The sequence below is a fragment of the Arachis hypogaea genome, chromosome 3 (genome assembly GCF_003086295.3).
Source record: "Arachis hypogaea cultivar Tifrunner chromosome 3, arahy.Tifrunner.gnm2.J5K5, whole genome shotgun sequence".
Taxonomy (NCBI): Eukaryota; Viridiplantae; Streptophyta; class Magnoliopsida; order Fabales; family Fabaceae; genus Arachis; species Arachis hypogaea.
Genome location: NC_092038.1, coordinates 10,361,551 through 10,465,795, shown reverse-complemented (window position 1 = coordinate 10,465,795; position 104,245 = coordinate 10,361,551). Strand labels below are relative to the sequence as shown.

At 32.3% G+C, this 104,245-nt stretch overlaps 8 protein-coding genes and 1 pseudogene across 16 annotated transcripts; 5 read left to right on the top strand and 4 right to left on the bottom strand.

Annotated features, from left to right (window-relative positions):
• The first annotated feature begins 4,530 nt into the window (after positions 1 to 4,530).
• LOC140183034 (uncharacterized) lies at positions 4,531 to 9,242 on the top strand. The gene is made up of 3 exons (XM_072231035.1): positions 4,531 to 5,797; positions 5,864 to 6,255; positions 7,755 to 9,242. Exons 1-3 carry the CDS (start codon positions 4,531 to 4,533, stop codon positions 9,240 to 9,242), a joined length of 3,147 nt encoding a protein of 1,048 aa, XP_072087136.1.
• Positions 9,243 to 10,405: 1,163 nt separating this feature from the next.
• On the top strand, positions 10,406 to 14,171 carry LOC112789440 (purple acid phosphatase). The gene is made up of 8 exons (XM_025831336.3): positions 10,406 to 10,913; positions 11,186 to 11,386; positions 11,503 to 11,614; positions 12,110 to 12,339; positions 13,081 to 13,219; positions 13,316 to 13,536; positions 13,665 to 13,786; positions 13,878 to 14,171. The coding sequence occupies exons 1-8, from the start codon at positions 10,725 to 10,727 to the stop codon at positions 14,068 to 14,070; spliced, it is 1,407 nt and encodes a 468-aa protein (XP_025687121.1). The 5' UTR covers positions 10,406 to 10,724; the 3' UTR covers positions 14,071 to 14,171.
• Positions 14,172 to 39,053: 24,882 nt separating this feature from the next.
• LOC112789439 (purple acid phosphatase) lies at positions 39,054 to 42,413 on the top strand. The gene is made up of 8 exons (XM_025831335.2): positions 39,054 to 39,634; positions 40,216 to 40,416; positions 40,530 to 40,641; positions 40,876 to 41,105; positions 41,216 to 41,354; positions 41,446 to 41,666; positions 41,802 to 41,923; positions 42,003 to 42,413. The coding sequence occupies exons 1-8, from the start codon at positions 39,422 to 39,424 to the stop codon at positions 42,202 to 42,204; spliced, it is 1,440 nt and encodes a 479-aa protein (XP_025687120.1). The 5' UTR covers positions 39,054 to 39,421; the 3' UTR covers positions 42,205 to 42,413.
• Positions 42,414 to 43,717: 1,304 nt separating this feature from the next.
• Positions 43,718 to 45,676, top strand: LOC112789438 (cytokinin riboside 5'-monophosphate phosphoribohydrolase LOG1). Of its 4 annotated transcripts, none has more exons than XM_025831333.3 (7): positions 43,718 to 44,045; positions 44,174 to 44,271; positions 44,372 to 44,402; positions 44,503 to 44,602; positions 44,688 to 44,758; positions 44,961 to 45,104; positions 45,405 to 45,676. In XM_025831333.3, exons 1-7 carry the CDS (start codon positions 43,905 to 43,907, stop codon positions 45,498 to 45,500), a joined length of 681 nt encoding a protein of 226 aa, XP_025687118.1. In that variant the 5' UTR covers positions 43,718 to 43,904; the 3' UTR covers positions 45,501 to 45,676. The 4 variants fall into 4 exon arrangements, with proteins under 4 accessions (XP_025687118.1, XP_025687117.1, XP_072082812.1 ...); XM_025831332.3 differs by having other exon boundaries at positions 43,764 to 44,045; positions 44,673 to 44,758; XM_072226711.1 differs by having other exon boundaries at positions 43,805 to 44,034.
• A 1,111-nt stretch (positions 45,677 to 46,787) lies between these two features.
• On the bottom strand, positions 46,788 to 50,475 carry LOC112789437 (actin-related protein 7). Its single transcript, XM_025831331.2, has 7 exons — positions 49,988 to 50,475; positions 49,262 to 49,483; positions 48,692 to 48,833; positions 48,115 to 48,356; positions 47,720 to 47,903; positions 47,406 to 47,473; positions 46,788 to 47,169 (listed from the first exon to the last, which is right to left on the bottom strand). The coding sequence occupies exons 1-7, from the start codon at positions 50,063 to 50,065 to the stop codon at positions 47,017 to 47,019; spliced, it is 1,089 nt and encodes a 362-aa protein (XP_025687116.1). The 5' UTR covers positions 50,066 to 50,475; the 3' UTR covers positions 46,788 to 47,016.
• Positions 50,476 to 60,284: 9,809 nt separating this feature from the next.
• LOC112789436 (uncharacterized) lies at positions 60,285 to 63,788 on the bottom strand. Its single transcript, XM_025831329.3, has 3 exons — positions 63,443 to 63,788; positions 62,769 to 63,046; positions 60,285 to 62,586 (listed from the first exon to the last, which is right to left on the bottom strand). Exons 1-3 carry the CDS (start codon positions 63,624 to 63,626, stop codon positions 60,637 to 60,639), a joined length of 2,412 nt encoding a protein of 803 aa, XP_025687114.1. The 5' UTR covers positions 63,627 to 63,788; the 3' UTR covers positions 60,285 to 60,636.
• A 5,233-nt stretch (positions 63,789 to 69,021) lies between these two features.
• On the bottom strand, positions 69,022 to 93,280 carry LOC112772765 (uncharacterized). Its single transcript, XM_072231033.1, has 23 exons — positions 92,959 to 93,280; positions 92,802 to 92,845; positions 90,739 to 90,819; positions 90,438 to 90,605; positions 83,680 to 83,950; positions 83,468 to 83,567; positions 82,894 to 83,015; positions 82,705 to 82,789; positions 82,511 to 82,622; positions 82,222 to 82,376; positions 82,026 to 82,119; positions 81,280 to 81,397; positions 79,103 to 79,177; positions 78,760 to 78,900; positions 78,576 to 78,659; positions 78,175 to 78,399; positions 77,913 to 77,918; positions 77,356 to 77,794; positions 76,321 to 77,249; positions 75,405 to 76,130; positions 74,913 to 75,233; positions 74,263 to 74,778; positions 69,022 to 69,173 (listed from the first exon to the last, which is right to left on the bottom strand). The coding sequence occupies exons 1-23, from the start codon at positions 93,278 to 93,280 to the stop codon at positions 69,022 to 69,024; spliced, it is 5,286 nt and encodes a 1,761-aa protein (XP_072087134.1).
• LOC112789433 (uncharacterized) lies at positions 92,834 to 98,201 on the bottom strand. Of its 6 annotated transcripts, none has more exons than XM_072226668.1 (13): positions 98,033 to 98,201; positions 97,483 to 97,736; positions 97,234 to 97,360; positions 96,787 to 96,914; positions 96,603 to 96,672; positions 96,396 to 96,498; positions 95,436 to 95,553; positions 95,273 to 95,354; positions 95,068 to 95,129; positions 94,752 to 94,824; positions 94,548 to 94,628; positions 94,250 to 94,330; positions 92,834 to 94,065 (listed from the first exon to the last, which is right to left on the bottom strand). In XM_072226668.1, exons 2-13 carry the CDS (start codon positions 97,686 to 97,688, stop codon positions 93,898 to 93,900), a joined length of 1,299 nt encoding a protein of 432 aa, XP_072082769.1. In that variant the 5' UTR covers positions 97,689 to 97,736; positions 98,033 to 98,201; the 3' UTR covers positions 92,834 to 93,897. The 6 variants fall into 6 exon arrangements, with proteins under 6 accessions (XP_072082769.1, XP_025687110.1, XP_029151834.1 ...); XM_025831325.3 differs by having other exon boundaries at positions 98,017 to 98,197; XM_029296001.2 differs by having other exon boundaries at positions 92,834 to 94,083; positions 98,033 to 98,193.
• Positions 98,202 to 102,747: 4,546 nt separating this feature from the next.
• On the top strand, positions 102,748 to 103,904 carry LOC112772747 (nuclear poly(A) polymerase 3-like; annotated as a pseudogene).
• Positions 103,905 to 104,245: the final 341 nt, after the last annotated feature.

Sequence of the window (104,245 nt, the reverse complement as noted above, 5' to 3'; positions counted from 1 at the left end):
TCATATCATCGTAGCATCGGAAGCATCTATTCGATGGAACTCTGCGTGGAGCTCCAAGATGTGGGGGGCAGCTCATCTAGTTCGAATAACGTGGAGGAAATGCGAAATTCCGGTGCTGGTGAAGGCATTCCATTTTTGGACATAGGTAGGGGTCGTAGTCCGTCCTTTAATGCCTTCGTGGCCCCCGCCCAGAATACAGAAATACCTGACCGACGTCCCTTCCCGAATGTCCATGTTGCATATCCGGAAGGAATGGCCGACGATATTGAGAATGATAGTGGAGAGAAAGCAGAGGTTGTTCCGGAAACCCAACCGGTTCAGGGCGAAAGGGTCATCCCAAGTGTTGTTGAACCGATCAATGTTGCAAGGGAGAATGCAATCTTTCCTTTTCTTGTCAAATGATCACACAAATTTGCAACCAGTGCTACATGAACATTAACAACACCGAATTTAATACATCACAACACAGATAACCGTAAAAAAGTTACAACCACGAACTACGACACCATAAAACATAATAAAGTACAAACGAAGGGAAAATACAACCATCGGACGATAACAAATAACTTTAAAACAATAACGTGAACTAGTGATGGTGTCCAGCATGTCCCAACCTCCCACCTGTACCACATGAAGGTGCTCGAGTGTCGCGGCGGGGACGTCCTGACTGTGCCTCCTCCCCTACATCATCAGCCCCCGCATATGATAAGCGACGGCCCTCTAACAACGATGGCTCGAACGGGTGCATCTGGGATCCGGCCGTGTCACCTACAGAAACAGATCTCCTCCTTCCGATAGGGGGGTGACTACCTGAATCAGACGGTCGAAGTGCAAGTCCTAAGTCGGTGGGTGTGCGTGGTGATTCCTGAGAAGGAATGAATTGATCTAGGCCATCAAATAAAGATGAAAAGTTTGTCCAACCAACTCGATCCATAGAGTCAATCAGGTCCTGTGTACCGCCCCCTGCGATGAACCACCCTCATCGTAGGTACTATTGTAAGGCATATACTGATGGACCGTGGATGACTGAAAGGGATCCTCTGCAACGAACGGCTACGGGCAGTAGACATCTCCAGGGAAATTCACTTCCACCGGTGGATGATCCTGCTGACTCCAAACATTAACCTGACCTGGATCCGGAACTGGAGAGTTTGGGACCTGCATCTCATCAGCTCCGACAGCCTGATGTCTTCCACGGCGGGAACGATGGCGTCTCCTGTCCTGCGGAACTGCTGGTAGCTGAACGACTGGGCCTCTACCGTACTCTGCCGGAGCCCCTCGCGGAATATCATCTCCTCAGGGATCATGGAAGGCCTCCGGGGGTGACAGAAACCTCTTTGTTCTCGAGCAATACCACCTGTAATAATCATGACTGGGATGCAAGGTATCTGCCCTATCAATCTCTAGCCGATATGATACAGTCCGTCTGTTTGCCCATACTTCAAACCATGTCTGCAGGCGGATGGGCCACCATCCATCGTCGTTGCGAGCCGACTGGCGATGGAAGGTGTCTATGTTTAATGGAGGGTTCGGTGGACCCTGTTTGCCGCCAAATTGCCGCATGACTCTATCGATGTTAACAATCTCGATCCAGCGGAATAGAATAAGTGGCATGACCGCCGTATAGAAATCCCCATGCGGAGCACCAAGAAAGTTCGCAGGCACCCTCAACAAAATACGTGCATCCCTGTACGGTATCCACACAAACTACCAAATCCAAATGTCATTTACACAGGTAGACTAAATTTCATGGGACAAAACAATATCATGCGAGAGTGATGCAATAGGAATAGTTACCTCATCCACCTTCAAATTGTCCAACCTAAGCTGGTGCCTTTGTAAGCGTTGCTCGGCGTAGTCATTCTTTTCTCTCTTGCCCACCCACCTGCGAAAGAACAGAATAAAATTATAACCACATTTAAAAAATTACGCAGAGGAAATAAGAACACAAAGCACAAATACAGAACATATGGAAGAAAACTTATTACGTTGTAGCTAACGGAAACGTGTATGAGCTCGTCACGTCCGGTGCCCAGAAAGGAAGCCTGAAGTATATCCAAGACATCAATAGTGTATGACAACCAGACATTCCCTCGACATGTCCTCGAGAGTCAAGAGGCATTTGTTGCAGTCTACTCCTGAGCCACTTCAGTTTTATGTTATACTTCGTGGTCCCAACATGTCCGTCAGGAACTTCTCCAAGGAGTTCCTCACACCATTGCCAAATATCTCTCTGGTGGAACTTACTCCATGACCTCAGAGTGCCACTGACCGGTTCACCGTCGATTGGTAACCCCACCTGCATGGTAACATCCTCCAAAGTGATAGTACACTCACCCCATGGGAGGTGGAATGTATGGGTCTCAGGACGCCATCTCTCCACAAGAGCGCTAATCATTGGGTTGTCGTACTCAAAACGCTTTATTAGAGACGCATAATAGAAGCCGGCTCTTCTTAGATACGGCTCCAGCATCTGCCTCCTAATCTCCATACTCGGATCTGCTTCGTCTATAGAGAAAACATCGACCAGCGTGCCATGTGGAGTCAAGACACGTGCCGGCTGAAATTGAAATAGATCAAAATACAATTATATAGTTTAAAACAATTATTTAAATTATTAACAAAAAAAATTTTTTGTAATTAAAAAAAATAAACTCACCTTAACATGTAAATGAGCAGAAATGTGAAATTCATCCAACCTATTAAGATTTTCTTCCATATTAATTCCACTTCCACTCATTTTTTTAATAATTAAATTACTCCTCAACTTCTCTTTTTTTTCACCGAAGCAACCCACTACTTCACTTCTCTTTTTTTTTACCTTCGCTTTGGTCCCCTCCCCTCCCACAACCTTCTTTTATATGCTTCAAACTCACAACCCAACAATAAATTGCCTCACTTTCACCCAATGCATGCTCGTACGGGAACTGCAACACTGAGACTTGCTGCTTTGACTGCCCCCCCCCCCCCCATTTCGTGCCTGCCACACTTGAGGATGGCCATTTCGTGTGTGCCTCCCATGAAATGCCCAACTCGTGGATGACACACTTGATTTGGTTCATTTCGTGTGTGTCATCAGTGAAGTCCCCCATTTCGTGCTTGCCATGCGTGTAATGGTCCAATTCGTGGACACCAAGCTTGACATGCTCCATTTCCTTTGTGCCAGGAACGAAATGGTTTGTGTCAGTGTCATGATCCCATTTTGTGGACACCCTCCTTGATGTGTATACCATTTCCATTTCGTGGTTGCTCCTTGCGAGTTAGGAGTGCGCATTTACAGAAACATTTTCATCCATGCGCATTTCGGGAATTAAAGTTATCTCCATGTGTATTTACGTAAAAAAGCCCTAAACACTAAATTAAAAAATTTAAATTAATCTAATAACTAAATAAGAACAAAAAATAATAAATTATAATGGCTCCTACCATTTCTCTAATATTAATTGTAATAACTGATAACGAGGAAAATGAAACTAGGAACAAAATAATGCAGCATGTTGTTGTGCCCCAATAGGCCTATACGTTAGTTATTAATTGATGTGGCATTATATTGTGCAGGTGATCTTGGTCAAACATATAATTTAAGTAAAATTTTAGTGTTAATTTTTATAAAATATAAATAGATAGATAAATAAATTTTTAAAAAATAAAAAATTATTTATTATTATTCAATAAAACATAAAATAATAATTAAATAAATATATATTAAAAATATCATAATAATAATTATTATAACAAATTTTAGTTATAAATATTTAAATTTTATAATTTATATATATTAAGATTCTTATTACTATATTACTTAATTTATTTATACATAGTTCTTGTGTTTTTAATTTTTAATTTCTCATATTAATTATTAAAAAAATTAAACAAATTTAAATTTGATACATATTCTTATTAAGTATATTTAAATATATCTAATTATAAAGTTAATTTATAATTTTATTTATATTTTTTATATTTTTATTCTCATTTATTCATTTTTTTATTTGTGAATCAAAAAACATCGCAATATGCCAATATCAACTAAACAAATGTTAAAAAAGAAACAAATTTAGGTGAAGACCAGCTGCTGCTGCTAGCAGGAGTTCCTCTACGAACTTTTTCCTTTTTTCATGGACAGGGTATCACTTTTTCAAGTGTAGCCAGATTGTAGTAGAGTAGATCAATAGTTTAATAGCATGTATAACAAGCTGTCCCATTTAGTAAATTAACATCAGTATTAGTTAGAGTAGAGTAAGGAATTTAGTCAGGCAGTTATCAAATGTGTGGCTCACATTGAATGTATATATATCAGTTTACAATAATGAAATCATATCTTTTGCTTCTCTCTGCTATTTCACATTTTCTGAGTCTCCCTCTCTTGCGTGGAGCAACTCCTCTACCTCACCACCACGCTCTGCAACCGAACAGAGTTTTCACATGGTGCGGTGAGCGTGGAGTTGCAAAAAGAGTGTAACCACTCTGCGCAAGATCAAATCTTTGAGGAGATTCGTGTGAAGTAGTGCTTACACGATTCGATCATCAATGGAATCGAGCGTGGATGACGGAGAGGCGAATTCGGAGAACCAAGCGTTTTCGGCGAGCGATATGCAGAAATTCGCACGCATGATGGCCCAATTCAATGCGTTTCAAGCACAAGCGTCAAGATCCAACACGAATTTACTGCAAGATTCGTCTAGTCACTTCTATTTGCACCCTAGCGAAACCCCTGGAATTTCACTCACGGATGCTCCATTAACCACCTCGAACTACCATTCGTGGTCAAGGTTAGCGACACTTTCACTCAATGCGAAGAACAAACTCCGATTTATCGAGGGAACCCTAGTGAAGCCAGAGAGGGACGACCCTTCCTCCGGAGCCTGGGATCGCTGTAATACATTTGTTCTATCTTGGCTACACAGATCTCTCAGTCCAGAAATTCTCCAGAGCGTCTTATGGTGCAACAACGCTTACGAGCTATGGATGGACCTGAAGCACAGATTCGATCAAGGGGACCTGTTCAGAATTGCAGATCTGGAAGAAGAATTGTTTTCGTTGAGACAAGGTGAACTCACTATCACTTCTTACTATACTAAGTTGAAGAGTATTTGGGAGGAATTAGATGAGTTTAGACCTATTGCATTGTGTTCTTGCCTTCATAACTGTGAATGTGGAAAGAATCTTGAAATGATTAGAGAGCACAGAGAGCAGTCCCATGTAATTAGGTTCCTTCGAGGATTGAATGATCAATATGTGAATGTACGCTCCCAACTCATGCTTGTAACACCCTTACCAACTGTAGCAGCAGCCTTCTCCTCGCTTTTACAGCAAGAGAGACAATTGATGCACTCAATAGATCCTGAAGCAAGAATGATGGCAAATAATGTCAATACGAATGCATTTGGGACTTATCAGAATAATGGAAGTAGTTCAATTAGAGGAAGAGGTAGGGGCCGTGGGGGCAGAGGTAAAGGACATGGCCGAGGAACACCAAAATTATGCTCTCACTGTGGCAAGACTGGTCACCTAGTAGACACTTGTTATTACAAGCATGGATTCCCACCACACATGCAAAGGAATCAATTCAAAGGGAATACTGATGGCCCAAGTGCCATGAACTCAGTAAATTCCATAACTGCTGCGAGTAATGAAGAGAGCAGCATTGAACCTTTAATCCAGAAGGATGAAAGAGTCAGTCTTGATGGGTTGTTTTCGGATAAGAAAAAAGAAGCCCTATTTGCCTTGTTCCAACAACAATGTAGTGACCCCCCAAATAATGGAAATTTGGCATCTGTACATGCACCATCCGCAGGTACCTTCTATCTTTTATCAATTTCCAGCCATATTTTAAATTGTCATGACTGGATTTTGGATACAGGAGCTAGTGCTCATGTGTCATTCTCACTCGATTTCTTTCAATCCGTTAAAACAATAAAACCTGTTCAAGTCATAATGCCAAATGGTTCTAAAGTTGTCACAACCCTTTGTGGGACAATTTTCTTTTCAGCAAGTTTCTACTTGACTGATGTCTTATATATCCCTACTTTCAAGTATAATCTCATTTCAATTTCAAAAGCAGCTGATGCACTTTCTTGTTCCTTTTTGTTCAATGCACATGATTGTGAGATTCAGGAGCAACTTACCTTGAAGACGATTGGAGCTGCTGATCAAAAGGGGGGATTGTATACAATGCGGATCAAACCTGTTTTGGCAACAGCACCGGAACTGATGCATACAATAAAGGGTGATGTAGCTAAATCTGTGCCTCTTGTACACACACACAATATCATTCATACATTAGATGATGCAACACTTTGGCATCATCGTTTAGGACATATCTCATGTAATAAGATACAACAAATGAAAGTTGCATATCCATTCATTACATATCATAATAGTGATGTACCATGTTCTCCTGTCACTATGCAAAGCAGAAACGTTTGCCTTTTAATGAAAGTCACACCAAATCTGAAAATATTTTTGATCTAGTGCACATGGACATTTGGGGACCTATAGCTATACCATCTATTTCGGGCCACAAATATTTTCTCACAGTGGTTGAAGACAAAAGTAAATTCACTTGGCTATTTTTTTTTAAAAACAAATCTGAAGTCAGAAAATTGATTGAAAATTTTGTCCAACTTGTTGAAACTCAACACAATAGAGTCATTAAGTGCATTCGATCTGATAACGGTCAATAATTTTTGATGCCCTCATTCTACCAAACCAAGGGTATTATACACCAAACCAGCTGTGTGGAAACTCCACAACAGAATGGGGTGGTAGAAAGGCGACATCAAGAAATCTTGAACGTAGCCAGGACACTCATCTTTAATTCAAACTTACCACTTTGTTTTTGGCACTATGCCGTGGCTCATGCCGTCCACATTTTAAATAGAACACCTCACATTAAAATAGCACCTTGTAGTCCCTATCAGGTCTTATATCATACCTTACCGGATATTAAACGCCTCAAGGTATTTGGTTGTTTGGTTTATGCATCAACTTTGGTTTCTCATAGAAGAAAGCTTGACGCTAGAGCTAGAAAATGTGTTTTCTTAGGATTTAAGTCAGGAACTAAAGGATATGTTCTGCTAGACACAAAAACCTGCGAGATAATAATCTCAAGGAATGTGAAGTTTTATGAATAGTTCTTCCCTTTCAAAAATACCACTGGTCCCATTTCTTTAAAAACAACTACTAACTATAAATCACATGAACATGTTGATCCTTTTCTCCACCATGATCCCACTTCGCATCCCTGCACTAATACACATTGGCTGGATAATATGGTGCTGCCGGCAGCTCTATATCCGCCCCCTAATCCGTCTCCATATTTTGATTACACTCACACACCAATGGCAGCATCTCACCTCACTCCTCATGCATCATCAACTACCACTAATCCACATCTTTCACCACATTCACATTTTTCACCACATTTGCATTCACAAAATTCTGCTCATAGTTGCAATTTAGATACATCACACCCACCTATGCAGAATTCAGCACTGCCTAATGTGCAGCCAGAGGTGCGCCGATCCACTCGAATTAAACACAAACCTGCCTACCTTCAAGACTACCATTGTATGCAATCCACCACCACTGATCAACAGCCCTCCACTCAATGCCACAAAAAATATCCTCTCTCCAATTATGTGTGCTTGAATTCCCTTTCAGCAGGTCACAGGGCCTTCTCGACTGCTTTATCTACTAACATTGAACCACGAAGTTATGAGGAGGCAATCACTCATAGTTGTTGAAAGAAGGCAATTAGAGATGAACTCAATGCTCTTGAAGAAAACAAGACATGGGCACTGACTCCTCTACCCAAAGGAAAGAAGGCGATCGGTTGTAAATGGGTCTTTAAGACCAAGTTTAAGCCTAATGGTGAAGTTGAGCGACATAAAGCCAGATTGGTGGCGAAGGGATTCACCCAAACTGCTGGGTTCGATTTTTTTGATACGTTTAGTCCTGTGATTAAACTAACTACTTTGAGAGTCTTGCTCACCATTGCTTCGACTAAAAACTGGTTTGTGCATCAGCTCGATGTCAATACCGCGTTTTTACATGGTGACTTTCCCGAAGAAGTGTATATGAAGCCACCCTTAGGTCTTCAAGTCCCAATTGGTTCTGTCTGCAAATTACAACGCTCTTTGTACGGCCTCAAACAAGCCAGCCGCCAATGGCACCAGAAATTATGTTGCGTGCTCATTCAGTTTGGGTACTCTCAGTCCAAGGCCGATAGTTGTTTGTTTACCAAGTCCACCGCTGCATCATTCACTTGCATCCTTGTCTACGTGGATGACTTGGTTTTAGGCGGGAATGATCTTAGAGAGATTGAGAGAGTGAAACACTTGCTTGATGACAAGTTTAAAATCAAGGATCTTGGGGAATTAAAATTCTTCTTGGGGCTCGAATTCGCTAGAAGCCACAGAGGCATAGCAATGTATCAAAGAAAATACACATTGGACCTCCTTGAGAAATTTAGACTACAAGATACAAAACCAGTCACCACACCTATGGATTATACCACAAAATTGTCAAAGTCATTAGGGAATCAATTGCAGGATGTTTCTGCATACAGAAGACTGATTGGGCGGCTGATCTATCTGACAAATACTCGTCCAGACATATGTTTTGCGGTAAGTAAGCTAAGTCAATACCTGGACTGTGCAACGGATACCCACTTCAAGGCAGCACTCCATGTCCTGAGGTATCTCAAAGGTGCTCCAGCCAAAGGTGTTCTATTCTCAGCCTCAGACAACCTCAACTTGACAGCATTCTCTGACTCCGATTGGGCAGCTTGTCCCGATACTCGCCGGTCTGTGTCTGGATTTTGTTTTTTCCTTGGCAAGTCCCTGGTGTCATGGAGATGCAAGAAACAACAAACTATCGCGCACTCCTCTGCTGAAGCGGAGTATCGAGCAATGGCGCTCGCCATATGTGAAGGTACCTGGCTTTCTTTCCTTCTTCGAGATTTCCATGCAACACCTCCGACGCCAATTACCTTGTACTGCGACAACCAGTCTGCACTACATATCGCAGCCAATCCTGTTTTTCACGAACGAACGAAACATATCGAGATTGACTGCCACACTGTGCGAGAGAAGGTCCAAGAAGGCATTTTGAAGCTGCTCCCTGTTTCATCAGCAAATCAGGTTGCTGATATCTTGACTAAACCTCTAGCACCTAATCCCTTCTTGTCTTGTGAAGTCAAGTTGGGTCTAATCAATTTTCACACCCGCAACTTGTGAGGGGATGTAGCCAGATTGTAGTAGAGTAGATCAATAGTTTAATAGCATGTATAACAAGCTGTCCCACTTAGTAAATTAACATCAGTATTAGTTAGAGTAGAGTAAGAAATTTAGTCAGGCAGTTATCAAATGTGTGGCTCACATTGAGTGTATATATATCAGTTTACAATAATGAAATCATACCTTTTGCTTCTCTCTACTATTTCACATTTTCTGAGTCTCCCTCTCTTACGTGGAGCAACTCCTCTACCTGACCACCACGCTCTGCAACCGAACAGAGTTTCCACATCAAGTAACGCAATTTTTTATTTGGTTAAAAAATATAAAAAAATTAATGTTTTTTAAATAAATAAATTTAAATTTTTAAAATAATAAATTAAATTTTAAGTTATATTATATTTTAATTGAATAATTATATAAAATAATATATAAATTGTTAAATAAATAAATATTTTACAAAATATTTGTAATATAAATAATTTATTTCTCAGCGCGCATCACATCGTGGGAGTCTCGTTCTAGTTTTATTAAAATCGTGATTTTTCCAATTTCAAAATGTCTTTTTACTTTAAAGAGATCATTAACAAAAGAAAAAGTATAAGAACCAAAAACTTATCAGCCAAAAACTAAATAAAGTTACATTAATTTATATTAATAATTAATTAATTTTAAATTTTTTAAATTTAAAATTTAAAAAAATTTAAATTGATTAAGTAAATCTAATTAAAACTTATAAAAACCTTCATCTTTTCTCTCACATTAATCTATCCACCTCCAACAATCACAAATTCGAAAAATATATAAAAAAACATCAATTTAATATGAAAAAGAAACATTCTGATACTTAGTAGAAGAAACATCCATATATATTAACTCGTAGAGATTTTAAATTCATCCAAAGGTATTTGACTGGGTTTTGACTGATATGCTTTTGGTTCACTAGCTTTACTTTAAATGTCATTTATAAACATATGACTTGTGCCAGCCGTTAATGAAGCTTTAAGGCTTATAAAAACTTACATGGTCTGAAATCTGAATGACAAGTAAGTAAAACTCTCTCTTGATCCCAAGCGACACAATAGAGTATATATAATATAATATAATATTCAACTCAACCTTAGCATATTGCATTACATTGCATCCCATTATTCTATTCTATTCATACAACTGTTCTTCTTGTCTGAACCGTTTTATCCTGTCTTCGAAGAAAACGATGTATGACAATGATTTCCTTGGAAGGCTCTCCTCGTACACATTGTTTCGTTAGTTTACCTCTAATTAATCTGGATATTCCTCCCAAATCCCAATGTCAATAAGCTATTAACCAACATTTTATTCCTCCTAATTAATATGCCATTTACCAACATTTAGTTACTAAACTGTCTAAACATATATATGTGGCTATATATGATTATAAATAAACCCGTATTAAGAACTGTGGTGTTAAATTTATGAGAGGTGTATGTTAGAGAGTTTGAGAAAATGGGAATTTTGGGTTCCCCTAGTTTTGTAACATTAGCCTTGGCTTTGTGTTTGCTTCTGAATGTGGCAGCTTTGTGTAGTAGTGGAGGTGTAACCAGCAGTTATGTTAGAAAAGTGGAGAAGACTCTGGATATGCCACTAGATAGTGATGTCTTTGCTATACCTCCTGGTTATAATGCTCCACAGCAAGTACTTTTCTTCCATCCCTTTTATTTTAGTCAATTAGATATATAATCATATATGTATTTTTATTTAGAGTTTAATTTTGATATATTGACAGTGTAAAACTACTTTACATTAATAATACATTAAAATTAAATTTTTAAAATTTTTAAGATAAATGATTTTATGATATAATATACCAATTTCTATCATTAAAATGTTTAAAGTTTGATACAAACGAATTTTAGCATAAGACAAAAATAAATATATGCATAATCATTCACGCTTTAAATATAAAGGTTCATATAACACAAGGTGACCTTAATGGGAAAGCAACATTAGTGTCATGGGTGACAATGGATGAACCAGGGTCCAATGAAGTGCGTTACTGGAGTGAAAACAGCAAGCAAAAGAAGCTTGCTAAAGGAAAATATGTTACGTACACATTCTTCAATTACACTTCTGGTTTTATTCATCAATGCACCATCACCAATTTGGAGGTACTACTTCAGCTCTCTATTATTCCATTGCACTCCATCTTATATATATTTGTAGCAATTTCAGAAAGAGAAAAGTGTCATTTGTGTTATCATATATATGCTTCAATTTTGGGCAGTATAACACCAAATATTACTATGAAGTTGGACTTTTGAACACAACAAGGCAGTTTTGGTTTGTGACTCCTCCTCAAGTTGGTCCTGATGTGCCATATACATTTGGTCTCATAGGTAAATTCAATTTATTTATATTTCTTAAATTTTATAGAAATTAATTTTTAAATAGTTGTTTAGTTGGTATATTAAATGGGTGGTTGAAGTAATATACAAAAATATGGGTTGACCTGTTTTACGTCACAGAAGAAAATATATACCTATAAAATGTAAAATAAAACAAAATATTGTTTTTCGTAACTTGGAAAAGTTTAAGTCCATGTTTCTGAAATGAACATGCATGACCCATTTTGAGAAATTTCACATTTTTTTAAGTTATATACAAATTTTTAGCCTAAATGTTACTCTCTAATTTTAAAAAATCTTATCTTAATCTTGCTTTTGGATGGTTAATAAGTGAAAATAAACTGATATGGTAGTCATGTTATAATATTAATAGTAATAACTAATAACCAAGAAAATGAAATTAGGAACAAAATAATGCTGCATTTTATTTTGCCCCCAATAGGCCTATACGTTAGTTATTAATTGATGTGGCATTATATTGTGCAGGTGATCTTGGTCAAACATATGATTCAAATAAAACTCTTACTCACTATGAAATGAACCCAAGAAAAGGACAAGCTTTGATGTTTGTTGGAGACCTTTCTTATGCGGATCATTACCCTTATCATGATAATGTTAGGTGGGATACTTGGGGAAGATTTATAGAAAGGAGTGTTGCTTATCAACCATGGATTTGGGTTGCAGGCAACCATGAACTTGATTTTGCTCCAGAACTTGTAAGCCTTCTCTCATAATCCTAACTGAATTCCTTGCATTTGATCCAAAATGAAACTCTCTAGTTGGCTTAACCACCTATGTTATTAGAAATTTTTTGAGTACAAACATTTGATTAGATAACATTATGCATGTTGTTTATACATTAGCAGTGCATAACAATTAAAATTTTGGTTTAACTCATAATTACATGAATTTACCAATTAAGTGACCTATAGCGTATCAATGTACAGAATCACAATTCATTTATAAGAATATTATATGTATACTTCCCACATAACATACTTTACATTGTTGTATCATGTACCATATACCCAATTTCATAAAAAAAGGAGTTTGGTGCACAAACATCTCATGTTAACACAGAATCTAAAGAAGGACCACATCCAAAGTGTGTAATGTATGCAACCTAACCTAATAAGTAATAGGTGGAAACTCAGGTGTAGTCGATTTCACGTGAAGTTGAGATTTGAGAGCCGTTAGATGATTTGACTGATTTGACTAAATTTTTATCTAACAGCTCTCAAATATCAATTTCACGTGAAGTCGACTTCACCTGAATTTTCACCTAAGTAGTAACACATAGTGGCTATTTTTATGGCTTGAACCTGTAAGTCTGTAACCTTGAGGTCAAACCAAGACAACTCAACCGTTTCTCTATGGCTACCCTTCAACATATACCCGTTTCTATGGCTCTCATTTTCTAGTAAAGTTTTGATACAAATAGATAATTTCTTTTGCAGGGTGAAAGTGTACCTTTCAAGCCATATACACATAGGTATCATGTTCCTTATAGAGCGTCACAGAGTACAGCACCCTTTTGGTATTCTATCAAGAGAGCATCAGCACATATTATTGTATTGGCCTCATATTCAGCTTATGGTAATCATATAATTACATCATTTTTAATAATTTGCTAAATAAAACTTTGTATAAAAAATAGTTTCAGTAACTAACACAATTTTTTTTTTCCTTTAGGGAAATATACACCACAATACACATGGCTAGAACAAGAGCTATCAAAAGTTAATAGAACAGAGACTCCATGGTTGATTGTTCTCTTGCATTCACCTTGGTATAACAGCTACAACTACCACTACATGGAAGGTGAATCAATGAGAGTAATGTTTGAGCCCTGGTTTGTGCAGCACAAGGTTGATGTCGTGTTCGCCGGCCACGTTCATGCCTATGAACGATCTGTAAGTGACAAAATATAATTTCTCAAAATAAACTAAGCCTATTGAATTTTGAGTGTGACACTAATTAAATAAGTCTAATTAAACCTCAAACATTGCACTTCAAATTTGACATATGTTTATGTTTGAAGGAACGTGTGTCCAGTATTGCATACAACATTACGAACCGTCGATGCATTCCTGTGAAAGATAACTCAGCTCCAGTATATATAACCATTGGTGATGGAGGAAACATTGAAGGCTTGGCAAACAAGTAAGTTCTATACATACATAATGACTCACGTATTGAAAAGAGTGATTATTATCTGAAAATATATAATATGATCGTTATTTTGATAACGCAGGATGATAGAACCACAACCAGATTACTCAGCATACAGAGAAGCAAGCTTTGGACATGCCATGTTTGATATAAAGAACAGAACTCATGCTTACTATAGCTGGCATAGGAATCAAGATGGATATGCTGTGGAAGCTGATTCCATGTGGTTTTTTAATAGATATTGGTACCCTGTTGATGATTCTACAACTCATTAAGTCACGGACAGATTTTTAAGTAACTTGAGTTATAGGTCATTGGCTAGAATAATTTTATAATATTATGAAGTAACGTCGGTAATTTTATGATTATTGATTTAGTTGGTGAGTGCATGATATAAATAATTAAAAAGAAAGTATGAGGAATCAATTAAATACTTGTATAATATATACAATAAAAATTTATAGAATATTAAAAATATAACAATCGTTATATAGTTTGCTCTAATCAAATTATCATTCAACAAAAAATTGATGTGGGACCAAAAGAGATATTTTTTTTTTATAAAAAGGTGTGGACTTTTGAAGTTTGTTATTTGAAAGTTTAAGCAAATTAATATCTAGAAAGTCAACAATTAGACCGTTTGTTTAAAATTTTATAGAAGTGTGTGTTTCAAAGTGAAAATGAGGGAGAAAAATATTATTTAATACGAGAAAAAAAATTGCTTGAAATTGGTTATTAAATAATTGATTTCGTATGCTTTTTTAGTTTCTTCTCATTAAATATTTTATGTTATTTAAAAGACAAAGTAATTAAAAATATAACATTTTAAAATTTTAACGAAAAACAAATGCTTGTTAGTAAAATCCTAATTAAAATACAGAGTTAAATATAATGAAAAATTTGCACATATATGATATTTTGTATTTAATTTTTGACACATGCAAGACCCGTCACATACAAAAGAGATCGGAATTTTTTTCTATCTGTTTGTTTAGGTGCTACTAATATGATAGAAAAAATATTTTTTTCAATGTTTTTTTTAATTTCTAACATGTTTAATAAATTTTTAGTAGTAAAAATATTAAAAAATAAAAAATATATTTTTTGAAAAACTATAAAAATTTATTTGGGTAAGTTTTTAAGAATTTTTTTTCGTATTATTTTTTTAAAAGATTTTATTAAAAAATAAAAAAAATTTATGTTTAAATATTTCATACAAAAAAATTTTTATTTATCAATTATATTTGAGTATAATAATATAAAAGTATTTTTTTATTTATTATATAAAAATATTTTTTTTAAAATTATTTCTCAAAAAAAATATATTTTTATTTTTTTAGTGTTTTTACTTTTACTACTAAATTTATAAATACGATAAAATTAACAAAAATTTATTGGTAAAAAATATTTTTCAATTAACTTAATGACACTTAAATAAACACTCATTTATATCTTTTTCTTAAAGATTTTTTTAAAAAAAATATTTTTTATATAATAAATAAATAAATAATACTTTTATATAAAATATTTAAATATAAAATTATTTTTACTTTTTTATATGATCTTTTAAAAAACGATAATTAAAAATAATTTAAAACTCAACTAAACAAATCCTAAAACTTATAACGAATAATCTCTGCATACAAGCAATTAAGGGTTACAAGCATAGTTGTAAGAACCGAACCGATGATCGAACCGGTCAGGTTACTGGTTCACTGGTTTATTGGTTCAACCGATAAATTGCTGGTTGAACCGGTAAAACCGATTTCACGTAAATAAAAAATATAAAATATTAAAAATAGTCATAAACTTAATAAATTCAAAATACATATCTTTAGTTCTTCACCAATATTTTAAAAACAACCAAGTTTCAAAGTCTAAATATAACTAATACAAAGATAAACATGAAATTAGTTAGTACTAGTACATTAGTATCTTAATTAAACACAATAAGAATAAACATGGAAATGGTGTCTCACTGGCAGTGAGTCTTTATCTATTATTATATAATTTATTAAAAAAAGTCACAAAAAAATATAATTTATTAAAAAAATGATATTAATAGATATCATATAATCATGAAAAAAATAAACTATGAATAATAAAAAATTTTTATTTATCTTTTTAATTTGAATATATTTAATAAAATTTATAGTTAAATAAAATATAATTGATTTAAAATTAAGTGATTTTATAATTAAAATAAATTGAATATAAATAAAATAAAAGATTGCTATATCTATTATAATTTGTCCATAAATTTTCAAAAGACATTGCAACCGGGTGGTGGAATCATTCTCTTTGCATTCTAAGCTCAAGGGTTCGAAACCTGTGGTGGCCATTTTGGAAAATTTTTCAAAATTCATATGCCATGACACTTGGCAAGCATGGAGCATATGGAGTACGGTGGAATGCAGGTGCGCCGATGCGTCATAAGTTTCCCTTCAACTGCCACCTACGCGGTTCGGTCCGGTTTTCACCGGATTTGACCGATTTTCACCGGTTCATTCCGGATTTGACCAGTTCGTACCGGTTCTTTGCCTTGAACGGTCCTAAACTTGGACCGGACCGATATGAAGTCCGGTTCACCGATTTTCCGGTCGAACCGGCCGGTCCGGTCCGGTTTTGACAACTATGGTTACAAGCTATACAAGCCCTTTACCCTAAACGCACCTCTTGTGGCATCTATCTTCCACGCGCCTATTTAACAGAATATTAAATCAATCCAAATCAATTAACACGCGAATATATAACTTCCAAAATTCAAAAGATTTTGTCTCCTTCCTCGAATCTCATGCCAATTTTGTACGATCTCCTTCCTGCGTTTCTTCTACCTTCTCATTCGTCCTTTTTCGTGATTTATCTCTGGTTTCTTCATCCTTATTTACGTGCGTTTCTCTTTCTGTACTCTAGCTTCATTTTTTTCTCGATTTTCATGGTATCTGAATTAATGTTTTGAAATCGTTTTGAAGATAATGGATGATTCAACTTCAGATTGTCAGATGAACCACTCCGAAGTAGATTTTGAATTTGAATCGAACGAAGTCTCTGAGGTGTGATTTAGTTTCAATTAATTATTGAATCTAAATTTGATGCAGTTAGTCGTATGTGATTGTCTAGCTAAATAATGCGTGAGCATTCACTGTGAAATTAATGCGTGAACATTGACTGTGAATTGAATCTAATGTTCTAGTTTTGATTAATTTTGTGCATTTTATACCAGACGTTGAGGTGTAGGTTGGAACCTTTTGGGTGTATTTTAGGGGAAGTTTGGGTGTATTTATAGTTTATGGCTTTTTTTGTTATTTTAGTTGAGTTGTTGTCGTTCGGTGTAGATCAGAAATTCTTGAGTGTATTTTTAGTTTTTAACATGGTGTATTTTGCAGCCTCTCTGTGTTGTTGATGATCAGTTTGTTCCCAAGGTTGGAATGACTTTTACCACCCTTGAAGATGCTGTAAAATTTTACAAGGACTATGCCAAGGCTGCAGGTTTTTTTTACAAGAGTTAGGAGCACAAATAAGAAGGGAAACGAGATTAAGAATCAATTGATTACATGTAGCAGAGAGGGAAAATAGAAATCTAAAATATCTCCGACCAAGAAGACAAATCCCACAACTGGTTTAAATTGTTCTGCAAGAATTTATATACATACATTGAAGGATATTGGTGCTTGGATCATTTCAAAGGTCGTGTTGCATCATTCACACTCTTGCTGTCTAACTAAAACAGAGATGCTCAAACAGCACAGGGAACTAAGCATGTCCGTTCGTCATACAATAGAGAATAATGAGGATGCTGGTATCAAACCAAGCAAAACTTACCAATCATTTGTTGCGGCAGCTGGGGGTCACCGCGAGTTAAATTTTATTGAAAAGGATGTGATGAATTACATTACGAGAGAAGTGCGGAATGTTTCGGAATAAGAAGATGCAAAGGAATTCGGAAAATATTTATTAAGAATGAAAGAGAAGAATCATAATTTCTTTTTCGAGCTCGAACTCGAGGATGATCAATCGATTAAGCTGGTTTTTTGGGCCGATGCAAGGAGCAGAGCTGCCTTTGAGTATTTTGGAGATGTTATTTCATTGACACCACCTACAATACCAACAAGTAATATGTTGTTCTTGTTTATGATGCTAAATTAATGTTGTTTTATGAATCTGCTGCAGAGGTGTATATTGGATATTTTTTTGGTGTATAAAATCATTTTTTGGGTGTACGTAATGATTTTCATTCTGCACTATCGTAATTTGTTTCAGGTATAATTTGGTTTGTGGTTCTTTTGTCGGGGTGAATCACCACGGTCAGTCAATACTTCTTGGATGCTCTTTGATAAAAAATGAAGAAATTGAATCATTCAAATGGTTATTTCAATGTTGGCTTCGTTGCATGGGAGGAAATGCTCCGAAAGTAATTCTCATCGATCAATGCGCATCAATGAAAAGGGCTATAGAGGCTTGTATGCCAACAACAATCCACCGTTGGTGTATTTGGCACATCATGAAGAAGATTCCAAGCAAATTAAATGGGTACAAGGGACACACAAAAATTGAACAAGAAATGAGCCAAGTTGTTTGGAACTCTCATACTAAAGACTCATTTGATAGGAATTGGAATGATTTTTTGCTTAAGTATGGTCTTGTGGACAACAAGTGGCTTTCAATTAATGTTGTTTAAAATTTGCAGCAGTGGTGTAAATTACATTTTTTTTGGGTGTATTATAGCCTTATTTGGGTGTATTATGCAGATCTTTATGAAGACCATCATATATGGGTTCTAAATTATCTAGATCACCACTTTTGGGCAGGGATGAGAAGCACACAAAGGAGCGAGAGCATGCATTCATTTTTTAACAAGTTCATTATACGAAACAACTCGCTTATTTAATTTATCAAACAATACGATAATTGCCTCGGAAGCAGGGAGCAAGCAGAGAGAGAATCGGATGCTGTAGATTTTCATACGGTCATACTATGTGTAACAAAATCCTCCATTGACGCTCAGTTTCAACATGTGTACACTCACCAAAAGTTTAGGAAAGTCCAAGCACAATTCAGAGGAAAGGCAAATTGCATCACAAGATTAACGAACTCTGCTCTAGGCTATTCAGTATACAAAGTCAGAGAACAAGTTTCCAGCTCAATATTCAACAAGTTTGTTGTTACTTACGACTCAGTAGTAGCCCAAGTGAAATGCTAATGCTTATTATTCGAGTCAAGAGGCATATTGTGCCGTCACGCACTAAGCGTGTTAAGCTTTAAACGAGTAACCCAAGTGTCACCGAAATATATACTGGAATGATGGAGCAAGAAGGTAAAGAGGCGATACACACACATCAAGAGCAGCCACGGCGAGCCACTGTTGGAGCCAAGAATTAAGAGGTTTGACGAATTGGTGTTTCGTTCACAAAATATTTGTGAATTTGCATCAGAATCGGAGGACCTAACTGCCATTCTGCACCGTGCGTACGATAACGTCATGGTTGAGGTGGAAGAACTGAAAGCCAAAATGAATGGGACATGTTCGTTATCTCATGAAGATGCCAACTTGGAACCGTTAACGAGCTTCAAAGCCCTCCAAGGGTTTGAACAAGAGGACATCCAAAACATAGGCTAGGTTCAAAGTTGGACAAACAGATTGCAAATGCCTCAAAGAAGAAGAAAACAAAAACTCTAAACGAGGTAAAAGTAATGTTCTTAAAACTTGTGGTGATTGATTTTAATTTTCTTGTTAATATTTTTGCTAATATGTGAGTTTATTATTTCCAGTTAAACCTCTTTGATGCTGCATCAGTGGTGCATCTAAATTCCAGACAATATCAAGGACATGTTATAAATTATCAGTTCATGGAACTAGCAGCATGGGATAGTTTTTTGGGTGTATAGTTACAGAATATGGGTGTAAATCTTAGTTTTTTGGGTTTATTTCTGAATTTTCTTGTATTTGACATTTTACATATATATTTTTTTAGATTCTGCTGTTTATGTTATAAATTATTATTTTTTTTATTTTTTATGGTTTAGGGTTTTGGGTTTTGGGTTTAGGGTTTAATGTTTAGGGTTTAAGGTTTAGGGTTTAGGGTTTTATGTTTTTAGGGTTTATGGTTTAGTGTTTAGGATTTAGAGTTTAGGGTTTAGTGTTTTATATTTTTAGGGTTTAGGTTTTAGGATTTTATGTTTTTAGGGTTTTAAGGTTAGCGTTTAGGGTTTTAGGGTTTAGGGTTTACGGTTTACGGTTTACAGTTTAGGATTTTATGTTTTTAGGGTTTAGGGTTTTAGGATTTTAGGGTTTTAGGTTTTAGGGTTTAGGGTTTAGGATTTAAGGGTTTAGGGGTTTATGGATAAAGCATCATGGGATAGAAGTTTTGGTGTATATTTAACTTTTTTTGGGTGTAAAATGTGATGTTATGGGTGTAAAATTCCATGATTTGGGTGTATAGTAGGTTGGGTGGTTTAGGATTTAGTGTTTAGTGTTTAGGGTTTAGCATTTAGGGTTTTATGTTTTTATGGTTAGGGTTTAGGGTTTTAGGATTTTAAGGTTTAGGGTTTAGGGTTTATGGTTTTAGGGTTTTAGGGTTTAGTGGTTAGGGTTTAGGGTTTTAGGGTATATGGGTTTAGGGATAAAGCATCATAGGATAGAAGTTTGGTGTATATTTAACTTTTCTTGGGTGTAAAATGTGATGTTATTGGTGTAAAATTCAATGATTTGGGTGTTAGTAGGTTGGGTGATTTAGGGTTTAGGGTTTATGGTTTTATGTTTTTAGGGTTTATGGTTTATGGTTTAGGGTTTAGGATTTATGGTTTAGTATTTTATGTTTTTAGGGTTTAGGGTTTAGGGTTTTAGGGATAAAGCATCAGGGGATAGAAGTTTGGGTGTATTTTAGGGATAAAGCATCAGGGGATAGAAGTTTGGGTGTATATTCAACTTTCTTTGGGTGTAAAATGTCAAGTTATGGGTGTATATCTGGTTTGATGTTTTCCTTCATATTATAGTACCTATAATTCAGACCTTTTGAATACAGCAGAGAGAGTTTAATTATGGAAATTTTTTTTACAATAAACTAAATTATAATTGGCAAATTTTTACAGCATGTGTTCAATTTCTTACAAGACTATATAACAGTTAGATTAATCAGTGTCAATATCATTAGAATCTATCTGACAATATGGACTCAATAACAATGAGGATGGCTTGGACAATCTTATTGCATCACTCCCCTAATGGCTTCAACTTTGTCATGATTCATTTCATTGAATAGAATCCGGGAAGCATATTCTACTATATAATGGTTCACCTCGTCCTAATGTTTAAAAGAATTTTCTTTTTAATCAACCATGTTAATTTAGTAAAGTAATATAGAGTTATATAGTTTTTAAACACAATTACCTGGGTCCAATTGTCCCACTCATACTTCCCCCTTTTAACATTTTCGGGCTGAATTATATCAAGCCACTTCATTACATAAATAGCACAGTCATAACTGAAAAACAAGAAATAAATTAGCAAATTACATATAAAAAAGTTTAATTTTCACAGTGAAACATTTATACCTTGTCTTTTGGCCTGAAATGTTCATGTATGGTGGATGAATTTCCTGATCCTTTCTCTTCAGAGGTGCCCCCCTAGCATATACTCTCATTCTTGAAATTACATATCCCTTAAAACATAAAATAGATCAGTAATATATGAATGGATTTAATAAAGGAATACACCCAAAGGAACACAAACTTACACCTTATATTAAACAGAAATACACCCAAATATTAAAATACAGAACACAGAACCAACTTACAATGAATTTATTTATGTTCATTCTGTCATCAGATGGACATGTCTTGTGATATGGATCGAGTATATAAAATCTTTTCTTTCTTGCATCAGCCACCCATAACCACCAATGGTTTGAATAGCAAACATGTGCAAAAATCTGAAGCATGTCCACATTGAACAGTGTTTTAGTTTATTTGGTACATAAGTAAAAAATGGTAATAAGAAGTTTTAGAAACGAAAACTTACATATGGATGTGATGCTAATTTCTTACATTTGGTAGTCTTCCACCCTGAAAGGCTTATTGGTTTTAGGCTGTAAGAATTCTCCCTTTGGATGATTTTCAATTGTCATGTTCTGCAACAATTGTGAAACACCCAATTAATACAGAAAATACACCCAAATCAATACAAAAAATACACCCAAATGAGTACAAAAAATACACCCAAAATTTGTTGAAGTACAACATATCACAATATCAGGGGGGAGACAATATATTTCTTCTTGAAATCTTTTAATGTTTTGCTGGTTAAGGATGAGGCACATGGCAGAGACAATCTAGAAACAAAAGCCCAAATCAATTTTACATCAATCAATATTGCAGTTACTTTTCATGATAAAATCATTAATGTTACTCTAATATTACCTCAGCTTCTATATGTGTATCATCTTTGAGAGATGCGAAGTGGATTTTTGACAAAATGTATCGATCTTGGGCATTGAGTGTGCACATGGCGTCATACTCATTAGTGGCTCCATCTGCGTATGTTTTCACACGTGTGGCCCATATGTAGCATTTCTCTTTCATTTCAGTCGTCATTTCATTTGTCCTCGCAGGAGTTTCAAACTTTTCAAAACTTTCTTCTTCACTTTGCTTTTGAATCTGTGGAGTTTTACCTTCTGTTTTCACCCCCTACTGCTTACAATTTTTTCCACCAGCTCCCCTAACTGTTCTATTAGTTTTGGCGTTTCAGGAATTTTCGCCCTCTCCCCCTCTTACGTTGCTACACCCTCTTGTGTTGCTACTTCTTCTTGTCTTGAATCAGTCAAGCCGAGGCTAGGGATGAAAACAGGCCAGGTCAGGCCAGGCCAGACTTTACTCTTAACAGGCCAGGCTAGGCCAGTAGTCTGGTATAGGCTTTTTAATGAGTACTGAGCTTGGCCTGTTGTTAAATCTAGCCTGGCCTGAAGCCTGTGAATAGGCTTGTTTTTTTTAATAATAATAATTAAATTTAAGATATAATTTAATTTTTAAAATTATAAAATATAAAAAAATAAATTTATGGACAATATTGATACAAAATAAAAATAAACTATACATGTATAATTAAAGAGACAAATGGCTTAGTCGATAATGATATTTTAATATGATAGAAGACCCAAGTTCAAATCCTTCCAAAAGCATTTTGACTTGTACAATAAAACTTTATATATGTATTTACAGGCTCAGGCCGGCCTAACAGGCCCAACAGGCAATTTCAAAAGCCTAGGCCTGGTCTTTTAAAGAATATAGGCTTTTTATCAAGCCAGGCCAGGCCAAACACATGCCAGACTGCAAGCTCATGGCAGGCCGTCTGACCTATTTTCACCCTTAGCTGAGGCTTAATAATGGTATCGGACCTTCTTTAGGAATGTACGATGCTGTCTGTGCCATCATCATTAGTGCAGCAGCATCTTCTGGGGTTGGATTATTACTGCGTGATGAGATATAACATACTATAAGAACAAGAATAGATGAATGATATTAAAAACCAAATTTTACTTTGCTGAACTTATACTTTAGATGGAGCTGGTGGAAGCGTGAGTGTGCTTTCTTCAGTTTTTGGCGGTGGTTCTGGAGTGCTGATGGAGCTGGTGGAAGCGTGAGTGTGCTTTCTTTAGTTTTTGGCGGTGGTTCTGGAGTGCTGCAGTGTTATAGAACAATTGTGAGGATATACACCCCAACAAGGACAAAATACACCCAAACAACAAATAAATAGACCCCAAGATTATTCCTTACTTTTTTATAGTTTCTTCATTAAACTTTTCACTTGGAGACTTTGCAGGGGTTAGTTGAATATCTGGCACAGGAGTTTGTTCAATTTCAGGCACAGGGTTTCTTTGGGACAGTGGTAGATAAACCTGAATCGGAACTCTAAACAAGAAGAAAAATAAAACGTTAACAAAGCCCGTGAAAATAAAATGGTTATAAGGTTGAAATTTTCTTGAAAAACTCACATTGAAAGCGCTTCAGTTTGTGACTGTGTCTCTTCCCGCACAACGATCATGTTCTCTTCAGCTGGCTCATTGGCTGACTCTTCAACTAGACTCAACCTGAAATACACTTAAAGAAAGTCAAAAATATACTCAAAGTATTCAAAAGAAACACAGGCTTTGTTTTTTGAGAACTTACGTAGTTGCAGTTTTTGCTTTTTTTTTCCTGCCTTTTTTTTCTTGAATAAAACATTAAAAGACTTTTTTTTCTAAAAAATATATATATAAAATTAGAAGCAGAAGGTAATAAAAGATAAAAGCAACCGGTATTAGAAAGAGAAATTACATGCTCTCTGCCGGTTTATTTATGCTGCTTTGATCTGTGTGTGCTTGAGACAAAGGCTCATCACTTCCTAAGTTTACCTCCGGTATTCTAAACATACAATAGATATCATTTAGTAAAAATAGCATACGGTTAAATCAGGATAACAACATTTTATCAAATAAAGGTTCTTACATTTCAGATGAATCATAGTGACCTTCTGTCGATCGCAGGTTAGCTCCATTCTCCCTGGAAACCAGAAAAAAATTATTAGCAACAAAACCATCTTAAAATCGGTAATATACACCCCAAACATAACAAACCCCTGTGCAGTAGATTTTTCATTGTTTTTCTTCTTCTTAGATTCTCTTAAGAATTCTTCTAATTCCTCAGTTCCAATTTCAGATCTAATAGTACATGTATAAAAGAGCATGTTAACAAATATAATTTTGATGATAAACGGTAATATAGCTCTCAAAGTACCCTACCCATGATAGGATTGAGTTTGTTCAGGAGATGAATCTTCAACAATGAGCTTTTTCTTTTTGGATTGGGTCCTATGGGCAAAATACAAGTATGAATCAGAAATACAAAATAAAATTGATTAGAAAATACTATCCAAAGCAGAGCTTACTTTTGGGGTGTTCTCTGAGTCTTTTTCTTTGTTTTTTGCTTCTCTACTGGTGATGATTCTTCGCTTCTGGAAGTTAATAAGAGACGCTTTGTTAATACATGAAATTTTGAGAATAAATTGAAAGGAAAGCAATGATATATTCAGAACATTACTCATCATTCGATTCAGTTTCTGAATCGGAATCCTCCTGAATCTTCTTCCTTTTTTTGGATTCTATTCTGGAAGACAAACAATCATTATTAAAAAACATCCTAAAAGAGACAAAATACACCCAAATAAAGACACAAAATACACCCAAATGAATATACAAAATACACCCAAGTATGTTACTTACTTTTTGACTGTTCGGGTAGGTTGTTTTCTTTTTGGTTCCTCTGAGTCTTCTTCAGTCTCAAACTCAGAGGTAAAATAGACTTCACTTTCAGTTGTTTCACTCTTAGATGATGATGAACTTGCCTTCTTTTTTTGTTTTTTCTTTTTTTTATTTGTTTCGATTTCTCCTTTGTTTCTGTCATCTTCACAATTCTCTGAAATAGTAGAAATGTTAGTTAACAGCATCCACATAAATAAAATACACCCAAGGTATTTTGTTCACTTACCATATATTCATCCATTTCAGCTCTCATCCTTTCAACCAACTGCTCTCTATTACAGTTGGCAATCCATGGTTGTGCAGTTCTTTCTTCTCCTTTCTTCTCTTTTTTTGTTGATAGATGGAAATAGACTATCATCAGGACAAACAGGTAGCCATCAATTGATTTCTTCTTTTTCAGAGTGTAATTAGTGATGCACTTGATGATGAAATTCAGAACATGTGCTCCCCAGTTGCCCTCCTTTATTTTGTCCATCTTGAAAATAGGAGCTAGGTGCACAGGAGAGATTTTGTTAATTGTGATTGGCAACAGGAACGCCATCTGTATATAAAGGATGAAAATCCTCTTGAACATGAGGTGGTCATGTTCATTTCCAACACCAATACTCATCATCTCATTCATCAGACTTTTTAGAGTCTTCCCTTGAAATCTTCTAAAAATCTATTTGTTTTCTTCAGAAAGTTCCTTATAACTGACTTTTTGAGAAAATAAATCTCCTACAAAAAAGAAAACAACTTACAATGAAAATTACTTGAAATACACCTAAATGTCAGTCATATACACCCCCAATATCCCTTATATACACCCCAATATCACTCATATACATCCCAATATCACTCATATACACCTATGTTTGTTTCTTTATTATATGATAGCAGAACAATATATTACGAAAAATGAAAGTATAGAGATTTTTTGTAATGAGTTACCTGATGTGTTGAGCCCAAGCGCAGCCCATATTGTGCTGGGTTTAACTCTAAACGAGCCATAGCCGATTTCGAGTGTGTTTTTCCCGAGTTTAAAGGAGTTAGCCAACTCCTTTAATAGTTTGTAATGCACCCTTAGTGGCGAGATGTGCATCAGTCCAGCAAAACCTAAATCCCGAACGATTGCTTTCTTTTCTTCGCTCATATTTTCAAATTTCTCACTTAACAAGTGGGTTGCACACTTCAAGTTCTTGGTTTGCTATAAACAAAGCAAAATTAGAGTCATTAGAATAAGATATATTTATATTAGAAAAAATTGACTTGTTCTAAGACATAAATTTGTGCTTACATTGTATTTTTTCACCTTGGTTTTTGCTTGTCATTTTTACTGCAATAAAAAAGATATATGTCAAAAGATAAAAAATACACAAAAAATCAGAGACATACACCCATAGATCAGTCAAATACACCCCATAATGCAATGAAAATGAGATGCTGTCAATAGTTAAATAATACACCCAAAATTCAGAGACATACACCCATAGATCAGTCAGATACACCCCAATATCAGCCACATACACCCAAACCCAGTCCCATATCCATTTTGTTTTTTTTAATTAAACGAAATTAAATCAGTTCAAAATCATATTCAATTCAGCCAAACATCCATAAAATGACACTTACAAGGTCAAGCACAATTAAAATACTAATTGTTAGACTTCAAAACTCCTAATATATATATATATATATATATATATATATATATATATATATATATATATATATATATATATATATATATATATATATCAGTCTCATACACTTCTATATTTTTTGGATTATATGAGTTCAGAAATATATTTAAGTTCGAAATGCCACTCAAAGCAACACTCGGATGCCAAGTCATAGATATACACCCGACAATAGGCCATATATACCCAAAAATTCTCCATATACACCCAAAACTCAGTTAGAAGAAGAAGAGTCTTTCATGTAAATATGCACAAACCTACTTAAAAAATATGTAAATATACACAAAATATGTACCAAACAGATCAAAACACACATTAAAATATTCACTAGAAGTATGTAAGATAGCATAAACGAAGAACTGTTTCATCAGAACAGTAATATGAGATCTAAAACAAGAAGAACAGTAAAACCTAGAATAATCTAAAAGAAACATAGCGAGAAATACTCACGATATAGTAGTTCGATTTGGAAATCAGAAACAGAAATGTGAAAAACCTTGAAGAACAGTAAAACAGTATGTTACCTTGAATAATGTTTCTTTCTTTTTTCTGCTGATTTTTTATGAAAATTTGTATCTTTCGTTCTTGATTTTTTCTAATCTTCACGAGGAGTTGGAAAATTTCTTCGGAATCGCTTTTGAATTTGCCTTGAAATTTGACGGTTTGTGTTTTATTTGAGGAAGAAAGGAAGAATGTGCCATAATGAGCGTGTTTTGGAAAATGCAACCGTTGTGTGAGGCGCGTCTGTTGTGTGAGGCGCGTGCGTTGGACGCTCCATTCTAAATAAGTGCTGCGCATGATTTTTGTTTGGATCGGGCCAACTTATATAATTTATAAGTCAAAAAGATTTGTATGTGTAGCAAACCTAAACTTATAAACTCTCTTTCCCTTAAAAGACGGGACGATGTCAGATGAGACAAAAATGCAAATTACGGGTAAATTCCCCAATGTTACACCATTATGCATGCCACAACTACTTTTATATATATATGACAAAAAAAAAAGAAGAAGCTATATCTATATATCCTATAAATTTATTGTACTGCTATTATATATATCATATATATACATACTACAATATTTGATATTTGCAAATGAAAAATGCAATAGTTGTTATTACTAGAAATCCAATTAACTTAATTGAATTATTGTGAAAAGATAACTGAGTTAAAACAATTATTAGCAATATCCAAAATAGACACCTTCAGCTAATTAAGGAATATTAATCAATTAAAAAAACTTAATTGAGATAGAAATTTGGTTAAGGAATATTAATTTTTAAGAATTAAAATTACTTTAGTATAAATATAGATTTTTTTAATTTTTTTATCTGAATTGATAATGTAAAATATAATTTTACATCACACGAAATTTTCTTGGACATATTTTTTATATTTCTTTAAATTTTATATAGTTTAAGATTAGAAATAGAAATGAGTCAAGCTAATTCATGAACCACTTCGAGTTCGATTCGTTAATAACTTGATAAGCTGAACTCGTGAGCTGATGAGTCGAGTTTGAACCTAGAATTAAACTCATAAATTAAATTAGCCAAACTTAAGTTCAGCTCATTATCTCATGAGTTGGCTCGATATATATAGATATATCCTATATACATTTAGTTTATACTTTTAATAGTATATATATACATATAAAATAGTAATGTGTAATTTTACATATATTAATATTTTTATTTAAAATTTTATAATTATTTTTATATGATTTTGATGTAAGATATAAATAAAAAAATTTATAATTAATAAATACACCATATATAAAATTAATATTTTTTAATATATATAAGTTATAATTTATTGATATAGAATTATAAATTATGTTTCCTGTTATTTAAGTCGATTCATGAACTTTCAGTAAGTCAAGTTTGAATTTAAGAAATAGGTTCGATCATTAATGATGGTTCTGGTTGAACTTGAGAAGGGGGGTTGAATCAAGTTGGTTTAAAATTTAGAGTTACAAATTCTGTTGCAGTGGAAGCTTGAGTTGCAGGAGATTATTTGAAATAGTCTCATATTCAGAACAGTAAAGAGTAGGGAAGAGAAGATGAAGACCAGCATATATCCTGGTTCGGATTCTTTCATGCTATGAATCCTACATCCAGTCTCCACCACAAATCATGGTGAAATTTTCACTAATCATTCACAGATTACATACACCAATACTATTGAATTTCACCCAAATTCAACTAGTATCTACCCCCTAAGCTTTCATCACCAAAAGCTTAGCTTCCCATAGTGCTGACCCAACTAGGAAGGGGAATCAACCAGATTCAAATTCCCAAGTGCTAACCCAACTTGAAAGGGGAACTAATCCTAGTTCATAAACCCAAAATACATCAGAAATCAGTGGCTATTTTGCATCACTCTTGCCTTTTCTCTCTTGGCTTTTGATCCTCACTCAATTGCCTTTTTCAAAACAGAAAATAATGCAAGATAGCCATAACACAAAAAATAAGAATTAAGCTTGAGTAGAAGAAAGAGATTCCAGCTCTGTGTTAGAGATGGTGCTGTGAGTGTGTATTCTCTCTTTCTTGCCTTCAGAAGATGAAATGAAGCTTCTTTTATATCTTCAGCTTGGCTTCATTGTAGCTTCTTCCTCTTTTCTTTTCCTTGCTGCCCGTTGGAGTGGTCCTTGATGGCATGCAGTCCTTTCTTCATCCTGCTCCATTTCCCCTGCTGTCCGAGGAGCTTCCACCACTACCTCTGCTGTCCTTTGTGTTTCTTTCTTCCTTGGCATGTTCCTCTTTTCTATTCTGCTCCATTTCCTTGCTGCTACTCTATGCAAGTTTGTGTTTTGCATAACCACGAACCACAGCAGTGCTTTGGTGATGTCCTTGGGTTAGTGTGTGTGTGTGCCCTTGTGTCCTTGCTTACTTTTACAGAGCAACACTTGTCCTTGCATGAATACAGCTGTCCTCATATTGCTTTTATCAAATATATGCATAATCATTTAATGTTGCTGATCAGTGCTATGAGGAAATTGTTGGACTTGGTTACTGCACCAAGGAACAATGTGAGCTGCTTTTCTATTTGCTGTGATGGGCTGATATATCAAATGCTTGTATACTTGGGCCTGCATCACTAACACTCTCATTAAACAATATTGGGATTTTAACCCAAAACAATGTTTGTCATCATAATATGACCCAAAATCAAACTAGGCTCAACAATCTCCCCCTTGATGACAAACATGATGAAATAGGGAAATTAATGACTTAATTTGAAAGAGTTAAGAACACTTCCCTTTGATGACATTCAGATTGAGAGTTGCTCCCCCTGAATGCTAGCATTACTCCCCCTTAATCATGGCTTACATCTTTTCCTGAAACAAACTTAAGAACAGCCAAAACCAATATTTCTAAACTATATATCACAGTAATGAGAACACAGAGCAATTAACACAAAGCACCACACAGGATAAATCGTAGCACCACAAAACATTGTTCTTAACTATTAATATTAATCCCTAAGCCAAAACTAACATTTCCTTTCTTTTCTCCCCCTTTTGTCATCAAGGGAGGAAAGAAAAAACCTGCACAAAATTTGTTAGTGGCTGGTGCATATAGTTCAAGTAGCAGAGTAGTTTAAGTCTGTTACAGTCATCCCACAAAAATAAAATAAACAAGTTCAAAACAAAAACAAGTCATATTCGCAGATGAGAGAACAATAAGCTAGGCATCAGAGTTGGATTCATCAGAGGTTCCGTCATCCTCCCCCTCATTGTCAGAAGTTGTGAGGCCAACCTCAATGTCCTCCACAAAGTCTCTCAGAATCCAAATCCTTCCCTTAGTCTTTTTTTAGAGCATTTTCCTCCAAAACTTGATTCCTTTTGCGCTCAGCACCATGGTGGAGAAGAAGATCTGTCAGATTGAGAAATTCTTCAAGTACATTCTTCAGAATGCGTGTCATGGTCTTGACTGTAGTGGATGTGGAAGGGGGAATAAGAGGATCCTCATCAACAGAGGGAACATCAGTGCTGTCATCAGTGTGGCGACGCCTAGGAGCTGTTTTCTTTACTGCACCACCCCCTTTGATATATGAGTTACAATCTTTAGCAATTTCAGCCCCAAAATCAACATTGTAATATTGAAAATTTTTTGTAAGAAGCATGCCATATGGCAAAGCATTTTTGGTAGTGATACACGCATGCATGTGTCTCATAAGCAAGTAAGCAAAAGAAATAGGAGATTTTGAAAGCAATGCATACAAAACAAGTGTGTCACAGAATGAGACGCGTTGAAAAGAACCGCTCTGAGGCAAGATGACATGGTTAACAATCCTGTGCAGCTGGGCACGGACTGGACCAAGAGACTTATGTGTAGGAGTGTTACCTTCTAAGAGAGGGATATTGATGCAGACAGTGCTTAGGGCCTCAAAATATGAAACATTGAGCGTATCGTCCCACTTACCAGAGGTGTAGACATCAGGGCCTCGGTCCTGGTAATCTAGGGCTTTGCCTAGGTGATATTTGTCAAGAATGATCACTTTGCCTTTAACAAAAGAGGCGATTCTCCCTTCTTTGTAGGACATGTTGCTATAGAACTGTTTTACCAAATCAGGGTAAACTTTCTCTTTGATGGACAGTATGGATGTCCAACCTTGATAAGCAAACAATGGGGTAAAGTTCAGGCCTTTCCTACGGAGTTTGTCAAGATTGACAAGCTTCGGGGGACAGAGTTTACGCTTGTAAACATCTTTGCAGAAAAACAAATAGTTTATGAGAGATTGAAAACGGCGACGATCAAAAGACTCATGGGGAAAATCAGCGTAGAAAGATTTGTAGGCAATGGGGTTTGACAGCTTAGGTTCAGACACAGAACGAAGAGGGAGGTCAATGACTGTACCGCGAGTATGGCGACTCTGAGTGTGGGTTGTTTCTTCGTCTTCTTGAAGAGGCCTCTTTCCTCTGGAAGAGCTGAGTTTGGATGAACTTGGTTGAGAGTTGGTCGGAGGAGGAGGTGGTGAAGGACGAGGAGCAACGCCAGGTCGGCGAGCGGTGGTCTTAGTGCGGGCCATGTCAGGAGAAGGGTTTGGTGGTGGAGATGGTGAGGAATGAGTGGGGGAATGAGAGGGAGATGAGTGTGTGTGATCAGAACGGTGGGTGCCACTGTGGGAGCCTCTACAAGCAGCTCTTTTCTTTCGAGCCATTTTATAGAGCACAGGTTGAAGAAGATGAAGGAGTGGATATAGTAGTATGAATGGGTGCATGTAGTAGGGAGTTATTATAGGCTTGAGAAGTGCAAAGGTTGCACCTTGAAAAGATAAAAATCCAATCTTGGAAAACGTTTGGAAAGTTACAGCTGTAACCTTTGTACGTTTGAAAAGCAACCAAAAGATGGAATTTAATAAAGGATGCAATTTCAAAAGATGAAGCCCTAATGCATGAAATGCAAATTAAAAAATTTAGACCAGAAAAAATTGAATTTGGTTCAAAGGTCCAAAAAAAGTTGAAGTTGAAGTAAAGCCCAAAACATTTCGAAAGCCCACTTTTCATAAAAGCTTATACAAAATTTGTTTCAAAAAATGAAGGAACCCCAAAGTTTTTCACTAAAGAAAAAGCCCATAGTTCTGAAAACTGTTTCAGCACATGGTGTCCATCTTTCATCATGGTCACTTAGTGAAGTTTACTCATCATCTGCCAAATAATCTCACCGCGATTTATGAGACAAAACACAAAAGATCTCATTATCAAAAAAATTAAGAAAACAGAGGAATCAAGAATGCCCAATTCAGTTCGCAGCTTACAGAACCTCTCTTCTATCAATGGTTTGGTGAAAATATCTGCTAGCTGACCTTCAGAATTAACAAACTGAATATCCAAATTTCCATTTTGCACATGTTCTCTAATAGAATGAAAACGAACTTCAATGTGCTTTGTTCTTGAGTGCAAGACAGGATTTTTGGAAATGTTAATAGCACTCATGTTGTCACAAAATAATAGAATATTAGAGACATTCAGTTTATAATCAGCTAGTTGAGTTTTCAGCCATAATAATTGTGAGCAACAAGAAGAGGCTGCAATATACTCAGCTTCGGCTGTTGAAAGTGCCACAGTAGCTTGCTTCTTGCTAGACCAAACAATGAGGAATTTTCCAAGAAAGCAGCACATGCCACTTGTGCTTCTTCTATCAATCTTATCCCCAGCAAAATCTGCATCACAGAAACCCACTAATTCAAAAGAATCAGTCTTAGGAAACCATAAACCATAGTTAGTGGTACCAAGCACATATCGGATGATTCTTTTGACAGCTGAGAGATGAGATTCCTTAGGCTTTGATTGAAACCGTGAGCAAACTCCAACACTTTGGATGATATCAGGCCTTGAGGAGGTTAGATACATCAAGGATCCAATCATCCCTCTATAGCGTGTCTCATCAACATCTCTACCATGTTCATCTTTATCGAGCTTGATGTTAGGATGCATGGGAATTCCCATAGGCTTAGCACAGTCCAGCCCAAACTTCTTGACAAGTTCCTTGGCATATTTTTCTTGATGGATGAATATGCCTTCTGCAGTTTGCTTGATTTGCAAGCCTAGGAAGAAATTGAGTTCTCCCATCATGCTCATATCAAATTCATTGGTCATAAGCTTAGCAAAATCTGCACACAAATCCTCATTAGCCAAACCAAATATAATATCATCAACATAAACTTGCACAAGAATGAAATGATCATGATAATTTCTAATAAATAAAGTGGTGTCGGTGGCTCCTCTTTGAAAGTTATTTTTCAACAAAAATGAGCTAAGCCTTTCATACCAAGCTCTAGGAGCTTGTCTTAAACCATATAAGGCTTTAGCTAGTTTGAAAACATGATTAGGAAAAGTTTTGTTTTCAAACCTAGGTGGTTGAGCCACATAAACCTCTCTATCTATTATGCCATTGAGGAAAGCATACTTTACGTCCATTTGGAACAACTTGAAGCCACAATGAGAAGCATATGCAAGGAGCAATCTGATGGCTTCCATTCTAGCTACAGGTGCAAAGGATTCATCGAAATCAATCCCTTCCTCTTGATCATATCCTTGAGCGACCAATCTTGCTTTGTTTCGGACTATGGATCCATCTTCACCCAGCTTATTTCTGAAAATCCATTTAGTGCCGGTGACTTTCTTTCCATGTGGACAAGGCACCAATGACCAGACCTGATTTTTCTCAAATTGCAACAATTCCTCCTTCATGGCTAACACCCAAGATGGATCAGCAAGAGCTTCTTGGATTTTGAGGTTCAATCTTTGATAAAAGAGCAATGTTGTTGGATTCGGCTCTTTTCAAATATGACCTTGTTGAGATACTTTTGGAGGGATCACCAATTATGAATTTCTCAGGATAATTTTTCAGAAACCTCCATTCTCTTGGTCTTCTTGATTGGTTTGAGGATTCAGGTTCCTCTTGATCAACAATGGCCTCTGCATTAGTATTTTCTGCAGCAACAGGAGATAATTCCAAATTGTCTCCTGCAGAATCAGAATTTTCGTTGCTAGCAGGTGCAGCTTCATGGGAACTTGAGTTTTGTTGAACTGGCTCATCATTCTTGGGTAATTCGGCTTCGAAACCTGGACAATCATCTATGCAAACACTCGGAACAATGTTAGTCTCACAGAAAGTGACATGCATGGTTTCCTCAACCGTTTTGGAGTTCTTGTTGTAAACTCTATAGGCCTTGCTATTTGTGGAATAACCAAGAAAAATTCCTTCATGTGTTTTAGGATCAAATTTTCCTAAATTTTCTTTGATATTCAGAATGAAACACTTGCAGCCAAACACATGAAAATAACTAAGATTAGGAGGATGCCCTTTCCAAAGTTCATATGGGGTTTTCTTCAAAAACTTCCTAATGATGGTTCTATTTAAAACATAGCAAGCTGTGTTTACAGCTTCAGCCCATAAGAACTTGGGAATTTCATATTCACATAACATAGCTCTAGCCATTTCTTGTAAACTTCTATTTCTTTTTTCCACAACACCATTTTGTTGAGGTGTTCTTGGACAAGAGAAGTTATGTGATATGCCTTGTTCATCACAAAAAGATTCAAAAAATTGATTTTCAAATTCTTTACCATGATCACTTCTAATTGAAACAATTTTTAAGCCCTTTTCATTTTGAACCTTTTTGCTGAATTTTTCAAAAACTGAAAAGGCTTCATGTTTATGAGCAAGAAAGAACACCCAGCCAAATCTAGTATAGTCATCCACAATTACCATGCCATAACTCTTTCCTCCAAGACTTTGAGTCCTAGTTGGTCCAAACAGATCAAGATGTAACAACTCCAATGGTTTCTTAGTAGAGACATCTTCCTTATGTTTGAAAGAGGTTTTAATTTGCTTTCCCATTTGACAAGCATCACAAGTGATATCTTTATCAAATTTTATATTAGGAAGACCTCTAACTAAGTTTCTCTTTACAAGCTTAGAGATTTGGAACATGCTAGCATGTCCTAACCTCTTATGCCACATCCATTTTTCAGATTCCATTAAAGAGAAACAAGTTTCATTTTGAACTTTTAGATCATCTAGAGTGATACCATACACATTGTCACTTCTTTTGGCAACAAATAGAACAGCCCCTGTTTTCTCATTTATGATTCTACAATCAGATTTCCTAAAGGTTACAGCATACCCTAGGTCACACAATTGACTTATGCTCAATAGATTATGCTTTAACCCATCAACTAAGAAGACACTATCAATGCAAGTTGAAAAATCTTTGCCAACCTTACCAATGGCAATTATTTTACCTTTACCATTATCTCCAAAAGTGACAAATCCTCCATTGTATTTGTTGAGTTTAATGAAGAAAGTATCCCTTCTGGTCATATGCCTTGAACATCCACTATCAAGATACCACATTTCCATTTTCTTCTTGGATGCAAGGCAAACCTGCATTTTCTTTAGCTAACCTTAGGTATCCAAATCCATTTGGATCCTTTGATGTGAAATCTTCTTGGTTGCCCAAGAGCATTAAAATCATGAACAACTTTATATAACTTACTATCATTACCAAAAGACCTAAGAAAGATGAAACATTGAGGAGGGTCATGACCATTTCTATTGCACTTGTAGCATTGATTTTTGCCCACTAATTTCTGGGGTTTGCTGAATCCTTTTGGTTTGAAAAACTTGGAAGAAGAAAATTCAGATTTTTTAAAGTTTGGTTTGAAAACTGATTTATTTTCCTCTATGAAACCAAGTCCAGATTTTTCAGACCCAAACCTTTGACAAGCAAGCAGTTTGTTCAGATTTTGGGAACCTTGAACAAACTTTGCTAAGTCTTCATTCAAACTTTTTATTTGTTCATTCAACTTTTTGTTTTTAGAAATCAAATCAGTGGATGCAATAACTTCATGCTTGAGTTTGAATTTTTCTAATTCAGTTCGCAAGGCAATGTTTTCTTCTTTTAAAAACTTTTCATTATTATTTTCATTTGCCTTAATCTTTTTCAAAAGAAGATCATTTTCTGTCCTCAAAGCTTCATTTTCTTTCTACATTTTGCATACTTATCCAAGAGTTTCTTAGAGTTCACAGAAATGTCTTTGATAATGTAGCGCAGTTCATCAATAGATAAGTCAGAGAGATCTACCTCATCTTCATCATCATGATCTGCCATCAGACATAGTTGAGCTTCTTGATCTGAGCTTTCTGAGCTGGTGTCGTTCTCCAAGTCCTCCCATGTTGCCATCATCACCTTCTTCTTGTCTTTTTTGAATTTTCGCCTTTCTTAAGTTGAGGGCAATCTAACTTGAAGTGACCAGGCTCCTTGCAGTGATGGCATGTGAATTTGACTTGATCTTTCTTGACATCTTTGGATGAAGAGCTTCCTTTGCCTTTATTTTTGTATCTTAGTAATCTTCTCATTTTTCTTGCAAAGAGCACCATTTCTTCATCTGAGAAACTGTCATCTGATTCTTCTCCTTGGGCTGTCATTCTTGATTTTAGTGCTATACTTTTCTTTTTGTCATCTTTGTCTTGAGACATGTGAGTGGTTTCATAAGCCAGCAGCTTGCCTCTCAGCTCATCATAGGTGATTTTGATCAAATCATTCCTTTCAGAGATGGCTGTGCTTTTCACTTCCCATTTCTTAGTAAGACTTCTCAGAATCTTTCTTACCAAGGTTTCTTCATAGTAGCTTCTTCCCATGGCGTCCAGATTGTTGATGATTATCGAGAACCTTTCAAACATTTGATCGATGCTCTCATCTTCCTTCATACTGAACATTTCATACTCCTTCATCAGCATGTCAATTCTGGTCTCCCTTACTTGCTTAGTGCCTTCATGAGTGAGTCTGAGCTTATCCCAGATATCTTTCGCTGTTTTACACCTTGACACTTTTCTGAATTCTTCAAAGCTGATCGCACAGTGCATCAGATTAATTGCCTTAGCATTGAGTTCAACCTTCTTCTTTTCTTCATATGTCCATTCGTTGTCCTCCTTTGCCACAACTTCTCCATCAGCATTCTGTTTGGTAGGAACGTCGAGGCCATTGAGAATGATCTTCCAGATGTTGTAGTCAATCGACTGCACGACGATTCTCATTCTCTCTTTCCAGTAAGAGTAGTTGCTGCCATTGAAGTAGGGAGGTCTGTTATTGGACTGTCCTTCAGTGAGAGTGAAAGCCACAATGTTGGGATTCATGTTGTTGGCCATGGATCTTTACTCCAAGCTGTGAAGCTTGCCTTCTTGAGACCTTGCTCTGGATACCAATTGATGGTTCTGGTTGAACTTAAGAAGGGGGGTTGAATCAAGTTGGTTTAAAATTTAGAGTTACAAATTCTGTTGTAGTGGAAGCTTGAGTTGCAGGAGATTATTTGAAATAGTCTCATATTCAGAACAGTAAAGAGTAGGGAAGAGAAGATGAAGACCAGCATATATCCTGGTTCGGATTCTTTCGTGCTATGAATCCTACATCCAGTCTCCACCACAAATCATGGTGAAATTTTCACTAATCATTCACAGATTACATACACCAATACTATTGAATTTCACCCAAATTCAACCAGTATCTACCCCCTAAGCTTTCATCACCAAAAGCTTAGCTTCCCATAGTGCTGACCCAACTAGGAAGGGGAATCAACCAGATTCAAATTCCCAAGTGCTAACCCAACTTGAAAGGGGAACTAATCCTAGTTCATAAACCCAAAATACATCAGAAATCAGTGGCTATTTTGCATCACTCTTGCCTTTTCTCTCTTGGCTTTTGATCCTCACTCAATTGCCTTTTTCAAAACAGAAAATAACGCAAGACAGCCATAACCCAAAAAATAAGAATTAAGCTTGAGTAGAAGAAAGAGATTCCAGCTCTGTGTTAGAGATGGTGCTGTGAGTGTGTATTCTCTCTTTCTTGCCTTCAGAAGATGAAATGAAGCTTCTTTTATATCTTCAGCTTGGCTTCATTGTAGCTTCTTCCTCTTTTCTTTTCCTTGCTGCCCGTTGGAGTGGTCCTTGATGGCATGCAGTCCTTTCTTCATCCTGCTCCACTTCCCCTGCTGTCCGAGGAGCTTCCACCACTACCTCTGCTGTCCTTTGTGTTTCTTTCTTTCTTGGCATGTTCCTCTTTTCCATTCTGCTCCATTTCCTTGCTGCTACTCTATGCAAGTTTGTGTTTTGCATAACCACGAACCACAGCAGTGCTTTGGTGATGTCCTTGGGTTAGTGTGTGTGTGTGCCCTTGTGTCCTTGCTTACTTTTACAGAGCAACACTTGTCCTTGCATGAATACAGTTGTCCTCATATTGCTTTTATCAAATATATGCATAATCATTTAATGTTGCTGATCAGTGCTATGAGGAAATTGTTGGACTTGGTTACTGCACCAAAGAACAATGTGAGCTGCTTTTCTATTTGCTGTGATGGGCTGATATATCAAATGCTTGTATACTTGGGCCTGCATCACTAACACTCTCATTAAACAATATTGGACTTTTAACCCAAAACAATGTTTGTCATCATAATATGACCCAAAATCAAACTAGACTCAACAATTAATGAATTAAGCGTGAGCTAAACTTAATATTTGTAAGTCAAGCTTAATTTTTGTGAATTAAATTTAAACTTAATCTAACTCAATTCAATTCGATACACTTCCAACCCTACTTAACTATCATACCTTAAGAAATTAATTAAAAAAAATCAAGAGGTTCCATTACGTAACCTTACTATAATTAATTCTTCATTACTTCATAAATGATGTGGTCTGAATGACACGTAGGTGGCACATTCCTGTTCCAAAGAAAAAATACAACCCAATAAAAATTAATATTCAAAGTCAACTTTTTCGCCCTCATTATTGCGACCCCATATCATATTATTCAATGCAATTCAATTCATACTCTAGTATCTACACTTTCTCGGTTTCTCATCTCAACTAAATCCAAAACCACTAGTTTTTGCCAAAGGGTTTGTTAGTCCAAGTCTTCGTCTTCATCTTCATCTGAAAACTGCTTTGTTAGTGATCCCAAGAAAAAAAAAAAAAAACCTATGCATAATAACATTTACTGTGTATAGATTAGAACTCTAATAAACTTCTCTCATACGTTGTTTATAGTTGACTCGCTAATCTGAATATTCCTCCTAAATCATAATATTCCATTATTTCGAAATCAGCATTTAATTTAATTACTTAACATGTGATTTGCTATAAATAAATGCCACATTCATCACGGGTCTTCCCCACACTGCAAAAAATGAGTTCAGTGGGTTTCAAAGTTTTGGTTTTTGGATTGGTTCTTGTGAGTGTGGCAGTGTTGTGTAATGGAGGATCAACAAGCACCTTCGTTAGAAATGAAGAGAAGGCTGTAGATATGCCACTTGATAGTGATGTCTTTGCTGTTCCTCCTGGTTATAATGCTCCCCAGCAGGTACCTTTCTTCTTCTGTTGTTTTGTTTTGCATGTGACATCATTTCTCAGTTTTGATATGGAATCTACTTTGGAAGTTTCTTTGGTGTTCTTTGATGTTTGATAGATCAAGGGATCATTCATTGTTTTTGTTAATTTTTAGTTGCTTTGGGTTGGTGGAGGGTTCCTCTAAAGTCGGGATAAGATAATGGAACTTTAGGGAAGTGCGGGTGATGATTAGTGAGTAATTAATCAACTTTTTAATTAGATACTAACCACTAACTGTATTAGTATAACCAGAGGTCTTAGGTTAACGGTCCTATCTTCTTGAGTAGAATTGATTTTGAATTTTGATTGGTGGATAAATGTGGTTTTTGACCAAAAATAAAAAAAAGAGACTGTGATTAGATTGTTGACTGACCTGATTAGGTACTCTTCATTAACCAATCCCTTTTTCAAAGTAGGATAGCTTTTTAAGATTTAGAAACTTTCCTCTGTTTGATTTGAATAAATTATAGTGGGTTTCATAAATTTTAGTGTGTTTTTTGTTCTTGGTTTTACATTTAGTTTCTGAGTTTTAATGAATGAATATATGTATAAAAGGTTCATATAACACAAGGTGATCACGACGGGAAAGCAGTGATTGTGTCGTGGGTGACTGTGGATGAACCAGGCTCCAGCATAGTGCAATACTGGAGCGAAAACAGCGAGCAAAAGAAGCTTGCTAAGGGAAGACATGTTACTTATAGATACTTCAATTACTCATCTGGTTTTATTCATCATTGCACCATCAGAAATTTGGAGGTATTTCTTCTGCTCCATTCCATTGCATTCCATGTTTTGTTGCAGCAATTTCAGTTTGATTTTTGTTATGCAATCAATCCATTATTGATTCATGTGGTTCTTGTTTTGGACAGTACAACACCAAATACTACTATGAAGTTGGAATCGCAAACACAACGAGGCAATTTTGGTTTGTGACTCCTCCTCAAGTTGGTCCTGATGTGCCATACACTTTTGGTCTCATTGGTAAGTATATTCTCTCAACTATGTTAAATTTTCCTAACAGAGAAATTATAATATGGTGGACTAATTTGATTTACAAGTATATAATGTTAGGGAACTAAAACTAAATTTCCTAAAGTTGTGATCTACTTGATTGATGTTTACAACTTTACAATTTCAGCATTTGAGGTAGTAAATGTACCCGAAATCAATGCCAATATGTTTGTAATTAATTAATTTGGCAATGATGATCTGCAGGGGATCTTGGTCAGAGTTATGATTCAAATAAAACACTCACTCACTATGAAAAGAGCCCAAGTAAAGGACAAACTGTGTTGTTTGTTGGAGACCTTTCTTATGCGGATAATTACCCTAATCACGATAACGTTAGATGGGATACTTGGGGAAGGTTTGTAGAAAGGAGTACTGCTTATCAACCATGGATTTGGGTTGCAGGCAACCATGAAATTGATTTTGCTCCAGAAATCGTAAGGCTTCTCTCGTAATAATTGTTTTAATTTGGTTTTGAGAAGTTCATAAACTTAGTGTGATTCATCATCGTCGTCGGTTTTTGACACTAGCAAATGATATTTTGCAGGGTGAAAGTGTACCTTTCAAGCCGTATCGCCATCGCTATCATGTTCCTTATAGAGCGTCGCAGAGTACCGCACCCTTCTGGTATTCTGTCAAGAGAGCCTCGGCACACATCATTGTGTTGGCCTCATATTCAGCATATGGTATTCATAAATACATATTTTTTGACCTATTGTTATGATCTTTTTGTAAACATCTTGAATTAAATGTATAAGCTTCAATTTTTGTTTCCAGGGAAATATACACCACAATACAAATGGCTTGAACAGGAGCTACCAAAAGTTAACAGGACAGAGACTCCATGGTTGATTGTGCTTATGCATTCACCTTGGTATAACAGCTACAACTATCACTATATGGAAGGTGAATCAATGAGAGTAATGTATGAACCCTGGTTTGTGAAGTACAAGGTTGATGTCGTGTTTGCAGGGCATGTTCATGCCTATGAACGATCCGTAAGTGCTAATACTAGGCTTGTTAAACTGGAAAGATAACAATGCAACTAAATGTGTCACAAAGCCTCAAACAGTGCACTTCAATGTTCTTTCTTGAGATCAAATTAACCTGAATTGTTGGCTGTTATGTATCAGGAACGTGTCTCAAATATTGCTTACAACATTGTGAACGGTATTTGCGTTCCTGTGAAAGATCAATCGGCTCCTGTATATATAACCATTGGTGATGGAGGAAACCTTGAAGGCTTGGCAACCAAGTAAGCTCTAAACATAATAAATCCTAATTCAGTTACTTTGATGTATCCGAGTCTGATTTAAATATGCATTAACCTGCAGCATGACAGAACCACAGCCGGCGTACTCAGCATACAGAGAGGCTAGCTTTGGACACGCCATATTCGACATAAAGAACCGAACACATGCTCACTATGGCTGGCATCGGAATCAAGATGGATATGCCGTGGAAGCTGACAGCATGTGGTTTTTCAACAGATTCTGGCACGCAGATGATGATTCCACAACTCATAGTTCTCATTAACACACATATGTATTGATACTTCGAGAAGAATTCGCAGTCATGGTTGCTGACATCGATTATCAATCGTTATGTCATTGTACTTTTCTGTCACATAAATGCAAATTGTATGCTTCAATATTAAATCATTTCTCCAAGTAGGTTGCATAAATTTCTCAAATCCATTATTAATAAGAAAGTTGAGATGATTCTCAGAATACTTTGTTAAAGTAGCATTTTGGCCTCATTCATTTTGATGCATAACTGATAGCTTTTGTTCATTTTATTCAGAGTAGCCGGCCACCCTTTTCTTTTTCTCTTTTAATACAAAGCTTACATCACTTTTAGTAAGAACAGAAATCAGAAGCAACTTGAACCGTTGAATAATTTCTGTGAACATAAAAAATTATAACTGAACTATTTTGCTTCTAATATTTAAAAATGCAATGAAATTTTAAAAAATTAAATGAAAGACAATCCATTTTAAGAGCTGAATTTCAAGAAAGTACAATTCATAAATATAAACTTAAGCTTGTTCATGTTAAATATTATCATGAGTTTGTTGATTTATACTAACAAAGTTAGAAATTTTTGACATATATCTCTAAGTGGTTGAATAATCAACTTGTGTCAAGTTAGTTAAATTCTGTTATTTCGGTTATGATAGTTAGTTAGAGTAATTGTGAGCTTTTTCCTTTTTTTTTTTTTGCTATGCACCATTATGGTGCATAAATCAACTAGTAGTATATAACTATATATTATTCACTTTTACGAAAAAGACAAAATAATATTATCACGAGTTGAAAGTTTTGTAAGTTTTTATTTTATTTTATTAATCTTTTGGGGTTACAACTTTTGATTCCATAAAAGGACACTCCATGAGGTTATTTATTTATTTATTTTTAAACTGGATAGAGAGCACTTGTGGAATAGTTCTTCATCAACTCCTAATATCTGACATATCATGATGCTACTTTGAAAATTTTCATTTTACACATAATACAATGTCCCTTACAAATCGTTTTTGGTACCGGTAGTTTGTTTTTTCTTTTACATCATAATTTTTAATACATAAAAAATAATTAAAAATGCTATGTATTTACTGAAAATCAGTGACCATATATTTATTTATAAAATATATGTATTATTTAATTTATTTTCAATGTGTATTTTGTATTTCAACATATATTTTATATCAATGGCTGATTTTTCATGTACACGTAGCATGGTTGAAAAATAATTTATAGACTTGAAATGTTCAATTACATGTATCTTTCCACCTGAGCAATTTTGTTACAATAGCCTTTATGTAACTTGTGTTGTCACTAGTTAGCGCAATTTAAGTTACATTATTACACGAGAAATATATTGTTACTCATTGTATTTCGTATATCACTTGACTGATGTATATTTCTGTGAGGTCTTATCTAGTGGTAGAACGTTTATGTTAGCAAGATTACGAGACAAAAATGAATACAAATAACATAACTCTTAATACATGGACGCAAGATTGATAAGAATAATAAAAGATGTAGATGGGGTCATGATGGTGACCACCCAAGTTCTTTTCATGGAGACAAAGTGGTGTGTTTTGGATGAATTTTTGAGAAGTTCTTCAAACAAAGGTGTCTCACTCACTCACTTTTTTATGCTCCCTCTCTCTCTCTCTCTCTCTCTGAATTTACCATCAATCCACTAGTACTTTCTTTTTGCTTGGATGGTCAATGATGGAAGGAGAAGGAAAGGTGCCAGAAGAAGAAACAAAGCAGAAAGGAAGGTTCCAAAGAATATGTGTCTTCTGTGGTAGTAGACCTGGATACAAATCTGCATTTGGTGATGCTGCTCTTGAGCTTGGTAAATTGCTGGTAATTTTTATCATACTATATTGTTTACCAATTCATTATTATGAATATACTTGTGTATTCTACTTGTTTTTTTCTTCTCCTTTGAAGAACTTTTGCATGTGTTTTATTCATAGTTGTTGTATTGAAAGGTTGAAAAGAAGATTGATTTGGTTTATGGTGGAGGAAGATTAGGACTAATGGGTTTGATCTCTGAAACAGTTCTAACGGGAGGTGGCCATGTTCTTGGGTAATATTTCTAATTTTCTTGACATGTTATATTCTGTTTTTATTGTAAATTTTATTTCTAAACTTTCATGAACTTCATTTGTTTATCTTTCCTGGGTTAGAGTGATTCCTAAAGCTCTATTGCATCATGAGGTACAATTCCATCTTTAGTTACTATTTGATCATGTATGTGAATCTTTCGAACCGAATTTTCACTGATAAAAAGCTTATGCTGATCAAATCCCTCGTTTAGATATCTGGAGAAACCTTTGGAGAAGTGAAAACAGTTGCAAACATGCATGAAAGGAAGTCAATAATGGCTAAACATGCTGATGCATTCATAGCTCTTCCTGGTATATTCTTTATTAACATAAATTGCACTCTTCTTTTCTGTTATAAGAATTTTCTAAAATTCAATCAAAGTTGTATACTTTTCAGGAGGCTATGGAACAATGGAAGAGTTGCTAGAGGTTATAACTTGGTCCCAATTAGGAATACATGATAAACCAGTAAGATTATTTTCCTTATCTACTAGATGAACCAATATATCACTAAACTAAATGTAAAAACATGTTCAAATTCTTCTTTTTCAATAAAAGGATCATTTCTTATTGAATTTGAGATGTGGATTTTCTTCCACTTTTAAGAAGTTACTAAATTTTCTTTTTCTTTTTTATTTTTTCTTTTTTTCTTAACTTTTTGAATATGAAGGTGGGGTTGCTGAATGTAGATGGGTATTTCAATAGCTTACTAACCTTATTTGATAAGGGGGTTGAAGAAGGTTTCATAGATGACTCTGCAAGGCATATAGTGGTCATAGGAGACACATCAGAAGAATTAATAAAGAAAATGGAGGTATGATTTATAAAATAAGGGGTAAATTATGCTAATCTCTCAATTTATAAAACCATATACTACTCACTCATGTTGGTTTAAATGATATTACTATGCTTAATACACTTATATTTTGTGATAACAGTGACCTACCCTATAAATATAACTTTGAAAAATGTTAAATAAAAATGACAAATCAAAGAATACGGGGTATAAACATTTTATGCTGGGGCTAATTTCTAAATCACATGGAAAAAGAATTGTTGGTTAAAATCAGGTAAATTTCAATCATTCGTTTGTTTTGTTTTTGTTTTTCTTCAGGAGTATGTTCCTGTGCATCCCAAGGTTGCACCAAAGCAAAGTTGGGCAGAGGACCAATGTTTAGGGCCTACTGAAAATGGAGAACTTAGATCTTAAAATCTCCATCATCCATTTGTGTAAAGAGGATATAAACCAGTTAAGCTCCATTTACTTGTAAAGAATACAATATATATAAAAAAAGACAAGCATGAAACATGCATGTTGTAGCTCCATCAAGAGCAATTGAATAGTACTAAAGTTCCAAGAGGTTAGAATCTCTTTTTCCCCGAAAATAGCATTGACTCTAATTAAATTATAACTATAATGTGATGGGCAGAAGATAACAATGGTTATATATATATTTTTTTAAAGCTGTGTGGGGGGTTGTTAGGATCAAGGTCCTAGTCCACTAGGCACTTGACACCTAGTTTTCTTTGTGTACTTCTAATTGTTTATTAGATTCTCAAAGTGTGAATTTAGATTTTGTCAATATTGCTATTTGATTATTCAGTTTGTGGACTAAACTTGTTACAAAATTGACATATTTGTCATCTATTGTCTTTACCCATAACAAGTTGACTATTAATTGGATGGTTCTACCCTGGATAATCTCTATATATCTTTTTATTAATATGTAATATTCCAAAAATGATAATGCCTATAATTTATACTTGTCTTCTAAGTATTGCTTATAACACTCTGGTCTTGATGGAACTCACCGAAGTGTGCGTACTTTATTGTTTATTCATGTAAATATATCAAAACAGATTAAAATAATTTATCAATATATACGGAAGAGAGTAGCTTGAAAACTTAAGATTTACTACATGGGTTAAATAGAACAAATTTAGTTGTTAAGATATACAAACTCAATAGATGGTACTAATAGGATCATTTGACAATAAGGACAATTAATAACACCTTACTACGAGCTACAAGAATATGCTCAAGACGTGGCTTCATGCCAACTCTTATACGGATCAAATTAGGATAATACTATAGTGTATTATATCTTTCAATGAAAAATAAAAATTATTTATTTAATAAAAGATCGCTCGAAAAATAAATTATGTATAATACACATTCTCTATCAATTTAATAAGAATCTTCACTCTTTAATAATTCTACTTTTCACTAAACAAATTCCCAACAATTCAATGAGTGACATATGCTCTGCTTCATCACGCAATCTTACACTGAAAATCAAGCCCTTAAGAATTTAATGATTGAATAAGAGATGCACAACCCCCATGATATATACATCACTGCCTAGAACACCTTCTGAGTGCTTGCGATTTTGTCATTTCTTATATAAAACCAGTTTCTTTCTTTTTAAGCTATGAGAATACAGAATAACTAATCTATAAATTAATTTATAAGCAGCTCAAAGGTGTAGAAAGAGAGTGCAAATAAAGGTGTGGCTAGTGCTATAACATGAATAAATATACACATGATTTTGTCCGAAGAGTGGTATCAGTGGAGATCACTGCAAATTTTAAAATAACACAAGCAAATGGACATCTAACATTTTGAATATACAGCGAATAAAAACCTACCATATGTTACAGTACAGGCAAGTGCAAACTGCAGAGGAATGCAACGTTTGTGGAGATTATGCGATAGGTGAATTTTGTCAGAAGCATTTCCGGTGAACAATGGAAGGTCCAGTTTCATCATAATCTCCCTTGGTTATATGTTGATTTTGAGGGAAAACTACTTTGGCAAGTATCGCACCTCCCACCCATGCAGAATATTGGCTTAAGTTCTCTGGCATGTACTCTGGAGGCTGTAGTAAACACAGATTATCAATCAGTGGGTATACATATTATATTGAACACGAATTATTATGATATCGCTCTTGCGATTTTCAATTCATCACTGTATTAGGATGAAGAAACATTTTTTGCCTGTCTCTTGTTAAGTTATGCTCTTAAAATTGACAGAAGAGGAAGTTAACAATCATTTGGTAAAAACATATGAAACTTTAAAAATTGAGATGAATTTAGAAGATAGCAATCTTACCTTAACCAGAGCAGGTTGAATGGCAGACGAACTTAAGCTACATTCCTTCTGAAATCTATCTTCAAAACCTGCAGTGAGATTCAGCATTAGTCTACACTACAATAACCACAAAGAACAGCATTCTCAAAAAGATGCAACTCAAAGGAGAAAATTTCCCATTTTCCGAATATTTATATATTAATGATCACGCCAAATAAATCGTATTTTTCTTATATATCAAGAAGCAGAAAAAGTATAACATATATTAGAAGTTCAAATCCTAATTCAGCAGAAATCCTTAATGGAAACAAACAAACAACAAGAATAACATTTACCGGTCATAGAAGAAGTGCCCCCACAAACCACCGTATTTTCCAGCAGCTGCCGATGATTATCAGGTGACACTGTTGAAACAGCACGGACAAGCTGCTCAACAATGCCATGAGCCTCCAAACCCAACAGACTTGGTTGGAATAAAGCTTCGCCAATAGTATATCTTTCCCTCCCAATTGTTATGACCTATATAAAGATCAAAGGAAGTTGTAAACTACTGAAAATGTTCATAAGCTCTAGTTAAATTCAAGTTCAACCCAGCTCTCTTAACTGCTACTCCCTGCTCCATGTTTCTACTAACTATATCAAATAATCTATCAAAAAGCAAACATAAATCTTAAGAAATCTCAATTAGCAAGTACCGATGTCAAAAATATCAGATAATTAGCAAGCAGACCTGTCCATCAGGAAGTGTATGTTTCTCCACAGGACATGAAACAGTCTTTTGATAAGCTAATTCATCTTCAGCAGCACATGAGTATTGCTCTTTTATTCTCTCCACATCAAACAAGCTGATATTTACTTGTGGATTGGATTTCCCAAGTTCTTGTGCCAAGAAATTAGTTAGATCAGTACCTCCAAACTCGAATCTTCTCAATGCAATGTGGTGGACAGCACCCTCAATTACTGGCGCAATATCTGTTTATAAAGCCAAAAAGATTGTGTAGCACATAACCAGCCAGACCAATAACATTACATTGTGAAAAGCAACATCTGTCTATAAAAAAGTACAGAATTCGTACTGTTTTGCTTGAGCAATAGAAAAGGGGGCAAATGCAAATGCATATCTTACCCTGTAGGATGTGTTTGACATGGGGGTAAAATTTCACAGATAATCTCCATGCAATCTTTACCCCATAAAATTTAATATACTATATAATTTAAAATTATTCACATGGACATCTACCATCCATCCACTATAAAATTTAGCAACATAATCTAAATTAAGTTCCCATTGTTTCACATGTGGATACCTATTTTTCCATGTCCAATATCAACTGTGCACCCTGAGATACGTCCCACAGCATACAGTGATAAAACTGCTTGTTCTGAGGCATAAAACCCTGATATGTTGAATGTTTCAAACATTAATTGCACTAGCTGTTCCTTGTTGGCCTGGGAGACAATAATATATACTATATTTAGAGAAAATACCCTATTATACATATTAAAAGAAGGCCACCAACTTAATACTAGCAATTTGATTTAATACAAAAGGACGCATGATAGCAGTTCTAGATCAAACAGGACAAAAAGGAGGACAAATCTGCTCAAGATTCTTACGCATTTACAAAACGAGAAATTCTTATAGATAACCTTTCAGTTATTAGGAATGCCCAAGAATTTTCTGCATGGAAAGGGTATACGAAATTACGAAGTCTAGGAAAATATATACGTGTTAGAGAAGATAAGGTTATCAAACTTCCAAATTAACTCATAAACTCTTTTTAAGTTTACAAGTTGAGCTCTAAGCTCCATAATCGAGTTTATATGAACTCTCAAGTTTGATAACCTTGCAGATACTACATAGGGTTTCCTCAAACCTTGGGGGTACAAAGTGGATCTGTGAATAATATCTGTCCTTCATTGCCAATTTCCCATCCAAGGCCAGTATACAAGACATGATGCAATAAATCCTCAATGGCGTCCCAATCTCTGACAAACCCTCGCACCACTGGATCAACAGTAACACTATCAGCTATTGAATTATCGTCACTCACAGACCCACCATCATCAAGCACTCTTTTCATCTGAGTGGGAATTATCTGAACCATATCAAAAAGAGCCACAATCAAACGAGTTAAGGAATTCTGAGGATGAATAATCACACTTCACAATCAAGAGAAAACAAAAGAAAAACATTGAAATTAATGCAATTTAAATATAGTCATGAATTGCAAGTGCTGGAAAGCTATACACAATTGAGCTGAAATGAATGGTAACCATTCACTACGTGCCTCTACCTAAAAACTTAAGCTTTTGGGATAAGCAACTTTACAAGAGCCTCTATAACCAGAGGGCCATGTTAGATGTATAACACTACAACAATTCATGTGCCTCTCCCTAAGGCATACACCTTAAACCCTAAACCTTAAGTGGCTTCATGACAGAAATGAATCAAGCAAAACAGTGAAGTTTAGGAGAGAAAGCACATACAAGTACGGCACAATTGAGATGAGAATGACGAAAATTTCGGCAATTTGGTTATACGGTTGCATGTTATGGTCATAACAATAATAATAATGAGCGGGGCATATAGATATATATACCATGGCAGGAGACTGATCAGGAATTGCGAAACCAGCTTTGAGGAGCTTAGTCCCGACGTCAACCACGGCAGCTTCCATGGGCAGCAGTCACGGTGACAGTGACAGTGGTTCTGGGAGACCAGAGAGGAAACTAGTCTACTCAGCTCACTCTCGCTTCGGTTCAAAGACCTTTCGAGTTTCAGCAGCCAGGAGTCAAAAGTCAAAAACCCAAGGCCCAAGCTTCGCTGCTCAGCGAATGCTTTAGAATAAAAATAGAGAAAATAGTTCGGGGGCTAATGAGACTTTTTGTATTGATAAAAACGTGACATGATGTTTTTTTTTTCTAGGTGTAGCCTGGTGATTAGTGAGTACGATCTGAATCTTAGATCATACTTTATGGCATTGGATTGAGAAAGAAGGAAATAACACTAGATAAATTTTTAGAAAGAAGAAAAATTTAGAACATTTTGTAAGATAAAGTGGATATATTACAATATTCATTGAAATTTGATTATAATCGAAGTGAACAGCAATATTTTACAAAATCTAAACAAACCTATCATACAATGCTAGTTAGAGGATAAGGATAAACTTTATCTCTTTTTGATTTTTTTAGACATGTGACAGAGGTCACTTTATTTTAGTACACTTAATAATTATACATAGTAGGGACATTGTCTTAATAAAGGGACGGCTTGAAATAGTCTTCTGGAAGGATCCCATCACCATCTGAGAAGGATGATGTCTCATCAGAGGCCAAATTGACAGCTCTAAGATCCATATCCAAATCTTGTAGATAGGTAAACGGGTCTTTAGTGTTTCTTTTATTAGGATCTTGGGCATCTTGCAAATACGGGTCATATGGGTCTGAGTATGGGCCTTTAGCGTTATTGGGTATCCCTATATTAATTCTGGTTGGACTTGGTGGTAAGGCATATACTCTTCCATTTAGATCCTCAGAATTCAGATCTTCTTCAGAATTTCTGTTTAGGATATGTCTAGACATGCTAGGCTGGTCTCTTAGAGTATAAAAAGAGTATTGTCCAAATTGATTAATTTTTCCTGAAGTTATGAATCTGGATTGGAACTCTTTAAGAGTTATTGGCGAAACATCTGTTTGAAATGGGAGTCCTTCAACTGCATCTCTTTCTCCATATAGTCCAGGTTGTCAAAGTTGACAAAGGTATTTGGCCAAGGCATTTAGAACTGTCTTTTCATCCATGAACCATATGGTAGAGTATCCAACAATATCGACTCTGTTCATGGTGTGTAGGTCTCCTTTAGTAAAATAATTTCTCTATAAGGTGACAAAACAACAGAATTTTCGTTTTGTTTGAGAAGGTTTATCCCACAGTTGGTGCCGATCGAGCATATTATACAACATTCCTCTCCATGCATCAAGTAGAGCATACATGGAGAATAACCTAATTAGATGGGATTGTGCTTGAGTGCAATTACATAGGATGTGGTATATAGAGAAGATTGGCACTACGATGACATATGTATATATGGAAGACAAAGCCCAAATATACCATATCATTTCCTCTGGTATAGGTCCTTGGATTATTGGTATAGTGCAGAAAAGGGTATCCATGTTGAAGTACCTTGGGTTCGGATGGATTTGGGTTATGATAAAGAGTTAGTGTAGCCAGTAGAACAAGGTTTGTCTGGCTAGACAATCTATTTGAAATTCTGTCTGGGGTCTTGCTTTGAGGCGAAAAGGACCAATCTTTCTTCTGTATGGGCTTCTGTGGAGTAGACAATCAGGAAATGGAATGGTATATAAAGGATTGTGGGTACTCATAGTGCAGATGTAATGAATTTATTTTGGGATTGGTTTTTTGGTAGGTTTGGAGAGAAAATCAGCAAGTGTGTTTTGGTGTCCCTTTATGTGTCTTCGAATTTATAGCAAGGAAACCAGTCTTTCCACCGCAACAATTGAGAATCTGGCAGGATCTTTTTCTTGATTTCCAGCATTGATAGGAAAGAGGTGTTATCCATCTCCACAGTGAAATAATAAGAACTAAGGTGAAAATTGAATTTTTCTATCCTTCGTTTAACAGTGAGAATCTCTTTGTAAATGGCATGGTAATGTTTTTTAGATTCTTTGAATTGTCCACTAGCATGCGCACAGCAGTGTCTTGTCCCATCAATTTCTTTAAGTAGCACAGCTCTCCAGAATTCATCACTAGCATCTGTCTGTAGTATTCTTTTTTTCGTGCTGGGAATTTTTAAAGGAGTAGGGTCTTGTGCTATCTTCTTCAGGGTTTTGACAATTGTGGTTTGCTCAAGTCCCCATGGTGAGGGCTTCTTTTTTAGGAGTTTTGATAGCTGATTGGTGTGTTTGGTCACATATGTGATAAAATCTCTGATGTAGTTTACAATTTTCAAAAATTATTGGACTTGTTTAACCATCATGTTTTTATCAGGGAAGTAGATTAATTATTTGGCAATATGATCTCCTGGTTGAAAGAATTCATCTTCAAAGACCATCTTGAAGAATTCAATTTTTGTTTTAGCAAGAGAATTCTTTTTTTATGATAGCATGATTTCCTGTTTTCTGACAATTTAAGTGAATTGGGCCAGGAGTGCTTTATAGGCTTCACTGTCCTTTAAGAATAGTAAGATATCATCTATGTAAATAAGTGTGGAGTGTAGTATGGGCTCAAAAATTTTGGTCATGGCCTTTTAAAAAAGAGATGGGACTACTTTGAGTCTAAATGGCATTACTGTCCATTGATGTTGGGCTTCAGGGATGCAAAATGGTATTTTCTATTTATCTTCAAGATGAAGCCCAATTAGCCAAAAGCCAGCCTTTAGATCAAACTTGCTGAATATTTTTGCTCCACTTAACCTCTGAGAACCTTGGTAGAGAAAACTTATCATGTTGTAAAAAGACATTAAGTGGCTTATAATCAATAACAAGCTTCTTTTTCTCTCTATTTTGCTCGACCCTTTTTTCAACGTAAAAAGCCTGACATGCCCAGTTAGAGTTAGTTGATTCAATGAGTTCTTGCACAAGAAGGACTGCACATTCAGCTCTTGCCAACCTGAAATTTTTAAGATTCATTCTTGAGTGTGTGGCCTTTGTTGGGTTGATGTCCTCATTTTTTTTAAAATAGAGACAAACATAAAATTCTAGATTCTTCCACAAAGGTGCAGGATGGTTGAATTGATCATGGCTGTCACAACAGGCACTAAGGAGTTATTGCTGGACCTCCTTATATTCTTCTGGAGATTCTTGGATTTCAAGGATGTTTTGTATCCCTGTAAAAGGCAAAAATTGTCCTTTGTAACTTAGGCCAGTGGGTTTGATATGTAGTCCATGGATTCGGAAGAAAGCATCAAACCCGAACAAAACATCTTTGTCTGGGAGATAACTTCCCAGTACTCTGAGCCAAGTAGTCTAGCCTGCAAATATCTCCAATCCAATAGATTTTTTGAAAATGAGATTGATGGTGAAGACTTCACTATTAGCAACTGCGAACTTCTTGAAAAAAGTGCCCACATTTCTTTTGGTAAGACATGTGGTTTTAGGACAGTGGCACAAGATCCAGTATCCATTAGTGCAACAGCCTTTATTAGTTTGTCATAGACGGATGTCTTGACTTTTAAATCGAAGTGAGGACGAGGAGTACCATCAATTTTTTTTATTCCTAAGGATCCAAGGTATCCAAGTTCTTCTTTTGGAATGCTTGATCCTTTAGGAATTCTTGTGGTGATAGACGCAATGGAGGATATGGAAAAGATTGACCTCTTTGGTAGGAGGTCTTCTTCTGAACTGTTTCCTCCTGAGTCAGAGTCTTGAAAAACATATTGGGTTTCATCATTTTTGCTTTCTTGCTCTTCAAGTACTGATTCAAGATCTTCTTAATCTTCGATGGAAGCTGCATCCATTAAAGACTGAAGCATTTTTTATCTCCTTCTTTGTCTTATGAGGACATGCTTTAGCAAAGTAGCCTTATCTTCCACAAATGAAGCATCTGTTTGACCTAGTATGAGGTTTTCTTCTTTTGAAATAGCGGTATCTTTGCTTCTTTCTTCCCTTTCTGAATGCCTTCTTATGGAAAGTTCTGGCTGGTGGTTGCCAATGCGTCTTCTTCTTTGGCTTACATTCCCACATGCTTGGCTCTTTGTATTTGATCTTCAAGTAGAATTTATTGCATGCCACTTTGAGTTTGCTTGAATTTTTGTTGAGCTGTTTGAACATTTGTTGTTGCTCACATAATTTGTCCAAAGCAGCTAGAACCAACTGATATATTTCTCCAATGGTGGTGGTAGCCACTTCTTTGTAGAGAGTCATCATCATCCGTTGTAATTCTGGTTGAAGTTCATCTGGCAAGGATGCCATGAAGACTTGTTTAGTGGCGGATTATTATTTCCTCCAAAAGGATAATATTTAGCAGCCATCTTCTTGTAATGTCTCTCCAAGTCCTTTCTGTTGAGTGAACAGCACTTCATTTCAAAATATTCTTGGGAATTTTTTTTTTTGGATAAGTATAATGTCTCCCAAGAATTATTTATGTATTTTATTCCCAAAAACTGAGAAGGGTACTATTAATGAGCTAGAGTCTTTCATACTCAGAAAGGTTGTTAGCTCATTCTCGGAGATTGCCAGTAATCCGATTTATGAAATCTGCAAGGACTTGTCTGCTTGAAAGATTTGGATTGGCCATGGTAGTTTCAACCCAAGCACTAAATTTATTTAACCTTTCTCTGTATCTTGCAGGTGGAATATCATCAAAGGTGAACCATTTGTTGGGTATTTTTGCTTCAAAGGACCTTGCATGAGCAGGATTAGCTGAAGTTGCTAGTTCATCCCTTTCAGAGGTTACTTCCTCTTCTTCTTCTTCTACAGGGTTGACCATGGCTATTGCTGAAAGGTCTGCTTCATAGTCTTCTTTAAACCATTTAGCAATTTTTTTACTGGATTCAGCAGTTCCATCATCAGATTCATCAGTGATTTCTTCACTATATGATTGATTATCCAGAGTAAGGGTATTAATTGTCCGTCCTGGGGCATGTGACCCTTCTTTGATGCCCTTATCTTTTGTAGGGACATTAAAGGGAGTATCTTTTCTGAAAAAAATTCCTAGTTTTCAAGGAAGACAAGGTCCGGGTTGGAGTGAAGGCTGAGACTGAGGTGGCTGTGGCTGAGGTTGAGACAAATAACGACGGCCTTGGGGAGAGATAGATTTTTTGCTGTTTGCTTGTCTGGTTAAATGATAGGTGGATTTGAAAACGGATTCATAATCTGGAGTTTCAGGTGGTGAGTATGTTGGGGGAAATAAAACGAGCGAATATAAGGGATATGGTTTAGGATACATGGATAATGGATCTATAGCCAGTGCTTAAGGTACAGTTGCTTTGCTTTTGTCCATCTCAATTGTCGAAGTTGGGCCTTAACTTGATCCAGCTCTCTATTTTTCTTGTAGAATTTTGGGCCAAAGTACCTATTATCAATATAGGTCTTGAGTTATTGATCAAGTTGAAAAGTATGTGCAGAGAGCCGATCTCTGAGTTCAGTAACTTGTTATGCCATAGAACCTAGTTGTACTGAAAGACCTTCAGTTTTCTCTACAAGAGCATCAAGAGTGTGATCTATTCAGAGTAATATTTTATTTTTGATGACTGCATTATCTGTGTGCCAATTAAGTACTTCCTCTTCAGGAGTTGTTGCCTGATGTCTATGTGGAGTAATTCTTTGAGAAATTACGTAAGGCCTTCTAGTGATTTTCTTTTCATCAGTTTGTGTCACTAAAGATGGGAATTCTTCCTCATAAGATCCGAGGATGGCAATGCATGGGATTGTATTGACTAGCTGATAAAGATAATCTATAGAATTTTTGCAAGACAGTCTTTTCTTCTTGAGCATCGGTGTCGCATCTGCATTATTAGAGGGCTTGGGCCTTTTATAGGAGCAAAGGGCTTGTAGTGACCTCTTCTTCTTTTTCTTGTTCCTCTGTCGTCTAGCATAATCTTCATCATCAGTGTCACTCAATTAGTTAGCACAGTCACAGTTAGAATCACACATGGAAAGGTCAGCATCCCAAATGAAGTGACCATTTATATGAGAAACATAAAACAGGTTTTTCATTTTCATAGAAATGTACAGGTGGATCATCTTGATCGTGGGTTGTTTGCACCTGGACAAGAGAGATCATATTAATCCTTCTGAAGGATGATCCTCGCAGTGAGGTTTGCTTGATTATTCCAGGTCTCTGAAAAATAGTAGTCATCATTCCATCATTATTATGGGTAATAATTGGAGATGTTGTAGTATGAATATCAACCTGTTTCTTTGAGAAAGCTTTCTCATAATCACAATTCATTCCAATGGAATGATAGAAGAAAGTTTGTTAGTAGTGATCATTCTTGGAATGTTTACGATTACTGGCCCTCTAGCATTATATGTGAACATGAATAATGCTTCTCCTATAATGTTTGGGAGATTGAGATCAAGAGCATGGTCTTGAACTCTGTAGAGGACTTGGTGATGCAAGGTGGCCTGTTCAGCATTAGAGTCTTGAATTACTCCAACTAGCTGTATTTGGATTTTTATCCTTTGACATATCATTGGGTCTGATAATCTCATGGTGAAATTAGGAGCTATAGTGATAATGACACTTTCATTTGAGAGTGTAGTTACTAATGCTCCAAACAAGGCATATTGGTATTCTTTGAAAGTGATATCTAAAAGAGCAACATTGGCTGTCACCGGAAAGGATCTTCTTTCATGAAGAGTAAGAATGAGCCTAACTGCTTCCAGATGCAAATGAGTGTAGCCTTGGTTTTGGTAATTTTGAATGAGTTCTTGTGTGATTTCTAGGGTTATATACTATTCAGCAATAGTGACTTTTAAACCACATTGTTATAGATGGGAGGATTGGATGACTTCTTTGGGAGGAGAAAAAGTATTTCTGTTAATAAGATGGCGGATGGAGGTGAGGGTTGATTTCTTTTGTCTTTGGTAAAAAGAATAGGGACTTATAAGAGGGTATTCAGTGGCTAGAGTTTGAGAGTCTTCTAGAACATGAGTAAATTCTACCAATTGATCAATTTTATTACCAAGAATTTTCTTTAAACTAGAGGATAATCGGTCTATACTTTAGAAGGTGGAATGATGTATGGGTTGTGAAGAACTTGAAGAGTCCATAGGATTCATGTTTAGTGATTCTCTCTTACTTGCTTTTGCTAGTAATACCTTTTTCTTCTTCTTATAAACCTTAGGCTATGATACCACAGGGGTGGATCTCAGTACTTCAGGATGACAATGATATAATACATTGTATGCTTATCCCAGTCATTCTTTACAACTATTTTAACAAGTGAGATTAACGAGTTTAAGCAAAACTTAGTATTATAACATTGAGTCCATTTTCCACTATGAGAAATTCATGTGGATCCTATCCATGCTATTTTCTTTGGCCCAAGAATTTAACACATCATATATATTAGTAATTCAAAACAATTATGACAAAAATCAGTTATTAAAATTAACTATTATATAAAATATATATTGAAATATAAATATACACTAAAAATAAATTAAATTATATATATATATATATATATATATTTTGATAATTGATTTTAGTGTATAAATATTATTTTTAAATTCAAAAAATATTATTTACAAACTAAAATCAGTCATTATATATTTATATATAAATATATGTATAATTTAACTTATTTTTAATATGTATCCCATAAAATTTAAAATGTCCAAAATATTCTTATAATTTAATTACTTCTTCTTAACTTTTTTCGTTCACGTTTTCTCAATGTCTCCCATATTTCAACACACACATTCTCTCTTCTCTCACCACTTTCATTCTCTTCTCTTCTCTTTATTTCAACTCACTTAATACAATATATATCTTTTTTTTTGAAAGACCTACTATCATACCCGCACTTATATAGATTTTATGTATTTAACTTAGATTAATGACACCAAGTGTTTGTCAATATGTCTAAACATTTTAAGTGAGGGTGTCAATCATGACATATGCAAAAAGTGGCATAATTTTATTCTATTTTAATAATATAAATTAGTTACTATAATTTACTATTAATAACTAACTTTTTTTAACTTACTATGTCATTAGACCACTCAATAAATTAGTTCTTAATAATTTATGTTTATTTTTTGTTGTTGGTTTGTTGTTAAAATCAATCATAAAAAATTATTTTTTTTTAATTAATACTAATATCAAAAATTAATATTTTTAGATTAATTTAATTTTTTTAAAAAAGATGAACAAATTTTAAATGAAAAAATTAATTAAAAAATATATTTTTTAATTATTTTATATAATTTAATAAATAAATATATTTATTATTTAAATATAATATTATATTAATAAAAAATAAAATTATTTATTATAAAAATTTAATTCATTTGATAAACATTTCAAACACTAAAACTAAATTTAATTTTATAATTTTATTAATTCATTTCAAACACTAAAATTCAATTTAATTCTATATCACGAAAAGTTTTCAAACAGGCCGTGAGGAAGTGAGGGCTGAAGCTGAATGCATGGGCACTAGGCAGCGTGGCTATGTGCCCTAATTTTGGAGTGGGTTGGGGAAAGGGACGAAGGGCAGTCACGCGTGTAATTTTTTTTTTTTTAAGAATCAAGCAAAATGACCTCGTTTTGAAAGAATAGACCGATTTTTAGTCAATTTAATTGGCTGGTTTAGCAATTTTTAGCCAGTTTTTCAATTAGCAGTTTTCGGCATATAGGGGTGTTCAAATCCAAATCGATCCAAATTAAATCGTTCATCCAATCCAATTCAAATTAAAAACCAATTAAAATCGCATTAATTCGAATTTGATTGGATTCTATTTTTTACAAATCGTTGGATTGGATCGAATTTCAGATCTAATTTTCATAACCGATCCAATCTAATCCAAACCGCACAATATCCTATACTATTATTATTTTATTATTATATTTACAATTATACTTATAACATGTTCAACTTTTATATATTTTTATATTATTCATGTATTATTATTATTTAATAAATATTTTATGATAAAATGTTATTTATTTATTTATTTTAACTAACCTATAATTTTATTTCTATTGTTATATTATTGTTGGCTTTTTAAGATATTGTTGAGACTTGTTATACGTATTTAATTTTTTTAATTTATAAAACCGCAAATTCAATCCAATCCAATCCAAACTGCTTGAAATTGGATCGGATCGGATCGAATTTTTTTTAAAATAGCATCCAATCCAAATTGCACCGCAAGTAAATTAGTATTCGAATCAGATGAGTTTTTTACTCAAAATCGATCCAAATCGTATCGTGAACACCCCTAACTGAATTGTTGGTATAACCGGTTTTTATTTGACCGATCGGTCTAATTTGATTTTTAGAATTATGGTTTGAATTAAATTTGATTGGTTTTAAAAAATAAATCTAAAATTTGACCTAATCTATATCTTTTATCAAAATAGAATCCAGTCAAATATAAATTAATATTATTTTAATTTATTTTTTATTTGGATTAAATTAGATAAACATTTTATTTTAAAACAGGTTGAATTTCAACATTTCTAATTAAGATAAGATAATTTAATAGTACAAGTCTTAAACATAATTTTACATTAGTAACTTTTATTGAATCTACAGATGAAATTATCTTGGTATGCGTTCCATGTGAAACTTTAATGCATTTAAGTCATCTCTTAAGTTGAGAAGTATATTACATCACATTAAGAGCTTGTTTGAAAAACTTTAAAAATAATTCTTTTTAAACTTTAAACTCATAAAAAATAATAATATTAATATTTGATGTAATTTTTAAAATTTAATTGTAATTTTTTAAAAAATAATTTAAAATTTTATAGAAAAATTAAAAAAATTATTTCTCTAATGATATTATTATCTTTTATCACATTTTTATAAAATAAATATTTTTAAAATTAAAAATTCAAATATAAAATAATTTATTTATAAACTAATTTTAATATAGTTATTTATTTATAAACTAATTTTAATATAATCATTTATTGTTTAAACTGTTTACAAAGTGGACCTAAAAAGTTCTATAACTTGATTTATGTAAACAAAAAAGTTTGGATAAATTACACTCGTCCCTCTTGTGATCTACCAAAAATCATACATCTCTCTCTACATTTTATGGTACTTATTCTTCCCCAGATACTAATAATGCACAACTTATTTTCTTAGATCACATTCAAACACACTTAGGAACATAAAATATAACAGTAGCTCTAACAAAAGAAAACATGGCATCAAGAATTTTGATACGAACATTATACGTCAACGACACACATACCAACAAAGGTCTTCTGATTATTTAATACCGATCTATAATTTCAAACAATGCATAAAAAATATAAATCACCTTTGAATCCAAATCATTCTCCTGCTTGATGAACCTAAGTGTGATTGGCTATTTACAGTTGAAACTTAAAACTTAATTCGTACTGCATCTGTACACATTCAAACCTACAACCACGCCATATAAACATAACAGCTGGCCAAACATGTTTGATGGTTCTACACTTCTACTTAGCAACTCCTATTGACTCTTCAACGTTTAGGGCACTGGCAAAAGCAAAAACATGAATCATCAAATATGATGTAGATTAAAATCCAAAGTTCATAAACAGGACGAACGAGCTTCATATCAGACTCGAGGCAGATATTTCATCAAGCTTGCGTTTATGATCCCCGGGCACATTATCATCCTCTCTGTTAACAGGCCCAGTCATCAGAGGAGAGTAGTCTTTTTCCACAGCAGCATCGCTAGTGCCAGTGGGATTCACTGCTTCCTCATCATCTACTGAAACCAAGTTAGAGTGCTCCTCAAGTGAAAGAATGCCATCGGTCTTCTCTTGTTCCTTATGGGCCAGATGATCACCGGTTTCCTTTCCAGAAGAGTCTTGGGAGTTTGTTTCCGGTGTGTCAACAAGAAGAGCTTCTAGCAAAGGGTCAGTGACAGGACTTCTCTGTGAAATGAATTTCACATCCAGGAGTGAGGTTTCAAAATCTACTGCAGAGGAGGCAATTGAAAATCCAAGAACATTCTCTATAATGTCTTCATGGGAAGGTTTTTTCCCAACTTCTGTTGCAACTGTTGCAAATGATCCTTCCTGAGCAACGCTAGTTAAACCACTTGCAGTCTGATTGCCAAGCAACTCATTCGAGGTTTCATTTCCACTATTGAACAAATCATCCGTTTTATAAACACTGAGTTCTCTGCTTTGACCATCTTCAAAGTTGTTAGTTAAACCTATCTTTGGATTATGATCAGCTACAGAACTGGTTGTAACAGATACTTCTTGATCTCCTGCCATACTACAAGATTGACCACATTCTTCAGTATGTTCATTTTTAGAATCCTCATCTACCTGTGCTCCACTTTCCAGGGAAATATTGGATGATGTCAGCACTTGGATGTGATTAATCTTCTCACAGTCCACAGGATGAGCTGATTCATTATTCGCTGTCTCGTTATTACTCTCACGATCATCCTCATCTTCACTAGAAAAATCAGGGGCTTTGACTGTTAAACTTTTAGTATACTTTGGAGACTTTGAAGAGCCTGTGGATAAAAAATTAGCTAATGCAGAAGATAAAGCATCGTCAATTGATCGCTTTACTTCAACACATGAAGAACCCATTTTTTGCCCTGATGCATTATCTTCTTCATCCTCACCATCAGGAAACTCAGGAGCCGTAACTATAAGACCTGGGAGCATTTGACTAGTATTTGCTGAATCAGAGATATGCACTTCTGTAACTAATTCTCTCTTCTCTGGTTCATTTTCCCTAGTGAAAGCATAATCAATAGCATCTGATTCAATGAAAGAGCCTTCAGGAGCACACCTTCCACAGGATGATGATCCAGGATTTTGCAATTTCTTGGTCAGGGTATCAAGTTGCTGCTCAACTTTCTGGAGTCTTGCCTCAATGCTGCTCATGGGCAATGCCATTTTCTCCTGAAACCCCAGACAGATTTGTTCAATCCTGTCAATTCGTGATACAAGCTGTTCAAAGGCCCTTTCAATATTGCCACCAAGAGAACAACCATGATTGCTCTTGGCAGGAGCAACCTCAGAGGGGGCAAGACAATTAGTACTATCCACTGTATCAGCTTGTGAGGGTACAGCAGTACAGTCACTATCCAATTTAGAGACTTGAGAGGATGTGCATGGCAAGGATGGAGCCACCCAACCACCATTCACCTCTTTCAACTTCACTTCTTGAGGACCAACTATGCTAGCTTTTCCCTTCAGTTGAGTTTTGGTTACTGAATCAAGTGGCTGGGTTTCTTCCAAATCATCTGCTGAAAAAGATTGTTTTTCCTTCTTGACAGCATTTAGATGGCCGAGACCTGATGTCTTAGATAATTGCATTATAGTTGGAAGAAACATAGCCATAAGAGAACCACTGGATGAGTTTCCATTACGGCTCTCTTGGCTTTCTGAATCAGTTGAATCATCAGGATCACCAAATATATAAATCTCATCAACATAAACGCAGCCTTTACTCTGAAGTGAGAGCAAACGAAGCGTAACAGAAATGCAAGGACTGACATCATTAAGCTCAGCTGTAGCCTCAAAAAGGTCCTGCGAACAGGAAAAGAACATCAAACAATAAAAAAGAAATCAATCTAAGATTTGGTATGATGCCATCAGCTTCATGTTTCAAGAGACAGCCCAAAAGTTCTGGAAAAGAACAAAACATAATAAAATCATATATCTATTTTGCTTTTTATTTCCTTGAAAAAGAAATTAGAAAATCTACTTACCTGACTGATTTCAGTTGAGTTGGTGCATTCAGGGATCTTCACTTCAACCCAATCATCTTCATTTTTTATATTTTCCTCACTCGACTCTCTGTGAGAACCATCGACATGTGGAACATTAGGAGCACGAAGAATTTCACCATCTCTAGACGCAACACCGCAGCGAACCGTACAGAGATACTCATTGCTGCTCTGCAGATCAGATGCAGTGTAAATCTCATACACCCGAGCCGTACTACGAACATAGACTTGTCTGAGTTCATGTTTCGTATTAAAACAAACTGCACGAAACCGAATCTCGCATCAATCGCAAGAAAAATGTGCAAAAGTTCAAATCCGATCGTCCTTCTTTCTTAATTTCTACAATGAGCAAGAGCTCACTACATTCATATGAGGAGAATCACTAATCTAGATGAAAAATCTTATGATAAAACCGTCCAAATTAATCTAACCCCTACGATACTAACTTACAAAACAGAAATCGAATTTAATCAATGACTTAGCTCTATATACGCAAATCCACAACGAATATGACAGGTTTATCACAATTTTTCCAAGTATAAGAAACAGCTATAACTAGAAGAACAATTAGTGCAATTTAAAAAATTGAAAACAAAAAAAAAAGCAAAAAAGAAACGAAACGAGACAAAGTTAAGTGTAGTGAAAGTGAAACGTACTCTTGATCTCGCAAGGAGAGGAATCGGGAGAAGGTGAGCGAAGAAAAAGTGGAGATGAAGAAGCTTGTTGTTGATTATCGTCGTTTAACAGAGAGAGTGAGGATTCGAAGGTGACGCAGTTGGCGACGGAAACGGAAGACGAAGCAACGTTCCAGTTCGTTTCGGTGGTCTCCATCTCCGTCATCACAGAATCACGTGTCTTTTCTCTGATAATTAAAGATGAGATGGGTTTTATTATACGCAAATTACTCTTCGTTCTTCTAAGTAACGCCTCTGAAGAACTGAGGAGTCAGAAACTCGGAATTAAGTTATCTCCTTCTCTCTAATTCTTTTTCTTTTTATATATATAAATAAAATGGGGAAGTAGATAAATATTAGCTATTTTAGATGTGAAACGAGGAAAATAATCAAGCCAACATTTTTCATTTTAAAATGTTAATAAAATGAAGAAAATATCTTACCACTCTTATTAATCTGGGTCACGAGAAAATAAAAAAATAATCTAATAATAAAAAAATAATCTAATAAAATGTAAAATATTTTTTATTTCTCGTGTATTTTTATTTTGGTAGACTAAAAATTATTTTATTTAAAAAATTATTATTAATCAATAAATTTATATATATATATATATAATTGAATTCGAACTTTTGACTCTTATAAGTACATGAATAACTCGCACTTTATTCAAAATAAAAAAGTGAAAAAATTAATATATCATACAGTATTTCCTACTTCTGTTACCTTTAACAACCTTAATTATTTATTGACTAAAAATAATACAATTTAAAAATAGTATTTTGGACTTCTATTAGAAATATGGTTAAGCAGCACATATACATTATTTATTTGCTAATATATATATATATATATATATATATATTTTGGATATAGTGATACATAAATGCACATAAAATACATATATTGAAACATAATCCACAAAACATAAATTTTGACACTTTTATTAAATATTTTATAAATTGTCAATTTTATCTTAATTCTGACCCCTTTTTTCCAATTTTTTCTCTCTTTCTTTACTATTGCCCTCTTCCTTCATCATTGCTCCCTCGGATTGCTAGATCCTCCTCCCCTTCTTCCACTCTTTGTTCTGCACTTCTTTCCTCTGTTTTATATTTTTTAGATTTGGATCCTCTAAATTTTGAATTTTACTTTAAAAAATAAAGTATAATTTTTTATCATTAATTTTATAAATAGGACAAAAAATAAATATAAAAAAAATCATTCAATAGTAATAAATCACACTTTACCCTCTAAAATATAAATTCAAAATTTAAAAAAACCAAATCCATATCTTTATATGTGTCAATTCATTTTTCTGCTTTCTTTTGTTCGTAACGTTGCGATGCTATTGATAATATCTTCAATTTTGTAGATTTGCTTCATCTCTTCATTTTTCTTTGCTCATTGTCTTTATATTTTATTTTTTATTTTGATATTTTTTCAAAAATATATTGTATATATATATGAATGAAATATATATTGTTAGATAAAATGTATTTTTTTATCTTTAATATTTGTAATTTTTTTAAAAATACTATTGATATTTAATTTTATCCATAATATTTTCGATTCATTCAAAATTTTTTCTAGCATTTTTTATTTGCATCAGAACTACTCTTGGACTTTTCAATTTTTCCCTAATATTTTAGATGGAATTAACATTTAGGAATAATTTTGACATAAATTAAAAACGTTAAAGATAAAATTGAATAAAATTAAAGTTAGAAGTATTTTTTAAGAAGATTAAAATATCGTTTTTATCCCCAACATTTGAGGTAAGTCCCAAAATTTTTCTTAACGTTTAAATCATCCTATTTTAAGTCTAACATTTTAAAATTAGCTCAATATTGACATTAGGGATCTATTAACAAAATTGACGGCGAGACAAAATTGAAACGATTTTGAAACGTTAGAAACTTAAATAAGACGAAAAAGTTGGAGACAAAAATGATACATAGAAATATTTTTTAATTTTATCTTTCAATAATATCAATTTTTTACGATACATAGTTATTTAATCATTTTTTAATCACATCTAAGTAAATCACACTTAATCACATTACTTTCATTCTAAATAAATTTATTTTTTTATAATTTTACTCTTAAAGTTTTTTACTCATAATGAAATGTTTGTAAAATGACTAGTACATAAACTTGCGAAAAAAATGATACATTTATAATAAATATAAATTGTATCTTTTGTCTCTAATGTATCGAAATTCTTTAATGTTTAATTTAGTTAAACTTTATTTTTAATTTGATTCTTCAATAATATCAAATTTGTATGGTAGATAATTATTCAATTATTTTTTTAATTTTATTTTTAATCACATTATTTTTTCTAAGTGAATTTATTTTTTTATTAAGAATAAAATTAAAAAATAAATTAAGTAATTATTTATCGAAAAAAAATAATGTAACAAAAGGGACAACATATAGTCCTTTAATAACCCATGTTTTCGGATTATAACAACAAAAAGAGGGGCAACATATAACCCTTAGAAAAAGTATGATCCAAAATAAATAATTAGAGGTCCATTAGGGGCCTAAACTTGCCAACACCATTAAGCAAATCATTGTTTATCATAACTTAATTAATAGAAAAAGTATGTCCAAAAAAGAGTCTCTATGACTGCTTGAATTATCTCTTTTTAGGAGATTTGAATCTAAGGTAGGAATAAATTTGAAGAGCCTTAAAACAGTCCCAGAATTTACTGCAGCCATTATCTTAGCAAAAATGTCACTTTACCTTTGCTCAGAGAAAACATTAATAGTTGCTCTTGGGATGCACATCTTGGTTTAGGGTAAGACACGCTCTAAAACCCATTATTGGTGGAGCAAATTGCATAACCATTGATGGACCAGATGCAGAAAAATAAGGAGGCCTAACCACAAGGTGCTTCATCTTTTGAGTTTGATTGAGTTGAGTTGGTGGTAGCTGTTTCAAGTTGAATGAATTAGTTGAAATCTGAAACAAGAAAATTAAATGATGAAATAATTAAATATGTCCAATAATTATAGCTTTCAATTTCAAAAAACTTATCTCTTCTGCCTGGGGATTGGGGTGCAATTTTTGACAGTGGTATCTCATCCCTCTATTCTTGAGTCTCTAAAAAAATCTTCGTCAAAAGAGTTTTAGGTTGTTTCTTCTTATTTTATTTATTTATTTATTATTTTTTTTTTGTTTTTGCCTAACCCAACAACACAAGAAGATTTTAGTTAATAATACATACTAATCATATGCAGATCAAATCATTTTTCATATTAAGTTACCAAAGAATCCATCGCAGTTGCACTAGCATTGTTTTCCCACGTAGTTTATCCTAGAAAGATGTACAAAATTTTGTTTTAGAACAAATCGAACTCTGACAATTAAAATTTAAGACACTTTAGACCTTAACAATATGTATAATATGCCTAATCTAGCCCTAACATATCTGGGCAATATTATAGCTGGAGACATTTGTAACAATCTAAATCTATAAGTGTTTTTTTTGTTTCGTCCTTCTCTCCTTCTTAATTATTGGTGTCCAGTTAAAGTCCTTTGGGAGATTTTTGCGCATGTCTTATAATAATGCTCAATCTCTTGATATTTGCTACATGTCACTTCAAGTGTCTTTCTAATTTTGTTGGTGTGCATTTTTCCCTCCACTCAATCTATCTTTTTCTTCATTTTCGGACGATGAACAGGTCTCTTTATTGGGGGAGGTTCACATCTTGGAGCATCTGTTGGACACTAATATTCTTCATTGTTAACAGGTTTAATGCAGTGTTAGTAAGTGGATCTTATAGCACCTATAGTCAGCTACTGATGCACAAAATTCTATGACTTCAACCCAATTTTATACATAGTTGCAACTGCATAAATGCAGGACATTCTTAAAAACCACAGACATTAGCAGAATATATATATATATATATATATATATATATATATATATATATATATATAGTAGGAACCTTAAACAACTAGGCTTAAATGAATCAACCTTGAACTCAAGCTCATCATATTCAATGTCTTCATTAAATGAATTATATGATGTTTTACTTTCATTCTCTTATGAAACTGGGTTATTGAAGGCCTTACTCTCAAACTCATATGGCTTATCATAGTTATGATCCATTTCTGCATTGGTTGGCACAGGACTAGACCCATAGTTGTCTTCACTATCTTTTGTCCCTCCAACAGGCCCATGTCTTGTTGGCCCAACACTTGAATTAGACCTAGTGTTCTTAACTGACATTCGCTTATTGGACATTTCATCTCTTAAAATATGCTTTCTTTTAACATCTGAGTATTTTTTGTTGGTGGGTACTCCCATGAAGATATTATAATTATCTTCATGTGATGATTTTTCTTTTTGACCCTTAGATGATGGAGTGTAGGGTTAGATTTTGATATGTTATAAAAGTGTTGTTTTTATTTAAAGTGTGGCCAAATCAATAAATCACACTTTTATACAAAGCATCTTCATAAAAAGATGTTTTTTGCATCTTCATTTGAGTAGCTCCCTTTTTTGTTTACTCTCTTCTTAGCAGTTTTTGGTGTCAGTTTCGGCCCACTATTAAACGAAGAAGCCTTCTTACGGTCACTCTTCTTCTTAAGTGATACTCCCAAATTTCTCTCATCACTACTCTTGTCATCTTTTTCATAATCAGCAATCTCATTAGTCATTTTTTTTATCTACCTCTAACTTCTTTGACACTCTCTTTTTCTTATATAATTCTTCTTCATCACTATTACTATCATTTGTCTCATATCCAGGAAGAGGGGGCTTGTTGGCTCATATTCTATAGTTTCATATCCATCATCATCAGATGATGACAAAGAACTAACTATTATAGTTTGAACTAACTATTATAGTCTTATCAGCTAAACCTTCTTCAACTACTTCAGACATATCAACTTCGTGATCAAAATAAATATAGAATTCATCCGTCTTTCTATTCATAAGTTTAATATTTCTCATTTGATTAATCTCTTCATCTCCTTTAACTGCATGAAGACCAGACTCCATGGTAGGTGTTGTCATATCAAACTAGAACATCTCCTTATATCGTAAGTATTCTAATTCTTTAAACAATGCCACCAAATCAAAGAAGTTAACATAATAGAGGTCCATTGGAAAAAACCTCTTCACTTTATCATGCAAGTAACAGAGATCTTCCTCTAAATCTCTCCTAAAATTTTTTTCATGTTAAAACATAGAAGTGGCTAAATATTCAAACATCTGTAGTAAATATATGTATATACTAAACTCTTAACAACATGTATAAACAACACAGTTAAAAAAAATTAATTTTCCCTATTTCCATGTAATACCAAATTATTGGAATCTGTTTTTAGTTTCCGAATATGTTATAAACTAATACTTTTTACTTTGATTATTAAAAAAAATCAGCATTATTCATGCTTTATATTTCTTTTAAGACTATAAGTGGGTTCCAGACATCAATAGTAGTGTGTCAGAATCAGTTAACAGGACCACACAAAGTACAAAAAATAAAAAGGCACATGGAAAACTGAACTAACCTCAACAATGCCAATGCAAGCACCATTAGTGGACTCCTCCAAGCGTCGTCCAACCTCTGTTAACAACAATGTCGTTAGTGCATTCATCAACAGCAATGTCAGCGCTACCCTCTAGCTCTCCGAGGTCAATGATGGTCTCCGCGGTGAAGAAGGTTCTCTCAGAATTTTCTGGTAATTCTTCAGGGTGAATGAAGGGGTATTATGGAAATTTCAAGTGTGAAATCCTTATGAAAGATCGCGTTCCACGGAAACGACGACGTTTTTGACAATGTGGAACAAGACAAATAAGTCCCCGACCATTTTCACATAGTCCACGTTTGCAACAAACCTCCACATCAGCAACGCCATATGCCAGCGCACAAAATTATCGTGACACGTCAGCGTTTTCGCGTGGAGTTAACGGAGAAACACTCATAGGGACCGCGTTGTGTTACAGAAGTAGTGGACAAGGGCCGAAGTGGATCATTTTTATTTTGGAGGGCTGCTTTATCCTTCTTGAAAATGGACAGGAGTCGGGTTGGTAGTTCACTCTTATTAAGGATTGATTTAGTAAAATTTTTTGGAAAGGTGTTTGTGTTTTTTAAAGTATAAGCACTTTGTTTTGCGTTTGGTAAATAAAAAACTCATGTGCTTATACTTGCAATTTTTAAAAATCAGGGTGTTTTTAAAAATACATAAAGAAGAACTTTTTAAAGTTGGTTTGTACTTATCAAAATTCAAAAATCTAATATAACCTCGTATATCAATTAATATTCAAATTTAATTCTTATATTAATGTCTATTATAATATTTTTAAATTTTAAAAATTATTTTACTAAATACACTTGTTGTTGCTTATACTTATTAAAAGTTATTTTTTATTTAATTTACCAAACACAGATGTTATAATTTTTAAAATGCTAACTTTTAAAAGTTAGCTTTTATAAACTACTTTTAAAAAATATATACTTTATCAAATTAAGCCTAAGTCCAGTCTAACTTAAAAATTATTAAAAGGCTTGATAATTATTGAAAAAAACCTAAAATCTATGTTTTTAATTTTTTTTTATATATCAAACTATTTAGTCACAAAAAAAAACTATTTATATGTAATACACCAAATTTAATGTTTATAAACTTATCTAAACTTTTATATATAAATATACAATAGTATTTATAATAAAGTATAATAAATATAAAAAATTAATAACTTATTTAATTTTAGAACATATATTTATAAATTTATTTATATTTTTTTGGATCCAAACATGTGTGGTAGGTCAGTTAGGTTAATTTATAAACTGATCTAACTCTATTAATAAATTTAGACTTTTAAAAAAATATAGATGTGTGTCTATTTTTTTAATAAATTAGGTCAAATCTTTTAACAAACTAGCCAGTATATTTCCATCCCTAATTCTAGTCAAATGAAACCAACATTAACGGTTAACATTCAAATACCAGTGAATTTATCTCAGAGTTTGACTCTTCGTCTTTCTTAGAATGAAACAATGGAAATGCGGATGCATCAACCCAAACTCTGATGGGTTGCATTTCGTTTTAAACATGGGAGCCACCAAATGAACAACTAGGGAGTTGCTACAACAATCCATGGCTCAGACTAAACTAATTTGACAAATTTTCATATTTGATTTATGTTATAGAGATTTGACAAAATTCTATATTAGTCGTTGGAGATTTAACACAATCCTTCACTTTTGTTCTGATTTACAACCGGTTGTATAAAATATTTGCAACAAGTTCAATCCAAGCAGAATTAAAATGATGCTGCTATGAGTATAACATTTTTTTTTTAAATTTACTAGACCTTACTTTCTTCATGTTCTAAGTGAACTCAACCATTTTAATTCAGACAATTATCAATTACATAAGAAGTACAATTATTTAAGTTTGTATTGTATATTAGTAGATCCAACTCTAATTTTATTCGCGAATTAAATTTTTAACTAAAATTCAACTATATCCTACTCGCACAAGTTTATAATATGTCGAACCCTAACTCTATTTGCCTTCAACCTGCGATATCTGACCTTACCCACGAATCATAAAACAAATGCGATATTTAATACTCAGATGAGATATTGTAATTATAATTTAATATTTATATATCATTAAATAAATTTAACTTTTATATAAACAAAAATATTAAATCTTCTATTAAAAATCTTAGTTTAGTGATTAAAGACTTTTATTATGAATAAACGATTCTTAATTTGACACTCACTCTTAATACATTATATATATATATATATATATATATATATATATATATATATATATATATATATATATATGTAGTAAATTAGTCGGGTAATCATGTTTATTATTTCTTTAATAAATCGACTTTTATAGCGCATTAATAAACCTCTAAAGGTGTGTTTATATGAAATATTCTTAAATTTTAGTATATTTTTAATATAAAAAAATTAAATGATGTAGTTAAATTCCCTTTAATTTCAAAATGTTTTGTTTGGTTGAATTAATTATATTAGTTGCATTTTAAAATGTTATATTGAAAAAAAATGGTTAGATTACATTTATTTTTCATAAAAGATGTAGTTGATTTTATCATTTATTAGTTTTAAGTATTAATTAATGCATATAAATGCATTTTGAATTGGGATAATTCCTTCTCTTTCAGGGGAATTAAAACTCTTCGTTAAAATTCATTGAATTATAAAATTTTTCCAAAAATATTCAAACAAATTATTTTGTTATTAATAATTTTAAATGCTCTCTAAAATTATTGTCCTTTCTTTAATTACTCCATCCAAACACTCTAAAAATTAAAATTTTCTTGTGGGATCATTCATCATCAAAATTCTCTTGGATTATTCTATTTTTTATTATATATCTTCTAATAAAATTTTATAATCTCTAACATTTGAATTCAATTTTTTCAGAGTAAAAGGATAAATTAATAGATACATTAGTTCTTTTAATACATCAATTACTTATTATTGTACTAACTACTAAGGTACTGAGATGCACATACAAATATAATTATGTTTACTCATCATAGCTAGTAAGATAACCTATAAGCTACTTGGTGTGTTTTTAAACTATCAAAATAGTATCCAAAAATTTCACATTAACAAAAATAATCCAAAAGATATAAACGACACTCTTTAAAAGATTTAAAAATACAATAAAATAATTAAATATTAAATATATATTAAAAAAAACTATAAAAATCAGATTTGATGCAATTTTTTCAACCTTAAAATTTGATAATTTTATATCAAATAAATTTATTTTGAAAAAAATTGTGAATGACCAAGTATTTTTGAAAAATAAAAAAAAATCTAAAGATCAAATTTCTTATGATTTTTTGTGCGTATCTTTTAAAGAGGTATTCAAATGTCACCATAAAGATTCAAATCAAATAAATACATTGTTTATTAAATACAAAAGTATTTTTTGCCACTTATAAAAAAATAATATTTATTAATTATTTTTATCGTATTTTTAAATTATTCAAAAATTTTATTGTCGTTCAAATATTTAATGATTAAAAACTTTCTGGTACTATTTTAATTAACCATTTTTTTCTTTTGAAAAATAACATGCATTATTGAAGCTACTAAGGTAACGTAATGAAAGTTAGCAATGAATTGAACTAAACTAGTGTTAAACCCGTGCGATGCACGGGCTTATATTTAAATTTGATAAGTTAAATTAAAAATAATATTTTATAACTATATATTTTTTTAAATTTAGTATAACACTATCATCGTAGTTATATAATAAACGTGTTAAACATGTTGTTTTATCTTTATTCAAAGTAAAATATAAATAGAAAAATTTGAAGTTTATAATATTCTTAAACCATAAGGAGGGAGACATGAAAAAAATAAGAACATATATAACTGTAATAATAGCATGTTAATTTTACACTAAATTTTGTATAAAAAGCTAATAAAAATTTATCGATCGATAACCTAGTATCTTACTAACTTCATTAGAAAAGCAATTGGCATAGGATGTTGTGCTCCTTGTTACACATTTCATTTCAAATCTGAAAAAAGAGTTATAGATAAATTAGTAATATCTATAGTAAATATTTGTACAAAAGTATAAATCATAACATGCTATTAAAATAAAAATAATATTATTCTTACCTAAATATTATTAAAAACCTCTTTGAACACGACATTTGTTGTTGATGACTTTGGATTGCCGTCTTCATCTAGAATTAAAACCCTGAGGCCACTGCGACTCTTAACTCTTGACAAAGCAACATAAAGTTGTCCATGGGTAAACACTGATTTTGACAAATAAAGCCCTACATGTGATAATGATTGACCCTGACTCTTGTTAATGGTCATTGCAAAGCATACTGTCAATGGAAATTGTCTCCGTTGGAACTTAAATGGCAATCCTGAATCTGAAGGGATCAAGTTCATTCTTGGAATGTACACTTTATCTCCAATATTTCTACCGGTCACTACTGTCGCTCCAATTACATTGCTGCCAAGTTCGTTAACTATTAATCTTGTCCCGTTGCATAAACCTGAAGTCTGGCCTATGTTTCGCAGTAGCATTACAGCGACTCCTGGCTTCAAAGTCAACTTGTGATTGGGTAGTCCCGAACATTTGATGTCATTTAGGAACTCTGGTGTGAACCACTCTTGTTGTACATCTTCATTCTCATCAGCTTGACATGTTGTGTCAGAGCTCAAATACTCCTTTTCCATCCCTGGAAAGATTGTCAAGACAAAATCGTTTACCTTCTCGACACTCTCAAGCGTGGGTGCAAGAATTGCCCTACTCTGAAAATACCTGTAATCTGACATGTTTTGCAACAAATTTGGATATGCAAAGTCTACCAAATGAGAGAGAGGGTCATCAGTAGTTGTAATCAATAGATCATTTGGAATTTCAACTTCTGATTCATCACCAACAACAGAGCCAATATTTCCATTTCCAACATCAAGTATCCAATTAGCAAATCTCTTCATTTCACCTTCATCTTGATCCGAAGAAGACATTAGAAGCCTCATATTCGTATGCAGTTTCAGAACCTTACAAAATGACCACAGATGGGATGAGTTAATAGCGGATGCCAATATATCGTGTCTACTTCCTTTCGGAATCACCGGAAGTATCTGTCTGAAATCACCTCCTAGAACAACAACCTTACCACCAAATGGTTGATGTATCTTATGTTGATCGGTAACTGACATAAGATCCCTGAGCGTCCGATCAAGTGCTTCAAAGCACATTTTATTGAGCATTGGAGCTTCATCCCAAATTATTAAGCTACTTTGGATGAGCAGCTCAGCCTTCAAACTGCCATGCTTGATGTTGCAAGTAGATTCATCAGTAATTGTAATGGGTATTGAAAATCTAGAATGAGCCGTTCTGCCACCAGATAGGAGTAAAGAAGCAATTCCACTGGATGCGACATTTAAAATAATTTTTCCTCTAGACCGAATAGCAGAAGAAAGTCCATTCCAAATAAATGTCTTACCACACCCACCATGCCCATAAACGAAGTAAAAACCACCAGAGTCTGTAACAACAGCATTGAGTATCTCATCAAATACTAACCTTTGCTCATGAGTCATCTTTTGTTCTGTATATAAGTTTGTATGAGTCAACTCATTTGTGTCATATGCTAACTCCTCCTCTATTAGCTTATTCTGAAAAAGGCGAACATGAGACATCTCAGGATATGGCATTGATTGATAGTCTCTTAAAGATCTCGCATTGCTGGTGAGTATCTTCTCAATCTCAATAAGGCAGAGATTTTTCAATTCGTCATCAGTCATGCTTAGTCCTAGAAAAAGCACATAGTGGTTTTATGAAATATTTAATAAATAATTCTAAAATAAAATTATTAATATTCTTAATAAAAATAAAGATAATAAGAGAATACAATCTTGATATATAAAAAAAGACATAGTAAAATACCTTGGTTTTTCAAAGCTTTTCTCCTCTCATATAGTATTCCATTAGCCAATAATGTCCAAGTTGCATTCCAAACACGCTCTGGGTTGCTAATGCTATTAGATATCAGTAGCATCGCAAATAATTTTCTCAATTGATGACCAGATGCAAGTTCAGCTACCTCATTAATAGCTGCAATGAATTCCCTATCATCGCACAGTAGTCCCATGGAATAGCAAGCATCTTGGAAGCTAGAATATGTAATTCCATTAACTGTCCTAATAGACTCATATGTTGTGCAACCTCTCTGAACAGCTAACAAAATTCTCATATAATAAATATCACCTGTACCCGGTGGAACATAATTTAACCTCCCGATAGAATATCCTCTTTTGCGTGGATGCCACACCCTTGATTCTCTATCATAAACAAATTGATTTGGAAACTCAGCATACGTCAAAGTTTGACCTGCTTCAAATTTTTTATTGGCCTCCATCCATGCTAAGAACATTGTACATTTTCCTTCCTCTTCTTCCACGATTTCTTCAAGATCGTCATCATCTTTAAAGATGATATTTTGCTCTCCAGGCAAATGAAAGGTTAATCTCATCACTGAAGGCCACCTTTGATGAATATCATACGCTAAGGTTCTCCACACAGCCTCACATGCAGACAAATATCTGCAATCATAGAATTGTTTGATCTCATCAATAACCTGAGCATCCTCTCCACTGGAAGCTTCCTTTGTAACTCCAACTGCTACCCTGTCTGGACCTTTATTCACATACTTGAACAAATATTTGATAGCATTCGACTTGTTGCAGTACTCTACATTAACATGCGCTTGATAAGACATCAGTAGATATGCATTGTATGGAACCACATTCCTATTATCCATATGGACTCCCTTCTTCTCAGTAACCACCCCTGTGTCTCGTCTTCTATATGATGGGTATCCACTATCATCGATAACTGTGGTTTTACTGAATGTCTTGGGATAATATTTGGTGCAGTACCCATCTTTCATGCAGGGAGATTTTGAGAATGCTCTACCACATGGTCCATGAATCATATATGTAGATACAGCTCTAAACAATTTTGGATGCTGAGCAGGATCTGGCAACTCTGAAGATATTAATTGATCAATTTGAGTTGTCGTTGTTATCTTATGGTCTCCACTTAACCACAAAAGAATGTGAGCATGTGGTAGACCTCTTTTTTGGAATTCCACCGTATACATCCCTTATACCAAAAAGACAAAAAAAAAGTTATATGTTATATTTAAACTATCTATTTTATGTATGTGCTTTGATAAATTAAGGGTGATAATAAAAAATCAACAATACGTTAAGTAAGAAAATATTTTGCCATTTATTTTATAACAATCTAAATGAATATTTCTCTAAAAATAAGGTCGGATGATGAGCAATACCTGCATCTAGCACTCCAAATGGAATTCCTTGCTTAAGATCCGAGATTATCATGTCAAGCTTAATTTTGAATACTCTACACGATATATCCGGCCGGTCTTCAACCTTTAAGTTCCTTGGATTGTTAACCCTGCCAATCTCTTGCCAACTTGAGTTACATGTCATTGTGATGAAGAGGTCTGGATATCCATATTTCTTACAAATTGCCATAGCATCTTGACAATTATTAAACATGTATCTCATGCCACTAGTGAAGGACGCAGGTAGGATGATACGCTTACCTGCTTTAGAAGCACGTGTCTCACCCCTAACAACTGCATCTTGAATCCCTTTGTATATATCACTCCTCACCTTGGTTTGGTTGTTTCGGTAGTAGGTCAACCTTTGTGCTTCAATCATAGAAAAGCAATCAACCAAGAACTGCTGAAATAATCTTCCACCATTGACAATGGTTGCATACTCGACCTTTCTCTCTTGTATTCTAAATGCTATGAACTCCCTTAAACTCACACGCTGTCTCTTTCTATTTTCATCAGCCCTATGAGATTCTCGCAAAGGAATGTCTTCTTGGTAGCCATCTTCACCGTAAGGAAACATCATAGGGTACTGAAGAGGAATAAATGCGGTGTGTGTCTCATGAATCCTTTGCAGATGTCCAGACTTTAATTGAACTATAATATCACGCCCTGCATCTCCAGAATCAAAATCTCCTACAATTAGAGCTGCGACCTCGTTAGAAGATGGTAAATTGTAGACTCTTGCATCCTTTGATCTTTTTCGGTACAACCGTAGTCTTATATTTGCGATATCTCCTTGATTCAGGTAGTTTCTCACTATCCTAAATGTGTGAGCAAGAACATTATGTTGATCGATCATGTCCTTGAGATCTAGAACTAAGGACTGGTCAATGTTGTTGTTGTTTGTTCTTGAACTGTATAAAACATCAATTGAAAAATATTAGTATTCATAATTAACCAAAATCAAAGTACGAACTACCTAAATAATTTTTTAATCAGTTTGGAATGCATGATACAAACCTGAAAATCTCTATCCTGTTTGAGACCTCATTTTCTGTATCATAAATATATAACTGCGCAAATTTTGGTCTTTGTCCCTCAATTGGTACCAAGCTTCCAATTCTGTGGTAGTTTTGTCCACTCACAATGAACTGGGGAGGACCTGTCCCATCATTGATAGAGGTCTCTATTTTACCTCCGAGGGACGTGAAGCAAAACATGCTATTATAAGTTCTTATATTATCCTTAAAGTGTTTGCTTCTCTGGTCTGCTCCAGATAATAAACCTTGCAAGAGCTGAGGTGGACGTTGCAAAAACGGCAATTGTACCATCCCTCGCATACAACATATTGAGAACTCAATATTGGATCCTGTTTTAGACTTTTCTGATCTCTCCTCATACCACATCATGGCGTCGCAATGCCGACAAAAAAATTCTGGGTCACCAATATCTATCACATCTAATAATCACCAAGATAATAAATTATGTTTCAGTTATATCTGAAAAAAATACTTTATATAAAAATATATCTTTCTTTCACCATGTTAGGTATAAAAATAATATTTATAAAAGATTACCGAATACTGCAATTTATAGATTAAAAAGATGAGATCATATAATACAATTTTTTTGTGCCAGCCTCAAGGTTTAAGTTTTATATGCACACTAATCAAACAATAAGAATTACAATATATCAATGTTCAAATACAAAAATCATAATATATAACCATATCTTAGTTTGAATTTTAAAAACTTGAACACTAAACGATAATTTTTTGTTTATAAAAAGCATAACAATAGTAAATAATAAACTGCTGATATTGCTACTTCTTAGATTACCTGTATTCTCAGCAACATCGAATATGGCTGGGTATTCAATTTGCACAGAATCATCTAATATAATCGTGTTTTCAGTAATATCCTCAACTTCTTCAAAAATTTTTGAAAGATTTATAGCCAATTCCTTCAAGAATGTTTTTCTTTGTCTCAGGTGTCTTCCTTTTTCAGCTATGCACACTTCTTCTAATTCTTTAGTATCTAAATTTGAATTAGATGTACTTGCTCCTGTACTCATTAGAGATAGTAAATCAAGCACTTTATATTATAAAAAAAGAAAAATGAATATATATTAAATGTTTGAATCAGCTGAGTTATGAATATATATTATGAAAGTAGTATTAAAGATAAAAGAAGTAGAATTTTAGCTTTATGATAATTACAATCTATCATGCTTATCTTACCATGTCTCTTTTGAAGTAACATAGTCTTTCTATTCAGTCTTGCATCCCTTTGCAATCTAATTCGATTTGAGTACTCCAATGAATCTATAATAATTATTTAGCATATATCAAAGATTGTTTTCAAGAGACCAATTGAAAAGTTAAATGTTTGGTCTTTAAGTAATAAAAGCATATATTAACATACGCTGGCTTTGCAACTGATCGATATTGTTTGATGTTTGTTGAAGCTGTTGTTGACTTGTCTGATGACATGGGCTATCATATGCTTCGCATGTGATACCTGAATTACTAATATCACTAATATTGGAACATCGTTCCTTTTCACCTACAGAGTGTAGATTAGTAGTTGGAGACCTTGATCGATATGGTGTTGGGTTATTATCTAATAAGATAACTCGAGATATTAGTTTTTTGAACATATTTTTTGTTAAAGTTTATAATTGAATAAATAGTAGGAAAATCAAAATACATAAAGTACATGTACATTCACATAAGTAAGTTCCAAAAAAAATCATCCAAAAATTAACCTGTATTGAGTCCATTTGTAATGTTCGACAACACCGATTGAAAATGCACATCATTGGAACCATCACTCGAATTTCCTGTAATTTTTTCATAAACAAATTTAGTAACATATTACAAAAACAATGTAAATTAATAATTTATTACTTGTCAATAGCTAAATAATATATAGAAAATATTGTATTTTATGGGCTTTCATTCGTCCAAAATACTCATGACATGTTAGTTATTTTTTGTATGAAGTCTACCTTGAATTGTGGTCCGCTTTGTATTTTCTTTGTCTTTTAATATCAATTTTCTCTTCGATCTTGCTTCTCTTTGGACTTCTTGCATCTTTCAATATATACCTGGAAATACCAAATAAATAATTTTTTTAACTAATTAAAAATATATATACCTTATACCTAATACATTTTTATTATCAATTTTTTTTATATTATTAAAAAAAAATAAAGTACACAGGAGTACACATATGGCGGCGTTTGTTTTTGGTATACATATCGATCAAAACATAGATACGGGAGTACATAGGAGTACATGTATAGTGCTTGAATACTGAGACAAAAATGATGAAAGACATGGTATGGATTTAAACATATTTTATGGAAAATAATATATATTTTTATGGAAAATAATAATGTATGGATTTAAACATATTTTATGGAAAATAATATATATTTTTTTTCAAAAGTATCTTTTTTCAAATAAATATAAGTTTAATCTCACGATCAATAAATTTAACTTACAGTTAAAATCTTTTTTTTTATTTCCTTAAATAAAGAGATTGAAAATGAATAATTTATAAGTAAAAAGAGAGAAAAAGATGAAAGTACCTCTATTGTTGTGCTGAGATAATATAAAAAATAACAATGTAAACGAAGTAAACAGAGAAATTTATAAATGTGACAAATCAAAAAAATTTAAATTTAAAAATCAAAACGGTTAAGAAGTCACTTAATTAGGAATTAGTATTAGAATTTTAAATTTCAAATTTTTAAATAGAGTTTCCTAATTAGCTAGTTTATTTAAAAAATTTTAAATAAACTTTCTTAATTAAACGTTTGTTGTTTATTAAGAATATAGAAATTTGTTAATTTACAAATAATTTTTATTAGTTTTGTCATAAATAGTATCAATCCTATTATTTATCGATAAAAATAATAAAATTAAATATAATCTAAAAATTAATAACCTTATAAATATCGTAAATTTAGAAAAAAATATTTAAAAAGAGAGAAAAAGATGAAAGTACTTCTATTGTGGAGAAATAATCTAAAAGATAATAATAAAAATTTATAAATATGGCAAGTAAAAAAATTTAAATTTAAATATTGAAATGGTTAAGAACTTACTTAATTAGAAATTAGTATTAGAAATTCAAATTTAAAATTTTTAAATAGAATTTTCTAATTAGCTAATATAAATTTTAAATTTTTAAATAAAATTTTCTAATCAAACGTCCGTTGTCTATTAGGAATATAGAAATTTGTTAATTTAAAAATAATTTTTTTTAGTTTCATCATAAACAGTATTAACTTTATTATACTTTTTCTAAAATTTAAACAGTATTACATTTTTTTAAATAGTATAAATAATTTCACGTCTTAATAAGACTGATAATTCTATTTACTTTATTATACTCCTTTGTAATTAGCATAATAACTTATAAATTATATAAATTCTTAAAAAATATTGTCAAATTGCTTACGTAAAAATTCAAAAAAAAAAGTATATTTGAATTTAAATTTAAAATTCTAAACATAATACTTTAATTAAAAATTATAATTAGATTTTTTTTAAAAAATAAATACACATTAAAAATTAATAACTAACTTAATTGTATCAACAATAATTCAAAGAAAAAATTTATAACTTTATGACATTAAATATTAAATTAGATATTATCAGAATATCAACGGTGAAAATCAAATTAAAAATAAAACCACAAGTAATAACCAAATAACTTCAATTTATATTTAAAAAAATTCTAAATTCCAAACATAAAAATAGAAAAGAACCAAAAGAAAAATAACAACTCAAGAAAAGATAATGTTTCCACCAAAACAAACATATGCTTGACATTATTTTATAAGATAGACTCTAAAAGGGATTCCAAAACATGTGCATCCAAATTCTCAAGTTTCTTTCTCAATCTTGATCTTCTTGGAAGTTGAGGTATCACCTTCTACCTTCGATTCTTCCGACTCCGAGCATAATCGCTTAGTTGGTGTAATAGCATTTTCCAACAATTCGGATTCATCATTGGCAGCAACTTCATTGGAGAATTCAAGCAACAAATTCTGTACAAAATACCACGTTAAATTAAAGACTTCTTTCTAACCTTTGATTTTATAATTAATTATTAATTATAAAAAAATTAATTTCTAATTTTGAGAGAACAAACAAAAAAAAATTATTTTTTGAACAAATACCTTAGCACCTTTTACTTTCTCCCCTTCAATGATTGAGGATGTTTTTGAAATTGGAAGCAAACCACCGGTGTAGTCAACATCCTAAAATTATAATTAATTATTAATTATAAATTAGATACTACTAATGACCAAGGAAGCAAAAAATAAATTAATTTTTAATAGAAAATACACTTATAATTATACTCACAATTTGAATAGAGTGAGCCTCTTTGAATTTATTTATGAGGTCCACATTATCAGTCATCTTCTTAACTTTATAAGAAGGTGAAAAATGTGGATTATAAGATATTTGAACTTCAACGATGAAGAGAAAGGTCTTATCAATTAGGTTGAGCAAAAGTGTAGGTGTATCCGATAGATCTCCTTTCTGCAAGGTATTACATAATATATTAATAATAAATAATATAAAAATTACCAATAAAAATATCTTCACTAATATTTTTAGAAATAAATATTGGTTAGATCTTACCAATAGGAGTGGATCAAGTATCTCTACACAGCTCTTTCCCAAAACTTGTTTTGCCTCCTTGTCAAAGACTACAAAACATGCACAGTCAGAATCATCAATGACACCAAGCTTTATTCGATATCTGCTTAAAAAAAAATAACATAAAAAAAAGTTAAATATAGACTTATTCAATATCTAATCCAATGTGCATATACTTTAATTTAAAAAAAAATAAATAAATAACCTTGGAGTTATGGATAAAAGGAGACGGCCACAACTTGAACATTTGAAAGTTTTTGTAAAAGCATATGTGGACCTGTTGCATTCACATTGGCCGTACCACCAGTCTGGAGTATCCATAATATGACTTATAGTAGCCAAGACAATACAAATAGAATTCTGAAAAAAAAAATAATGATTTAAATTCCCTAAATTTGGTGAATTTTTTAAATAAATAAGATGAATAAATAAAAATAATCTATGTACAACGGATTTCAATTATTTTTTTCTCCATTTTTTTAAAAAAAAATTACCGTTTCGAATTCTTTTAACTGCTCGATGGTTTTGCCTTGATAAATTTTTAAGAATGCAGCCTCATTTGGAATTCCGCCGATGTTACCTCTAGATTCTTCAAATCTTACAAAGCTTGATAAATAAAGTTAAAAAAAAAATTGTTAGATAACACACACATAGTATGGAACTAAAGAATTAAAAAGAAAATACCCACCTATTTTTAAATTGGATGACAGTTGTATCTTCAAGATTGAAGAACATCTTTGTGCCATACATGGAATTTTGTAAAACAATTTTTTCTGAAAAATTTATTTTAATACAAAATGAGTAAAAATTCACATAAACAATAAGTAAAAGCTCACATATAAAAATATATTGTTAAAAAAATATGGATAAATATTACCGTTAAATAACTTCACTCTAACAAACTGTAAGACGACAACAGCTCCATCCTTATTGCCAGATCCCAGAAAAGCATTTAATTCATGTGCATAGTTGCCAAAAAGTGCACACTCCATTATTTTTCTATATCAAATAGAATGTTTAATGTTAAAAAAGTAACTACCAATAAAATAATATCAAATTATATATATTTTATATTTTTAAAATTTAAAATTTAATAATAAAATTAAAATATCAAATACAATTTAAAAAATTAATAATTAATTAATTATTTTAAATTTGTAACAAATAAACCGCGGAAAGAATGCTTTTTATTATTTTTTTTAAATTTGAATCTTTTTTTTTAAATCAATCCGAAGTGATTTTTTTTAAAAAAATTTAAATTTAAATAATTAGACGTTTAAAAACAGTGGCTTTGAATCTAAAACATTTTAACTAAGCTTAATGTTAGTTAAGATACATTTGTTACTTATTAATATTAATAAAAATATTTATAATAAAATAAGTTAAAATAATAATTTAAAAAGATGAGATTAGCAAAATTTGTATATTTATAAAAATAAATAGATAATTACCCATCATCAATCTCTAATTCGATAACAGTATATTTGGTAGATTTGCCATCCTTTTCAAGAGTCTTCTCATTCCCAATTCCAGCAAGATATCCAACAACATCTGAAATGATTTAAAATAAAAAAAATTATTGTTAATAAATTTGTTAAAAAAAACGCAGAATAAATTATCAATAAAATAAATAATTATACTTTTTCTAAAATAATAAACTTACCAACTAAATAGGTGCAATCATACCCAAGAGCATTGAGAGTGTCAAAACTCACAAACTTAAATCCATATCGTGGGATACTCGACGATTCTGGAAGTCTGTGCACATCAGTACGTTGGTTTAAATTAACCACGTATTCATGATGTGTAGTCTTGAAGTAACCCTTATTGAGTCCAACACCAAAATATCTTATTTGGTAAGATATTCCTTCCTCTAGCAAATTCACGAATCGAGACACAAAAGCCTTCTTAACTGAGGCGTGTATTTTTCCTCCCTAGAATTAATGAACAAAAAAAAACGATTAGATGGGAATAAACAAATAAATTTAAAATATAAATAATATAAATTTTAAATAAAATAGAAAAAACATTAGTAGAAAACTCACGTCTTCATCGAGCCAAACCATCTCAATTGAGTATGGCAATGGAGAATTTCCGTAACTTAGCAGTGTCCATAACCGTATCACTCGTATACGTACACACAAATTGTCGATTGTAGGATTGATGTCAGCAATTTTGTGAATACCAGCCATTAGAATAAATAGAGAGATTTTAGATATATGTAAAGAAAGGGATTGATGTACTTTAAATTGTGGTGCTTTACATCTCTCGTAACTTATACTTTTATAGTTGCATCATAACTAATATTTTTTAAATTTGGTTAACTTTAATTTAAAATTTAAAAAATAACAAACTAAATAAAACAACCAAAACTTAAATTTTAAAAATAACAACTTAAACAAATTATAATTTAAAAATTCTAACATAACGTAAATTTTTATAATAATATAATAATATAATAATTTTTATAATAATATAATAATATAATAATATTAGTACGTAACAATCGAAGAATAATTAACATAAATTTTTTTAAAACTCTAAATTTCTTTAAAAAAATTTATGTAGCTGCAATTTAAAAAAAAATTAAAATTTTAAAAAATAATGCTAAAAAGAATTAACAGATATTTAAAAAATAGTGTTATAATATAAAAAAGAACAACATAAGTAAAATCTAAATAAAATTAAAAAAATAAAAATTTAAATAAAATAATTTGAAATTTAAAAAATAACAACCTAACTAAAACAACCCAAACAAATAAAATAATTTAAAATTTAAAAAATAACAACCTATGTAAAACAACCCAAACTTAAAATTTGAAAATAACAACTTAAGCAAATAATAATTTATAATTTATAAATATAAATCTAAAAATTTCTAGTCACGACACGTAAGCAAATAAACTCCCAGACTTAACGTATGAGCGCCACGTCAGCAAATTGGCTCGCTATTTGTATTACTACTAGTGTTAAACCCGTGCGATGCACGGGTTTATATTTTAATTTCACATGACAAATAAAAAATAATAGTTTATAATTATAAATTTTTCCAAGTTTAGTATAACATTATTATTGTCATTATATAATAAACGTATTTAATATGTTATTTTATCTTTATTCAAAGTAAAATACAAATGGAACAGTTTGAAGTTTATAATATTCTTGAGTTATAAAAAAAGAGACCTAAAAAAATAAAAACATATATAACTGTAATAGTAGCATGTTAATTTTACATTAAACTTTATATTATAAGACTAATGAAATTTATAAACAACCTAGTATTTTACTAACCTCATTAGAAAAGTAATTGGCATATGATGTTGTGTTTTATGTTACACATTTTATTTCAAGTCTGAAAGTATAGTTAATAAATTAGTTATATCTACGACAAATATTTGTATAAAAGTGCAAATCATAACATGTTACTAAAATGAAAATACTATTTTCTTATCTAAATATTATTAAAAATTTCGTTGAACGCGACATTTGTTATTGATGAGTTTGGATTACTGTCTTTATTTAGAATTAGAATGTTCAAGCCATTGCGACTCTTAATTCTTGACAAAATAACGTAAAGTTGCCCATTGATAAACACTGATTTTGGAAAGTAAAGTCCTACATGCGATAATGATTGACTACATAGTGAAATACTTTGGTTTCAATGTTTTTCTCCTTATATATAGTATCCCGTCAACCAATAATGTCTAAGTTGCATTCTAAATATGATTTAGTTTGTTAACACTATTAGATATCAATAGCATCACAAACAGTTTTCTCAATTAATGACCAGACCTCGTTAATAGCTGCAATGAATTTTTTATCGTCACACAGTAGTCCCATAAAATAGAAAATATATTGGAAGTTAGGATATGTAATCTCATTAACTGTCCTAATAGACTCATATGTTGTGCAACTTTTTTAATAATTAACAAAATTCTTATATAGTAGATATCATATGTATCTGGTAGAACATAATTTAATCTCCCGATAAAATACTCTCTCTTGCGTGGATATCATTCCCTTTCTTCTGTATTATAAACAAATTGATTTAGAAACTCAGTATACGTTAGAGTTTGACCTGCTTCAAATTCTTTGTTAGCCTCCATCCATGTTAAGAACATCGTACATTTCCCTTTCTCTTAATCTAATGATTTTCTCAAGATTGTTATTGTCTTTAAAGATGATATTCTATTTTCTAGGTAAATAAAATGTTAATCTCATTACTGAATATCATAAGTCAAAGTTCTCCATACAGCCTCCCGTGTAGATAAATACCTACAATCATAAAATTATTTGATCTCATAATACATTTTTTTAAATATGTTTTATCATTTACCATACCAATAATAACATTTTAAATAAAAAGATAGAAAAAATATTTATTCACCGAAAATAATTTTTTCCTCAACAAATTAAAATCCTTCCAACACAAAAAAATTAATATTACAAAAATATTTATAACAAAATAAAATTAAAATAATAATCTAGAGAATACTAAATTAAATAAATTTAAATTTATAGAATAAAATCTTGAAATAAATCTAAATAAATAAATTTACATTGAAGTTAATATTAAAATTTTTAGATTTCGTTTTACTCATTTAATACGTGTAACTATTTATATTAAAAAAACTAATTATAACTTAAAAAATAATAACAAAAAAATTATACCAAATTATATACATATATATTTTATATTTTAAAATTTAAAAATTAACAAATTTAAAAAATTTTAAACACAATTTATAAATTATCTTTTATTAAAGAAATAGTTATAATTTAAAAATTAAAAATTAATTATTTATTTTATTTTATAAAGATAAAACTATGCAAAGTATTTTTTTAAAGTATGGTTATTTTGTATATTTTTGAAATTAATATATCAATAATAATATTTTAAATAAAAAGATAGAAAAAATATTTATTTAAAAAAATAATTTTTTAATAAATTAAAATCTTTCAAGTACAAATAAAATTAATATTATAAAATCTTTTTAACAAAATAAAATTAAAATAATAATTTAAATACAAAATAATAAAATATTCAAATATATAGAATAAAATCTTGAAACAAATTCAAATAAATAAACTTACAATGAAGTTAATATTAAAATTCATAGATTTCATTTTACTCATTTATTATGTGTAAGTGTTTATATTTAAAAAATAATAATTGATTATCCATCATCAATTTCTCTTAACAAATTCATAAATCGAGTCACAAAATCCTTCTTAACTGAGATATGTATTTTTTAAAAAACTTTTTTAAAAAAATTAATTATGAAAAAATAACTTAAAATTAAAAAGTAACAACTTAAACAAATAATAATCATTTATGATTTAAAAGAGTAATCTGTAAATAACTTAAAATTTAAAAAATAACAAACTAAGCAAATAACTTAAAATTTAAAAAATAACCACCTAAGCAAAATAACTTAAAATTTAAAAAATAACAACCTAAGTAAAACAACTTAAAGAAATAACTTAAGTTTAAAAAATAACTACCTCTTTTAAAGATGACGTTTTATTTCTGTTTTCAAATTTAAGCTATTATTATTTTGTTTTTGAACTTGTTTCTTACTATTACTTGCTTTTTGTTGTTATAACTTTTAAATTGTTGATTTCATTATTAAACAACTATCTTAATTTTAAAATAATTTATAAATAATATTGTTTAAATTAGTTCAATAATATTAAGATTTAAATATCTAACTACCTTGTTAATAAATTTGAAAACTAAATCTTTATTGATATTGATATCTAACAATCTAACCAAATAATTTATTTTTTAAAAAAATTAGTTTAATAATATTAAGATTTAAATATCTAACTACTTTGCTAATAAACTCAAAAACTAAATCCTTATTATTATCTAGCAATCTAACCAAATAATCTATTAATTTATAAATAAAATTACAAAAATTTCTAATAACGATATTTAAGAAAATAATCTCGAAACCCAACATATGAGCGTCACGTCAGCAAAAAGTCAACCCCATTTGTATTCAGTCTAAAGGAAAGATTATTTTAAATTTAAAAAGTAACAATTTAAACAAATGATAAATTATAATTTATAAATAATATTTTTAAAAATTTTAGTGATGATACCTAAGCAAATTATTAGTTCAACAATATTAAAAATTAAATATCCAACAACCTAAGAAAGTGTATTTAAAAATTCAAAAGGTAACAACCTAAGTAAATAAAATATGTTATAATTTATAAATAAGAGTTTAAAAGTTTTTAGTGTCGACATTTAAGCAAATAAATTTCTAAACTCAATGTATGAACACCACGTCAGCATAGGAAAAGCTCCCTATTTGTATTGCTATTGCTATAAAGATAAAGATACACTTATGAAATGTGTAATATAATATAAAAAAATATATTTTTTAAAATAAGAAAATATTTGATTTATTTTATTTATTTAAAAAATCTGTTAAGCATTTTATCGAGAGAATTGTCGTAATACTCCAAATTACTTTTTTAAATATTTTTTGTCGAAAATTTTAGTTATAAATATATTTTAATCACAAAATATTTTATTTTATTAAACAAATGAGTTCTAATATCAAAATTCTAGTAAAAAGTTTTTAACAAATAATAAAAAGATTAATTTCACAGTTAATAAATTCAACTAATAGTTAAATTTTTTTTCATTTCTTTAAATAATGAAATTGAAAATGAATAGCTTATAATTAAAAAGAGAAAAAAAATATGAAAGTACCTCTATTGTTGTATAGAAACAATGTAAATGGAATAAAGAAAAAATTTATAAATATGACAAATGAAAAAATTAAATTTAAAAATCGAAACGGTTAAGAAGTCACTTAATTAGGAATTAGTATTAGAATTTCAAATTTCAAATTTTTAAACAGAGTTTGCTAATTAGCTAGTGCAAATTTTAAATTTTTAAATAAAATTTTTTAATTAAATGTTCGTTGTTCATCAAGAATATATGAATTTGTTAATTTAAGAATGATTTTATTAGTTTCGTCATAAATAGTATTAATCCTATTATTTGTCGATAAAAATAAATAAAATTAAATACAATCTAAAAATTAATAACCTTATAAATTACGTAAATGTAAAAAAAATATTTAAAAAGAGAAAAAAAATGAAAGTACTTCTATTGTGCAGAAACAATTTAAAAGATAACAATGTAAATTGAGTAAAGAGAAAATTTATAAATGTGGCAAGTAAAAAAATTTAAATTTAAAAATCGAAATGGTTAAGAAGTCACTTAATTAGGAATTAGATTTAGAATTTCAAATTTTAAATTTTTAAATAGAGTTTTTTAATTAGCTAGTACAAATTTTAAATTTTTAAATAAAATTTCCTAAATTAATTCAATTTTGTCGAAACAATATTAGAAATAGAATTAAAATTTCCTAAAATGTCAAATTAATTTTTTTAAATAATATAAATAACCTCATATTTTAATATTTTATTGTAAGGCCCACATCGGTTGGGGAGGGGAACGAAGCATGCCTTATAAGGGTGTGGATACCTCTCCCTAGCATGACGCGTTTTGACGAGTGAGTGTGGGGGGCTTCAGCTATCATCCCTATCGTCAAAGGCAAAACCGTGAGGCCTTGTGTGCCAAAGCGGACAATATCGTGCTAGCGGGTGGTCTGGGCTGTTACAGATGGTATCAGAGCCAGAACCCGGATCGATGTGCCAGCGAGGGCGCTGGACTCCCTTAGGGGGGTGGATTGTAAGGCCCACATCGGTTGGGGAGGGGAACGAAGCATGCCTTATAAGGGTGTGGATACCTCTCCCTAGCATGACGCGTTTTGACGAGTGAGTGTGGGGGGCTTCAGCTATCATCCCTATCGTCAAAGGCAAAACCGTGAGGCCTTGTGTGCCAAAGCGGACAATATCGTGCTAGCGGGTGGTCTGGGCTGTTACAGAGCGTTGATAATTCTATTTACTTTAATATAATCTCTTGTAATTAGCATAGTAACTTATAAATTATATAAAATTTTAAAAAATATTCTCAAACCTAATTGTTTACTTAAAAATTCAAAAAAAAAGTTTATTCGAATTTAAATTTAAAATTTTAAATATAATACTTTAATTAAAAATTATAATTAGATTTTCTTTTTAAAATAAGTACACATTAAAAATTAATAACTAACTTAATTGTATCAACAATAATCCATATGAAAAATTTATAACTTTATGACATTAAATACTAAATTAGAAATTAACAGAATATCAACGATGTAAATCAAATTAAAAATAAAACCATAAATAATAAACAAATAACTTCAATTTATATTTAAAAAATTCTAAATTCCAAACATAAAAATCCAAAAGAACCAAAAAAAAAAATAACAACTCAAAAAAAGACAATGTCTCCACCAAAACAAACTTAGCATTATTCTATTAGATATACTCTAAAAGGGATTCTAAAACATGTGCATCCAAATTCTCAAGTTTGATCTTCTTGCAAGTTGAGATATCTCCTTGCACATTTGAATCTTCCGACTCCAAAGATAGTCGCTTGGTTAGTGTAATAGCATTTTTCAATACTTCGGATTCATCACTGTCCGCAACTTCATTGGAGAATTCAAGCAACAAATTCTGTACAAAATACTATGTTAAATTAAAGACTTCCTTCTCACCTTTCATTTTATCTCAATAATATTTTTTAATAAAATAAAGATCTAACTTTGAAAAAATAAACAAACAAAAAATTCATTTTTTGAACAAATACCTTAACATCTTCTACTTTTTCTCCTTCAATGATTGACAAAACTTTTGAAGTTGGAAGCAAACCACCAATATAGTCAACATCCTAAAATTATAATTAGTTATTAATTATTATTTATAAATTAGATACTACTAATAATCAAAGAGGAGAAAATGTTGCATTTTTTTCAAAAATGTTTCCCTTAATAAAAAGGTTTGTTACCTATTAATAATATTAATAAAAATATTCATAACAAAATAAGTTAAATAATAATGTAAAAAGATGAAAATATCAAAAATTTTAGATTTATAAAAATAAAAATAAATATATGATTACCCATTATTAATCTCTAATTCAATAATAATGTACTTGATAGATTTGCCATTCTTTTCAAGAATTCTCTCATTCTCAATTCCAGCAAGATATCCAACAACATCTGAAATGATTCAAAATAAAAAATAATTGTTATCAATAAATTTGTTAAAAATCAAAACACAGCCGAAATTATCAATAAAATAAATAAATTTATAAATAAATTATACTTTTTCTAAAACAATAAACTTACCAACTAAATAGGTGTAATCGTACCAAGATGTGTATTTCTTTTCTCTAGAATTGATAAACAAAAATCAAAGAACAATTAGATGGGGATAAACAAACAAATTTAAAATATAAATAATATAAATTTAAAATAAAATAAAAAATATTAGTAGAAAACTCACGTTTTTATCGAACCAAATCATCTCAATTGAGTATGGCAATAGAAAATTTTCGTAAATTGATAGTGTCTATAACCATATCACTCGTATACGTACACACAAATTGTCGATTGTAGGATTGATGTCAGCAATTTTGTGAATACCAGCTATTGGAATAAGTAGAGAGATTTTGGATATATATAAAAAAAGGGATTAATGTATTTTAAATTGTGGTGCTTTACATCTCTCATAACTTATACTTTTATACTTGTATCATAACTAATTTTTTTTTAAATTTGGTTGACTTTAATTTAAAATTTAAAAAATAACAAACTAAGTAAAACAACCCAAATTTAAAATTTAAAAATAACAACCTAAACAAATAATAATTTAAAAAATCTAAACTAACGTAAATCGTTATAGTAATATTAGTATGTAACAACCGAAGTATAATTAACGTAAATTTTTTTAAAACTCTAAATTTCTTTAAAAGAATTTATGTAGCTGCAATTTAAAAAGAATCAACAAAATTTTAAAAAATAATACTAAAAAGAATTAACAGATTTTTAAAAAATAGTGTTAAAATATAAAAAAGAACAATTTAAGTAAAATAATTTAAAATGTAAAAAATAATAACCTAAGTACAATAGTCTAAAATTTAAAAAAAACAACTTAAATAAAATAAATTAAAATTTAAAAAATAACAACCTAAATAAAACAACCTAAACTTAAAATTTGAAAATAACAACTTAAACAAATAATAATTTATGATTTATAAATATAAATCTTAAAATTTCTAGTGACGACACGTCGGCAAATGAACTCCCAGACTCAACATATGAGCGCCACGTCACCAAATAAGCTCCCCATTTGTATATTATAAAGATAAAGATAAAGATAAAGATAAAGATAAAGATTACTAAATCAAGTATTTGTTCCTTCTTTTTTCAACATACTAATGAGATTATTAAAAAAAAAAAACAAAATAAAAGATATTTACCAATAATTGATGTGCGAACATTGGTATATTTTGAATAAAACGTTATTTGAAAGACAAATTACGAAATTTAGTTGATTCAAGTAATTCAACTTTTATTCTCTTAACGAAAGGAAAAAAATAGCATTGGAATTTGGAAAAATATTAGATCAACTCTACTGTAACCAAATGACATGAATCCAATAAATCCTGAAAATTGGTGATGTGAAAATAAATTGTGTACAGGGGGTTACAGTTTTTAACTTTTAAGTTCTTGTTATTATCATCTTAAATGTTACGCTTAAGTTTGGCTAAAAAATATTATCCTTATTGATGGGGAAAAAAGTTGATTTAAGTTTCATGAGAACATTAAACTAACCATCTTCCCTTATTGACCATTAAACTAAGAATACCCAAAGACACCAAAAATAAGGCGCAGTGATTCTTTCATGAACAGCTAATGCATAGAATCATGTGAAATCAAAGCATTACATTACATTAGAACCCCATCACTCATTTTCAGAGCAAAATACAAGTGAAAGAAAATCCTATAGTACTCTCATTTGTTACAAATCCTAGCTGTAGGCATGGTGACACAGATTGGTGCATAGGCTTTCTTGGCTTCTGGGGTGCCACGTTTTGGTTCATCAGCCACAGCCACGCCAGCAACAGAGCAAACAGCAGCTGCAGCAGCAGCAAACATCATGTTCCTCCTTCCATTGTTGTTGCTTCCTTCCTTGTCCTCATAACTTACCTTAACCATTTTTTCACCTTCAACTGTTTTGGCAGCACTTGCTACAACCACCCTCCTCGGGGTTGCCACCGGAGACCGGTTGCTGAGGGCTGAGCTGCCAAGGAATGATGCTGTCATGGTGACTGATGATGATGCCATTGCTGCAACGTTAACCTGAGCTCTGAAGTCTGAACTAGTTAGTAGCTTCTCTACACGGCAAGTAGTTAAGTTAGATCATAAAAGAAATATATGGAATGTAAGTCATAAAGAAGGAACTAGTTGGGACATCCACAATCTTATCTAGTTTATGAGTGTGTCCAATAGATTATTGCCACGTTGAATAATTGATCCTTTGGAAACATGTGGCCTTGAGAAGTTTAGTGTTATGAAATGCTGACTAGGACTTCGGAGGATCAGAAAAATGAGGATTGTATTAGCTTTCAAATTTATATCCCCCTCCCCTTCCCTCTTCTTTTTCTTTGTCTCTTTATTTTTTTCAAAGGAAAGGGGTTTGAGCTTCTTATCTGATATAAACTACAAGTAAATATGAACCACCCAACATTATATTTAAACACCCCCTAAAAGATTCCACAACTAAAGTAAACCCCACAAGGAGGAGGCATGGATTACATATCAAAATCAATTGCTTACAATAGATAACTAATTAATTTATCTTGTGTTAAGCTGTTCTGTTGAATGATACTATCATTTTCATTTCACAAAGATGGGGAAAGATGGTATAACTAGAACTTGGGTTTGGGAAACTACATGCAAGCCTAAGCGCATAAAACGATCTCTTCTTCTCTTGTTCTGTAAGGAGGAGGCAGTAAACTATCTATGTTGGCAAAAAGATCACCACGTCCAGGAGGTGGTTCCACAGCAGACGAATCCAATACCGAGTCAGGAATTGCTACAAGGGTTTCTTCAAAAAATGATTCAATTGTCTGGATAGCACAAGAATTCTGTTAGCATATGAAACAATTAATACAATAACTGAAGATATTAAGGAATGGATGTAACCCAAGATCTTAGTAATCCAATTAGACAAGCATACAAGAATTTCTCCTTTGATTAACTATTTAAGTACTCTATATACAGAAGACACATTTAGTTGGGCATCAACTTTACCGTGCAACTTCGGAAAGCAGCATCTGCTTTGCGCTTCCAAAGTCCATTTCCAGGTGCTGAATGGAAAAGATTGAGCAAAGGCTGCAGTAACAGAATAGATTATATTAATATAATAGCAGTAAATTTCTGGTGAAAATGTGCATGTCATATATAGCTTTGTAAATGAAATGGAAGAAAAGAAAAAGAATCTTAAAAACAAAACAGAAACCCTTCAATGAGAACAGGTAAATGGTTGAAACTTGAAAGTAGGAAATTGACAAATTAGGAAACTAACTGACGAGTTACATATCCCCCTCACCTTCACAATATCTCGCACAGTTGGCTTGTGCCCATATTTTCCCAACACAGAATCTCCATAGACTTGATATTTTTTGAGTACCTTAATTATATGAGAAATAAGCAATTAAAGGGAAAAATAATGGGAAACTCAGTAATGTGAAAAGATAACTATCAAAGTTGGAGAGGATGTAGCAGTGGAAAGCCAAAAATTCTGTAAATGAACCTGACGGCGTGTAAGACCACTGCGTGGTGCACCATAAATTGCAGTATCAACATGTCCCAAAATATGCCATGGACTGGTATGATTATCAACAATGTTATTCAAGCCACCATGTAGCAATGTACATTAGCAACAACAAGAAGGTTCAACCAAGAAAACATTTCGAGAAATATACAACATTTTCTATTGTTTCACATAACAGTTTAAGCTTAGAATGAATTTCTTTTTCCTCTTTTTATAAAAAAAGCAGCATCTTGTTTGTTTGAGTTATCAAAGAATCCAAACAGGGAAATATAAAATATTTGTTTATAAGAGGTACTTATTGTATGCTGCACGTCCAAGCATAACACCATGGGCACCAGCTTCTCGAGCTGCATTGACCTACAATCAAAATCCCCATAAAACAGGTAAAGGCCCTGAACAGTATGTATATGCTTTAAGGGAATGGAGTACTGGAAAATTCCTTTAAATACTTATGAATATGAGTCAATAAACAAAGACTGATCAGCATGACAAGAGTTCACCTCATTAATACCAGAAATGCCACCATTGATTGTAAATGTTAAGTCAGGAAAATCACGTAAGAGGCCATAAAAATATTCATATCTGCATTAGAGAGCATGAAACATCATTGGTGACCCAATATATAATATGATTGCAAAAGTCAAAATTTCTACTAGAACCTACTTTAGTGGAGGAATATTCCGATTTTCAGCTGGGCTAATGCCATTGAGCAATGCCTTCCTTGAGTGAATTATGAAATGCTTAGTGGGAGAGAAAGACGAAACATTGTAAATGAAATCACCTGCAAAAAAGAAGTATGTTAGATATTTTATTGAATGAATTATAACTAAAATCTAAATACCATCAATAGCAGTGTATAATAGAGATCCATTTTGGTATTTGAGCATATTTAAGAATACTAGAAATTTGCAAAATAACAGGGACTAAAAGAAGCAATTGCTGAATTGGCGGTGCTCAAACTGCTATATGCTATATTATAACTATCACATTATTTGATCCATGTACATAATCCCACTTATTGAGAAAAGGTTTTGTTGTTGTCACTGTTGGTCTTATTCAATTGCGTTATAATGATTAAGAAAATGGGTAGAAGAAATAAAAAATAATATTGATTTCAGATTGGCATAAGTTATCATCATTAACAAATGGGTGAAGAAACAAAAAATAATACTGATTTCAGATTGGCACAAGTGACAAGGAAAGGTTTTATAAGTTTGTTCTCTAATCTATTCTCAATTGAAGATGCACAAATCTACTAAGGGGTTAGCAACCCAACTCAAAACCCCATTGTTACTATAGCAATCATGATTTCATTTGCAATAATTCCTACCACCTCTTGGCATTTCACAACTGGCTTCTTCAACTCATAATTTTGATTTAATGGTAACAAGAAACAGCAGCAATTGGAGATATTAAGCAGTGAGCATCATGTACCAAATCCACTGGATATCCCCTTTTTAATTACTTTATGAATGCAAGATATTGAACACTATTCGAGCATATTTTTAGCTGCAAAAGCTCTTGAAATATATCATATACTAACATATATCAGGTTTACTCGAACCCAATTCATAAAATCCTAATCTTATAGTTTTTCAACTATAATAGCAAGAAGAATCTTACATAGCTGATCATAGGAATCATGATCATCCACTCCAATGCGACATTTGACACTAACAGGTACATTTGTGTTGGCAGCAATTGCCGACATAGCTTCAGCAACAAACTTTCCTTGAATAAATTAGATTTCAATATCAAAGCAAATTGATGGTGAAGATTTATATATTGATTCTGTTTGGATCTCATATTTAATTAAGAGTATTTTCTAACCTTTGGGTCAAGCATAAGGCTCACGCCAAAGCATCCATGTCCAGCTACCCTTGGACTAGGGCATCCACAGCTGGTCATTAAAATTAAAATTAAACAACAAAAAGGGAGGGTCTCCATCAGAGATGTTGGCATAAATCAGTGAAACTTTTAAGTGAGATTTAAGGTGAAAGGAAAATATACGAACTTTAAATTGATCTCATCATAGCAATAAGCATTAGCAAGTTCAGTTGCTTTTGCCAAATTTTCTATATTACTCCCTCCGATTTGAAGCACAATGGGATGCTGATCTGGAGAATATGCCAAGAACCTGTCCTGAGCAGAATAGAAATAGAAATAAAACATAAAATGTAATCATTGGTTGTTCAGTAGCAATTCATACAGAAGTGATAACGTTGCATATCATCCCAAGGATTTTGGCTCTACACAAATACATACACCCAGCATTACGAGATAAGCAGTCAACTTCTAAGCTAAATTTTAATCACTACTAGTTATGCAATATATTTTACCACAGAAAACTCAGACAACAAAGTGATATTACACAAATTGCAACCATGACATTAGTCTTATAGCACCAGAGCTCCTGGTCTTTTTTGTTTTCTTTAATGAGTAGAGTTTTCTTTACAGTTACCAGGTTGTCCTTTTGATGAACAATCGTTTCAGCTGCAATCATCTCAGTGTAGAGCCAAGCATGCTTCGATATGAGGCGTGCTAGAGTCCTATAGTGATTATCCGTCCAATCCATCATTGGAGCAACACTGAAGTAGTTCAATTCAACCAACAAAAAAGCAATACACAAAAACAAATCAGGTCAATAAAATCAGCATACAAATAGCTAGCACAACCAGATAGCTGAAAATGCAGAAACCAGGGTACCAACCTAAACCAAGGTGGAAGATACTGTTTTGCAACCACCCCATTTTTTCCATTTGATTGTTCTCTCCAACAAGACGCAGAAAACAACCTTGAACTTCGCAAATTCCCACGATATATGCTACCAACTATTGGGAATCTGAAACTTTTTGCAAAGACATTTGAGCCTATGGGAGCAAATGAAACTCCCAAGGAGTACCCTGCAAACTTCATCGTCCCTTTTCACAAACAAACCATAGCCCCGGTTGGTGTCTCTGGCACCTAAACAAAACAAAACACCTCTTACGTAGTATTTAATTGAACTTGTACCGTAATAATTGCACTTAACCAAAGTAATCAAACTCAAGAGTTCACACAAACTCGTATTAGCTCAGGTAAAATTAAATCTCAAAACTCAACTATTAGAGTGGCCGTTAACTTGATAATCTTGCAGTTAAGTGGAGAAAAATAATCAGTCATTTTATCGAACACTAGATATGCATAACATAGTTGTATGGAACAATATGCCACGAGAAGCACGCAGAAAGAGGAGAAAATTTACACGGATTCTGCCTTGCCTTTCAAGGAATGAGCTCGGAATAGTGTCTTCTGAGGCTGTTTGTAAGCTTATCCGCGAGTTTGTTTATTGGAAACTTTCAAGACTTTCAGGTGTAACTGTACCCTCTTTCCTCTCTGTTTATTTGATTGGCTTTTTAGAAGGAAAAACATAAATCTAAACAAAAAATTGGGGTTAATACTCAAATTTGTCCTTTAAAGATTTCTTATTCTTCAAATTAGTTCTCAAATGATTTTTTTAATTATATTTATCCCTGAAAATAAAATGTAAATCAAATTAGTTCTTCTATCAGTTGAATGATAACATGTCACGTTAAGTGCCACGTGTCATAAAATGATTGGTTGACGTGTCAGGATAGTGACACATGTCACTTACATGTAAAAAAAAATTTATAATAAAAATAGTCTTTGAAAGTTTAGATATAAGTCATTTTCATCCCTAAAATTTTAAAAATTAATCAAACTAGTCCTTATATAATTTTTTTATTTTTTCTTCATAATATTAAATTTGAAAATTTTTTATACTACTAATTTTAATAAAAATGTAATTGACAAACAAAAAATTAGTACTTGTATCTTTTCTTCTTAAAAATTTTTTCAATAAAATTGTCTCTCTCCTTTAAATCTTCTCAAAATCTCTCTTATTCTTGTTTATTCTAAAACCTTTTTCTTATATTATTACATTTCGTTGGAATATAAATATATATATATATATATACATATATATATATATATACTTAAAATTGAAATGTATGTATTTATTAACCTAAACAAAGTTATATGTTCAAAATCAAAATTTATATATGCTAACCTATACAAAGTTATACCACTATTTTTTTTCTATTACATCTTTTTTTTCCATTACGGTATTACTTACATATAGGATGTAATGGTAGTGATACTTAGAGTCAAAATTTACAAAATATTGAAAATTTGTTGCTTTATTATTATTATTATTATGCTAAACGAATTGCTTCTTAAGCGTAATACGTGCAAAGATCATAATAAATTTTGTGTGTGTTTTATATGTTTGAGATAGATTATATAATTTTTCTTTTGATATCACAAATAAATGAGATAAAATGAAATAGGAAACATTGGGTTAATACTCAAATTCGTCTCATTCTTCAAATTAGTTCTCAAATTATTTTTGTAGTCATATTAGTCCCTGAAAGATAAAATGTAAGTCAAATTAATCTTTTCACCAGTTGGATGATGACGTATCAGGTTAGTGACACGTGGCGTGTCAGGTGTCACTTGACACGTTAAAAAAGTTTTTTATAATCAAAATAGTCCTTAAAAGTCCAAACGTAAGTCATTTTCATTACTAAAATTTTAAAAATTAATCAAACTAGTCCTTATATAATTCTTTTATAATATTAAATTTAAAATATTTTTTTATACTACTAATTTTAATATTATTTTTTAAACCATAATAAACAAAATTCTCTTTACATAAAATAATAAAAATAATTAAATTTTTATAAAATTATTTTTAAAATATAAAATTTTAAAATACAAATGACAAAATAACTTCATAAAAATTTAATTATTTTTATTATTTTATGTAAAGAGAATTTTATTTATTAAGGTTTACAAAATAATATTAAAATTAGTAATATCAAAAAATATTTTAAATTTAATATTATAAAAAAATTATATAAGGACTAGTTTAATTAATTTTTAAAATTTTAGGGATGAAAATGATTTACGTCTGGACTTTCACGGACTATTTTGATTATTAAAACTTTTTTACATGTCAAGTGACACGTGGCACGTGGCATGTCACGTGGCACGTGGCATGTCACGTGTCACTAACCTGACACGTCAACCAATCATCTTGTAACACGTGGCACTTAACGTGATACGTCATCATCCAACTGACGGAAGGACTAATTTGACTTACATTTTATCTTTCAGGGACTAATATGACTAAAAAATCATTTGAGGACTAATTTAAAGAATGAGTGATCTTTTAAGAACGAATTTGAATATTAATCCCAAAAAATTGTTACACAATATTATTTAAATCCAAACAAATCTTTATACGATATGGAAAAAATATATTAAAATTCATATGAACTAGGGTTAAATACTTTAAAAAGTAAATATGGTAGCCAAATTGGTGTAATTCAACAAGATAATTGGATAAAGAGGGGATTCTTTTTGGTAAAAATATTCGCAGATCAGATTATATAGTTAAAATTTTGATTCAATCCATATTAAATTTATTAAATCAGATCCAATATTCATATGTTTTATACTTGGATTGGATATTAAATATATCGGTTAAATAAAAGAATATATTAAAAAATTTTATTTTTCTAAAAAAAGTAAATAAATTTATTTTTGAACTTCTTTCGTTGCACCTTTAACTTCTGTCACACCTGTAGTTGCGATCTCGTCAGCTATCGTCACATGTGGTGGAAGAAACGTCTTTATTAGAGAGTTCTTTTCTTTCACCATATCTACACATTTTGAATTCTTTTTGGAATTTGTCTGCACATAGTCATAACAGTTACAATTGCCACAAATAAGATCTAAATTTCATACTCAACATTTTTTCTCAAAATATAAAATGTATGAAAGTTTATATATATATATATATATATATATATATATATATATATATATATATATATATATATTGAAGTTTTATCAAACCTTGTCCTTTGTTCAAAGGAAGAGTTTGGCACCATAATTTTTTTCTTTTTCTGTGAAAAACTTTGACCTATTCAAATCATTGTCATCATTAATCATAATGATTAAAATCAAATTGGTAATCAACTTGGTTAAATTACTGGATTACTGGATTATTAGTTCAACTGATAGGTCACAGGTCAAATCATTAATCTGGTAATAATTAAATAAATTTATAAAATTATAATAAATTAAAATATTAAAATAAATGAATGCAAAATTTATTATTGAATATCTAAGTGATAAAAAAATATTTCATATCACTCAAATTTAATAATATTTAAATAAATTCATTTTTTATAAATTAAATATAGACGATAATATAATAATTTAAAATTAGTCAAAGTAATAAATATATTTTACTAAAAATAAAAGGTTATGGATTTAAATTTTGGAATTAATGAAAGAACTTTTAAGAATTATATAATTAAAAGGCTAACATAGAAATATGTTGACCAAAAAGAGATAAGATAAGAAAGAATATGTATAAAATTATTCACATAGTACATAACTGAGAAGTTTCTTACAACTTCTTACACTAGCAATTCTTCACTAATAATTTAGAATATTTGTGTATGTGGAGGTAAAAAAAGAAAATTTGTGTTTTCTTTCTTTTATCATATACACATATATAGTATGAGATTGGTGACTAATTTGTAAATCAAATTACAACTTAATTTGAAACAAAATCAGTTAGGATCTTATCCATATTTAAAACTCATCATAGAATAAATAATTAGTTATTTAATATTCTCAATTATAATATTATTATATTCATGGTGCTAGCAAAGAATATAATAATACTCCATTTGAATTAATATAAGTATTTATTTGATCTAATCAAAATAATAATTAAATGATTATTTACCAAGGATTAGAACACTCGTTAGTGTGTGACCCCATAGGTTCAATACTAAGCGGGTAGTATATTAGTCATACGAAATTTACTAATCAATGTTGGCGTCTAGCAACGCTCATTGAAGACCCGATAGTATGAAGTAATAATATTTGTACTAAAAATCCAAGATAAACAAAAATACAACTCCTTCCATATTTTCAGCTCTTGGCTAACTTTTAGAGTACGGTTAGATTGTCAAACTCTAACTTGTTAGCATTATTATAATGAATTATAAATGACTTAAGAAACTCATTTCTTAATTCATTCAAACCGCTTGGTCAAGGCATTGTTTATTTCATTCATTATAATCGTAGAGCTCAAACTCATTACCATAGTTGATGGATTCTATTTTGACTAATCATTAATTCTACAAGTATTTAAATCATACCCAATGTCCATTCAACTAACACTGTAGGGTGTTAGGTGTCCGGAATCAAAGTATAACAAATACATTATTAATTACTATGATAGTCGCAAGTCAAAGGAAAATTCTAATATTATGTTCATCATAAGAATATCCTATTGACAAATATACGGTAATTATAACCATTAGGAATTCTTAGAGTGAGTCAGTTCAATGGTTATATCTCTATATATACCATTTATATATATAATTTAATAAATGAGATCTATTAATCTTCATTCAATGAAGACTATTATATATATATATATATATATATATATATATATATATATATATATATATATATATATATATATATATATATACACATATATATATATTAATCTATCCGAATCACTAATGTCCCATTTTTAGTGATTCTACGATTAAGAACAATTTAAATTAAAAGTACTAAAAAAATGTATATCTCATTATTACGATCCCTATCGTAATTATTCGTTTCTAATTTTAATTAAGGACACTATCATAAATTATAAAAATTTATTCTTATAAAAAGGAATAATAATAATAATAATTCATGAAAGTATTTTGTTGGACATACACACTTATCTCCAACAGTTTTGGACCCTCGAATTCTTCCTCTACCGCCGCCACTGTTGTCACCTCCACCGCCATTTCTGCCTATTGATCCTTCTGCGGGGGTGCTTATTCTACCCCTGCAACCTTTCCTTTTCAACCATTCTCTCATGTTCTCAATGGATCACCAGAGGTCTATGTCTCTTCTTTAGTTTATGGTTGATGAAGGACTTGTTCCTTCTGTGGAAGAAGAAGAGAGAAGGAAGAATACTATTCAGAAGCTCAAACAGATTGTGTTAATATGGATCAAACAGGTCGCTGTACAACGGTGATTACCAAAGCATCAAATTACGGCTACATCTATCTTATGGCCTAGGAGTTCACAGTGGTGATTCTGACATTGAAGCTTTGTGTGTTGCTCCTTATTTTGCAACCCTTTCGAAAGACTTCTTTGTTGTTTTGCACGACATGCTTAAAAGTAGGCCAAAAGTGTCAGAGCTTTACTATGTCAAGAGTGCAAAAGTCCCTTTGATGCGATTCAAAGTTGATGGAATTTACATTGATGTTTCATATGCTTGCTTGAGAGTACTATATGTTCCTGAGAGTGTTGACATACTATACCTATTTTTCTTGGGGAATATTGATGACACCAGCTAGAAAAGCTTGTCTAGTGTTCGAACAAATAAACGCATTTTTTAGATAATACCAAATGTTGAGAAATTTCAAGCTATGGTATAGTGTCTTAAATTATGGCACATTACACGATTACTTAGGAGGAGTCCATTTGGCGATTCTCGTAGCTTATGTTTGTCAACGACATCCTAATGCCTTCATAAATGCTTTGATTATGAACTTTTTCCGAATGTTTTCAGTTTAGTCCTGGCCTACGCTAGTGATGCTGCAGGAAAGAATGTTCCTAAAACAACTAGAGAGTATGAAAATGCGATCTTTCATGTCTATTTTGCTGCCATCTTTGCCCTTATAAATTTTGCCATTCAAATATAACTAAAAGCACTTTCTACCAGATCAGGGCCGAGATTATATGTGGATACAATATGACAAGGGATCTTTTGAAGCCAGATTTCATGTGGGACAATATATTTGAGCTTTTTCCATACTCAATAAAGTATTCCAAATTTGTCAAAATTTACCTCTATACTACCAATCAATGTTTGCTTTCCCGCTTTTGCAGTCTTCTCGTCATTCTTGAGGGAACCAGAATTTTTGTGATCCTAACCCTACGGAGTACACTGACCTCGACAAAAGTGATCCAAACATGGCATTAAAGCTCTATGTCCAAACGGTTAAGAATCCTCAAAGTGAAAAATTACCATAAGGCAAATAAAGAAGAAAATAATGGCTATACAAAAATAAAACAAACCCAAAAGAGGCTCTTGTTTGAGGAAGAGTGTTAGAGATATAACCATCAATATTGTCTTCTCCTATCAACTTAAGCTTGTCTAAAGTTCAACTCTCATGTGCTATTATTTTTGGAATTAATTTCTAATGTTGGGTTTCCTAGCGTGTTCACTAGTTTTGTTGGACTACCTTAGGCATACGTGTGTTGATTGGTTGACTGCGTAGCTAACTGTTGACTAGTTCGTATTGGTTTGTTTCCTTAAACGGTCAAAATACTAATTCGGATCGGTTCAGAATCGATTAAAATACTAATTCGAG

Bases quoted from the DNA above. Each gene is read 5' to 3' on its own strand.
- LOC140183034 (XM_072231035.1), top strand. From the start codon at position 4,531: ATGGAATCGAGCGTGGATGACGGAGAGGCGAATTCGGAGAACCAAGCG. The intron at 5,798-5,863 runs GTACCTTCTATC...TTTTGGATACAG, and splicing joins TGTACATGCACCATCCGCAG to GAGCTAGTGCTCATGTGTCA. The intron at 6,256-7,754 runs GTACACACACAC...TGTTGAAAGAAG, and splicing joins TAGCTAAATCTGTGCCTCTT to GCAATTAGAGATGAACTCAA.
- LOC112789440 (XM_025831336.3), top strand. From the start codon at position 10,725: ATGGGAATTTTGGGTTCCCCTAGTTTTGTAACATTAGCCTTGGCTTTG. The intron at 11,387-11,502 runs GTACTACTTCAG...AATTTTGGGCAG, and splicing joins GCACCATCACCAATTTGGAG to TATAACACCAAATATTACTA. The intron at 13,220-13,315 runs GTAATCATATAA...TTTTTCCTTTAG, and splicing joins GGCCTCATATTCAGCTTATG to GGAAATATACACCACAATAC.
- LOC112789439 (XM_025831335.2), top strand. From the start codon at position 39,422: ATGCCACATTCATCACGGGTCTTCCCCACACTGCAAAAAATGAGTTCA. The intron at 41,106-41,215 runs GTAAGGCTTCTC...GATATTTTGCAG, and splicing joins TTGATTTTGCTCCAGAAATC to GGTGAAAGTGTACCTTTCAA. The intron at 41,667-41,801 runs GTAAGTGCTAAT...GTTATGTATCAG, and splicing joins TTCATGCCTATGAACGATCC to GAACGTGTCTCAAATATTGC.
- LOC112789438 (XM_025831332.3), top strand. From the start codon at position 43,905: ATGATGGAAGGAGAAGGAAAGGTGCCAGAAGAAGAAACAAAGCAGAAA. The intron at 44,403-44,502 runs GTACAATTCCAT...TCCCTCGTTTAG, and splicing joins AAGCTCTATTGCATCATGAG to ATATCTGGAGAAACCTTTGG. The intron at 44,603-44,672 runs GTATATTCTTTA...ATTCAATCAAAG, and splicing joins TGCATTCATAGCTCTTCCTG to TTGTATACTTTTCAGGAGGC.
- LOC112789437 (XM_025831331.2), bottom strand. From the start codon at position 50,065: ATGGAAGCTGCCGTGGTTGACGTCGGGACTAAGCTCCTCAAAGCTGGT. The intron at 49,484-49,987 runs GTATATATATCT...GATATGGTTCAG, and splicing joins CTGATCAGTCTCCTGCCATG to ATAATTCCCACTCAGATGAA. The intron at 48,834-49,261 runs GTTTGAGGAAAC...ATTGTCTCCCAG, and splicing joins ATCCACTTTGTACCCCCAAG to GCCAACAAGGAACAGCTAGT.
- LOC112789436 (XM_025831329.3), bottom strand. From the start codon at position 63,626: ATGACGGAGATGGAGACCACCGAAACGAACTGGAACGTTGCTTCGTCT. The intron at 63,047-63,442 runs GTACGTTTCACT...GGTTTCGTGCAG, and splicing joins CTCTCCTTGCGAGATCAAGA to TTTGTTTTAATACGAAACAT. The intron at 62,587-62,768 runs GTAAGTAGATTT...TCCTGTTCGCAG, and splicing joins ACTCAACTGAAATCAGTCAG to GACCTTTTTGAGGCTACAGC.
- LOC112772765 (XM_072231033.1), bottom strand. From the start codon at position 93,280: ATGGCATCATCATCAGTCACCATGACAGCATCATTCCTTGGCAGCTCA. The intron at 90,820-92,801 runs GTATTCTTAGTT...TTATAATTTTAG, and splicing joins CTTATTTTTGGTGTCTTTGG to GATGTTGACTATATTGGTGG. The intron at 81,398-82,025 runs GTAGAGATACTT...TATTTTGTACAG, and splicing joins AAGTTTTGGGAAAGAGCTGT to AATTTGTTGCTTGAATTCTC.
- LOC112789433 (XM_029296001.2), bottom strand. From the start codon at position 97,688: ATGAAGTTTGCAGGGTACTCCTTGGGAGTTTCATTTGCTCCCATAGGC. The intron at 96,499-96,602 runs GTTAGAAAATAC...ATTCAAGGAAAG, and splicing joins GCCTTATGCTTGACCCAAAG to TTTGTTGCTGAAGCTATGTC. The intron at 94,331-94,547 runs GTGAGGGGGATA...CTGTTACTGCAG, and splicing joins CTGTGCGAGATATTGTGAAG to CCTTTGCTCAATCTTTTCCA.